The sequence below is a fragment of the Ixodes scapularis genome, unplaced genomic scaffold (genome assembly GCF_016920785.2).
Source record: "Ixodes scapularis isolate PalLabHiFi unplaced genomic scaffold, ASM1692078v2 PGA_scaffold9__187_contigs__length_104089568, whole genome shotgun sequence".
Lineage (NCBI taxonomy): Eukaryota > Metazoa > Arthropoda > Arachnida > Ixodida > Ixodidae > Ixodes > Ixodes scapularis.
The window spans coordinates 62,504,626-62,641,645 of NW_024609884.1; the positions used below are offsets into that span (position 1 = coordinate 62,504,626).

The 137,020-nt window shown below is 45.9% G+C and overlaps 3 protein-coding genes across 6 annotated transcripts; 2 read left to right on the forward strand and 1 right to left on the reverse strand.

Annotated features, from left to right (window-relative positions):
- Positions 1-12,850: 12,850 nt before the first annotated feature.
- LOC8053683 (tRNA pseudouridine synthase A) lies at positions 12,851-43,094 on the forward strand. 2 transcript variants are annotated; one of them, XM_029978945.4, is made up of 13 exons: positions 12,851-12,945; positions 13,258-13,422; positions 20,476-20,570; positions 24,559-24,797; positions 25,819-25,947; positions 29,927-30,005; positions 34,507-34,552; positions 34,620-34,784; positions 35,799-35,918; positions 36,647-36,717; positions 37,422-37,548; positions 40,914-41,031; positions 42,466-43,094. In XM_029978945.4, exons 1-12 carry the CDS (start codon positions 12,940-12,942, stop codon positions 41,022-41,024), a joined length of 1,353 nt encoding a protein of 450 aa, XP_029834805.2. In that variant the 5' UTR covers positions 12,851-12,939; the 3' UTR covers positions 41,025-41,031; positions 42,466-43,094. The 2 variants fall into 2 exon arrangements, with proteins under 2 accessions (XP_029834805.2, XP_029834803.2); XM_029978943.4 differs by lacking the exon at positions 42,466-43,094 and adding an exon at positions 41,190-41,280.
- Positions 41,048-57,401, reverse strand: LOC8053682 (uncharacterized protein ZK1073.1). 2 transcript variants are annotated; one of them, XM_029978947.4, is made up of 14 exons: positions 57,147-57,300; positions 54,231-54,281; positions 54,064-54,130; positions 53,804-53,921; positions 51,130-51,192; positions 48,061-48,121; positions 47,911-47,997; positions 47,751-47,828; positions 47,644-47,688; positions 47,455-47,570; positions 42,732-42,770; positions 42,518-42,650; positions 41,960-42,011; positions 41,048-41,881 (listed from the first exon to the last, which is right to left on the reverse strand). In XM_029978947.4, the coding sequence occupies exons 1-14, from the start codon at positions 57,207-57,209 to the stop codon at positions 41,838-41,840; spliced, it is 1,017 nt and encodes a 338-aa protein (XP_029834807.1). In that variant the 5' UTR covers positions 57,210-57,300; the 3' UTR covers positions 41,048-41,837. The 2 variants fall into 2 exon arrangements, with proteins under 2 accessions (XP_029834807.1, XP_040076734.1); XM_040220800.3 differs by lacking the exon at positions 54,064-54,130 and having other exon boundaries at positions 57,147-57,401.
- A 51-nt stretch (positions 57,402-57,452) lies between these two features.
- On the forward strand, positions 57,453-100,616 carry LOC8053681 (ubiquitin-like domain-containing CTD phosphatase 1). 2 transcript variants are annotated; one of them, XM_029978941.4, is made up of 7 exons: positions 57,453-57,771; positions 62,743-63,039; positions 65,112-65,210; positions 69,445-69,581; positions 71,926-72,039; positions 87,260-87,387; positions 100,468-100,616. In XM_029978941.4, exons 1-7 carry the CDS (start codon positions 57,594-57,596, stop codon positions 100,520-100,522), a joined length of 1,008 nt encoding a protein of 335 aa, XP_029834801.2. In that variant the 5' UTR covers positions 57,453-57,593; the 3' UTR covers positions 100,523-100,616. The 2 variants fall into 2 exon arrangements, with proteins under 2 accessions (XP_029834801.2, XP_029834802.2); XM_029978942.4 differs by lacking the exon at positions 87,260-87,387 and having other exon boundaries at positions 57,564-57,771.
- Positions 100,617-137,020: the final 36,404 nt, after the last annotated feature.

Below are 137,020 nucleotides of genomic sequence, written 5' to 3' on the forward strand. Positions count from 1 at the left end.
CTAAAGGTCGAAAAATTCGAAGATTTCGATTTTATTTGAATCTGACGTTCGAAAAAATCGAAGACATCGAATTTCTTTGGATCTGAAATTCGAAAATTTCGGACGTTTCGAATTTTTGTAGACATAAAGTTCCATAAATTCGAATATTTCGAATTTCTTTCTACATAAAGTTTGAAAAGTTCGAAGGTTTCGATTTTCTTTTAAAGCTAAATTTAAAGAAAAAAAAAAAACTCGAAGGTTTCGATTTTCTTTCAAGTCCAAGTGCGCAAAGTTCGAAGTCCGGTTTTCATGTTCCCCCACAGTTTCAGTTTCGAATAACGTTTTCACGCCTCACTTGTTCTCACGAAATCTAGAAAAGTCCGGGTGTGATATTTAGTCTGCGCGAAGTTGACGAAGAGTGTCCCGGATGTGCTGGAATATTTGCCAATGCAGAGTGACGTGTGCCCATAGATAAGTAATTGTGGCCGCCAGGGCCGTAACCAGGGGGGGGGGGGGGGGGTTAGGGGGCTCTGACCCCCCCCGAAATTTTTTTCTGGGTACGGCCCTGGTCGGTGCACTTGCAGCCAGCCGATTTTAATCTCCACCTCTGCGCACGCGCAGTGGCACCGGTGGGCTATCGGGTACCAAACCGGGACCGGTTCTTCGGTTTGCTATAACTCTCCATTATATGCCACCGATACACATGATTCATAGGCGAAAATAAGACAAAATGGCCGCCGTTGTCCCCGAAACCCCCCCCCCCCCCCCCCGAAATTTTTTTCTGGGTACGGCCCTGGTGGCCGCCAGCACGGGGGGGGGGGGGGGGGGGGGGGGGGGGGGGCTTTAACATGCATCACGCAGTAGTGATCACACGAACGCACTGTTTAACGATGCTCATCCAGTTCGAAACGGCCAAGGGCAGGCAGTTGAGGGTCAGAAAAACCTTGAAGCTAGGGAGCCTTCATGTGCGCTTTGCGAAGCGCACATGAAGGCACTCTACTTGAAGCTATCTGGCAAACTGCCTAATCCGATCGAACGCCGTAGCATATAGTAAGTTTAGTTTGTACATGATGCAAAATCCTGAGACTGGGAATGAAATTTGAAACAAAAAGTGTAAGAAGACAGAAAAAAGGGGACAGGACAACGTTTCAAACTCAGCTCAGGACAACGTCTCAAACTCAACTCAGCTGAAAACTCAGCTCAGTACAATGTCTCAAACTCAACTGAGCTGAGTTTGAGAGGTTATCCTGTCCCCTTTTTTCTGTCTTCTTACACTTTTTCTTTCAAATTTCATTTCCAGTCTCAGGATTTTGCATCATGATCAACATGCACCAGCTCGCCTGCACCTTGACATTTTTTTTAGTTTGTAATTGACCTGGAAGTTAATTTTCCGGACGGAAGAAACGCCGAGTAAAAAGCACAGAAGCCGACACAACTCGAGGTCGAGGAGCGTTCTACCATGTGGCGTCGGAAGAGGAAAAACGAGGGGGGGGGGGGGGGGGGGGCTGTAGTCCCCCCCCCCCCCCCCCCGATACTTCAGACTGTTAAAGGAAACAATACGGGGAAAGAGGGCATGGTGGAGCTTTTTTTAATCTAAAATTGTTTATGCATATGTATGGCTACTGTCGCTCTTCACTGCATAAAAGATCGCGTAGATAGTCATTGTTAAAAATTCGTTGTCAGAAGGCACTACTCGTCACATGCTTAGTGGTTCGGAAGTTCAAAGCTATGTCTTTTCAACCTAAATAACTGTACCATTGGTAAAAAAAAAAAAAAGACAACAATGAATGCGGTGAAAAGACGGTGAGAGTGCAGGCGAGCTGGTGGTAGCTAATCATGTCGTATTACACCTGAAACTGCGGTGGAAGAAATCGGAAGAACTTTCAGTAGAAGGAACAGACACAGAGAACGTCTCAAACTGAGTTGAGTTTGAGACGTTCTCTGTGTCTGTTCCTTCTACTGAAAGTTCTTCCGATTTCTTCCACCGCAGTCTCAGGTGTAATACGACATGAATAAATGCGGGGATGAAAAGCTGGAGAAAAAAAAAAACTATCAACAACCCGCCGGAAGTGTTGCATTCTTGCATATTCAGAGGCCCAGAACTCTGAAACAAGTTTCTCCTGCCAAAAACGTGTACATGCAGGCTGAAAGAAATACGTACTAGAAACGTAAAATGAGAAAGAAAAATTGCTTTGTTTTTCATGACGTAATGAACTTTAATAATATTAGAAATCTTCCCCATGAGTTAATTTATTCCTCAGCGTGAAAAGAAAACAATAAATACATTATTTTGTATTCTGCAGATGGCAATGATATGTACTGTCTGTGGTGTTAATTTAAATGCGGTGCCTCAAACAATTTAGACGAAAAAAAATTACCAAGTTTAGGGCATAATTGCCCGTAGATACATGTTTGGACATTTCTTCGAAACTCATCTTGAACAACAATAATCATATCTTATGACGACAATTACCTAGGCTATACATAGATCTTTCTTAAAAAGTTTAACATCTCTACCACAAATAATGTCGGCTATAGCGCGCTTCAAATATGGCACAAACGACTGTTGTCAAAAGCCCATCGTCCTTCCTCGCTCCTTCGGGAATTAATTTCTTTAACACTAAGCATGCCAGAACATTGAAATAAACGGCATTGTCTTTCGCAAGGAATGCGGCACCGCATGTAAAAAAAAAAAAAAAAAGACGAATGTACCTTACTGCTTGAATCGAAATGATTCCACCCGCCGGACTTTCGAAGTTCGACGAACTTCGAACTTTTACCCTAGAAGCTCGAAGTCCGTCGAACTTTTTACTTCTCAGGATTCGAAAGTTCGAAAGTTTTCGAATTCTTTAGATAAATAAGTTCGAAAGTTCGAAAATTATCGATTTTCTTAGCGTAGGAAGTTCGAAAGGTCGAAAAGCTTCGAACTTTTTAGTGCAAAAAAATTCGAAAGTTAAAAAATCATCGCAATTTTTAGTGTATCAAGCTCGGACGTTCGACAAGCATCGAATTTTGCTTACTACGCGTTACTAATACTACGCGTTATTGCTTAATACGCGGGGGGGGGGGGGGGGGGGGGGGGTGCAACGATTTCCGGACTTCGGTCAAAAATTTGTGGAAGTTGCCCTCTGACACTTCTAAAGTAAAGAAGAGAAAACCGATTTCGCCTGCGTGTCCTAAAAGCTGTGCAAAAAAAAAAAAAAAACGCATCTTTTTGTGGTGAATGATGTTGATTGGGGCGAAGCTCTGGTGGTGCTTGTCTGCGTAGACGCTGAGCCGCAGCATGCCGAGCTTTTCGTTCGTTTTTATCCATGTCACGCTGCGGTCAAATGCTCAAATGCGTTCATAACCACGTTCCCTACCACACATTCTCTTTCTGACATGGATGAAAACGAACGAAAGGCTCGACATGCTGCGGCTCACCGTCTACTCAGACAAGCACCACCAGAGCTTCGCCCCAATCAACATCATTCACCACGTAAAGATGCGTTTTTTTTTTTTGTTTTTTTGTTTTTTTTTTTTGCCCTACACGAGCACGGTAGCACGTGCTCACGTGCTCGTGAGCACGAGCACTTGACGCCGGACATCGGACGGACATGCGGACTAAAGTCACTGGATCCTTGGAAAGTAGCGCCATTGCCTTCCCTACCTGCTAGCCGGACACAAACAGATACTAACATACAGACGACCCAAACCTCGCAAGGCGATTGGCTAATCGGCCTAATTAGAAAATTTATTTGCAACACTGTGGACAGGATTTTGTAAGAGACGCGCAGAGGTTAAGAACACTGTGTACACATATATGCGCGAACCAGTGTCTGTACAGTTGGCGGGTCTTTGCCGCGGAGCCTCACGCACAAGTTCGAAGGCGCACACCCCGAGGTGTCCCCGTCCGCGCGATCACTCACGCGGCCGAAGCGTCATCCCAGAGCCGCACACCCGCGCCCGCGCCCCCAACGGCACCGCTCTGAACTCAGGGACCTAGAGGTTGTCCAGGTACCTGAAGCGGAGTTCAATCCGCGAGTCGCGAACGCTCAGGTACCGGCAGGACCAGCGCCTGAGGAACTCTTGTTCTCCGAGGAAAAACAGTTGCTCCTCGAGGTGTCCCACGAGCTCCCGCCGGAGCCGCCACAGGAGGGGCCAAAGAGCACGCGATCGACGCGCCTGTCTCACCGCGCAGCACCGGTTCCTCCACAGCACGTACTCGGCCGCGGCTAGGAGGAGACGGACGAAGACGCCCGGAGGGCATCTCCCGCGCAGCAGGTAAAGTCCTACGCCCAAACCGCGGAAGCTGGTGCGGATGACGCGCCAGAACGTCCGCGCCACAACACACTCCTTCACCGCGTGCACATTCGTTTCGCGATTCCCACAGTTAGGGCACTGGTCCGTGCGCGACACGCCCCAGCGGAGCAAGCGGTCTCCGCTGGGGAGGACGCCCCAACCGTGCTGCCATTCGAAGTCCCGTAGATGCCCCGGGAGATACGAAGAAGTGAGGCGGGACCAGGAGAAAGAGTCTCCGAGCTCCACCTGCGTTGCCGAAATCTGCGGCTCCAGGAGGACCTCTGTGAGACGAGCCGTCGGTGTCTCCACTACGTCCAGCTGGGGTGCCCGCTCTTTGAGACGTTTGAAGAGCTGTATTGCCCTTCGGTAGTCAGACGGCGGGGTTTCGGCACAGGGGCCGGGTGAGCTCGGCGACTCGACTCCCAGTTCTCGGCGGGAATGCCCCACGAAGTAGAGCGCGAGGGATCGGGCTGGGCCGTGCTCATCGCGCAATATCTTCAGCATGGTCTTGAGTTGGAGTACTGCGGGTGCGATGTCGACACAGGGAAAGCCCCACCCTCCACGCTCGCGCGGGAGGCAGACAACCGGCCGAGTGACCAGCTCCGTCTTCTCCGACCAGAAGAAGCTGTAGAGCGCGCTTTTCACCGGTCGGATGAAACGTGAGGTCGGGAGCGCCGTTTGCGCCAGATACCAGAGGCGTCCACAGAAGACAGAGTAGGCTAGGTACCTGCGCTCGGCCAGGGGAAGGGCGTAGGTGCGAGCAGAGTCCACTTTCTCCCCGATGTCGCGCGCCAGGCGCGTCCACATGTCCGCCGAGATTCCTGACGGGCGGTAGGTGACACCAAGGATCGTGACCGAAGTTTTTGCCGGGATCGGTGAAGAGGGGTCAGGCGGTCGGTTAACCCACAGCACCGCGCTCTTCTGCTCATTCAACCTCGCTCCGGAGAGAAACCCGTAGGTCTCGAAGATCCGGAGAGCCGCTCCGAGGTCGTCGGTGTCCCGCAGGTACAGTGTAATGTCGTCGGCGTATGCCGACACTTTCACCTCGCCGTTTCCGGGCAGGGAGAGTCCGCGGACCTGGGGGGTCCTTTCGACGTTGGCTAGGAAGGGCTCCAGGGTAAGGACGAAGAGCAGCGGCGAGAGCGGGCAGCCCTGGCGGACCCCCCGGGTGACGGGGAAGCTGGCCGTCACACCGCCGTTTAGACAGAGGTCGCTCTTCATGTCACTGTAGAGCGTCTCGAAGAGTCGAACCCCTTCAGGGGGAATACCGAAAGCGGTGAGCACGGCCAGGAGGAACGGGTGCTCCACCCGGTCGAAAGCCTTCGCTTGGTCGAGGGAGGCGATCAGGCCTCTGGCTTGGCGAGCATTCGTGTACTGCACCACGTCCTTCGTCAGGGATGTCAGGGTCTGAATGCTGCGGCCGACGATCGAGCACGTCTGGTGGGGTGTCACCACGTCCGGGAGTATGCCGTGGAGGCGCTGCGTGATGATCGACGCTAGCAGCTTGTAGCTTGCGTTGAGTAGCGTGATGGGACGCCACGCGCCCGGGTCGTTGGGGTCTCCTCCCTCCTTAGGCAGAAGAATGATTCTGCCTCGGCGGAACGACTCTGGAAGGCGGTGCTCCGTGAAAAATTCCCGGAGCACGGCACAGATATAGTTGCCCAGCACGTCCCAGAAGGTACGGTAGAATTCGGCGGGAAACCCATCTGGGCCCGGCGCGGACCCAGTTTTCATTCTTGACAGGGCAAGGAGCACCTCTTCGGGGTTGGGGGGCTCGTGCAGGTGTGCGGCTAGGTCTTCGGGAACTTGCGGGAGATCGCGTAGGAAGGGGTGCGCCACGAGGGTCGCACGGTCCACCGCCGATTCGGTGGTTGCCAGGGCCCGGAAGTGGGCGCTGAAACCGGAGACCGACGGTTGGCCTGGTGTTGCTGGCGCGCCTGGGGTTGTCGGCACTGAAGGGACGCGTCGCTCCCGCACTTCGGTGCGGTGGGCGTAGCGCAGCACCTCGGGGTGAGCCGAGGGCCCGACCCGTCCGTGGTAGGCTGTGGCTGCGTTGGTACAAAGTCGTAGCTGTCGCTGGTAACGGTCGAGGAGCTGCTGCAGGTAGCCCCGCATTAGCGGAGTCCCCGCGCCGCCCCGTCGCACGATCCGAATTCGCAGAGAGGTGTCTCGGAGCTGCTCGGCGTGCCGCCGACGCAGTGCACGACCCTCCGCCACGCACGCCACCCGCCAGCTGTCTTGAAGCCGGTCAAAGGTCAAGGGGTCTGGTGCCGCTCCATGGAGGGACCGGCGCAAGGCTTCTCTCAGGCAGTCGCGGCTTGTTTTGTCTCGCAGCAGTCGGGTGTCGAGACGCCAGGTGCGTTGAGAACTGGCTTTGCTGCTGAAGCGGAGCTCGAGTACCGGACGGTGGTCGGAGATGTACGTAATGGAGGGAGGGAAGTTCATTGCGCAGCAGGCGGTGACAGAGGGGCTCAGAAACTCGGAGATGTAACACCTGTCCAGGCGACTGCTCGAGTTTCCTCGTTGCCAGGTATGCTCGAAAGCGGTGCCATGGAGCAGAGTCCAGCAGTCCACTAGGTCGAAGTGTCGCATCAGGCGTATCAGCTCGCCGGCATTCCACGTGGTGCGTCCGTAGCCTGGGCCCCTGACATCGCGCCGGGAATCGACGACGCAATTGAAGTCGCCGAGGAGCAGGCAGTGGCGAGCGTCGAGCAGATGGACGTCCAGGCTCTTGAAAAAAGCCGGGGATTGCGAACGCTGGGCTGAATGAAGCGTACACGCCCACAGCACGAAAGCGCGTGCCGTCCACGAAGAAATCAAAAGCGATGTACCGCCCGTCGGGGTCAAAGCAGCACGCGCTGAGACGGAGGAGCGAGCGGTTAAAGGAGCAATGCAACAATTTTTGTACTATGCACAAATACCGCTTAAAACGGATCCCTAACCTTAATGACCTATGAAACACGCGTTCGTTTTTCCCCCCACGCAATAGAAGTCCCAGAAAAAAATTTAAGAAAAACAAGCAGCGTTCACCCCCTCAACTCGCAGCCAGAACAAGCGGCCACGCGATATGGAGCCGATTATATGCCGCCAGTGTTGATCATAGCCACGCGCTGGGGTTGGCAAAGCGCAGGACACGCGCTGAGTTCCCGACACTGTTATGGCTCGGCTGTTGTCGTCGTTGCAGCGATTGGACACGAGTCACAACCCGAATGCTTCTCGAGCTAGCAATTGTCACGAGCCCAAGTCGAGTGCCCACGCAATGCTCGGGTCCAATCTATGAACCGCATTCAAATATCGTCACTTGGGTGTACTGCGATCCCCGAGTTACGTAATCAAATTTTGCAAAGGAGAGATTGAATGAAAATAATCGCTTTTGTCCTTGAAATTACACCGCAACAAAGGAGTTTCTTGGCCAGTGGCGTTGCGTGTGAGTATCCTTGAGTCCCAGGTGTGCCAGTAAGCTCGTGTAGAGAGAAAAACATTCCAATTGAATATCGTTGCACAGCTCCTTTAAAGATAATGACCCCCACCCCCGAGCTCCGTGTAGTGGCGTATGAAACGAAACAATCCACCCCATACCGCTGCTTGAAGAGGTCCACGTCGCGCTGCCTGTGGAAGTTCGTTTCTTGCAGGAACAGGAGGTCGCAACGGGCGGTTCGGGCGAACTGGATGACCTCGATCTGTTTTGTCACGCTGCGGAAGCCCTGAACGTTCAGGGTGATGACTCGCAGGTGCGCGAAAAGGGAATGGAGGGGGGGGGGGGGGGGGGGGGGGGGGGGGGGGAGTCGATGTGTTCACTGCTAGTCCGTGGATGTATCGGATGTGATGCACGAGCTGTCAGACAGCGCGACGAGGTCCTTCCGCAACCGCTTGGGAGCCGCTGCCGATGCTGGAGTGGATCCTAAGGACCCTGATTCGCCGCTGCTGGAAAGATCTCGCTTCCCGTCTTCGGCACCGCCATGCGGGCTGCGACTGCGGCTGCAGGTTTTTCGGAGTTCCTCGGAGGTGCCGCGGCGACGATCTCGGCCACGCAGCAGAGAGCTGTCTTTGTCGTGGGCAACCTCGTCGATGACGAGGCGGTCGTCCGACGATGAGGCAGAGTCCTCCGTAATGTCGCTCCAGCTGGGAAGCGGGCTGGGGCAGAGTTCCGGCGTTCGCGGGCGTTCCTCCTTCACCAGTACTTCCTCTGAGGCGGGACTGGTAGGAGTGGGCGCGTGCACAGATGCGGTGTGGACCGCATTCGAAAGCGCGGCCTCGGCGGCGTCCTGTGACGCGTTCGAATTCGCGTCGGTGGCGCTTGCCGGCTTCGACTGTTGCGATGTCGGGGCGAGCTCGGATGGGGTCGTCACTGGAGGCTCGGCGGGGGCAGGCGTGTCACCGGACCCTTCGGTGGCGGCCGTCGCCGCAGGAGGGGGAGTAGGGGTGGTAGGAGGCCTGCCCTGGGACTTCGGAGTCTGGGACGCCGGAGTCAAGGCCGGGAAGTCGTCCTGGCCGCAGCCGGCTACGGCTGAGTAGCTGCGACGCTGGGTGCAGTCCACCGTGGCGTGGGCCGCTCCGCAGCGACCGCAGCCGGCCGCGCAGCCGACGGTGTCGTGGCCGAAGGCGGCGCAGCGGGCACAGTAGGGCACGTTACAGGCCGCCTTGAGGAGGCCCTCCTGCTGGCAGCGTCGGCAGACTCTCTTGAGACCGCGGTAGTCGAAGGTGGCCCGATGACCGGAGACGCGGAGGAAGTTCGGCACCGGGGTAGACTCCTTCATCTCCATTCGGATGTAGCGGGTACCCGTCCGGAGGTTGGGGTGGTCCTGGTAGACGCCGAAGCGAATATCCAGAACCTTCCCGTAAAGCGACAGGGCGGCGGCGAGGGCTTCGTTTCTCACATAAATCGGTAGGTAGAGGCACGTAATGGACGTTACTTGCGGGCCTACCGGGACGATGGGGACGCTTGTTCCGCCGATGGTCAGAGCCCCGGCGTTAACGATTCGGCTCATGGCCGTTGACGATGTAACAGACATCTGAAAGTTGCTGCCTCCCAGATGCTGCACGGAGAACAATTCGGCAGTGCCGACAATGGCCGCCGCCGCGTCGAAGATAGAATCCACCGACGCGCCGGGCGGGCAGGAAACATCGAACGTACATGCCTTCGTAGGCTGGGCCGGCGATGCGGGTGTCATGGCGCCGCTGACAACGTAGACGAAACGGCCTACGTTGCCATGGAAATCGCCATCTTGGTCCATTTAAATCTTCGAAGCTTCCAGGGGGTCGTTCTAAACCAGTCGCGCCAAGATCACCATGGAGCATCATCGTACTGGTAGCGTTCCTCTTCAATATAAGAGTCTTTGGCACTTCGTATGCGATCAACTTATTAATCAGGCCCATCTCCATGGATCTCTTACAATTATATTGTTCTTCTTGCGCATTTCAAGACAGTAAACTTATTTTTCAGTGCCTCCAAGCACCGACACAGCATCTGGTGGTGGTACGAACGTGTACGCCTGTTTCGCCGGTGTGTGGTTAGCAAAATCTCGGTATACAAAAAACGACTCAATAAAGCTACCCGACACCAGCGAATCTAGATAGGCTCACCAAGAACGGAGGGGTCAAGGAGAAATTGCTCATTTCATGGACCAAGATGGCGACCACACGCGGAGCTTGGCGTTACTTTCCCAGGATCCAGTGACTTTAATGCGGACATGGCTAGCCCCTAAGAAACTTCGCCCCTAAAAAAAAACAAAACAACAACAACAACAACAAAAAACGCTTTATAGTGGCATTTTTGGCACCCCTCAACTCACTCCCAGTCTTCAGGATCACATCTGGTCGCACTCCTAGTGACGTAATTCGGGGTGCCGTATAGGTTCCCGTGTGCTCTCTTGGAGGACGCTTCCTCTCCCTCTGCTTACGCTGCAGTTTAGAGCCGAGCGAGATCACGTAAGTTTCTCGGCGTAGTCCCTTCGGCTGCCCACTCGCGGCTGCAGGTGGGGAAAAACTCGACTTTTGCTTTGCGATTATGCAGCGGAATCGCGACATTAGGGAGTTTTAGTAGATACTGTTTCACCCTCCAAGGCCATCGGCGCGCAGGCGCAGTGGCGGTTTCTTCGTAGGGGAGGGTTAGCGAAGAGGGAAACACGGTCCAGTAAAACTCCCGATTTTATTAATTCGGAGATGTTTCCTCTATCCTCCGGGACACGATAAACAACGCAAAAATGACGAGATGCAAATTCGTTTAATCTGAAAATCGTTGGCCCCCCTTTAACTACCGGGTGTATCAAGTAGGCGGCCAGGCTCTTTAAATCGACCGCACAATTCGGTTTCTAACGCGCTACGATTTTCTGCAGCGTTGCCCACAGGTGGTGCATATTTTTCTATAAAATTTGCAAAAAACAAATTTAGCTAAAAAAAGGTAAAAAAAAAAAGGCTTCATTTTTATGGAAACGCAGCGAAGTCTATTGATTGAAGGCCGGTGGCTTCGGTGGGTTTCGATAGGAGTTAATCCTTTTTCTTTATTTACTTTTTCCTCAGGTAAATTCGCTCTTTGCAAATTTTATAGAAAAAAAAATGCACTACTTGCGGGCAACGCTGCACAAAATCGTAGCGCGATAGGTTGCGTTCGATTTAAAGGGGTTATGACACGAAAATTAAACAGAGAGATTATACTTGAAATGGAATGCTCATAGGCTACTTAGTATACACACAAAGGTACGTGTTTTTTAGAGCTCTGGTAATTGCAATATTCAATTTACCAATGTATCATTTTCATCTTGCGACTAGGCAACACTGCCCAAGTTAGTCACACCATGGTGTCCATAAACCACGTGACCATGAACGCTCTCTCATTCTAGGCGCCCCCGTGATCGCCCAAGCTCTCCTCGCCGCGGTACGATCAAAACCGCTGACGCAACTCGGTTACCCGAAAGCTATTCTCGCTCTCGCCCCCGGCCCGTTGACCTTCCACCCTGCATGCGCCTGCGAGATATTCCCGGACGACGGTGACCATGGCGAGTTCGTCCGTAACTCGTCGTCGCTGGTGCTGGTCGCCAACGGGTCGCAGTAAAAATGAACAGCTTCCAACATCTATTAATAGCAATCAGTCTAATCGCTGCTGTGATCAGTGTCGAACACTTTGACAAGGCGAGCGATGCCGTAGACGTAATCGTCATGGACCGCATGCTCGAAACGTGCAACTTAAATGAGGAAGCTGAGGCTCGAGACGCCAAGAGAGCCAAGTCTGTGAGTGCGTGCAAGCAGATACCGTGCTGGAGGCTGGCTACGTAGCCAGTCTCCAGCTCCACCCGGATCCTCCCCTCCGAGGGACCCGCAATTAAAACGATTTATCCACGAAACTATCGCGCCATTTTCAGGACAAATTTAGCAGGATTATAGGAACACACAATGGGTCCTAGCAGGATAGTTATCTCCTATTTTATTTTTGGCGTGTCATAACCCCTTTAAAGAGCCTGGCTGCTATTTGAGACACCCGATAGTTACCGCCTAAAAGACTTCGGTCAACCATCCTAACCATGGTTAATTTGAAAAATATATATAAAAAAAAATGAACTTCCATATATTTTCAAAACTTCGCATGGAAGTCCGAAGACCACACGCAGCCACCGCGTCCGGTCGAAACCGGAAGTACTCAAGTTTTTGCGCTCGTTACGTCGAGAGAGCCTTCATGTACAAAAACGTCATTTTTATTTTTATATATGATCTCCCGTTATTAATTAAACCTTTCATGAGCGTATGTACGAAACTGCACCCCGAATTTCGCCAGTGTCAATGGCTGACAGCCGTAGCTGCTGCGTGACATCACAAAACGCAAAAGTTTGTCGGATAGTCGGGATAACAAGCGCTGGGCGACGGATGTCTTATATTTTGTTTCCAAATATATAGTCTCCTAGGCTGTACCCCACTGAAATGCGGTTCTTTTAACGCAGTTCCCAAGCGTGTGCAAAAAAAGTCACGCCTTTTAGCAGGATATTACTCAGACACATCGTAGCAGACGACAATGGTTCGTCTGCTACGATGTGTCGCGGAACCGAAAGGAAAAAAAGTAGATTTTCTGATAGAAATTGCGTCCCGCGGGCAACGGAATCAAACGCGAGCTTGAATTGTGAGCGTCTGCTATTTCACGAAGGAAGCAATTGACAACCCGTACTTTTTTTGCAGGTACAGACGCTGAACTATACAGTGTGTCAAGACAAGCTCAGAACAAACGCACCAGCGGCTTCCAGATAATAATAATAATATTTATTTGCATACAAAAATCTGATCCTGAGTGGCGTGCACGGCTGTGCAGAAAGGTTAAAACCCGTACGCGAGTGCGCCTGCCAGCCCGGTTTATTAACATCCGTGTGTGGGTGAAAAAGTGAACATTTGTCGACAAAACTCTCTCAGCAGAAACCTCTGACTGGCAAATAAGCAACAGAGAAAGCAAAACAAAGTGACTTTACCCGAGGCTTGGTCAACATCATCATGTTAAATACCCCACGCCGCGCCGCCGATGACCGTCACGCCGCCGCCGGTCGAAAAGCTTTTGCTTGTGTGGGTGCTTCGGCTTCGGATTGACCTTGATAGCCAAAAATCTGAAGAATCCAAGCCGATCCACTTATAAAGTGTCTGCTGGATGTGCTTGGTGTTTTGTAGTGTGCACATGTTGGGCCAGCTCAAATCTACAATAACCTTATGAGTGTAAGTTTAACCTTGGAGTGTATTCTACCGTAGATATTGAAGGTTGATACACCTAGAACGCAGTGAGGAACGTTCGTAGTGTCTCAAGCGTCAGCAATCTCCTCTTCATAGAGCTTGACCACATCTTTATTTCAGTTCAGTAACCGCGTGTGAACTGCACCAGGTTATTGTGGCTTGTACACGCTCGGGCGATCAGTGAAGATTTGCGTTTAAATATGCGAACCAATTATTGTCTTGACCACAGCTGGGGTGGTTTTGTGTCGCCTACAGCGCTTTCAACATTCACCGAAGTCGTGCTTGGATTCTTTTCAGAGCACGGTCCGCCGCTTTCTGTATTCGGTGTTTTTTGGACAACGATCGCCCCAGCTTCCCTTTTGGTCTAGCATTATGTCGGAAGGCGGTACTATCAGTGGGGCCAAACATGCGCTAGACGGCAGCGAAGACAAGGGAGCGAAACGCCTCAAGTCTGAAACAGAGGTAATGTACCAATTCGTCTGTTTTTGTACGCGTGTGAGCGTGCTACGCACATTTTTTTGGCATCCCAGATGTCAGCCTACCGAAACAAATTGGTTCGCTCTGTGACATATATCTGAGTGACAAACCCTTTCCCAAAGATGCTTTCCCTAGTTCGATAACCTTTAAGTTCGTATCTCGATAAAAATGTTCAGAACCCGAAGCAAAGTAGAGAATTTCCCAACTTCTCCAAGTTTTTTTTGTTTGTTTTGTGCGTAAAGTGGTTGTGACACGATTTTCGGTCTGTCCATGTGGAGAGCAGATTCCAAATCTCGAGGCCTTATCACAAATAAACTCAAGGACAAACAGAAGAAGGATTCAGTGCTTATAAAAAGCACACAAAGAATAAACACAAAGGACAAGAACAGACGAGTAAAACCTCTACCAGCCCTCGCCTAACGTTTTAATACAGTGCTGTGTCTGTGTCTGTCTTCTCCCTGTCATTGTGTTTATTTGCACTGTTTTTTTATTGTATTATGTACCGACATGCCCAACTACAAACATTGCTGTTTGTTTCTGTTGTGTCTATGAGCAGTTCTTCACCACTGAGAGAGGATGACGACTAAAGAGAAAAAAAAGGATGGACAAAGCGCGAGAACAGAAGCAGTATGACTTTTGCTGAGCCTAGCAGGGGCTCCAGTATTAAATACAACTGTCTCTGTGAGCACTTTTCCAGAGCTTGCCAAAGAATTCCACGGTCTTTTCACGAAAGGCCTAGGCCACGCCAAAGGAGTCAATTCAGAATGTGAAGGCTGAAGCTCCCATCAGTCCGGTGCAACAAAAGTTGCGTAGGCTACCTTTTACAGTGTGCGAGAAGGTTTCCGTAGAGTTAGCAAAGCTGGAACGTTGTGGTGTGATTGAGCGCACCTATGCATTAGAGTGGGTATCCCCTATCATGGTTGCTCTGAAGAAGACTGGAGACATTCAGCTATGTATAGACATGGAAGCCAAACACCTCAGTTGCTCTGGATTCTCATCCTCTTCTGTGCCTGGATGAGTTCTTTCACCACCATTTTGGTGCCCACATCTTCAGCAAGCTTGACCTCTTGTCAGCATACCACCAGTTGGACCTGGCGGAAGAAACCAGGGACCTTATGAGTTTTGTGATTGACAAAGGTCTCTTCAGATTCACTTGTGTATGCTTCAGGCTGGCTTCTGCCACCCCTGCGTTTCAAAAGACGCTGGACTGCATTCTTCGAGACACTCGAGATACCATTGTTTACCTAGATGATGTGCTTATCTTTGGGTACACAAGCAAAGAGCATGACACCCGCCTGAGGCAAGTTCTTGCTCGCCTTCAAGACGCAGGTGTGAAATTAAACCAAGACAAATGCATCTTCTCGGTGAAACAACTCTAATTCCTTTGACATGACCTGACATCCCATGGAATAAGGCCCTGCCAAAATAATGCAGAAGTTATTGTGCAAGTGTATACTCCCACTGATGCAACGTCACTGCGATCGCTGCTTGGCCTGCATACTTAATACCTGAAGTTCAGTCCCAGCTTTGCAACCATTGTAGAGCCCCTTCATGTGCTCCTATGGAAGGACGTCTTTTTCCAATGGCAAAAGGCACAAGAGGAGGCATTTACCTCCATCAAAGACCTGATTCAGAATTGTGTCCTGCTTACAATTTTCGACGTGACATTTCCTACCGTCGTCATAACTGACATATTGTCACGAATAACAGACAATGAGGCAGGAGAAAATGGGAAGAACTAAAGATTTAATGGGTATGAACTTGTGCCACAAACGAAAAAGAACAACACACGTCGAGCAAGCAGCAGCTAGTGTTGATGATGGCAGCAGCAGCCAGCGACGGTGTGTCGGCGTTAACAGCTGGTTATCGCGAGAGAGAATCGGTGAATGAATCAGCATTACGGCACTCCGCTCTTTATGTATTATGCTCGTCTTCTCGAATATTCAACCTAGAATGTTCGGGCAAGAGCTAGGGTGAGACTGACTTGGCAAAGTCATTCTGGCCTCCTTAGCTTCTATGTTCGGGGTAAGAGTGTATGCGAATCTTCTAGATGAACAGAGAAGTGTATCTTCTCGATCATGCACGTGGCATTACTCCCACCTTTGAAAGTGCATCACCCAATTGCAGCACAAAACAAAATAATGGTAAGCCAAAAAAGGTTCTTTGGAAAACGAAAAGTCCTCAGTGCTACCGAGTGTAGAACGGCTTGAGTCAAACGACGTGAACCACCTCAGGTCGTGGTCGGTGTCGTGATGATGTTTGCATTCCATCGGGCACCACTTCGTAGTTGAGCTCCCCGAGGCGACGAAGTAACTTGTACGGTCCGAAGTACTGTTTCAACAGTTTTTCGGTTGTCAACACCCCGTCTTCGGGCTGGAAGTGAACGTCCCGACGACGAAGGTTGTAGCGGCCAGTGTTGACACGCTGCTGGTCTTGAATCTGGAGTCGGGCAAGCTGGCGGACTTCTTTGGCCCATTGAGCAACCACCTGAGCATCATCGCTCCAATCATCAGCTGGCTCTTGCGGCAGCATCGCGTCCAGCATAGTCGTTACTTTCCAACCATGTAGCAGCTAAAAAGGTTTAAGCTTAACAATGAAGACGAAGAAAGGCACACAACACAGGACGAGCGCTTACTCGCAACTAATGTTTAATATTGAAAACAGAAACCAGGAAAACATAAAAGGCACACTCAACCACGTATGCGCCACCCAAACTGTCTCGTCACAAAGGGCTTCATCTATCAGCGCATCGCGAGCTTCCCATTCATAGTAAAAAAAAAAGCATTTCTTTTTCCGATAGTGCCACCGATGGGTTGCTGACACATTGCGCTCCATAATTAACAGTATGGAATGCCTCGATCACTTTTCTCGTCACCTTATCTCAGTGCTTTCCTAAGATAGTGCTCTCATAGAAGAAGGATTGCAGTTGTGACACCCTCAGTGCACCGATAGATGGCCGCCGACCATAGCTCTCAGGGAATAGTCATGCTCCCTGAGCCTGTCTTTTAAAGGGTAACTCCGCTTCATTTTTGATATTGAAAAAAACCATGCAGCCCTCTTCAGTATCATCTAGGAAGACCACATGTCAAATATTACAATCTAATTCCATCTATATATTTAATAAACTGGCCAGCAAACTTTCAAATGATCCAAGTCGCCGAAATCTGCTAGCTCTATCATGCGACGTGAGGCGCAATCAACAGCACAGTCAACACCACAAAGTTAGAGCAGCCAACATTGAGTCACTGCATCAGAGTAATGTTTACTTTATTCTCATGTTTTGTTTGTTTTTACTTCTCAGAGCGAAATTGAACGATGACGTTTTGAGTTTCTCCTGCCAGTGTTGGCTTAACGGTGTCCACGTGATCATGAACATGGATGCGTTAGTTTGTGCTGCCCTGTGCGCTTCTCGGAGCTGAAAGCTGGGAGCAGTTTGTTTTGTCTTGCCACTGTTATAGTTTGAGGACGACATTTTGCTTGAACTGCCAGTTGACCAGCCCGGGGGTTGTCTTTCACAAGTTTCCACACGACAGTGTGATTCTGAATGTATGGACGGACATATTGTGCAGGTGGAACTCGGGGAAGCAGTTGTCGCCAAATAGCAGGACAATGATCTGTTTTGATTGCTTATGCTTGTGACACTAATTTGCTATTACCAGCCAAATAGAAAAACACGCATGAAAATATCAGTTGCACTGTGAAACCAAATGAATGTGCACTGGAGCATGCTTATCACGGCATTCATAATTTACACTGACTATTTTGCTATTGACAACAAATGTGTATTCCGCAATACAGCTTCATAAAGCTACACAATTCAGGCTACTAAAGTACACGACACATGCACGGTCAAACGACCATCGCGTCGGTCGCACTACGCGCCGGGCGTTTCCCAAGGGACGAGTATATATGTTTCGTGCCTGTAGAAAACAAGGTGCGAAGATTGCTATTTTCGGGGAAATCAATATGAACTCTGAGCTTTATCTACCAGACCTACGAAGGGCATCTGGAATACCCCAGCGGAGGCCTGATGATTAATTTGGACCATTTGGGGATCTTGTGAAGTGTAACTGAGATCTCAGTTACACGGTGCTTTCATGGCAATAAGCCTGCATCAAATTGCAGGCACCTCCGTCGAGGTTCCAACCCTCCGAACTGGAGATGCCCCTGAAAAGAAAAACAATGCTTTTTTTAAACATTCAAATTAATTTTACACACAAAAAAAAAAAAATATTTGGGGCAATATTGACGGCGCAATAAGCAATTTAGTCAGTAGTCGCCTCCTTTCCACTTGTTTTCTTTCTCGGTATTTCTGGCACGTGGAGGAAAGGTGGATCGGCTTCGCCTTCACATTGAGGTGGAAAGAGTGAATGACCATTCCGTGAGGTCATAGACTTGGCACGCAGAATTACAAATAATTCTCTCGCCGTTAATATTGTTCTGAAAAACTCTTTTTTTTTTTTTTTTTTTGCGTAAAATTAATTTTTTTACGCTTGTGTCCTAACCAAACTGTTTAAAAAAGAAAAACATTTTTTTTCTTTTAGGGGCTTTTTAAGGACATTTTGTGGCATTTTGAAAAAAAATAGGAGTGCGGTACACAGCTTTGATTGGCACTGAAAACCCGCAAGCGCATGGGCGTGTTTAGCCGACTTCATTGCCAAAAAAGATCTCCCTGTGTTACGAGCTTACAATGTATCAATAATTACTTTCTTCACGCTGTGTCCACATAATATGGGTGGTCCCTTCCTGCCGAATGCTTTGCTGTCGCCAAACTTTCGGTGACATATTATTGTGGTGTGTAGGAGGTACAGTAATTTGGCACATCACCTCACACAGCAGAGCTTTGTGGGCTCTGCGATGGTTCTTGTAACTAAGCTCTATTGCATCAACGTTATCGTGAGGACAAGCGAATGCACTACGCTGTTGACTCTGCTTCAGTTCATTTGTTTCTTCGGAAATTGGCTGTGACACGCTCGTGCATGTGCATGTGTTGCTTGGTATTCCTCAGCTTCGACAAACGCTTCCTAAATATGCGTTTGAGAAGGCTCTTTTGGAAATAAGCGCAAGCTGGTGGCCGCAGTGGTGCACAGATTGTTGGATATTGTAGCAAAATGCATCGGGGAAAAATGTGGAGCAGATGACACTTGCGCTTTTTTCTACGTTCACCCGCCGTCGCGTAGAGGATCACGTGGTTCGATGTGACGTGGACATGACACTGACAACACGAGACCAGTGTTGCCTGTCGCAAAAAAAGTTTCGGTTTCGATACTGCTGATGTTTAAACTAAGATTACACCAATCATTTCCCATTTTGTGCATCCGAAGACGTAAGGCTGTTTAGCAGTGCTTTAAGAAATGAAATCGCATGTAAGCCTAAAATTTTGTGAATTGAGCACAGTTTCCCTTTAAAGGACACATGCAAAGGAAAAAAAAACATTTTTTTAAAACAACCTAGATGAAAAAAGAATGTCATAAAACAAGTTTAAAACAAAGAAAACAAATTTTTAAAACTATATTTATGGCGCAAAACCAATTTCTAGTTGGGAGCCGCCGCTGGTCACATGATACAATACAATACAATAAACTTTATTTTTCCAGAAGTACTGATAGACCTGTGCACCACTGCACTGCGCCGCCGCACACTGAGCGTGGTGCGCCGCCATTTCAGTGCATTTCTCCACGCCGCTGCCGCCGGAAGAGAACACTCTAGCACGCCGCCGCCGTCAATTTCTGACCGGTGCATCTATCACGTGGTGCTTGTGCTCTTTCAGGAGCTTCCTTCGGGCTCTAAAAGTTGCTTATTAATCTTCGTTTTTTGTTGCTTTTCAAACGAAGATGAATAAGTAACTTTTAGAGACCATAGGAAGCTTCTGAAAGAGTGCAGGCACCATGTGATAAATAGTGGCCAGTCACATGATAAATGGCAGCCAACTACAAATTTGTTTCGCGCCGTAAATATAGCTCTAAACATTTTTTTTTCATTGTAAATTTGTTTTATGACTTCCTTTTCCCTTCCAGGCTGTTTAAAAAAAATGTTTTTTTTTCCTTTGCATGTGTCCTGTAAGCATCTACCGGTTTGTCCAGTGTAGACCTTGCCAAAAGAGAGGGGTACCCTGTATACAACACCCGAAATACAAGACACAAACGGCCTGGCATGCTTTTTGCTACAGCTGTTTTTCTGGTAGTCCCTCTGCCTTTGAGTTGACTCTCAAACAAATTTGGCTCAGTCTCTGGGGGGTGGAAAACACAACCGGGATGCCATACCGGCCCCTACCTTTTTCAATTTATGAGATACCTTGGGCAGGTAGGGAATGACAACAGTCCTCCTCCTGTCAACACTTCCTTTAGGTAAGGAAATTCCCTTAACCCTCTTTACAAGTGTACTGGCAACGTCACCCAACAGGGCCGGTGGGAACCCGGCATCTTTCAGCCTACTACACTGTGCCCGAAAGCTATCACCGACAGTGTGGAAGCACGACTTTTTTAGGCCCACATCCAGACACGAGACTACTATGCCTCGTCAGGGAAACTAAGGTGTTGAATACTTCCTAATACTAATCCATGACAGGGGTTTTGGCTGTGCAAGTTGTTGCGCAGAACACACAAATGTGTCACTTTGGATGAACTGGACAGAATGCCAAAAGTTTGCGCTTTTTTATCATTGTAAACATAAATTCATGGAGAATGCTCACACAAAGATGCACAGCAAAAGCTTTCTGATTTTTGAGTTTGTTTATAATTGAAGGGTACTTTCAGGAAATAAAGGTTCTCTCAGTAGCGAACAGTACCAACCCACTGTTAGGACTTGTGGTGTCTGAGGGTACTCTCAAGGTCCACTTGACCTGTTTGTCTTTTGAAAAGTTGGTGGCGAAAATCAAGCTGAATTAGGCCGCAAGTGTGCCATTTCAAAACTGCTCAGATTGGAAGAGAAGTACTAGAAAACCGAAGCTCCTCCGTTGCTTGACGTGCTTCGTTTGAGGCACCTTTAAGCAGTCCTTGTCCCACACTGATGGAGAAAATCTTTTTTCCTTGCATGAAGACGTCCAACAGTGAATCCCAGCTTGGAAAAGCAAAGGCAAAGAAGATGGCTCTTTGCATGTCTTACAACGGGAAGGATTATCTTGGAATGCAGAGGTATGCTCGCATGCCCTTACATACTTCGAATGGACCATTGTCTTTGCCCAGAGATTGCAGTGTTTTGGCTTGAGTTGCAATTAAAAAATCTGCGAGGCCACCATTAAATTTACAGAGCACAACACTGTTATACTCGCGGTCAGCTTTCTGTGGCAATGCAGTCAATGCTAGGGAAGAGGGTGCACCAACCGCCGTACACGCGCTTTCCTCCTCTCCTGATTGCCACAGAAAGCTGACCGCGAGGATAGTGTAAACAAGCGATTGTCCCCCCTTCCCCCTTTTTTTTCTCTCTCTCTTCAAATTGAAAGACTGGTTTTAGAGCACTTCATGGGCCTACTTTTTGAGACTCGGCCCGTGGCCACTGACTTTGGGGTGGTTATCATTTGAGCCCGTCCTCGGTTCGTCCTTCTCACTTGGTCCTTCTCAAAACAGCCATTCTCAAAAACATCTTCTCGCTTTGACCTGTCGCATTTAGCCCTTTCCTATTTCTTCCTTCGTGTTTCAACCCCCTTCATTTGAGCCCGTTCTCGTTTCACCCTTCTCACTTGGCCCTTCTCAAAACAACCATTCTCAAAAATATCTCGCTTTAACCCAGCACATTTGGCTCTTTCTACTCCTAATTTGGGCTTTTTCGGGTAATATATATTCATATATTCACTAATATTTTCTTTTGTGTGTGTGCCACGCTACCGGCTTACTCTCTCTGCCAATGATTTTAGCCGTGCGTCGTGGTCGTCAAGAAAAGCTACTGCCTGACAAAACAACAGACCAACTACTTATCGCAGACAGATCACATTCCGAAATGTCATCTTCTTTGAGGTGGCTCGACTTGTGACAATGCAACCATTTCTATAATTTACATACATATGCTATTTCTGTTTAAACAGTTTCCAAGTTAAGTGTTCATCGTTTTCTTTCTTTTCTTTGTGTTCGTTTCGAGAAAGGGAAGCAGGCCTCATTGTACAAACATATTACGTTATCTTGTAGTATTTGTATTTTTGGGGTGTGAGAAGTGTGTGCGTGTGTGTGGGGGGGAGGGGGAGTGACGAGAGATGTTTGTCGGTAAAAGATGGTATCCCTTTCTTCGAATGCAGAAAAATGGATTCGACCAAGCTTAGGGGTGGGGTTAGCTATACTATGACTTTATATCTGATGGTATGTTGGGTGCCCAAGCAAGGTAAGACTCGCATACGAATCCGCGAAGGCATAATGACGGCAGAAGCCTACCAAGCTAGTCCCATTCGGTCGTTGCGCGAACGGGCAATATAAGAATTGGCACAGTTGCAAAAAATACGATTTGAATCTTATGAGAATGTTCCACCGAGGCGAACTAAGTGAGAATAGGACTAAATGCTCAAGGTTCAAATGCGAATGGTGCGTTTTCAGATAACGGGCAAAATGAGAATGAGCCCAGTTGAAAAAAACCTGATTCGGATTTTACGAGAAGGTTCAAACGAGAAGGACCAAATGAGAATGGGACGAAATGCGCAAGGTTCAAACGCGAATGGGACGTTTTGAGATACTGACTTAGGGACCCGACGTGGGCCCAACCCGGCTGGAGAGGCCTCGGCTGTTGGAGATGAAGTACGTCTTGGCCGATGAAAGGCCAAGACTTTGTGTGCTTGATCTCCTAAATCCGAAGCAGCCCTGGGAGAGTGTCTGTGCACTCATTCTCCTTGGGAAAAACTGCTGCTGCTTTGTGTCTGGCCCTGGTCCGGCCCAGGTTCGAAAACAATGTGCGCTACCTGGCTCTGCCCGCAGGCTGGGCTGAGCCCAGGTTTTAGGGCCCGGGCCCATGCCGAGCTCTAACTGCCATTTTAACTATTAGTATGGTAACAAGTGCTTATTTGGAGCACCAGCCTAAGTGGCTAAATTTAGCACTCATTAATATCCTGCCCTAGTAAAATGTGATAAAGGGTTGATGGCATGTTTGTGCTAATTGTGTTCTGCAGTGTACAATCACTTCAAAATGTCAGTTGTACCAATGCTTTCCAGAATATTTGCATGCTTTTTTTCGTCACATGAACCAATCGTAGGTCTGTGAAAGCTCCCGTTTTGCCTCAGAGTAATACTAGCATTGGTAATGTGATCTGGAAGGGTTTGCAAAGTTGCCTAATCCGAAAGTAGAAGCAACTGTAAAAATGTAATGGGAAGACTGCATACTTTATTGGCACAAGGCATTATTTTTCTCCATGTCTCCTACTGGACTGCAGTGCCATCCTCTCGTTGTTAATTTTGATAAAGGTTTTGTTAATTTGCAACATTATGGTCTGAAGCTTGCACATGTTTCTATTAAGGACGGTCGTCAGCATTGTAGACAAAGTTCCAGCTCTCTACAAGGTGGGGGAACTCTGAAGCGTGCTAGTGGTGACTCCGGTGCAACAATTACAACCTTGTGTTTTGGACACCAGATGCTGTGAATTTCTGATGGGGTATCATAGAAACTGAAGTTCCTGATTTTTTTTTTATTTTAAGGCTTTGGCACGAAGCTGTGATGGCACCAGGTAGCTAAATCATGAAGCTGGAAAAGTTTATTGCAGTAGAACCTCGCTGCTGCATTCTCGGTCAATATATTTTCCCAGCGGTTACATTCGTCGACGCCTGTCCCGTTGAACACCGACGGTGATATGAGTACTAATTCCCTGTTGCACCTGCCTTCCCGGCTCTTACGTCCAAAAACTGGCATCTGGCATAGCCAGTGCGATGCAATAAGGTGCCCGGGCAGCTACTGTCCTCCTTGTTGTGCTCTGCTCTGCGTCGTTCTCACCCTCTTTACCTCTCTGTGCAGCACTTCTTGAAATAGGCTTTTGAAGCAGGTCGTCCCTCTTTTCATCTCTCTTTCTAGCACACACACTTCTGCCGTGCTTGGTGGCTTGGTTCCTCTGGTTCCATTAGCTTCATTTTGCATGGAATTATTATAGTCGTGCACCGTGTGTGGTGTGCACACATTCACTGCATCGGTGTGCTCTTCGTGCTTCACCGCTTTGCACCGACATGCGAGGAGCAGCGGCTGACACGGGGGAGCGGCCGGGTTAGCTCGATGGGCTCAGAACGTTTGCTCAGTCTTATGGGTCGACAATATTCATTGGTTACAGTTATAGACAGACAGCTAACTGTAGATGACAGTCGTGAAAAAAAGAAACATTGACCTAAATCTGAATAGATATAGCAGTTCTCCACAGCCATGAAAGTCCACACAAAATAAATTTCTCTGTAAAACTTTCAAAAAAATTTTTTTTTTTTTTAAAGTGTCATAGGACTGGGTTTTAAGGCCCAAAATATAGAATACATTAACCTTAATTTCTCTTCCATCCGTAGGCTCCCCAAAACGCTGTCGTTTGTTTGGTTTTCCCGGATCATACGTTGGGAAGTCACAATTTCGACTCAAACAAATTGGCGTAGAGTCGTTCATCATTCATACCTCTCGAGTGTGAAATCAACCATTTGGAAAAACTGTGAGTGCACAGGCAAGCTGGTGGATGTTGATCATAATGTAGAAAACCCGAGACTGTGCTAAAAGCTGGGAAACGGTGTCAGAGAAGAAAGACGGGAAAAGAACATCGTTTCGTTCTTTTCCCCTGTCTTTTTGGAAATTTTTTGGAATTGAACGGAGTTGTCGACACACAAGCGGAGCTTTCTGTCAGGCAGGAGACCCTTTCCCAGTGTCTGCTCTATTTCCTCTTGCCCTCTTTCTCACCCGAAAAGACCAGCCCCGGAAACCTTTTACCGCATAAAGGAGGAGGATTTTTTTCTCTCTGGTTAGAAAAAGAGAAATCGAGGGGCAATTTCCTTCTTTCTGCTTGTTCATCAGCTTTTAAGCCCTGTCTGGTGGATCCAGCATAAAGCTGCAAAAGGTGCCTGAAAGAAAAGTTTAGCTCGAGCGGCCATTGGGTAAACGCTGCGTTCATGTCTTCCCATCGTTGCTTTAGCTCGTTGATGCACTGATGCGCAGCAGAAACCCATTCCGACCTGATCCTGTCTCCTGCAGGAATCCCGGTACAAAAACCATAGAGGATGATTTGCTCCAAGCAATGTACAAGGGAGACTTGATACTCAAAGAGCATGTGGACGTTCCACAAGCCATGAAGTTTCAGCGTGCTGCCCGCACAGACAAGGGCGTCTCGGCCGTCCGGCAGATCGTCTCCCTCAAGCTTCCGACCAATCTCACTGTCGAAGAAATGGTGGACAAGATCAACTCTCATCTAGTTGACCAAATCAGGGTGATAGGTATGTAAAGCATAATCCTCTCTCTGCCATTCGCTCACACATTTTCATATGTGAGGGAGAGTGGGAACCACTACTTATCTCCATACTTTCTTCAAATTAAACCTATTGACGGGAGAAAAATTAAAACGTTTGCCGAAAAGCTAGCCTGTGACATAGAATTGGCACAAAATAATTTGTGATAATATAAAAGAATGTGCAGAGAAAAGGGAATGCGTGGTAGCTATCGCAATAATTTGTAAAAATGGCAATAACGACTGCTTTGTAAAATAATTTTTATAATGAAACTAATATAGCATAATATTTCACGTGAAACGTCTTGTGCTTTGGCCAGTATTTTTACAGATCAACTTTGCACAGTTTCGAGGACTATAGATTGAATCCCTAGGACTAAAATGATGCAGGCTCTTTTATTTTTCGACCCTCAAAATGCTATTATTGCAATATGCTCGAGAGCCACTAGGAGCATGCTTGTGAAGTGACTGCAATGTAAACTGAACAGTGCTTGACGTGAATATCACATTATAAAATATTGTTGGGTGCCAAGTCATATAGGCATACATAGGGTGCAGTGAAGAACCTGACAAGCTTGCTGCATCATTGGGTAGTTTTCTCCAGTCCCCTTTGGAGATTGTTTTGGACAACAAAAGCCTAACTCTGCCTCTCCATGCTTCATTAATAAAAAAAAAAACAAGACAGGAAAACCCAAAAAGTGATAAAAAAATATACCGTAAAATACCGGGCAAGCGCCCACTCAAAATTTAGAGATAATCACGAAAAAAATGGGGGATGGGCGCTTGTCCGGTCATCAATTTTACGTATAAATGTACTGTGCATATTTTTTCATATCTTAGAAATTTGGATATGGGCGCTTAATGTGGAATGGGCGGATGCGTGGTATTTTACGGTACATGTGTGTGTTAATATTCTTTTTTGCGTCTTGTTTATTGTAGACGTCTGTCAGCTTGGTTGCTTTATTTCTTCAGCTTGGGCACTTGGTTTATTTGAGCAAATTCTCCCACAGACATAAAGCGGACGACGAGAGGTTTCAACTGCAAAAACAGCTGCGATTCTCGGACTTACACGTACGTCCTTCCAACATTTGCCTTCGCCCCTCCCGGATCACCAGCCGAGGAGTCCTACAGAATCACAGGCAAGCTGACAATCTCGTTTCTTTCCTTCGAGCTATGAGCTGCTGTTTTGGGCGAGAACAGGACATGCTCACCCGTGGCATAGCCAGGAATTTTTTTCGGGGGGAGCTGAGGTGGCTGGGATGTCCATGACTTGGGAGAGGGGGGGGGGGGGGGGGGGGGGGGGGGGGGGGGGCGGCGGGGCAAAAGTGCATCTGTGTATTATAGGGTCGGCTGGATTTCGGGGAGTGGTGGGAGGGGGGGGGGGGGGGAGGGAGGGAGGGGCTGAAGCCCCATAAGCTCCTCCCTTGGCTACACCACTGCTGCTCACTTGCAAGTTGTCTGGTGGGTCGTCAGTTGGCATCAAAGCGCACAAAGGTCTTTGCCTTTGCAAGATTCTGATAGCTCTATCGTCATGCTTTATGGATTCTAAAAATTTGCATGTCACCCATGTGCATGCATGTCTTACCATATATTGCACTGTGTAAGTCGCATTTTCCCCCCAGAATTTCTGTTGATGTGTTTTATACCGGGCATTTCTGAGAAAAGAACTACGTTCTTCGACCCGCGTGTATAACCTATGCATCGCAGAAAGCTCTAACTCTGAGAATCTGACACTAACAGTTGGGATAGAATGCGAATGTTTGAGAACATGACGTTACACTTGGATCAAAAGATGATTGAGGAAACCGACGTCCACCTAAGCCTAATGTCGTGAAAACAAAAAATGACATTGTGGGCACCCTAGAGAATTATTCCAGTGAAAAAACCTTGTCAGCAAGAAAGAAAAGAATATTGTTTATTTTGCTTACAAGAGTTTTTTTGCCGATATGAATGCCGCATGCGTCCACAATCAGTTCTTTTGACAATGTTGGGCTAAAGTGGACATTGGCTCATAAAGAGATTTAATTTTTCTGAATTTTCAATTTAATCATACTTTCACGCTTTATCCCAACCGCTAGCGTCACATTTTCGCAGAGTTTCAGCTCTGCGATGCATAGTTTAATGACGTGGGCCAAAGAACAAGTTTTTTTCTTCAGGAATGTTCGATACAGCTGTGTGATTTCTATGCATTTTTGTTTTACAATTATGAACCTTAATTGTGCAAATTTGCTGCGGGGGTTCTGTTTCTCGTTTGATTTGTTGGCGAGACTACTGAAACTGGCTCCCACTTGCACATAGTATATATCGCAATCACAATGCACCTGATATGCAGGCTTATCAACACAGTTTTGCCGTGCCGACCGTACAAAGAAGTGTAACCTATACAGGAGTGCGACTTATATACTGATATTTGTTTTGTGACTCGGCTGTCTAAGAGACACCTCCAGAAAATGCTGAATTAAAAAAGATTTGAGGGCTGGTTGGCACTGAATGAGGTAAAGTTGGAAAGTCCCTCGTATTTTTTGCTCAGCTTGCATGGTTATCGGGTTGTTTTGCTCATCCCGTAGAGGATTTGCGCCGCTGATTACAACACCAGCGCTGTGGTGTGAGGCTTCAGCTGGAACTGCTGTACTTCTCCTGTCCTTCCTGCCTGTGACTGGTTTCATGAGAGGCTACAATAACCAGTTTTCAATTCATTTGTAAGCTTGTAGGCGTACTCTACTTGTATTATTGAGCAATTCATAGATATGCCTCATGGCAGTTTGCACAGTTGGCACATTTTAATCGCTGGAACGACTGCTACAGTTTCGGTTTTCACAAGTGTGATGATCAGAGCTCACCTCCAAACTCAGTCTTTCCCCTCATATTAGAGGAATGGTTCTGGTTTTACAAACTCCTTATTGAAAGAATATTTCTATTGCATGATACTGAAAAAAAGGTGACAACTCATGCACAACCATAGAGTATGCTGCACTGCTGGCAGACTCCACATCTGTATTTAATGCTATCTTGAGATATTTTCAGGCAAGTCAAGAGTAACTTCGGAGTGTGTTATGAAGTAATTTTCGTGAGCAAAAACATTTTACTGAAAAAGAAAATGGTTAAACCTGTCCAGTTATTAATAAGCAATATGTAGCACTTATACATATTTCGTTATAGGTGACATTAATTATGATGTCCCTCAAATTAATCTTTTTCCCATAGGTCTCGAAGATCTTCAGAGGGGACACTACCCAGAAAAAACTATTTCTGCAAAAAAAAAAATGTTAATTTTGAAAAATGCCATATTTACATACACCACCATCTAGAGAGTGTTCCCAGAAAGTTTCATTAGTTTACACTGGATAGTTAATTTTTTATAGTTTATTTTCGGTCCACCAACGCTAAAGAAAAAATAGAGGTTGGAGCACTTTGAACGCATTTTTCCCAGTTCCACTTTTGGCATAAATTTCACCTTGATAAAACTATTGTTTCAGTATGAACCTATCGACAGACAATATATGTGGCTTATAGGCCTAAATGTTATGGAGCCAGTTGCTATGAACTTAGATTTTGCATTTTCATGTTCCTTTATTATGAAAAAAAATGTTCATTATTTTTTTTTTATTTGTAAAATGCATATGTTTTTTAAATTTCATTTCATAGTATCTGGCAACAGGTATTCCAGAATGCATTCCACCAGAAAAATATATGGTTATCAGCACCATTTCTCAACAATAGATTCAGTGAGCAGATTCCATGCAAAGCTATGCTTTACTTCATTCTGCGGTATAGTACCTCATAAAATTAGTTCACAGGGCTGAAACTTTGCATGCCCTCCTTCTATCTACCACCAGCAAATATCACGCCGATTGAGTGAGCGGTTCAAAAGTTGACATTCCCAGGTAGTGTCCCCCGTAACTAAGGTTTTCATTAGTGATGGACCGAATCTGCCGAACTTCAGATTCGGCAAAGTTCGGCAAATGTCTGCACATGTGCGAGAATGCAACGGGGCCATGGATTGCAAATGGACGCCGTGCGGTTACCATCGTACAGTGTAGTACAACGAGCGGTTACGGCGAGGTGTGGAGTAGGCAACACGGTAATTATGCGTTCATGAGCCTTTGCGAGTCTGGTTCTCTTCAATATTTCTCCCTCAAGAACAGACGGGCCAGTAATTTACGTAGTCCACTGTGCAAGTGACAAATCATGTGGTACATTCTGAAGAATGTGATTTTCATTTCACCTTTCCAGTGATGCAACGAGGTAGTTGAAACATTGACTGACAATTACTTTAAAGCACTTGTCGCAATTGTAACAATCTTGTTTTCAACTCGCAGATAGTTTGTGCCAAAAAAAAAAAATATATTGCTTTTTAATTAGCATTATCTCACAGTTTTTATGTATCTAGAAAACTAAACACGGAACTATCATGCTCGACGTTGCACATCCGACATTCCTAAGTCTTCCCATCTTCCTAAATGTCAGTGTGTGTCCTAACATCAGAAACCGGCTAAAGGTTAAAAACGAGACGTTGCAAAAATGGGACGCACACTTTCAGGCAAAGCTGACGTCAAGTGACTCAAATCGAAAAACATGCATATTTACAATAATATTGTTATTTCTTCTGGTGAAGGTTTAGTAGCCGTTGCATTAGTTTTCACACACAAAACGGTGACTCCCAGAGAAGGTAAGAATGCAGTGTTATTGCCTTTATTTTAACAATGTACTCACACTTGCAGGCTTGCACTGATGATGCCTCAAGACTGAAACTCTTGTATCGTGATTTGTGACAACGCCGCTACTACCCAACCTCGTTGCCACGCCACTTCTGCAAGAAGTCCCTTTAAAATTGCTAGTAAACACACAAAAACGACACCTATACAATTACCTTGTAATATGCATTACATGTTGCATAAAAAAAAAAAAAAACTTTTTTAGCAAAAAAAAAAACTTTTTTAGCAAAAAAAAAAAAAGAAAATCAGCGTTAAATTTGGTAACAATGTATTTTTGCTGAATCTTTAGAAAAGTTTGACTTTGTCGAATCCCAAGATTCTGCGCCGAATGTTTGATTCGGCAAAAGTTCTCCCCATCACTAGTTTTCATTAACTTTCTTTTTTTTCTTTTTTTTTTACTTAGAGGAGCGAATTGGAGAAGTGAACAACGTCCTGGCTTTGTACAAAGGCTGCCACAACTACCACAACTTCACATCTGGGAAGTGAGTGCTTTGACTTGTTGAATATTTGTACTTCAGCGCAGAGAATGAATGTACCATATTTATCGGAGTGTAAATTTTTTTTTTTTTTTTTTAATTTCTTTGGGTATGTTTTATACAATGGTGTGACTTGTATGCATTTTTTTCTCTATAAGTATGGCCCTTAACCAAGCGAATTTGTTGGGGGGGAGAGGTATATTTCTCATTTCAATCATTGGCAAAGATATTGAAATTGGCCCCCGCTTGCGCATATATCACAATCACAATACACATGTGGGCATATCAGTGAAATTTCGTCACGCCTATCGTACATATATATAATTGTAACTTATACAAAAGTGCAACTTACATGCGAACTTTTTGGCGAAAACAGCCAATTATAGGGGGCTGCAACTTATATCACATTGCGACTTATAGACCAAAAAATATACCTTTTTCATATAAAGGCGGCATCAAGCGGCGGGCACACAAACTAGGTAACTTTGGTGGGATCGAATGACTGAATGGATAGATGCATACGGCTCCGCAGAGACAAGTCCAAACTATGTGCCTACAGTCCATCTCTTGCATCACTTCAAATACAAAATTGCCCTGCTGCTCGCAGAGAAAACATGAAGCGGCTAGAAGCTAGAATGAAAACTATTAACATCTGGATACTCCAAGAGCAGTGCACAATGTTAGTGCCGGGTAAGAGCGTACCAAATGGAAATTAAATAAACATTACAGCAGCCCAAGGCTAGTATGTGTGCTAAAGAGATTTATGTAAGAGTGTTGGTCCCAGCAGGGCTGCATGCTGGTGGCTGAAGGATATAATGCACAATTATTTTGCTTCGGCGCAAGGTGTTAAGCTCTTTCTAAATTTTTCTTTACTTTATTGTTTTATTTTTCATCCTGATGGCATGTTTAGAATAAAATTGTGGTATGTAATTTAAACACTATTTTGTCTGTAAACAAATGAAAACATTTTAGCTTTCTGGCCCCTTTGCACCTCAGATTGCTCCTTGGTTCCAACACCATTGTCATTTTATATCGCTGCTGTGCTGGCTAGTTGATATGATGCCAAGCACTGACTCTGCCGGGTCATGCATTTTTTGAAGATAACTGTTGGACACAGAACATGTATCTGTAAATGCTCTAGGTTCAAATAAGCTATGTTTTAAAAACCACACTTGACCCAACAGAGTCAGGGTACAGCTCAAGCACCAAAGAAGAGAAAAATGGAAATGGTGGGGGGAACAGTATGAAGTTCCGCTCAATTGACTGGCACCGCCATTGCTTACTGTCGGCAGCTTCGTGTAGATTTTACGGCACAATAATAGTTTAGCCCCTTGTTGCAGCAACAAAATCTTAGTCCAAGTTCCAAGCTAAAGACATGCTTTTCGTGTGAGGCTCTTAAAAATATTACATGCTGGAGAAAATCAACCATCTGCGTTGCGTCCTTATTTCAGACTTTTTATATTCTTGTTTCACCATTGGAAAGCACGGTGATAGAGCCCGAGCCTGTACTTGATCTCACCACACTGCTGTTTCCTTCCGCACAATAAAGTCCGTCTGCAACGCTCACGGTCACCATATCAGCGAGGCATATCCTGTATAGAGATGCAAACGCAGACACAGAACAGTGTCTGCATTTAAGCCAGGAACAGCGGAAGCTATTTCCCATTATTGTCCGCTAAAGTGAATGTGGCATTGCTAGCTAAAGCTGGACGTGCTGATGCAGGGGCAATGCTGAAAGCGGGAAGCAGTCATCTGTCAGTTCCGATGAGGCTTGGTACAAGTTCGGGCCCGTGATTATAATCTATTTTCCCCGAGTGTAGCTAAGTGAGGAGTGGCCGTGCATGTCGCAGCCTGTTTGGAAGCCTAGCTTGGAACACCCAGAAAAGTCTCCAGCGACCTGCTACTCCGTCGTTGGTTACCAGACGGCATTTGGAAAATGGCATCGGCTGTTGCTGGCTTCAAACGCTGCGTTCGCGTGTGCATCTATTGAGCCGATGCTTCGTTGCCATGGGGCATAGCAGGCGGACATTATCGTGCAGAAGGAGACGGCGGTGTGGTGAGATTAGGTGCATGCTTGGGCTCACCATGCTTTTCAATGGGTGGAACGTGAACATAGAGTTTTGAAGTAAGGACCAAGGTAACGCAGATGGCTGATTTTTTCCAGCGCCTAATATTTTGACAAGACTTGCATGAAAAGATTGTTTTTTTTACTATCCAGTGGCCGTTTCTTTTGTTTCCTGGAACATGGGGCAGAAGCATCAGAGTGCTGATTTTGCTTTCAACTCAGACCTAGTTCACTGTTCTGCTGCAGCACCTCATGCCGCCAGTTTTGCCCTACCACTGTGGAGGCTACAGCTGCATACAGCTGACCCTATGCCAAAGTAAAAGAATGACGCTTCAGACCACTCGACCGTGAAAGCACGCAGTTTTGCTACAATCGAGGAACCTATACAAATGTCTTTAGCAGACATAGCCTTTGGGCTGTTGTAGTTTTTCTTTCATTTTCATCGAATACGATTCCCTTCAGCACTATACTCTGTTTTGACTGCCATCCCTGTCAATCAAGTGGTGTGAAAATATCACGTGAGCACGTTCAACACACGTTGCATTTCCCCCCTCGAAAGTCACATGACACTCGTGCAGCATTGAATTGGACCGTATGGCTCATGGCTTTCTTTGTGGTTCATTGTAAGGTGAAACAGAGGACGCATTTTATTTCACCTGAATCTTGGGTCTCTTTGTGTTTTATCTGTGAGCAGAATGGCAATTTTGCTGTCGAACGTGAGCAAGAAGAGACTCGGAGTTACAAAAAAGTTCCCGAAAATTCCCCAGTATTTAGTGGGACGAGCGTCCCTTTCCAGGAGGCTGTGTTGCACATGTAGCAACGAAGCTCTCATGCGGAGCAAAATAGCAACACGTGAGTCGTGGAAGAGGCAGGAGAGGTAGCACATCTCCCCATGGAGTTTCCGCCATCTCCACTTCCACCCACTGATCATAAAGGCCTGTTCACACACTTGCGACTTCTTACAACGAGAGAACACACTGGCATGGTGGTGCCGCCTATGCGATGACCCTGAACTGCATTTCACTAGAGCCAAGGTTTGGCAGTGTCTGCAAGGTCAAATGTATGTACTGCCTATGAGAAATGGTAGTTTATAACATTGACAAAAGTTTTTCAAGCCAAAAAAGAATGATGCACGAAAAAGATACATCATCTGTGTGATGCATACATCACACAGATGATGCATACATGTAACAAAGGCTGCAACCGTTGGATTGCTTGGGCGACCGCTGTAGCCATTTGGTGCCGAGCCCAAAAGATGGCGTAGCAGCCACTGTGCGAGAGCACAAGGAGTGGGGAGAAAGCGGGGGAAACAAGGGGACGCAGGGAGACGGCGAGGCTTGACTAGAACACCAATACCGCTGCATGCAAGTTAGTGAGAGAATAAAGTGTTCCTAGCGAGATTGCTTGTGTGCGAGTCGTGGCCAAGATAACCAGCGACGAAGTAGTACGTCGCAAGAAATATACGGGACCGCCAAGTGCTTGACGGCTACTCAATAGGCGGCAAGAGTGTATTCTCTCGTCGTAAGAGATTTTAAGAGGTTTCAAGGCTCAAGGTCCTAAGGAGTCGCAAGTGTGTGAATGGGCCTTAAAGGTGCACTATAGACGTTTCGGAGATTGTCTGATCTTGGTGATAACGCATTCTACGGGATCTTGGCATCCCGGAAATTGAAAAATTATGCTTGTACGACGTCTATTTCTCCTACTAAAAATGTGATCCAAGTTCGTGCCACGCCCCTTTCTGAGTGGAAAAGTCTGGAGCAAAGAATTCAGCGGAGGCGCCGGCGGCGTGACAACGGGCGCGAGAGTCGAGTCGGCTTGCGACTGGGGCTAACTCGCACCCGTCGTCACGCTGCCGGTGCCTCCACTGGATTTTGTGCTCCAGATTTTTCCATTCAGGAAGGGGCGTGGCACAAACTTCAATCACATTTCTAGTAGGAGACGTCGCACAAGCATAATTTTTTTAATTTCTTGGGTGCTTGGAGTCCGTAAGATATAAGTTATCACCAAGAACAGATGATCTCGGAAACATTATTAGTGCACCTTTAAGTTGAGCCTTTGCCGCTGGTTGAGGGACGTGCACACAGGCGCAGAACTCTTCTTGGCAAGGTCCGTTGGCTGTGGCACTTCTCTTGATGCACAGTGTGTGTGAAGATGGAAGTCTATTGCGGCTTACAGACACATTGCATTGAATCTCAGATTTTGCTGCCACATGCAGGCTGCAGAACACACCTGACTTCTCCTTTGGAATGCTCGAGAAATTATTATGAGCAAAATTATAGACGGTGAAAGTTGACAAGTGTGACGTTTGAATGTAGTGCGCACGCAGAGTTACCCGCTGTGTGGTCGGCTGCCATACCATTGAGCGATCTCTAGCACATACTTCCTTGCGGGAGCCTTAGCAGTGGTGTCACTCACGCGTCACCTTTTCCATCACTTCCTCAGGAAGTCTGAAGACCCCAGCGCCATGCGGTACATCATCTCGGCAGAGGCAAGTGGCTGCACATGAGGTTGCGTCTCGCAATGGCGTGAGCGAGGCCCTTCCGTTTGTCTCGCAGTGTGGGCAGCCGTTTGTCCAGGGAGACCAGGAGTTTGTCCAGGTTCAAATCAAGGGCCAGAGTTTTATGCTGCATCAGATTCGCAAGATGGTGGGCCTGGTGATAGCCATCATGCGGGGCTGCACCAAGGAGACTACCATACGGAGGGCCTGGGGCCCTGAAAAGGTCAGCCTAACTGCTGATCTTCCGATTCCTTTTTTTTTTCCTGCAGGACCATTTTTGTGTTTTACAGAAAGCAGTCTGTTATGGTATTGTTTTCTGATGTTTAGCATTGCACTGGAATTCCAACAACCTTCGAATATTAAGGTTATTTTTTCGAGGATCCTAGCATTTCAATAATGATGAGCCGAACGTGATGTTTTAATATTGAAAACTCAAATTGTTATTTTTTTAATTGCTCATTTTGTCTGTGCTCGACTTCTCTTTGCTCCAGACTTATTTCCAGGTAATTTTGGACGAACCAGCAGTTCAAAGGAATAGTCCTCATTGCTTTTGTGATGGTGCCCCTAAAAGCATGGCTGTTCGGTTGTTGGAAAAGCCTCGGCACGTAATTGAAAGGCTTTACATTTCAACCCTTTGACGTTCATTGCCATACACATTTAAAAGTAGCCACCTAAACGCAAAAACGTGCTTCCTCCGGGAAGTGCTACTATCTGTTATGTTTTTGGGGAACTATAGGTGTTGCATTCACACCGTATTTCGCTTTGCTGAGCTATTCATTGTTACGCTCTGTGCACATGATACGTGCGAGATGGTTGTTTCGCCTGTCAGCCGCTGCGTCTGTAGTGGCAGTCAGATGGTCGGCTGTTCTGAATCAGACTTCCAATGCTTCTCAAAATTGAATTCAGAGGATGAGAGCTCACCATTTAACGGAGAAGCTTTGTAAAGTACCTCTGGTACAAAGTCCGACACCGCTGGAATGTCACGGAAGCGGATGTACCAAAATGAAATCAAATGAAAAAAGGCAACAACTTTTCGCCCTCAATATTTCTATTTGACGCTTTACAATTTAGACAACATAATTAGGAAATAATTAGAAAAAAGAAAAGCTGAGCATTGATTTGTTTCCCTTTGATAAAAGAACCCTGAACCCTGAGGCTTGTCTTTCGCAAAAAGGAATTAAAAATAAAACAACTCGACCGGTAAAGGGTTAAAAGTATCAGGGAATTTTATTTCCAGCTGGATCTGCCCATAGCCCCTGCGTTGGGCCTCATGCTGGAAGAGGTCCACTATGATCGCTACAACAAGCGATATGGCGGGGATGGACTTCACGAACCTCTCACCTGGGAGGAGAAGCAGGTCTGGACACTCTCCACAGTTGCACCCGGGGGCTTAAGATTGGGAACCGTGTTTTTCGAGTCTGTGTAGTGTTCCCAAAAGACATTTTAAGGCAATAGCTTGGGATGGGAACCCTGCACGGACCTTGCTCGCTTGTGTTGGTGCTGCTCACACCGTAGCAAGGCCATGGGAAGGAGAGCCAGTAATGAAGTGCAGCTGTTGGCTCCCCTCTTCCTACCCTCCCCTTCCCCCCCCTTTCCGCTTTGTAGGAAGAAGGGCTGTGTAGTAGGGTAGGAACTGTGTAGAAGTAGAATTCATTTCTTTAAGAAGCATCAGTCTTCACTGAAGCGAAACTCCACAAATGTTTATTAACAGTTGAAAATTGTGTCCCAGGGTTTCCCCTCCGTTATTACAATGCAATCCACTTATAACGATACCAGATATAACGATGTACTGCTTATAACAATCAGTTTCTAGAGTTTCAAGACTATATACGCCCAGCTTCTAGTCCAGATACAACGATAATCGGCTATAACGATTTAATTTTCGGGTTTTCTCATTATCGTTATAAGTGGATTGCACTGTATTTTCAGAAATGTTAGATTTCGAGCCGGGATAACATACCGTATTGGTTACAGACCGACGATTCTCCAATTTCAATTAAAAAAATATCTTGGTTACGGTTCGAGTCCCTGGTTGTACTGCCACTGCCGGCAGGCATGCTGTATTGTCTTGCTCCCTCTTTGCAGGACATAATCCAGAGCTTCAAGGAAAAGCACATCTACCCTACCATCTTGGAGACCGAAAAGAATGAAAAGTCGTATCCTTTGCACATCACCGCACCTTGTTTGTTCTGCAAGTGGACTTGGATCAAAACTTTTATTCCGTCCAAATTCAATAGAATGCGTATGTTTGCATCATTGGGGTACATCCCAAACCTGTTTCAACACGCACGAACAAATGAAAGGATTAAACAAAAAAAGAACTGCTATAGTAACTGACAGAATGAGAATGGCAAGGCATGTCTTTCGAACGCCCGTCCTCTAGCATGCGCTCTATGCCCTCTGTTGCACAAGACGCCCAAGTGTTGTCGAAGTTAGGAAGCTTGCGCCGGAGGTGGGGCACTGTTGAGCTCCGACCGAAGTTCGAACTGTGTCCAAAGTTTGGACACATTCAACTTTGGGGCACGTTCAAAGAGCAAGTAGAGATAATGTCAGCTACCTTTGCTTCTGCCCACCAATCATTCCAACCAGGGCAGCAGCGCTCTGGTGTCCTTGCGTGCCCTTTTCTACTCCTCTCCCTCAGTTTCTGCCCGTTGCCAAGACGATTTTCAAGACGATGAATGGAGATTACTATGACTGCTTCTGGTGTTGTGCCTCTAGTACCCTATATGCAGGAACAACTTTTTCTGGCATTTTAGAAGTGAAGACTGCATTTGCGCGGCTTTGATAAGGGGCTCTAGATTAGTTTACGGATGAAAAAAAAAAGGCGGCTTCTGGTAGTTCCCTATACCAAGCCTCCCAGTATGCTCACCTGGATGGAAAACCTGCCGCTCCACACGTACGACGTGCGCGAACCGGGACCGCCGACGTCGGACGAGGCAGAGCACTGCGACATTGCCGCCGAGCAAGAGCACGTTTCGTGCAACGAGGTGGGTATTTTTTTGTTTGCAACGCGGCTGGTCCGCCTGGGCCTACAGCATGTCCCAAAACTATGGAGAGCATTGCGCAGATGTGGTATTTTTTGTGCGATCTGGTCTGTATTGCAACCCCGTATTGGATGAGTGGACTTGGGAATGGAGTATCCTCGTTTCATTTAGACAGTACTGGATTTCAGAATGGAAGTCTGGTAAAGTGTTCTCATAGTACTTCGTCTTGCCCTTACAGCCCAAGCTACGGGACATTAGGTCCGGTCCTGTTAACTGTTGCGTGGCATACCGTATTGCTTTAGCATATGGTGCGAGGAAATGTGCAACGGGAGCATGCGAGGGGTCTATGCGGAAAAATATTCCGCTTGGTTTTCAACAGACTCGTGATTGGACTTGGTGGTTCTGGCTGTGGTTTATCATAGGGTGAAACGGAAGATAGGAGCAACATTTATCTTCCAATAATAGTCAGTTTTGGGTGAAAAAGTTGCTGTTTGTAAAAGCTTGTTTCTGATGGCACATTGTTTGTTCGACTTTAGTTAATCAAAATGGCCAGTTCTAATGGCAAGACGTCCTAGTAAACTTCCGGCAATACACGGGCACTATTTTCTCTCGAGGTGGCGGCATGGCATGGCATCCTCAGGCCCCCCCCCCCGTAATACTGGCGCATTGCTTCAAGATTTTGAACGTTACTATTATGGCTTTTTTTAGGCGCGTTGTCATTATATTCTGACAAAAACATCAAATCTTTGGGTGCTGGAGACGTAATGCTGCAATTATCGTTTAAAAATGCTTTCTGATGGCACCCCCTGGTGCCTGCTCCAAGGCACAGAAAGAGGGGTGTGTCACAATCTTTGATTAGATTTTTAATAGGGAAATCGACCATCGACGAGTGTAATCTTGGTTTTTTAAGGGTGCCTAGAGCACCGTACCAGTGGTGGTGCTTAGAGCACTGCCACCGGTCATGTGGTAGAACTGTGTGCCGCCGCGCTGCGCCGCCGTCGTTGCCGCAAGGTCACGCCGCCACTAGAAGAGAACACTCCGGTGCGCCACCGCCGTCAATTTCTGACCGGCACACAGGTCTATTACGTGGTGCTTGCTCTCTTTCCGGAACTTCCTTTGGGCTCTAAAAGTTACTTATTAATCTTCGTTTTTTTTTTTTGTTGCACTTCAAACAAAAATTAATACATAACCTTTAGAGCTCGTATGAAGCTCCCGAAAGAGCGCAAGCACCATTGACCATAGCGGCCAGCCATGTGACCTTTCTAACCACTTTTCCGCGGGCTCCCGCGGGCGCCAACTACAAATTCGTCTCTCGCCGTAAATATAGGTCTAAAAAAAAAAAAAGTTTGCATTGTAAATTTTGTTTTATGACATTCTTTTTCCATCTAGGCTGTTTTAAAAAAGAATGTTTCTTTCCTTTGCATATGTCCTTTAAAGGTTCCACCCTCCGTCAGCCAGGTATACGGGAGATAGCGATTCATAGGTGGTGCTAGCTATAATCCACTCGTACGACAAAGCGAAGGTGACTTCCATATGAGGCCACTACTGCATGGAACTGCAAGCTGGTCTCACCTACATCCTACTAGCTGTGGAGTATGCTTCCCTGCGACTAAGAACTTTAAGAAAGTCGCTTGTAACTTTTGATTCCGCTAACGTATGGAGCTGAAACTTGTACATCCTGCCTTTACCGTTCAGGTTCATTTCTAGTGAAGTTCAAGTGTTTTGTGATGTGCAGTGTATATACAGGGTGTTTCATGAAATGCCAACCAAATTGCTACTGCGAAAGCAAAAACGATTGATGTCATATTGGTCTCTGTTAAAGAGCCTTTTTTTAGGAAAATTAATAATGGTCGGTGTAATTAGCTTCTTAATTACATTTGAGTTATTAACTAATTGAAAAAGTTAAATATGTATGTTTTCAATTATAAACTTTGTGGGCATCATCAAAAACTGCTAAATCAGCCCACTTTATAAAAATAAAAATATAAGGCACGCGGCATTTTACGGTGTTCCAAAAACACAATTTGGATGTGTTTTTAAGTTACGGTTTCCTATCAAAACGCGTATCTGTGTCAACAGTCTGTGGCCAATGCAACATCTCATGTGCACTGCCACGGATTTTTCGCTTGCAGAGGTGAACCTAAGAATTGAAGCTTGTTCTTGCAATGTCGTTCAAACAACACAGCATTTCATCTTATCGGCAAGCATCGCACTTCCCTTTCTCAAATGAGGGAGGCGAAGCGATAGTTGTGCATTTTGGCCATGGGGAGCAAGACTGCTGGCACGGAGATGCATTTTGCTAAGAAAACAAAACTTCAAAATGCGTTCAAATTTTTTTTTTATTTTTGTACGTCGTAAAATGCTGTGCATGCCTTCCAATTTTGTAAACTGTGCTGGTTGAGTGGTTTTTGATGATGCCCAAATTAATATTTACTAATTAAGAAGTTTATTACTCAAATCTAATAAACTCCCTAATTATACCAAACATTAATTTTTCTAAATAGGCCCTTTGGCAGTGACCATTATGACATAACCTTTCTCTTATGCGATGCGCACTTTTCGCAGGAGCGATTTGGCCAGCATTATGTGAAACAGCCTGTATATGCACCGTGAAGAAACCTAAAAGATTTCTCCGGCAGATCTCGTACTTCCGGTATGTGTATTTCGAGATCAGTTATGCAAGCTTTCCACACCCGTGCAATGATTTTTTTACCCATAGTCGGTAACAGATGCTGGAGAGGAGGCGAGGAGTGGCTTTGCCTCCTCTCCAGCATTTGCTCTGCTAAAGTGGAAAGAGTGGAGGGCCTTGTGGGAAGAGTTAGTCCTGCACTCTTAACCTGCAACAACCTGGAGTCCTTTTCATCCTTCGTGTGTTTGAAACCTTTCTCGTTGGTATCTTGTGTCTGCCGCTCGCTGTGTGATCTGCACCTTTGCTGTCACACCGAAACTGAGCCACTGTACTAGGTTTCTGCGTCCCGGTGTTGCAGCAGCAATCTCACCACAACCGCCAAGGGGTGATCGTGGAAGCGAGCGTGAGAAGATGATTAGGAAGGAGCATGGGACTGGGGAAGGATTAGCAATGAGATAAAATGTAGCTTAGATTTAAAACAAACAAATTTGGGCAAAATAACAAGTTGCGTGTCCTTTGCCTGTTATGTTTCTCCCTGGGGCCGCTGAACCTTTTTCCTTTCTAGTACTAGCAGAAACTACTGCTAGAGGATGAGGGCTGGATGGGGAAGACCACACTACATCCTTGTTAGCTGGCTCAGCTTGATTTGGGTCGATTATTCTGTAAATATCCTTTGTTCATGTAGTCTTCGATGCAAGTTGCCCCAGAATGTGCTTTGCATAATACGCACTTCACGCAGTTGCAAGGCCAGGACTGTGAGCAAGAGACACTGGTGAAGGCAAATCCTGCAGAAAAAACCTACGAAATTCTTCCTCATGCGTCCATAGAGGCACAGAAGCAATCTGTATAGCAAGCAGGTAAGATTTCCACTCATTGCTATCTCTGACTAATTTATTAACACTTGTCTGTCTCGTACACATTTTGCTTATGTTTCAATGACTCTCTTACATGTTGCTATGTCCTATAAAGTTGTGCACTTGGAAACACTTGCACTGATAGTTGTGCTTTTTCACAGGGCCACCGGCGAAAACCAATCTAGGAGCATGTAGCTGGCAGCGCAAACGAAGTGGATGTAGCAAATAAACATTCCACGACGTGCAGTATGCTATACTTGCCAAGTGTCCTCGAATGCACCTTCAGACTGTGCAGACCCTTTGTGGGTTATGGGAATAGGTCTTGTGTCATGCTTGCACAGTGTCGACCGCTACCGAACGAGGTCAAAAGCTACAACAATTCACATGCCGTTGTCGGGTTTCCTTCTATTAGGGTAAACACAAAACCTACAATTGTCTTAGAGGCTTCAATGAGCCGTGGGAAAAAGACCTGGGGAGTTGACAGAGAATTGGAGATGGAGCAGCAAAATTAGGGGAAATCTTCACGAATAGGCAATGTGCCCACACTCCTCCTTTTGCATGCGGGCGAGACATCGTCTTAGGTTTTGAGCAAACCACAATTGGTAAGCCATGGGTCAGTGAGCGTGGAAATATTTGTGCATGCTTCAACTTAAATCTAAATTTAGTCCGGCCCCCCTAAAATCCGTCGTGACAAAGCAGCTACTTGCCTCGCTAAGACGGCAGGTTATCTGTTTACCGGTACGGGACATGCGACTGTGACAGATGCCCTAGTTCAGGAAAACTAATCCGACGAGTCAATCTGTGGGCAGCTACTTCATGAGAGATGTCAGGCTGGTGATTGGCAACGAGCTCACTGTAAAAGAGAATCGGGATGAACCGGCACCGACTCCTGGTGGACTCTGCAGTGAGCCTTTTAGAATGCAGTACTTACGTAAGCCGAGGCCTTGGCAGAAAAGTATGAGGCTGTAAGCGAGCTTCTTGGGCTGAAAGAAATTTAAATGTGTAACTAGGTCAGTGGCATTCTCCTTGCACAATGGCCGAGCTCGAGTGTACAATGCTGAATTTCTTCGAATTTGGGATCATCCGCATTTATTTCGCGTTGCTTGGATCGGTGCTTGTGGGCAGTTCTTTTTATATTCAGTTTCGGTAGCACACTAAAAACTAACAAAAAAAGAGAAAAAAAAAATGCCCTTGGAAAACTATACCCAATTTTCTCCAATTGTGTTAGTGCATTCGACAACTCTAACCTCACTCGAAAAAAAGTCGGAAGACTACCATAGAAAGCACAGCTGTTACAGACGCACCACTCGATGGTATGACACATTGTCTGCTAAATTATATAACTATTGACCCTTGCCTTTTGTTTATTACGGCTCGGGTATTCCTCTTTTGCTCGGACCTGTCAAAACTGTCGGGCATCAATTTGTTGTTTTCCAGCAAACACACAAATCCAGAAGCTCCGAAAGCGAGTGGGAAGGTGTGATCTCACCGCTTCGGTGAGGATATCCTCGACGTCATCCAGGGACACGAGGGCGGCCTTTGAGGGATCAATCTTCCTGTGCATTGCCTGGGTGACGTCGGCATGAATCGGGTTGCTGCTTGTCACGAGCAGGACGTCTGTTCTGCAAAGAAGGAGTGACGTCACACATTAAAGCGAGCGTCCGCGCGCATTTCGCCGCAAATGAAGGAAAGCGGGGCTTTACTTGCAATGGTCTTTCAGGAGGCTGGATATGTCGCTTCGACTGAAACAGGGCGATAGAAGAAGGCACGTAAGCAGACACAATCTTAGAATGACGTTAGAAGAGAGGCGGGAACCTCCCATGCCGTATGCAAAGAGCCAATTCTTGCCCCTATGAAAGGAGCCTGGTCAACAACGAGGCACAAGTAACGTTTGGACCCAGAAATGTGACCTGCACTGGAACATGAAGACCGACGTTTCGTGCTCCCAGATTTCAAGTGCAGGTTGCGTGTGCTCTGATCTAACTATTTGCTAGGCTCCCCATATGCTTGTGACTGGCTCTCTATTTACTCTGTAGAAAATTAAACATGGGAGTGTATTCACGAAACGGTTGACTTGTTCTTGAGTGCTCATAATGTGCTGTTTTTGGTTTCAATTAATGACTGTTTTGAAAGGAGCAAACAAAGTTCTACAAGTAGATAAAGTTTCATCCTAGGAAAAACATTAAAACTAGAGCATCTCCAGGTCGCATTTTTTTTTAACCGGGGACTGGAACTGGAACCAAAAACCGCGTTTAAGACCGAAATTTGTTTGGGTAATGTTCTCCGTTCAAAGAAGTGAAAGTATGCAGGTGAGCTGGTTAGGAAACATCACATTCAGAACTCTGAGACACAGCGAAATAAAATAACAAACAAAACGACACAAATTTTGTGTTCTTGTTCAAATAGTTTTTTTTTTTTTTTTTTTTGTATTTTTGGGTGCAATATAGCATTTCAGAGAGAGGGGGGGGAGAGAGAAGAGAGAAAGAAGCTCTAAACAAGTGTGAGAAAGGAAAGGACACAACTACAAAATACAATGGAAAACTGGTGATTTTTTAACGCCAAAGTATAATACAAGAGTGGTGAAAGAAACAAGTTGTGGTCTGTTGATGTGATGTTGAAAGGGAGGTGGTTCCATTCGGTCTAAGTGCGGGGAATGAAAGAGAAACGGGACATTGTAACAAGTGATGTAGTGTTTACTTTGTAGGGGTGATCCAGGCACGGGATGGTAATACGTTTTAAGCTAAGGCAAAGAGAAAATGCTTTTCTGTGCAATTTATTAATTTATTTATGTACCCTAAAGGCCCCCTTCAGCATTATATTTGTAGGGAACATAGCGCAATTTTAATAATAGAACCAAGCAAAAAATTAAATGAAGCAAATAAAAAAAAAAAAAATCTAAATCACATACTTAACATTTTATTTGGCACACTTTCGCACTCGTAATACAGTGATAAGGTATAGAAAAAGCAGTACATTAAAAACATGTCACTCGGTACGCAAGACACTGCATCATCTTGGCAGATGCCTGCATCTTTTTTGTTACTTTTTTCAATTCAAGCTGAAATAAAAGATAAGCAAGACTGATGGCAGTTTCTCCAGTGAGCTTGTTCCACTCCCAAATGGCAAGAAGTGGTGAATTTTTTAACCTACTGGCCCACACTGATCAAGTCTGATAAGGCTAATGTTAAAAGGGTGATCGGATTGTGGAATATATTCCCCAAAAAGTGAGGAACTTAACGCAGTTTGGGAAATGACCAGGCACTTTACTGAGTACCAAACCCTGCAGGGGTAATGATAGTAATAATAATAATGCTTTATTTGTTTTGTTTGTTTCATTAATACACTAGCCTGCAAAAATAAGCTATGCATTGCAGAAAGCTGAGAACCCATGTATAAATGATGCTAGTGGTGGTCATCAAATGCGAAAGTTTGAGAATGGGATCTTACCTAGATAAAAAGGAAACAAAATTTTTTTCATGAGCCGACGTTCACTTGGGCTTAATTTTGGCCACACTAAAAAATGGCATTGACAGTGCCCGTGGCATTTACTTCAATGGAAAAACTGGTCAGCAAGAAAGAAAACTGGATAGCTACATTCTTGCTTTGAGTTTTCAAATTTGACAGTATATTTCACATGAGAGCCTTTGACTAGACTCTCTGGTTTTATGTAGAATTCCAGAGACTAAATGTATGCCAAATATTTTTCACAAAAAGTATTAAAAAAATACGGGCCATAAAAACTTGATTGCCTGATTACAGTTTATTTTCGTTTTATACCCAAACTCATTTATGTTCGTACTATAGAAGTTGATATCGAAATAAGACACCATTCAGGTTAGTGCTGTCTTTCTGGGGATATGCAATATGAAAGGCTCAAATAACGAAACGCTGAAGGATATATGCTTTATACTGCTGCAGCTATTATAGTGCTTTTATGCGCCGGTTCACTTTCTCACAAACCCTAGTAATATTTTTTGGCACAGACGCTTTCCAAAATTCAGTATAACCTCTAGTGGTTAAATATCGCTCCAAGTTTTGTCATGCTAATGGTGGTATAAATGTACATATTTGGCACCATCACTTTCCTATGTGCCAATAACAGGCAAGAATGTATCCTTTGCCTTACATTCATTTCAGTTTCGTTGGTGTCGGAGAAACTCTACTGCTCTATATAAAACATTCCCCATATCGAGGGGCTTGAGGACCGTGCATGTATCAACTGATCGGCTACATGACAGTCCGAAATGAACGCTAGTGCAGAGACTATCCGATTCATGCATTACATTGGGCTAACGTCTAAAATGCACAGGCTTCATGCCCTCAGCTTTGGTCGTTCTTCGGTGCATGTCTTCAACTTCCTGTATCAGCCACCAGAAGGCCATCATTACCATGTCACTGATGCCACACACTTGCTTGATGATAGTGATCGAAGCAGCCAGGCTGAAGTTTGGAAAGGGTCTATTGCATGTGCTGAAGTTAGGTCTATTGCATGTGCTGAAGTTATACCCATTCAAAGTGGATACCATCAAACACTGATTCAATCTTGGTGAGTAAATGCTGTGTTATGACAGCATATTGTGTGAGAAATGTAACCGAAGGATTTCGCTACAATACAACCGGGACAAAAGTTTTGCTCTGCTCTGCTAAGTCAATGTCATGGTTCCTTAAATATAATGAAGCAATGAAAAAATTTAGCTCTATAAATTATATAGTCAGTTTGTTGGCTGTATTTCTTTTGCTCTTCATTTTCTCACAAGGATTCTAATAAGGTCTCGCTGAATATTGAGAGAGCAATAAAAAACTAACAGAGTAAGTTTTTGTTCAGTGTAGGTGGTCTAATTTATAAGACATTTTTATTTTTGAACATTGACTTGAGTGACTAGACTATCTGAGTTACAAACTTGGTTGTATCTGTTACCCCTAGACACCTTGCTTTTAAAGAAAAAGTGGAAACAAGAGACAGTTTCAATAATGCTTCAGTGGGCATTATTTTTCTCACCGAAACAACTTTCTAATGTTAATTTTCTGGCTCTCGACTCGAGCTGAAAGAAATCCGTTTTTTTTTGGGGGGGAAATCGGAACTGGTGACCGAAATCCTGAAAACTGGAACCCAACAAAGATTGTACATTAATTACAGTTCCTGTAATCGAACCTGAACAACCCTTCTCAGGGTCCCTGAGTTTAAAGGGATACTACAACAAATTTCGGCGCTCATCTTTTGGTCTATATGTGTTCAAAGGAGCAGTATCACATCGAACATACCAATATCTTGTTAAAAAAGTCTCGAAAAGGAATTTTAAAACAAATTAAACGATTAGCAAAGAGCACCTGGTGGATGTCGCTAACGCCTCGCTTGTAATGCCCGTCTAGGAACCTTGACAGCTAGTGACGGAGGTTGTCTCGCTTCTGGCCACGACGAGAAAAGAGGGGAAGAAGGAACTCCCCTCTTCCCGAGAATGCCTTTTGTGTGTCGCAGAAGTCGCTATTGTCCCCCTACAAGATTATAGAAGATTAACCGTCACTCAAAATTCGTATAAAAGCTGCCGCTTCGGTGGCTGGAACGACTGGGCCATTTTCTCGACGTCAGCCTTGCCGTAGCTTTGCTCGTCCCGAGACGACCTACGTCACAATTGCGTTGGACGTTACGTGGTCTCCGCTGGGCCTTCTTCGAGCGCTTGCCAGAGTGGACCGTTTATAACGAAAAATACAGCCACCAGGATCAAAATACAAACGTGCGATTGCCATTTACGGATATTGTGGATCATATTCAACCTATTTTTGAACACGAAGGGAATAATTCAAATTTCGTTGAAGTACCCCTTTAAAAGGGGGGGATGCAACGATTTCCAGGCTTTGGTCAAAAATTTGTGAAAGTTGCCCTCTGACACTTGTGAAGTAAAGAACAGAAAACCGATTTCGCCTGCGTGTCCTAATTGTTATCTAAAAAAAAAAAAAAAAAAAAAAAAAAGATAAGTATCGGCATTACTGGCACCCCTCAACTCACTCCCAGTCTTCAGGGTCACACATTGGTCGCACTCCTAGTGATGCAGTGCGGGATGCCGTGTAGGTTCCCGTGTGCTCTCTCGGAGGACGCTTCCTCTCCCTCTCTCTGCGAACATTAGCGGCCGTTATGCTGCAGTTTAGAACCGACTGAGGTCACGTTATCTTTTCGCCGTGTTCCTTCGGCTGCCACTCGCAGCTGCAGATAAGGGAAAAAGCTAGACTTTTGCTTTGCAATTATGCAGCGGAGTTGCAACATTTTTCATGAAGGAGATGTTTTTTTTCTATCCTCCGGAACACGATAAACAACATAAAAGTGATGAGATGCAAATTCTTTTAATCTTAAAATCGTTGCACCGCCCCTTTAACTTCCAATACTGAGAGCTACGCATTTACAAACAGTGGGAAAATAGAGAACAGCCTCACGTGAGATAGGAGCTGATATACAGGCAAGAATTTTTCCTGTTCATCTTTTGTCCACTTTTTGTGTATTCCATGACAACATCCTTTCCGGAGCTTTTGCTGCTGGCTGGGTTTGTACTCTGCTCCAGTTTGGAGTAAAAATCACACAATTACCCTAGATTCGTAACTGCAGCATACACAAACAATGCTCACCATGATCTGTGAAAAGCCGCTCTGTTCCAGCAGTTTTGAGAAGACCTGGAATCGAGACAGCGTCATGAAGGAGTATCGGCCAGCAGAAAAGTGAACTGGCTACCCACTTTTCCAAATTTGTGGAAAACAAGGAAGTGTTCCAGAGGTGGAGCTGTCTTTTCATTGGTCTGGTTCCAGTACATAACCTGTATAAGGGTCGGAAATTATATTATCACAATGGCACTCAACATGCATTTGAATGATTCAATATAAGGGGAAAAAACTTTCCCGGTAATTGAAGAGTTCCAGCATGTTTGCCTCCATCGCATTGCAGTGTATCAAGATAGAGCCGAGGACCAGCTCTGGATTGTTAATCTGCGATGAAAGGAAAAGACTAGCATTTTATTGAATGCAGGACGAGATATGGGCAGCCCTTACCGTCAATCTGGCAAGGACGTTGGCCCCTGCACCCTCCCCGAGGGCCACGCAGTACGGAATCCTGTTGGATGCAAACCGGGTTGGGCCATTCAGGCACGGGAGGGCGGGTCAATAGCACTGCTCTGCACTTCCTGTTTGTGTTTACTGCTTGTGGCAAAAGACTGCACTTCAAACTGTCATCCTGTCTTGATCCCTCTAGGATTGTCATACACACATCCGATTTCGTCCCCACTATCTATGAAGCACTTTCTTCAGCGCCGTGACGCAGTTCTGAAACGAAGCTGGGGAGTTTCGGTGCTGTAAACACAAAGGCTCTTTCAAATCTGTCGAGACGGGTCAAGGCTTATACTAGGGGGCCATCGATGGATGGATACGGCTGAACTCTGAATCAGGAGGTGGCTTGCACTACCTAACTTCCACCTTCGATATATGAAAATAGTGTTATGAATTGGGGGGACCTCTGCAAAACAAGCCAAAAAAATCTACTCCTGCTTGTGGCGAGCTTAAACTTTCATCGAAGTGTATTTTAGTGGTAAAAGAAAAGCAGGAAAAGTGTGTTTACGCCATTGGACTACCCTACACGAAAAACGGGAGCAACCCTAGTGGCTAAGGGGAATTCTAGGAAACAACTGTCAACAAAGGCTTGACTTTCGGTTTCCTCCATCATACCACGGACTAGTATCTCACAACTCACCGCATCCTACCCCACCATAGTTTTCGTGGTAATTGACATATGCATGTGGATACAGTAAAAGTATATGTTTCTTCTCGTCACTTTATTGGACAATAAACATTCAAGGCGAAAGCAAGCCTTGTTGTAACAACGAAGCTAAACTTGCCACCGATCGGCATATCCTGCTTTCTGAACCAACTTGGTGTGTGTGTATTTGTTTTAGACTTGGACAGACTTCGAGGAGAACCAGCACCAAGATTAGAATTAGGGTGATCTTGGTGCTGGTGCTTGGTGCTTTCACAATGTCTTTGTGTTCTTTCAGTTTTGCTACGTGGTTTCCTTTGGCCTTGCATGGTTCACTGTCTGATAAAGTCACAAAAGGAAAAGTACTATGCTTACTGCATCATGTGCGCGCATGGATCGATACATGAAGACTATGAAGAAGTGTGCAGCGGGGGGGGGGGGGGAGACAGAGGTCTTAGGTGTCCGCGGCTGGCCTTTGTACGATGGAGGAAGCAGAAACTTGGATCTTCATTGACGGTTGTTTCCCAAAATGCCCCTCAGCTGCTAGGGACAGTCCGGTTCAGACATTGTCCATTGCATCACATATTACATTGGTTTTCACCTCAAGAAAAAAGGATGTTTTGCGCATTGTTCATGCATTGCGCGAACTAGTTCTTACAAGATTTGGTTGTTGGAGGAAGAAGTGATGCTTTTGGCATTTGAAATGTGTACATCTTGATAATAACACACATCTAATCTAAAATGCACCTATATATGTCTTACTTCTTCACATAAAGGGGGAAATTAGTAATGCTCCCCGAGGACCCGGACTTGTTTTACTACGGTTCTTGAGGTGAAAACGAGTAGAGATGCACATTGACAGTTTTGTTTGCAATTAATGTTTCCTCTTGTGCGTTTTTTTTTTTTTTTTTTTTTCTTTTTTTGCTTTACGGCATTTACAAAGAGAGGTCCTCCATCCATGCCAGCCGCAGGCATCCTGCATATTTGTGGCTCCTTGTTCTTCCTGTTTCTCACCGCTCAAATAGGGTGAAAGTGCAGGGTACTTTACCCATGGCTGAGTAATTTTTAAGAAAAGGACACTTCGAATAAAAAATGACTCCTTCAGAGTAGCAACACTGATTGCAGCGGATGTGTGAATGAAAAGTGATAATTAGCAATCTAATTACCCAAGATCACTAATGAACTTTTTAAATATTTGCCTGGCACATTTAGAGATTTGCCTGTCCAAATATGCTAGAGTAGTTGGATGTCAAAAACTAAATTCTTCTCTGGGCTGTTCATTGGCGAAGTTGGTTTGTCTAGTCTGTCACGCCGAAACTAAGGGGAAGAAAGCTGTGTGGCCAAGGAGACCGCAGTGTTAAGGTGCGTCTTTTCTATGAATATGTGACCTTTGGATAATGTGACTACAAGATTGATTTGCAATGACTCACTGCTATGCACCCGCCGCAGAGGCTAACACTTCTGGGTCGGGTGGGATTTTCATCACTCTCTTGGGGCTTAGTTTCAATATCTTTTTTTCTTCATGGCTTAAATTTGAAAGAACAGCGCAGAGGAGAATTTTGTTTCATTATAAGACGCGGCGCATAACGCACAGATATCAATGGAGGACATGTACGACAGATGGGCGCTCATCTGTTGTTTGTGTCTTCCTATGGTCCTTGGTTTTGTGCACTCTGTTTTGTAAGAAATTAGCACAAACAAGCCCAGTTTTCAGTACTTCTGCAAAATTTGGTTTCTGTGAATTCTAACAGCCATGACATATTTTGATAATTGACAACATGCCAGCTAAGGCAAATATATTAGGTTACTTAGCGAATATTAGGTAATTAATTTCTTAATTATAATTTTACACTCGAAACCTGATGTCCACTGTAGGTTTTTCAATTCTTGGTGAAACACCCTGGGTATAGTATACAGTTGAACCTCGATTTAACGAAGTCACCGGGACCCGCTAATTATTTCGTTAAATCGGTAACTTAGTAAAATCGAGAAAGACATTTTTCGGGCATGGGTGTGCGGGGAATCCTCCGAATTTGTTCGTTAAATCGAGAAATTCGTAAAATCGAGTTTTTTTAAATCGAGGTTCAACTTCAACAGCATTTTATATCGAGGTTCAACAGCATTTAAAAATTTTAAAAAGCATTTTTTTAAATCGAGGTTCAACAGCATTTTATAGTGTTTTTTCAGAAACTTCACGTGTGAAGAAGCAGATTATTGATCAAATTTAAAATGCGATCAAAATCAAATGTGAGTGGGTTCATAGCAAAATGTCATGACTTGTTAGAATGCGAGTCTACCTACTACAGCTCCAGAAAAAATATTTCACGAACACAGTCACAAAAATAGCCTGTACAAATGTGAAAAAAACTTACTTGAAGTAGTGCAGGACTGACACCATTTCGTGTGCCAGGTCATCCAAGGAAGGAAATTTGTAACTGAAAAAGGCAATGGTCAAGTTTCAACTGAATCCAGGGTAGCTATTAATATTAATTTCATTGAATTGAGAGAAACTCATAAATTCAACGCATCAAATAGGGAATAATGTTGGCCTCGTTAAGTCGAAAAACTTCCTCGCATTTGGGAGAAAACCCAAGTGCTAAACCAAGAACACGAGTTTGGTTTTCTCTTGTCTCTGGCTTCCAGCACAAACCTATATGATCAATCGTCTGCCTTGTTACTTTAGCTCCCGTATGTTGAGGTCGAACGCGTACTGACTCGGCTAAAATACCTGGCGCAGGAATTGCATCGAATTGGTGCTGTGCATTGTCCTATTCTGGTCCCTGTTCCGTTATGGGCCTTCATTAGTTTTGTGATCCTTCCAGATCAAAGGTCACAGAGCCTGTGTTGCCTACTGCAGCAGCAATGCTTCTTCTCACTTGAAGAAAAGTCAATTTGACCCTTTGTATATGGTTATGGTAGCAGACTTGATTTTCTAAACAGGGCAAAAATGGGACTTTCAGTTGACTGTTTGCTATGCCATTGGATTTAAGGACCGGGGTCAACTTTAATTGTATTTGTTAAATTTCAACAAAACTTTATGTCTCAACAATATCTGCATGATGCCAAGGCCCGGGAATCTCCTGCGGAACTAACAAAGTACAAAGCATCTCTCGGTGAGAGCAAACTGACTGGTTAGCTGCGATCTAGCAGCGTGGCAGCTCTTTCAAAGCTGCCTGTAACAAGAGTTCAGGACCAGTGATTGTCCAAACATTCTGCATCTGTCTTTGTGAATTGGAATCTTTGTCCCCTCTTTGCATGCTCGCATGCATGACTTGCAGAATCTGCATTTCTTCATAATGACGCTTACAAATGAAGTCTGTGGTTAGTCTCTTAATATTTTGATGGTGCAGCATGCTGGTGCAACTCCCATCCAAACAGAATCCGGTCAGTAGTCGATATATAAGGTGTGACTAACAAGTTCGAAACTCCTTTCACAGGTTACGCTTTAAGCTGTGGCCCTTCTACGAACTCAACCAGTAAAGTAGGTACCTGCAGCACACATGCAGAAAAAAAAAAAAATCTGCATGTGCAAAAAAAAAAAGTTACAATGTGCCTCGATTCACTTCAGTCAATGGTGTGAGGTACATAATGCTATGTGGCATAATCGTGCATTACCGTGACATAATTGAAAAAAAAGATAACTGCGTAGTACTTGGAATAAACTCTGGGCTCAATGGCTTTGGGGCAAAGCGTTGGCCTAAACATCCTCAGCCGACGGGTTTGAATTTTGGCCGAGGTGCCCTCGACACGATGCAGGCCTATTCCGTAGAAATTTAAGCAGGATTTCGGTTGCACATCGAAAGATATCCAAGCGCTTTTAATTTATCTCCCATATTTGTCTTTGCCTGTGCCCATAAAGCATGTAAGTTAAACTCCGCTGATACATTCCCAGTTGATAATTTTTCCTGGCTGTTACGTCCACAACTGTCGGTCGTTGAGCTCCCTAGGAATATTTATCAATTTCTCGATTTTTTTTTTTTTTTACTCAGTTCTTGCATCCAAATACTACCACCCAAGACCACCGATGTGACACGATGGGCCGCGGTTACCCTCTTCTGTTTCACTCCCTCTTATTCACTTGCTTGTCCGAGATATACATTCCCTGTTCTTGCCAGGGCAGCCATGACCTTGGACTAGGCTTGAATGGGATTCAGGCCTTTGCAATTGCCCATTTATCTTACCACCTCTTGGCATTCGGTTTCTTTGGTCCTGCTAGTTTCATTTCGTGTGGTGTTAAAAATGAGTAATCGTGCACCATGCGCACGCGTGTTGCGCTTCACCGTTGTACACTGGCACACGTGTCGAGCTTCACTGTTTTACACCGGTACTCGCGTCGAGCTTTACCGCTTTACACCGCCGCACGCATCGTACCTCACCGCTTTGCACCGCCGCCCGCATCAGTTTCACTGCTATACATGCGTCAAGCTTCACTGCTTTGCACCAGTGTGCTAGGAGCAACAGCTGACATGGGGCAGCACTTGCATTAGCTTTATAGACTTGGAAATTTTGTGTAATCATGTAGGTCGACATTATTTAGTTATGATTATAGTGGAGGCCCCTAGTGTTAAAGAACAGCCCTGAACAAAATGTCAACCTATATTTAAATAAACATAAGAATGAGGTTCGGCTGTAATGTAAATCAGTTTTTTTTTTTATTTGCATGTTCTGGTGTTCCTAAAAACAAAAGCGCCGGGAGTCTCAGATTTCTTTCCTCCTGGACTACCTTTTCCTTACGCAAACCCGGAGGTCACATGTGCCAGTCACGCATTCAGTGCCATAGAGAAAGCCTCATTCCCACAAGCGAGGAACTAAGGCTTGGCATTCGGTCTGTTCTCCAGGACGCAGAACACAAAATGCGCTACAGTGTGGCCACAGAACCTAGAAGTAGCAAAATAGGAAAACAAAAAATGCCCTACAGCTAATAGCCACCTGTGTCATTGGAAAGTCATGACATCATCACAATGTCAATCCCAGGAGTGGGATGGATTATGTGGTTTCCTACTGCCACAGTCTCGTAGCCCCTTTAAGATGGGAAGAGAAACCAACTCGTCTGGCAAGTCGGGCGCCTCGTAGGTCTGTCCTGGCACTTCCACGTGGAGAAACACGGATTTCTCTCGGATGCATTTCATAGCCGAGTGCGTGGCAAATTTGACAAAATCCAAATCTGAAAAAACAGCAAAAAAAAAAAGACGAAAAAACTTTCAGGTGAGCTTGGAAATTATATCGCAACAAAATGTTTCGTTTTCTTTTTTTTTTTTTTTTTTGCATAAATTGGTGGCAAGGACGGATTGTTTTCTCCCACTTACAAGTTGATCCGACATCATGCATCGTCAGAAATACTGGTTTCCTCGGGTTCATCTTTGAGAGATCGCCCTGGGAAGCAACATATCCCAAATGGCATTGCGGAAAGGGGCTTTATTTTCTTGCCTGCGCTGCGACTCGCATAACGACCTTACAAAGTGCACATTATTACCTGGACATGAACGGGAAGGGTCCCACATCTTAGCGTTTTGATCTTGTACTCCTGGAACAAGAGTTGCTCGTAAAGAAAGGTAGATCGGACACTATTTAGAATGGTATGATATGAATAATGTTTCATTTATGAGCACACACTTTATTTCAGGGCCCTGAAATTAAGGGAATGTGCGAAATTGATGAATATAAATTGAAACAAGAATCTGAAAAAACATTTGATGAAACTATGAACATTCAGGCTAACATTCACAAAAATGGCTAGTTATTCTTTTTTCAAAAGGCAGTTCTACTCGATTACATTCTGGGAATGAAAGAGTCAATGTCGGCTGTGATATGACAGTGAATCGGTGTTCTGCACCACAGATGCTCATGTATTTCTAGATTAATTCTGCTATTAGCCATTAGCACCATACCTGGAAATTAATGTTCAATGTTTGTTTTGACCTTGTCTGCTCAGTGCATCTAAAAAAATGTGTACATACTAAAATGGTTTGCAAAATCAGTAACAACATATCGACTAGTAACTTTTCTCGAATATGTACTTTACTGGCATGAATTACTTCTTAAAATTTGAAGTTTCAACTCAGAGTACAGGTTGCGTCCATGAGGACCAACACATTTGGCACATCTTGCAAATTTCAAATTCCGAACATACGTCCCTGAAATTGGGCACACGAATGTAGCGTCGCAATGAGTTTTATGTCGGTTATGTTTAGAGCTCAACTCGGAGGTAGTGAAATATTAAAAAGCATAATGGGGGGGCCATGTATTTCCTATGTCCTATACCAGCCTGTTTCTCGTCTTCACACTGGTTTCTGAGCTCGCTCCCGGCTGGCTCTGAGCAAGATAATTATGATAATTAATAATTTTAACGAAATATATGAACAATGACCACCTGGGAGCATGCTTACAAACCAGTGCACAGATGACGAACATACAGTATAGGTCATAGGAAATGCACGGCTGCCGGTTTTGCTCTATTTTTATTATTTTACCACCTCTGACTCTGAAAAAAAAAATAGACATAAAACTTGTTGCAAAGCTACATTCGCGTGCCCAATTTCAGGCAAGTACATTTGGAGTTCAAATTTTGCAAGGCATTCCAAATGTATTGGCCCTTACGGCCGCACCTTGTATAAAGAAAATAAATAGAGCTGATAATTTCAGTGGCGGAGTGACAGGTGTCAGGAAGAGATGAAATAGTAGGTGTCAACATAAACTGCAAGCAGAAACCAACAATAAACTTACTGAAATTTAAAATAATGGGAAATACGGAGGTAGGGCGAGCGATGGTGCTTTGGTGGTTTACTGTTGGGTGTTTTTCAATAACCATTCAGTCGTCAGTTTAGCGCTCGTCCTGTGTACTTCTCCTGTCTTCGTTGTTTTGCTCGCTGTTTTATATATTACAGTCATAGCTGTTAGTGGCCTGTTCCACGGTTTTTCGACGGCGTGAGCGTAAATGCCGTCAGTTTCCCCGCTAAATTTAGCGGAAAAATTGACGTCACGTCACCTATGCACCAATTCAATTTCCCGCTAAATTTGGCGGGAAAATTGATGTCACGTGGCCCGACGTCACGTGACCTATGCACCAATTCAGTTTCCCTGCCAAATTTGGCGGGAAAACAGCACGACCTTAAAATCATTTATTCATCAACAATGTATCGACGCTAAATCAATGCAAAGTCATCTCAACATCAGATCACCGTATGACGCATCATGGCGCAATGTCAATCGATCGTCGTCATCGTATGGTTGAATAAGCACAGCTGCCGCTGTCTAGACGCATCAGAACGTGTGATGTGATGCGTGTGATGAAGTCAGGTGATAAAAACATTATTTTCGGCAGTGGCGTGTGAATTTCATGTTGCTAAACAAACATTTTTTTTTTTTTTCATGTTTGGTTTTATTTTTTGTATTTACAATGCATGTAACCTTCGAAACAACAAGTCCCTATTGGGAACATTAATATGAAAATATTCTTTGTTGAACATCCGAAAGCGGATAAGAGCGAGTGTGGTGTCAGTGCCACAGTGGTCAGTACTGTGGGCCTGTTCGTGACACCGTGTGTGCTCCAGAATTACTGCGCTGATTATGGCGCCATCTATGAGTGGCAGCATCAAGTTTGTTTGTTGGGAAATCGACCGTTTTCCTTCTTTTCTTTTTTTTTTTTTTTTTTTTTTTTCTGGAAATTGATTTATGCAATTTGAGTAGGATAAATGCACCTCCTAAAGCAAAATTCGTGAAGTTTCCCTGCACAATTTTGGAATTTCTCCTAACCCGAAATGTGTCTCGCAAATATTGCGCGAAGTTGTTGTTGTTGTAGTTTTTTTAAGGGGGAAAAAGGAAAAGGGGGGGGGGGGGGGGGGGGGGGGGGGGTATTTTGTGAGATGTGTGACCCATTAGGACGCTTAATAATAAAAAAAAAAATTTATGTTCTTCTCTCCAGTAATTGCTACTCTAGGGCAACTGGCCGTTCGCTTCGGAGCCCGCCGTTGAAGACGTCGAGGATATATGTCATTCCAATTCCATTGAAGCCTTGAAACTTCACAAGGTAGAATCCACCACTAAAATTCGCCCACGATAGAAAATTATTGTTTCCAACTCATAACAAAAAAAAAAAAATGACTAGAAATACAAATCTTCAAAGGAAACGCGCACGTCGGGAGGCACCGTACCTCGGGTGCAACCATCGTGGTGCACTGGCTTGACCTACCGTTCTCCTGTCTAAGCTGTCAACCGTGGTTCAACCTCTCATCTGATTTTCGGTGTTAAAGATAACACCATGACCACTGTTTAGCTGGACGGCCCTCTTGAAGTCGCTGGCGAGCCCAGGCGAAGCAGGGTGCGCTCCGAATGTGCTGCGCAGTTGAAGGGTTCCGCGCTTGCCGTCGCAATTTCGCCGGTTTCAACTTACCTTGACGAGCCACTCGTCGGCATCGAGCTCGTGCAACGCGAGTACACCAGTGTCCTCTGACATTACGGTGTTGAGGTGGTCGTAAACGAGGATACGCGCAGTCTCCACGCGCCCGTACTCCCTGGGCCACCCGTACTCCCTGCGCAACGTTTCGTTTTCGCTTTCGACTGCACATTGACCCCACCCCTTTCTCTCGACGTAATCGATTGCTTTCTTGTTGATGAGGTTATCCTTACGCAAAGGTACTCGCTTATTCAGTGGAGAGCTTGGCGTACCTAATTTGTGCTCGACATAAGATTCGCGTGCATAATCTCCACGTAATCGGCGGAGGTTTTGTTTTTGGGGGCGCGCAACCTGCCGAATGTCGCGTTAGTCGCGCTGTTATCATCATCATCATCATCCTCAGCATCCTCAGTTCGTTGGAGGAGGAGGTGGACTGTGCTGCTGATGGAATGCAGTGAAGGTGGGATGTCGATCTCCAATCTCACCGTCAAGTGGGCCGGAAAAGAATACCTGATTCCAGATTTGCCCCAGCACGCCTGCGTAGTGGACTTGAAGGATGCGATTTTTAAGAAGACTGGTGTCCATCCCGAGCGCCAGAAGCTGGTGGGCATGAAATGCAAAGGTGCGCGTTCCTCGTGTCTGCGCGGTTTCTAGCACGAACGCGTTCGATCGAATCTGTCAAACCACAACGGTCAGAAAATAATCATGCTGCTGGCGCTGCGCCCAAAGAGAGTAGACTGACGCACCTCACCCCTTCCTTCTTTCTCATCCTTCGAACGAGAACGCCGTTCGTTAAAGTGAACGGACGCCAGCGTTCACTAACGTTAAAGTGAACGAACGCCAGCGTTCACTGAACCTTCCGCTGGGTGAAACAAACGAATCTGAAACGTCGTGTATAGACCAATTCTTTCGCTGATCAGTTTTTTTGTTATTGCTTCCACAGCTATCCTTAGCGTGAAAATTGTGCACGTCGGAACCAACGGACGTTCTCAGTGCTGAGGCTGTAGCTCGGCTTCGAACGCTAGACTACCGTAGTTGGGCTCTCGCCGGAGAGTTTGTCCTACATAAATATATGTTGGAGTTCGATTTGTGCCTCTTCGCTCGAAGATCATGTGGTCTGTGCCAGGGGTTTCCCCAGGAATTGAAATTAGGGGGGTGTCTAAATTTTTAGGGGGGGGGCATTGAGAAAAGTGGAGTCGTTGTGAATTAAGGGGGAGTGTACACCCCCTAGGGCAGTGGTCTCAAACTCAATCAAGAGTGGGGGGGTTCAGAATTCCTACTCCAGAAAGGTCGAGGGCCACCGTAAGGCCCTTTTTCCAGGGGGAAGGGGGGGGGGGATTTTTTCAAGGGACCTCGTGTTTTCTGCTTTTTGTAAACTCGCAGTGCAGTTTGGCAGACATTTTTAGCTTTGATTTGTTTACTAAACTAATTTGGGCCCTTGCCTGATATAATAACACAAATTAAAATGGCACCGCCCCGCCAACGTGCTGTCATTTTAACAGAACGAGAGAGAAGCACGCTATCCTTCTGTTGCTCAAATTACTTGGGATTTATTCCAGCTCAACATGTCCCGAAAAAAAAATATTTTCGTGAGATATATTTTGCTTTACTAACGGTTTGTGTAGCAGCAGTTTGGAGGAAAAAAATCTCGTATTTTAGTGCGGATAATATATGAAGACGAGAATCTCGAACTCGTAGGTTTACCTATTTTTCTTCCGCTGAGCGAGAGTCTGTGCAGCCGAGGTCTGTCCTTGGAAGCAAAGGTTAAAACGAAACACAAGGCAAATGAAAACAAAATAGTACTAGCTATGTGATATATGTTCTAAGAGCAGAGCTACGCGTCCAGCGAAGTAAATGATTCTTCCATATGAGACATTTATAGCACATGCCATTTCTTGCGCTCGTGACATGGGAACGGGTGCTCGCAGCCGGTTGTCTGCGGGCCGCATCCTAGCAAGTCGCGGGCCGCGTGTTTGAGACCCCTGCCCTAGGGGGTGTGTAGGAAGATCACTGGTCTGCGCGACACTGTTAGCGCGAACACAACATCGACTCTCTTTCACATTTTGCTAGGACGGGGTACTTACGAACATAAAAGGTAATGTTGATTAGAGCATTTTGGTTGTAAGAGACTCCACGTAACTGGCGGTGGCTTGTACGTACTAATTGTGACTCTCTCTGCACTTGGCTGCAGTTCTGCGGCGTTGCATACGGCTCAGGCAGCTGACCTTTGCTGGGAAGGCTGGATTGGTGCATGCTACTTTTTCTTTTTTTAGTTTTAATGAAGCAATACTGCGGACCTGTGTAACAAACCACAAAAGGACAACACAAAATAATTTTCTTTGATTTCAGGTTTTATATTTTTCAGTGTCTAGCATTACACACTGCTTAAATCAAAATCGTAGCATTATGCCTCAAAATAGAAATTGAAGTTGCATTCTACACAACCTCAAATATGAATTAAGTTACGTCTGACAACGATCGTTGCTCACAATGTACAAGGCAAAGTAAAATTCCAATGTTACCACCAGTTGTTCATTGATAAGAGAAAATAGGCAAGAACCAGCAATTGCTTGTTTGTGCAACTGTCTTGCCCCCTGTACGTGTTAGACTGGCTGGTTGCACTTTTTACTCTTTTGTTCAATAAAATGTATGCATTACAGACATGAAAGGTTGAAACATTGTATTAAGAATAATACTTTAACAGGGCTCTGAATTCACACGCACTCAAGTTATGGTGTGTATAACTTTAATCTATACCGTAGGTCACAGATTTTCTGGTGTTTATGTACGAGAGAAGTATAATTTTTTGTGTTTATTTGTGTTATCTTTTAGTATTTCAAACTTTGGTGTATTTCGGCGAGGGGCTTTATGCAGACACTACAAACGGTAATTATTGGTGCAGAAAAATTGCCGATGAAAACAAGACTTAAAAAAAATAAAGAGCTCAAGTTTTACTTTCAACCAGTACACACCCTGAGCAGATATATCTTCTACACTCGGTTATAATTAGTGTTTAATGTTTCTGTCTAAACTAAAAAAGTATGCAGAGATTGTTTTCAAAATTCACTTTTGAGCGAGAAAGATCAGTATCGCGGAGGAATAAGGCACAACTAGCGAGCCTTATTGCTCTACATTTTAGGCCCAATCAGTGTTGTCAGGTTGTTTCCCTTTAATTTGGTGGTCATGTGCTCCTTGTGCCAACTTCGGCCTAAGCATAATAATTTGTTAAGAGGCTACATTTACAGCAATCGCACAGTTTTCACAAACAGAAAAGCAAAACAAGGACCGTGAGGTTCTTGGGTTGAATGGAGATGTTGCAGACCTCACCGAATAAAATCGGTAACTTTTCACCTGCGTAGATATTGAGCGAAAAAAAAAACTGTTTTAAGATTAAAAAAAGTATGCTGAATATGTAAAAAAGGAGAAAAAAAAATGATAACAGACAACACCAAACTCAATCTACCAATAGGTGCATTTATACCGCAAGACATTTGCATCAACCGTGTCCGCACGATTGTTTGTTTCGAACGCACAACATGGAGAAAGCCTGTGTTCAAGATACAAAGCAGTCAAAAGTGGGAAATGAATCTCACTTTTCGCACTCTAAAAAGAAACAAGGGCCACAGTGAAGCAAAGCTTCTTACCTGCATTAAGACCTCTTAGATGAATGGGATGCTTCTATGTTACTTGTTCGGCGATCTTGGTGTAGGGCCTAGAGCCACTGAATAAGCTAGGTTTAGATCATCGGCATTCCTTTCCCCAATTTCCTTGTGGCTATTATGGTACTTAGTGCAGGGCGAGGGACCTTTTGTGGAAATTCCAAAAGGCCGTGCGCAAAATCTTTGCCCCTGCAGCATCTACGATGTGACACTGAAAAGAGAGAGGGATAGTGCAGCTGCTCATTGCTTACCTCTCCTTGCCCACTTGCTTGCATTCCTCTGTCATCTGCTACAACTGGTTGTCTACAAATTGCTCCCGGCATTTTTTTCTGCCCGCCAGACGGCACTGCACGTTTTGCAGCGGGTCAATTGGCGATCGTTACAATTTGAAAATGCAACTTCCTGAGGATTATCGGCAAGCTAGGGCGATATTGTTTCAATTTGTCACAGACTATTCTAACATTTCTAGAGGACGGAAGAGCGTTTCCTGCGATTTTGGATAAAACTTCAGACAACTGGCAACAATGCTTTTAAGCATCGAGGTGGCTTAAGTGTCACTACTCTGAAGTGTAGCCTACTTGTGACTCTAATAGGACCCTCTCAATCTTTCACGCTCACCGTGATGCGGCAGTACGTGCTGCAGCACCCTTCAAAATTCGAGTACTCGTTGACATAATCACTGGAGATTTTTTTTTTTTTTCAAATCTTGCTGGCTTCGTATGATGACAAGACTTGGAAATATTCCCAAGCAAAAGATTTCTTCCACAAGGAAGGGAAGTTGCTTTCCTTTCGTTAGCAGAATTCAACCGATAATGGCCAACAGTGTAGTTTCAAACTCTGCAGTCCAGCTCAGACCAGAGGCCCTAATCTGGACACTTGGCAAAAAAGTAGGCGAGAAATCTGGCGGCCGTGATTGGCCAATGCCGCACTTGACCTTGGCGCCGGCCAGTCAGAGCCGCCGGATTTCTCACCGACGTTTTCGCCAAGCGTCCAGATTAGGGCCCCTGAATAGAGCAACGACGTTGTGACCATCCATGGTGACTACCTGACTGAGCTCTCAGGTCTTCCAGGGTCAGTGATTCCACTGATTTGGGACTGGCTGGGTGCTTGGTTCTAGGTAAGACAACTCTGACGTGGTAACCTAGAAGCAGGGAGAAAACGGGACGAGCAACACACAATAACACGCCCGATAAAGTTGTCGGGAGGAGAAGCTTCTACTAAAATAGTCGTCACAAAAATGTACAGAAACCGGCGTTTATCATTTTTAACCAATTTCATATTTTTGTCACCGTTAGACATTTATCGGTGTTGGTCGGCCAAAACTTGAAGGAGTGGCAGGTTATATTTTTTCCGACACAGGTTTTATTGTTACTTGGTTTACGTTGGATGTAACGTGTTGATCTGAAATTTTTATTTTGTATTTCATTGGATCTAATGTTAAACACTAGGTTTATATTTTTCAAAATTCTAAGAAAGGGGGAGGCGAGAAATCAAGTTTTGTTTCTCTAGCTAACTTATGGAAAAGGTGACTTTGTTTGCTTACATTTCTTGTTCTAAGTAGGAAGATAAACCTTTCTTTGCTTGCTGGTAGCAAGTGAGGAATTAAGAGCTTGTATTTTGCGCCTGTTGTATTATTGACTAGTTGTCCTGACTGGAGTGTTTATTTTTTAACTAAAAAATCGCAACAACAAACAAAAAAAATGGTTTCTGGCAAGGTTTGTTGCTGCTTCTCTCAAAGTGATTTGCTTTGCTGGAAATTTAGTTATTTTGTCACATAACACATGTCATATTTAGGCACTTAAAAAACGTTTTTTTGGAGTTCAGTGTCCCCTTTTTAATCAATGGCAGGCGAAAACGATGGATGCATGGATGTCGGTGCTCTCTGCTTTTAGGGGGACTATCGGTCTGGTAACATTCCTTTTCGTTTCCTCCAGGTAAGCCGATAGCGGAATGGGTGCGCCTGAGCGACCTCAAGATGGAGCCCAACTCGAAGATCATGATGATCGGCAGCCTGGAGCAGAACATTCAGTATGCATCGACGCCCCCGACCGATCTCCCCGAGGTGGTGAACGACCTGGACGAAGAAGATGACAAGGGGGTGCTCGTCGAGAACCGGGAGGAGTTTGTGCGCAAGATCACGAAGCGAATAAAGTCCTACGAAATCAAGATGCTCCACGAGCCGAGGCCGGGCAAGAGGCTCCTTGTGCTCGACATCGACTACACCGTTTTTGGCAAGTGGGCCACCCTTTCTTTTTTTGTTTTCCCCTGCCAAGTTGGTTTGCTCACGTTTTCTGTCGGCCATCCGCACTGGCGGTACGGTGTCTGAAATGCGTCTTCGACTGGTGTGTTTGGCATCCTATTCCGCCCATGCATCGAATCTGGTCCCGAAGTGGCAACAAATGACGTTGCAAAAGCCGGAGTGTCATGCTGTTGGACGTCGCGATCCGGGGGCTACACAGCGGTACCGAATCAACGTCGTCTGCTGCAATTGGTCAGCACCGCGCTGCTGACTAATTGCAGCAGACGACGACGTCCCGGTCGCTTGGTCCCGCCGTGTAGCATAGGGCCCCTGGTGGTTGGCCATACAAGTTCCAGCAAAAAGTCCTAGCGAGCGCGAGTGTCGCTGCCGTTGCAGCGTCCCAACTCCTGGCTGCCGAAGCTTCCGTGGTCTGTCAAGCTGGGGAGTGACCTGCGGCAGAACAGGCGTCTGCCACATGCACCACCGCTGCTGTGACACCGCCAGGACCGGTGACAGGATAACACTTCTATGATGTCATCGGGCAGAAATTGAGGAACCACATTTGAGGACGCTTAAACACACCAGTCAGAAACACGTTTCAGGCTCCATAGTGCTGCCGCCAGGAGCACGGCAGGCAGCAGCATGCCACTTTTATGACGTCATCAGGGGCAATCGAGGGACCACAGTTGAGGACGTGGTAGGCACATCGGTTGGGGACGCATTCCAGGCACCATTCTGGTGGTAGCTCCAAGATGGCACACTGACACCTACAGACTCTCCGAGAGTGCGGTCAAAGCCTAGCACATTTGGGCCAGACCCAAAACAGGAGGTGCTAGGAGAATCGTGGGGACCCCGAAGAAATTGAGGATTTGAACGTATATGTATATAAATTGGATCGAAAAATTTGTGCAAATGAACGTCGTTACAGCTTGTCACGTGTGCAAGGAAAAGAAAATCTGCTTTTGCACATACTAGAGATGATTGTAGTCTATCTCAAATCATTTTAATGTTTGTATCAGATGAAAACCAATACAGTAGAACCTCGTTGATGCATTTTTCAGGATATTGCGATAAGAGAGCGAGGGAACGTAATAACCGATAATGCTTTTCGGGGCCAATAAATGGGACAGAAAGCAGGTCTCTCGGAGCTGTTTATTTCACATTGATTTTCACGGCTGTAGAGGACTATAGTGTTTAATAAAGTAGTGGTCAACTTTTTCTTTCGGAACTGTCATTTAAGATTTGGAGGTCTGTCTATAATAGTAACAAAATGATGTCTACGCATACAAGCAGGCAAAATTCTCCATTGAGCTAACCCAGATGCTGCACCAAGTCGGCCACTGCTCTTAGCACACCGGTGCAAGGTAGTGAAGCTTGATGTACATGCACCACGAGCATGCGGTGGTGTGGTGCATGATTAGAAACTCCGAACTTCATGCAAAATAAGCCGTGCCTTCCAAGCCTAGTTGAAGGTCATGCCCACCTGAGCAAGAACGGGCAAGTGCGATGCCGAGGCAAAGAGGTAAAAAAGAGGGGGAGCAGAGCAAATCAAAGAAGGCGGTTGCTGCTGGGTGCCTGAATGCATCGCATCGGCTGTGCCAAATAGCAGTATTTGGACACAACATGCTGTAAAGGCAAATGCAACAACCAGGAAATGAATACACATGTCCCTGTGAGTGTTCAGCAAGAGTGACAAATTGTGAATGTAACAGGTAGGAAAACATATTAACTGAGGATGTATCAGCAGGCTATACTCTAATCATCTCAGTCCAGAATGGTTGCCACACTCATGGAGGTTCGGCAAACCGGTATTTACGTCTTGACTTTGCTGAGATAGTCGGGTAAAACCTATGAGTTGCGAGAGGTATTTCTAGATGTCGTTACAATGGATTTGGACTTGGTCTCACTTTTTCGGCAATCGTGAAAACTCTTCGGAGGTTCTCAGTAGAAATCTGGTTCTTTAGTGGGGTTTCCTTTTCGCTGCCATCATTCGAATATCTAGACTTGGTCTCCGGTGTGAGAGGCAGTTTACCAAGATTCGATTACTCTTGTTTTTGTTTGCAGATCACCGAAGCACTGGCCAGTCGATAGAAGAGCTGATGAGGCCGTTCCTTCATGAGTTCCTTACGTCTGCTTATGAAGACTATGACATTGCGTTTTGGTGTGAGTTTTTGTACAGTCGCTTGAAACTCTGACACTGTCCACCTCACGGTGGTCTTGAGCACAATCGGCTCATTTGTGCTTCCTTTCCCTGTATGCTCCATACAGGGAAAGGAAGGGGATGGAGCACACCCCTCTGTACTCAAAGAGCTTGGCTTACAGCTAGGCAGAGCTCTCAGCTTTGGCAGGCTCATCATCTGCCAAGGCTTCCAGCAAGCAGAAGTAGCATATGCTTTATGTAGGGTGGAGATTATGATATAAGTTGTGATTTAAATACCAATTTAGATTGTGATTTAAGTCGGACCGGTTTTCCTATAATTTAAATCAAACCTTTTCTACAAAAATATACCCAGAAACATATTTTTGTTTACTGTTTTTTTTTTTTTTTAATCAAGGAATTATGAAGGCAGGAATGATCTATATCAGGCTGAAAACGAGCACAAAGCAGCGGTCTTCTGAGCAAATTGGAATGTTGAGCTTTCTTTCTACCCCCCGCTTCATTTTTCAGTTACCGAATGTCCTCCTGCAAGTAAAATAAGAATGAAAAAGAAAAAAAACTAACATTAAAAAGGTAATGTCCTGTTGCAGAAAAGTCAGAATGAAAAAAAAAAAAAAGCTTTTTCACCAAAAAAAATTGCGATGCTTTTGTTCTATTATGGCAAGATTTACTCAATAAAAAGTCGTTAGACTACTATAAATTTACAGTAAATCTTCCATTTGTTTTCAGTGGTCAAACTAATTGATCAATCAATTTGTCACGATTAAAAACACATCTATAGTGATTAAGAAGCACTATTTTATAGCGAGTGATTTAAATCAAATAAATTATTTATTTGATTTGTTCATAAAAATCATTATTTTTTCTACCCTGGCTCTATGTGCTCAGTGTTTTCAGGGTTTATTTTTCGTCAAACTTGGGGGTTATTTTTTCCCACAGAGTCATTGGTGTTTTTCTGTGTCAAGTTGTGGTGCCTGACAAAAGTGGGTGTTTATCAGGCCTTATTTTAAAGAAAACAGGACATTGGCATAGGATTCCCCAATCTCCAGACAACATGCACATGACCTGAATACTTGTAAAACGTTCATGTACAAAATGAAGAGGGAAACGAGATAAGGGTTTTGGTTCCTGAACAAAGAAGTAGCCTCGCGGTCAGTTCAGTGCGCCTGTGTTAGAAGTAAATACAAAATAAAATTGTAGTTTAAAATTTGTACTCATAAAGCTCAATGGGTCTTGAGAGTTTTTTTTTTTTTTTTTTTTTTTTTTTTTTTTGGGGGGGGGGGGGGGATTTTTTTAGTTTTTCCCGATTTTGGGAAAACCGGTTCAGAGGGTTAATTTTGGGGTTTATCGGTAGTTACCGAAAACACGAAACCTTTGCTGTATACGAGCCCAGTACAAATACAGTAGAACGCCAGTCGTACGACTTTCGGGGGACTGCATGAAAATGTTGTATAGCCTGTGAGTAGTGTACTCCGAATAACCCGAAGAACAATGATTAGGACTTCAGTGCTCGGCCCCGCGCAACAGAAATACACTGAACTTCTAAAAGTACTTCTAAGATAATAATCTGCTGGGCAGGGACAAGAGCCCACGAGCGCGACCGGACGAATCAAGGGATTGGAGCACCAGTGTTACATCATGAAAATAAATGATAATAGAAAAAAAAAAAAAAAAAGGAGAGAGAGCGGAGCGCGAGAGCAAAGCAGCACATGGCACAGTTGGTTGCAAGCACATATTCGGAAAAGCTTGTGAAGTAAGTCAAAGAGGCTCTCTGTTTACCTGGTTTACGGGGTGGAGACAAGGCGTAGGTAAACACACCTCTGATTCACACGCTAGCTTTTAGCCAGCTCCCTGATTTGCTATGCATATTGGGTAAGGTAATCTGGAACCGTGCTTCCCATGTGCTCCAAATCTTTCCAAAATTACTAAGTGATGTAGTAATTTTTGATGATGTTCAGCAAGTTTTTAATTGGACCCAAATGTTAATTTTTACTCATTAAAAACTACATTTTCAAATATTAGTTAGTTATCCGTCTTATTGTGACGATTAACTGCCTGTATTATGTCCCCTGGCTGTATAACTCATCTGCAGAGAGAGCATTAAAGTAGCTTTCAAATCCTTTTTTACAAAAATTTTCAAAGGCTAAAAGAACACCCGGTATATTAAAACCATGATGAGTCTGGAATTATCTAAGCACTATATTTGCAGTGTTTGTGTTTGACAATTTAATGCTTATTTGTGTATTTGATACCCTGGGGGTCAGAAGAATTACAAAGAGAAGTGACATATAGGAGATGTAATGTGCAAGCAAACATTTATGTGAAGGGTGTTAGACACTGATTGGTTGAGCACGCTGTCTACAAACATCTTGGAAAGTCCAGATCAGTGGTTCTCAACCATTGATGTTTCGCGGACCCCTTGTGGGTCGGTGGAGATGATGAAGGACCCCGTTCTTGTTGAAGGAAAGGGAAAGTTGAAGGTTAATTATGACAGTGATTTAATAACGATATAACTAAGGGCTCGTGTGAAGTGTACTTGTCTTATTAACATATACATGAGAAAACTCGCCCAAAAATTGGACTCTTTCCTCTCAATCTGAGAAAATACAACATTTCTTTTAAGACAAACCCCCGAGACTAGGGAAAAGATGAAGGGCAGCACAACACACAGAGTCTCAAACTCGGCTTAATTTCTGGGCTTGACTGATGAGGCTGGGCTTTGCAGACCCCCATCTGGGAACCACTGGTCTCGATGATAATGTGGTGACAAAAAGCATAAAAATGGCATTCCACATAAAGAACCAAAGTCTCTTTCCAAGTAAACTGCAGAGAGAAAATTGTACCACAGTTTCCTGACATTGTTTGCAACTTGAATTAACGGTTATCGTAAAGCCTTCTGAAGGAAAAGTATCACCATCTGACCATGTGCGCCATAAAGGCTTTCAAAAGCATTCTGCCAAAGTTGAGATGCAGGGCGGTTAGTTTCTGCACCGAAGCGAGGAGATAAGGGCCAAAAAGTTAATTTTTCCATTGAGAAAGTAGGGTAGCCACACTGTGGTTCAAAAATTATTTCAGATACAACAGGAGAATTGAAAACGCTTTTACCTTCTTTATTTTTATGCACATTTTTGTTTGTTCGTTTAGGGTTTCATTTTCTATGTAAAATACATGCTACCTTCTTAGTCCTAAAAAAATTACGTAGTTTGCAAATGGAGCGCAGTTTACATGTCAAAAGGTTTGTTCATTGTAATTTAGTGGGGACATTGAGGTGTTAGTAATATGAGAGAGAGTTCATAGGATTGAGGTTTGTCTTCAAATGGGTTTATTCTCATCATTATTAACCGAGGTTGTGAAGTTGTTTCGTGGCCCTGTAAGGTTCTTTACTGCTCATTGCAGGAGTTGGTATGGATTTTCTTTAATTTTTAATAAATCTCCATCCATCTCTCGGAAGACTGTGTTTCATTGCGAAAGCATTAACTGTCTCATGGAGCTAGCTGATGTCATCAGCTTTGAAACCATGCAAAACGGCACCTTAATGAAACCACGCACAAAGTTAGCCAACAACACCTTTTACACTTCAGTTCCGTTGGCTGGCGCGCGTCGACGAGGCCCCCATTGGCCGCTGTGCGTCAGTTCGTGTGGTATCATCCTGACTGTGTTATCACACTTGTGTTATCACTGATCACCGCGTGCGCTCTCCTCTTATCAGTTCTACTGCGCTTGGAAATATATACAGCGCATGGAATAAACCAAGGGGTTTGTTCTGCTGGGAACTATGTTGCTGCTGTTCCTTCCTTGCGTCGCAAGGCACACGAAAGTTTGAACGATTGCTCACCCGAGGGCGCTGCATGTCCGTGAGGCAGCGGCTCCACCGTTCCACGCCCAAGGTCAGCGCGTTGTACGCCGCAGATTAAAGAAGGGAGCGAAGAGCGGTGTGCGTGCTTTTGCATTCACAACTCATAAGGAGTGCTTACCGTAAAATACCGGGCAAGCGCCCACTCGAACTTTAGAGACGATTGCGAAAAAATGGGGGTGGGCGCTTGTCCGGTCATCAATTTTACATATAAATGTACTGTGCATATTTTTTCACATCTTAGAAATTTGGATATGGGCACTTAATGTCGAATGGGCGGATGCGCGGTATTCTGCGATAGGTGTATTGTCTCGGGAAATGTTACCTGCTTGTCACTGAGGCAGCTGACGTGCCAAACAGTACTTACGTGGATGCTCACTTTTCAGCGGCCACGAATATGAAGTGGATTGATACCAAGCTTTGGGAACTTGGAGTCACGCGCCACGCCGAGTACAAGATTTGCTTCTTGCTTGACTCCGCTGCCATGATCAGCCTGCACACGTCAAAATTTGGCATGGTGGATGTGAGAGCCTTCCTTGTTCTATCTTCGGCCCCTGGGCCTTTAATGGGCTCCAGTGAAATTTTTTATAGTCTCTGATTTGTCTAAAAATTGGTTCAACACATTAATAGACGCATCTGAACTAGTACCTAAAATTGCAAGGCACAATAATTTTTTCTCAAAGTCAATGAAGCTGTAAATTTGGTCTGATAGGCCGAGCGGTTCTACTGGCAATACTAGAAATGTGACGTCAGAAGTTGTGATGTGGGGCAATATGGAGGCATTACAGCGTGTGCTTGATGGGTTACAGGAAGTTTGATGGTGTGAAATGGATGCTGGTTAAGCTCATGTAAGCAAAATGAAAAACATGCACAAAATATATTTTTTATACTGCCTGCTCGATCTGCAAGTTAAATGTGCGACGTCACCCCACTGGAAAGCTTGGGAAACTTTGGGTTTTGACATCACCTTCATTTGCCATTTTTGAATAGCTATTTTGAATTTAGAGATATTAAATATTATGCTAGAGAGAGTAAAGCCTGGATATTCCAAAAATGTCTAGTATGAGTAGCTCAAAAAATCGCCAGAGCTTCCTTTAGAAATATCTTTTTACCAAACATTTCTCACCGGAATATATTAACCACGCTTGGGGTCCATAAACCCCAGATCTTGAATTTTTTTTTGTACAAAGCATTGTATAGACGCTTTGCAGCAGCTGTGCATGGGTGCTGCCATAACTGACCTTCAGTTTTCGTTTCCTTTTATTCCGTTTACTTCGCTTTATCATTACCATAGCAGGCCAGGTTATTGCCTTTTTAGATTTTACTGTGTTCTTCTCCTTAGCATTAGCCTTTGCGGAGGCTCATCAACGGGCTCGGTATTTTGGTAAAACCTCGGGGGGTCAGCAATGGCAGCTGTAATCTGGCGCGTGTGCAAAGCGTCCATAGGGCGTCCGAGCAAGGGCTGTGAAACTCAAAAGTGCACGACACGAGAGTGCCGACGGGAAAGCGTACAACACGAGTGTGCATGTCAGGAGTGGGCGCAAGAGAGCTCATAACCAGTTGAGCTTGTGACACGAGAATGCACAAGTTGAGTTCGTGACACGAGAGCGCGCATCCAGTTGAGCGCGCAACATGAGAATGCCGCGCAACCAGTTGAGCGTGTGACGAGAGTGCGCAACCAGTTGAACGTGCAACAAGAGAATGCGCATTCAGTTGAGCGCACAACACAAGAGCTTGCGACAGTTGAGCATGCGACACGAGAGCGCGCACCAGTGGAGTGTACAACCAGTTGAGCAGGTGATAAGAAAGTGCGCAGCCAGTTGAGTGTACAACACGAAGGTGCACAACCACTTGAGTGTGCACCCTGTTATGCACACCACATGAGAGAATGCAACAAGAGAGCGTGCGTGACATCCCCATGACATCAGGTCCTTCGTAACGGGTCTTCATGATGGTTTTTCATGGAAATTGGCTGATAAAAAGCGTCCTCCTCAAAATGATACGGTACAAAATGGTCCCATGCATATTGGAGCAGCGAGATCACTAGTAATGACTGTTGTCAGATTTGGCTGTTTTTCCGGTGTGTCATACGATTGTGTTGTGTGTGTGGCCGGTGCACCCGGTAACAAACATTTCTCGTGACGGTACAAGCTACCCGTCGGCCTGGTCAGCGCTCTTGCGTCATGTACTCGACAGGTTACGCGGCCTCGTAACGCGCTCTAATGCCAAGCGCTCTCGTGTTGGGCGCTCTAGTGTCGTGCACTCTCTCGTCCGCGAGAGTGCACGATTTCATTCACTCTCTCGCTCTTGACAATTTCTTCTTTTGACGAAATTGTCTATGACATTTCCACATAATTGTGTTTCAGTTTCATAGCATTACAGCAAACTGTTTGAAATTGTTTTGTTTTTTTATGTTGGTGTTTTTGTTTTTTCTGTGTTTTATGTACTACTGTGGTAGCACCACCTTGGGTTTTCGGCCGCTTCTTTGTATTAAGTTTGCTTTCTTTTTTGTTCCTCTTGATCTTTGTACTCACTGTGCTCACACTAACTGACTTCAGATACTGCTGTTGATTATCGAAGTTTCCATTTTTTGTTCTCCTTTGTTATTTCTCTTTACCCTTCATTTATTTATTTATTTAGAATTATAATTATTATTGTTTAATAATTTTATTTAAAATTATTATTTATAATTCAAGTACTATTAGCCCAGATTCAAAGCCAACGCATTTATTAAGTGTAGTCATTACACCATGGAAAATGTCTTTAAAAAGAGTTATTGTTCCCTCTTTTGTTTTCTACTGCATGATGCACGAGCAATGCAGCCAACATCAGTCAGTCTAAAACCTTTGGGAAAATGCTTATTTCAGATCAAGCCCCTGGCACTAATTTGGGCCAAGTTGCCGAATTACCGACCGGAAAATACCATCATGTTCGATGACATTCGTCGCAATTTCCTCATGAACCCCCAGAGTGGACTGAGGGTGAGTTTCAGGCAGCCCTCAAACGGGTTTGTATTGGCTGGGGTGCCTGCATCTGACAGAATTAGGCAGGTCTACCAAGCTATCACATTGAGGAGGCATCATTGTCACCAGTAAACAAGAGTGCCTTGTGGTGCACCCACCTCTTTTGCCAGTCTGATGAGTCTGAGATGACCAGTCGGAAGAAAAAAGCTGCCCAGGCGTAATTAAAAGGATACTGAATCGAAACTTAAAATATACCTCTCGCGTTCAGAAATAAGTTAAACATGATCAGCTCTATCTTCTAATGACAATCGTACGCTTGTATTTGGAACGGATTGCTATATTTTTCGTTCCAAAAGACCGATTCCAGCAAGCGCTCGAAGATCAGCCATCGGAGAGTGTGATGCATCCTAGGAGACTTGATGTTAGCTGGCCCAGCATGGGCAAAGCTGCTTGGGGGCTGGCGTGGTTATGAGCTCCGCCACTTGGCGCCATCAACGCATAATGTGTTGGTCTCTTTTCGAGCAAAAAATTGGTGTCTCCAACATATGGCCAGAACGTGGTTGAATTTTAGACAATAAATAGGCACTAGAACTTCATCGCGTATCCTTTTAACCCTTTGCCTACCGCAAAAATGAAAAAAAGAAATGATTTGAAAATACAGATTTTTTTAATGTGCCCTATGAATTTATTATGCAATACAAAGGCCAAAAACAAATGCCAACATATGAGAAATCTTTGAACACACTGCAAAAGAAAAGGGGACTAAAGTTCAGCTTCACTGCATTACCGCAGACAGTTCACATCACCTTGCACATGGATGTCCAGGCCAGGCGTAGCAGTACTGCAGACAGTTCACATCACCTTGCACGCAAGGGGAATGCATGGAGTGGCTGGAGGGGGATGTTTTTGGTTGATTCTAGTCCAATGCTGACACAATGTCATCATCGGAATCAGACTTGTCTCAGCTAAAATCCAATAACTCAATTGCATCGCTCTCGCTGTCTGATGAAAGATTCATTTCCTCCTCTTCCGAATCTGAAGAGACGTCACAATATCTTCGTTTTTGCACTAATTTTGAGGCAAGATCGTCACTATGAACGCAGTGACCAGAAGCTGACACCACATTTTTAAATCCCCTGCTGCCTGCTTTGGAACAATTTTCTGCCAAATTCAGAGATTTACCACATTTTTATTTTCCACGAAGTGCCATCTATCCACGGCAAAGCTAACTGGAAACACGTGAACGAGCCCAGCTCGTCTTCGGGGGGAAGCGATACAAACAGTGTGGACGAACTCAGGTCGTCCATGGTAGGGAAAGGGCTAAAGGGCAACTCTGGTCAGTATTTTCGAATTTGGGGTTATGACTGTTTTCAGCTCAGTCAGTGACCCTGAATTACAAGGTATAATTTATTTTTTTTCAATATTGTGTGTAGTTTGATATATATAGTGTCTTAAAGTTTGATTTCGGGCACCTACGGCTAAACCGAAACTGTCTCCTAAGGAGGGTACAGCTGATCATCAGCTGTACAGCCGCGACATAACGTCACGGTAATACTGCAGTATGTGTCGCCCAGTGTTGCTTGGCTAAAAGCTAAACCGCTTGGCACCCGCTAAAGAGCAGGTGGTCGCATCTTTAAAATCGGTTTTAGTGGAGTGCGCGGCTTCACTTTGATGTAATTTTTCGGCTGTGATCATATTTCATGCCACTAAACCGATACCACTCATTTATTCTGGTTTCGTTTTCGACCGGAGTTGCCCTTTAAAGTTTTCCTTATTTTTCTTTTCTTTTTTATTGAAACTACGATAATAACAACAACCGAAGCACCAGGGCATTGAAATAGGTACAGCCTTTTATTTGTGACCACATAAAACATTTGCAGTGCATGAGGTTGTGAAAGCAGGTCATAAAAAGAATATACCTAAGCTGGAATATTTATTTTGGAAGTTTTATAGCAGAGCATTAGATTGTCAGTGGACTTTGTCAGGTATTGGAAGCTTGTAAAAGCTTTGTGGAAGGCTTTCACGGATGGAAAGTATTTCAGAAGTGCTCTGCAGGGTCTGAACAAAAGTCTGGGCTGTGCTTTCCTACTTGAATAAGGGCTGCCATAACATGCCATTGTTTTGGTTCCCTCCTGTGCTGTCTTGCTAGGCAACATAATTTTGCACCACTTCTTTTAAGAGAATAAGTCAACTGTGAGGAGTACTGCTCATCAGTTTCTGTTGCGGACAAAGAACAAAGAAATGACAAGGCACAAATTCGAGCAGTAGCATTTTCAAATCTTGTCTTAGGCTGGAATCTAGATTATAGGAAGTTCATTGGATAGAGCTTCGGTTCTCAAAGTGAGTTTTCCAGAGTACCCTTGAGGATTCCCCAGCGTTCCCAAATTTGCTAACCATCCCTGCCCCCCCCCCCCAAGTAAAGTGCTTTTCCAGTTTATGCACTGAGTCACCTTTTGATGTGTAACCACGAGTTAGATACACCCTAGTATGTGTATTATTGTTTACGAGGTCTGTAGGCCTCTGCACTACTTTATTGCAGCAATCCTGAGGGCAGGGGGGGGGGGGGGGGGGGGGGGGGTTTCTCGGCTATTTGTCAGGGCATGGTTCTTAGAGAAGGCAAACTTGGAGAATCTGCAGGGTAAAAAGAAGCCAGCAGCACCATAATGGAACTTGTTTGTGTCTTTCCCATGCAACTTATCGGCAGATCTGGGAGCATCCTTGAAAACTTTTCCGCCCTGCTCCCTGTGTAGAGGTTGTTTTGCAGTCGTACGACTGCATCCATCTTTCATGGTCATGTGCTTGACTTCTGCCACGACTGCATTGCCTATAGCCGACTTTGTCTGTATGTATGTCCTGCCCAATGGATGGATGTACCTGACATGTGAAACAACTCCATCGAGCTGCTCCTCAGTGGCGACATGGTGACACAAGTGTTAGTGAGCCATCTGCGGTCCTTCTCGACACAGAATTTGTATTTTCACAGAAAGAACAGTGGCACTGGAAATTACACTTCCTCTACGAACAGTAGTATAGAAGGTAATGTTTTTTTCTAATAAACCTTTGAGGTGCAAATGTGCCCCATGTTTTCTTGTTTTTGCCACGAGTAGTCTGTGATACACTAACTGACTAGGGTTGCCAACCAATGTTTTGAACTCTGGCAGGAGGATTGTGCAGAAGTCTATAATTGAGCAGTCTGAAGAAATTATTTCAGTCAGGGTATTAAATTTCTGCACAACTTTTGCTTGATATCGACCACTGCCACTTGTTTGATTCTCATGCAATTTCCACTTTATGCTTGTTTGATGATCACAGATTTTTTCACCATTGTCATCTTTCTGTGTCTGCTGCATAAGAGCCTTCATGGGGTCATACAGCAAAAAGCAGTTGGCACCATTTGGCACTGCTGGGAAACAATGTTCAGGCGACCATGATTGTTTCTCTACTGGGCCCATCGGCAGAAACCACATACTACACTCAAAGAACATGAAAAGAACAGCAGTTGTGTTGTGGACGATGTGGCTACCGTGGTGTGGCAGTGGACGGTGCCTATGGCAGCTTTAGCAGAACAGCAGACATGGCAGCTATAGCTATAGCAACTAAAGCTTTAATCCAGCTTCTCTAGTGCATAGGACAGGGTATTGAGGCTGATATTCAAAGCTAAAATGGCGATGACTGTACTAGTGTGGGTGCAATTGGTGCCAACCATCTAAACCCAGTCCGAAAAATCAAACAAGCTGAGTTCCGTATGAAATTTCAGTTGCTCTTATGCATTCACCAAGGAGGGCAGTCCCGCGAAAATGTCCAAATAATCGAGCAAGTTCAAAACCTCGGCGTCCGCAAAAAGTTGGTCACCGACTGTATTTTGTTGAAGCGGCAACTTTGGAGTACCTGTGTGTCCACAGGCTTTGGAGACCTGCAGACACACACAGGCTGCGGTTCCGTTCTTCGGCCCGCCACGCCGTTCTTGACACGCAGTCGTCTTACCATGTCACCAGGCCGTAAGCACAAGGTGTCGTCGCCCCTGTATGCACAACATGTATGCACAACAACGAAATGACTCTGTCGTTTTCCGTGCATCGCACGCATGTCCTTCATGCACACTCAAAGTTACCTGATCTGCCTGCACCAGGGAGGAGAGGGGTTTCGGGAATGTTCACCCTGCGGAAAAGTGCTGCATTCACCGTGCATTGTTACATACAGGCTGTTTTTTTAAGCTTTACATGTTCGTTTAAAAAAAGCCGTGAAAGCTATACTCTGTTTCATACTTAGTGTGCAACGCTACCAAAGCTACTGGCACAAGCATGGGGCTTGATCTCGACGCGTGCTTGCGCAAACAAAACCATAGATGAAGCCACGCGCTCGCGCCAGTAGCTTTGACAGCGTTGCACACTAAGTTTGAAACAGAGTATACACCTATGTGGTTTGTGCAGTTGAGTTATACGGCCAGGGGGACATAGTATAGGGGGCTAATCGTAACAATCAGTCTGGTACTTGAGTATGATTTGTTAATTAACTTTTTAATTTGTGAAAATAAACATAGTTTCAGTTAGAAACTTGCTAAGCATCATCGAAATCCTCCAAATCAACTCTTTTTAGGAAGATATAAGACATGGGCGGCATTTTAAGGCATTCTGAAAAAACGCTCAGTTTAGATGCGTTACTAGGTTTCGGTTTCTTGTTGCAGTGCATCTTTGCACCCGCGGTCTTGCTGCCAGGTGGTCGTGGCAGAAAGCCACCCTCTTGGCTCCTCGTAAGGATGGGGTGAAAGTAGGATGCATGTGTGTTGCACGTCTCAGCCACTGGGGAGCAGGACCGCAGGCGCAGAGATGCGCTCCAATAGGAAACTGAAACCTAGAAATGCGTCCAAATAAAGCGTTTTTACAGAACGCCCCAAGATGCTTCTTCTGCGTTATATATTTCTAAAAAAAAGTTCATTAAGTGGTTTTGGATGACACTCAGCAAGTTTCTAATTTGAACCATATGTCTTTTTTCACTAATTAAAAAGCTAATTAACATATTTTACTTCATAGCTGACTGGTTATTACGATTGGCTTCCTATACTATGTCCCCCTGGCTGTATAACTCACCTGCACAAACCGCATAAGTGTAGCTTTCGCAGTTTGTTTTTATTTAGGTATTTATTTTTTTTTTATTTTTTTTTTACAAATTTGTGAAGGAAAAAACACCTATTATATAATCCATGGTAATAAAACCCGAGACTCAGGAACACAGAAGGGGACGAACACAACACAACGTCTCAAACACAGCTGAAGGTTTATTTGTCAGACACTCGTTTAAAAAGGCAAGCCCCCCCGGTGCTTCGACCGACATCCACAGTCCCGAAGGTCAAGCCGCTTCCTCCCGTCCAGTCCTTTATAACCACTGCGCAAAACTCTAACGCATTTCTTGGAGAATCAGCATGGTGGCAGCAGTGATTTTAACCCATACTTTTTGTTGTTTTGAGCTTTGAATTGCGGAAGGAAAACATATCTCAAAAGTCGTTACTGCACCTGTATTGTCCTTTTGCTCTGGTGTGGTTTAGTTGTGTAGACCCAGATGATAATGGAGATAATATTATATTGCGTCCTAAATTACTATTAAATTCAATATTTTTCGAATTTGCTCTCGCTCTCTAATTGGGGTTGTGGGGATATTTAGACAGCATGTAGTTGGTCAGCCGTTTCAAAGATGCTACGAGTCACTCGCTGTAGATGAGAAATTTAACCAGTGCAGTACAACCGCTAGCCTGGGGTCTTTAACGTGCACCATGCAGTAGTGGTACACGACCGCACGCCGGTACGATGCTCATCCAGATCGAAACGGGCAGGGGTAGGAATTGAACCCAGAATCCCTGGGTTCTGCAGCGCAAGCTTTCGCTCCACGTGCTCCGAGCTGGTGTGCGCCTTGTACACTCGGCCACCGATCCCCCCCCCCCCCCCCCCCCCCTATCGCTCTCTTTTTTTAGATATATGGTGTTTTACAGATTACAGGAAAGGATGTTTTTGCAAAAAATTGCCATTGCACAAAAAAAAAGTTTTATGACCTAATGGGAGTGGGGGGAGAGGGAGGCAGGGGAGGGGACGGGAAGGGGAGGGAGGGAGGGAGGGAGGGAAGGAAGGAAGGAAGGAAGGGGAGGGAGGGGAGGGGAAGGGTGTGGGGGGGTGCATAGCATTTGGGATAAGTGATAAAAAAAATGTTTTACATAGTATTTGCCGGGCAACATTGAAAACCACTTTAAAGGGGCGATGCAACAATTCTTGTACTCTGCGCAAATAGCACTTAGAACGGATCTCTGTCGTTAATGACCTACGAAACATGCGTTCGTTTTTCACCCCACGCAATAGAAGTCCCAGAAAAAAAATTGAAGAAAAACGAGCAGCGTTCACCCCCTCAACTCGCAGCCAGAACAAGCGGCCACGTGATCTGGAGCCGATTATATGCCGCCAATGTTGATCATATAGCCACGCGCTGGGGTTGGCAAAGCACAGGACACGCGCTGAGTTCTAGACATCATTACCCGAATGCTTCTCGAGCTAGTAACTATCACGAGCCCAAATCGAGTGACCATGCAATGCTCGGGTCCAATCTATGAACCGCATTCAAATATTGTCACGGGTGGTGACCAAAAACAATAAATAAACAAGAAGAAATAAACATTTAATGTGGCGAACTTGTGCCAAAAATAAAAGGGTACAAAAGGTAATAACAGAGCGTCGCGGGCGTCGAAGTCGGCGTGACAGCAGAGTCGAACGCTGGGGCGAGACTGACCCCGCTCGCCTTGCGGAATCCCTTATGTACCCTCGTGGGTTTCTGGATCGTTCGGTGTAGAAGGTTCGGCGCGTAGAACATTCTAACCTCGAATCAGCAAGACAGTTCTCGAATTCACTAGAACATCACATTACAGTGTCAACAAAAATTAGTAGCCGCGGCCAGGAATCGAACCTCGGCCTTTTGCGTGGAAAGCAAGCGCGATAACCGTTATGCTACGCGCACGCTGTCTACTTGGCCAGCTGTGCGCGCAGCATTACTCCCCCCTTTAAAAAGTGCATTGTCCCGATGCAACCCAAAAACAAAACAAAACAAATAAAAAGAACGGTAAACTAAAGAGTCATTTGGAACACATAAGGTCCACAGTCCTATCGAGCGTAGTACGGCTTCAGTCTCACGACGTGGACGACTTCCGGTCGTGGAGGGCGGCGTGACGAAGTCCATGTTCCGTCGGGCATCACCTTGTAGTTCAGATCTCCGAGTCGACGAAGCACTTTGTAGGGTCCAAAGTAACGTTTCAGGAGTTTCTCGCTGAGACCGCGGCGGCGAATCGGTGTCCACACCCACACCCTGTCTCCGGGCTGGAAGTGGGCGTCCCGACGACGAAGGTTGTAGCGGCCAGTGTCGACACGTTGTTGAGCCTTAATCCGGAGTCTGGCGAGCTGACGGACTTCTTCTGCCCTTTGGGCAACCACCTGGGCGTCGTCGCTTGCGTCGACAGCCGGTTCGTGGGGTAACATAGCGTCCAGCATTGTCGTTACCTCGCGCCCATGCACCAGTTGAAAGGGTGTCACTTTGGTGGTCTCTTGTACGGCCGTGTTGTAGGCAAATTGACATACGGCAACACCTCGTCCCATGTCTTGTGCTCCACGTCGACGTGCATGGAAATCATGTCGGCGATGGTCTTGTTGAGTCTTTCCGTCAGCCCGTTGATCTGAGGGTGGTACGCCGTGGTGCGACGATGGCTGGTGTGGCTGAGACGAAGGACTTCTTGTGTCAGCTGGGCCATGAACGAGGATCCACGGTCGGAGATCAGGACTTCGGGAGCGCCGTGCCGGAGGACAATGGATTCAATGAAAAACTTGGCAACTTCCACAGCAGTTCCGAAAGGAAGGGCTTTCGTTTCGGCGTACCGCGTGAGATAATCTGTGGCGACGATGATCCAGCGATTTCCTGACGTCGACGGCGGAAAAGGGCCAAGTAGATCCATTCCGATCTGCTGGAAGGGTGCCGTTGGCGGAGGAATTGACTGCAAGAGTCCGGCCGGCCTCGTTGGAGATTTCTTTCGTCGCTGGCATTCATGGCATGATCGGGTGTATCGGTGGACGGTTTTGGGGAGCTTGGGCCAGTAATACTTTTCACGAATACGGGCCAGTGTCCGGCTGTAACCAAGGTGTCCGGACGTCGGGTCGTCGTGGCAGGCTTGGAAGATCTCCTCTCGAAGGTCGGTCGGGATTACCAGCAGCCACGTGGAGTTGTTGTTGCCGAAGTTCTCTTTGTAGAGAACTCCTTGTCTAATGGCGAAGGTCGGCAGGGCTCGTGAAAAAACGCGTGGTATGGCACTCCCACGCCTTTCCAGGTGCTCTATTAGTGCGCGCAGCTCAGGATCGTCTCGTTGACGTCGGGCCATGTCGTCGCTGTTCACTGCGCCCAGGAAACACTCGTCGTCATCGTCGTCGCTGCTGTCGGAGGGTGTTTCGACGGGAGCTCTGGACAGGCAGTCGGCGTCGCTGTGCTTGCGGCGTGACTTGTAAACTACGGTCATGTTGAACTCTTGTAGTCGGAGACTCCATTGCGCAAGGCGTCCTGACGGGTCCTTGATGTTCCCAAGCCAGCAGAGCGAGTGGTGGTCCGTGACTACGCGGAACGGGCTTCCGTATAAGTACGGACGAAACTTTGTGATCGCCCAGACGACCGCAAGGCATTCTTTTTCAGTCGTGGAGTAATTTCGCTCCGCCTTGGACGATGTCCGACTTGCGTAGGCGATGACTCGCTCGGTGCCCTCTTGTACTTGAACCAGTACCGCGCCAAGTCCTGCGTTACTTGCGTCCGTTTGAATCTCGGTTTCCGCATCCTGGTCGAAATGTCCAAGAACAGGAGGCGCCTGCAGTCGTCGCTTCAGCTCAACAAATGCCTGCTGCTGCTCCTCGGACCATTCGAACTTCTTGGCGTCCTTGGTGAGGCTTGTGAGCGGTGTGGAAATCCTTGCGAAATCTCGAACGAAGCGCCGATAGTAGGCACATAGCCCAAGGAACCTTCGCACGGCCTTCTTGTCCGTCGGCGCTGGAAATGCTGCGACGGTGCGAGTCTTCTCTGGGTCGGGGCGAACGCCTTCGTTACTGACCATGTGACCTAGGAACTTCAGCTCGTCATAGGCGAACCGACACTTTGACGGCTTCAGGGTGAGTCCGGCGGTCCGTATGGCTTGGAGAACAGCTCGTAGACGTCACAGGTGCTCGTCGAAGTCGCTGGAAAACACTACGACGTCGTCAAGGTAGACGAGACAGCTCTGCCACTTCAGTCCTGCCAGCACGGTGTCCGTGACACGCTGGAAAGTTGCTGGCGCCGTGCACAGTCCGAAGGGCATCACCTTGAACTCGTACAGCCCATCCGGCGTGACGAAAGCTGTCTTCTCTCGGTCCCGTTCATCGACTTCGATCTGCCAGTAGCCGCTCTTCAGGTCCATCGATGAAAAGTATCGGGAGTGGCGCAGCCGGTCTAACATGTCGTCGATGCGGGGGAGTGGATAGACGTCTTTCTTCGTCACCGCGTTCAGCTGCCGGTAGTCCACGCAGAACCTAAGCATTCCGTCCTTCTTCTTAACCAGTACGACTGGAGAGGCCCAGGGACTGCTTGAAGGTTGGATTATGTCGTCGTTCAGCATCTCTTGAACTTGCTCCTGGATCACTTCCCTTTCTTTAGCGGAGACTCTGTACGGTGACCGATGCACAGGCCGCGCGTCGTCCTCGGTAACGATGCGGTGCTTCGCAACGGTGGTTTGGCGCACCTTTGACGACGTGGCAAAGCAGTCGCTGTATTCAGTGAGGAGGTCACTGAGCTGCCGTCGTTTCAGGCCCAGAAGCCTAGGGTCAATGTCGAGCTGCGCTGGCGACGTACTGTCTTGCTGAGGTGGCGAGGATTCGTCAGTAATGGCGGCGATAGCGGCGGAGTTTCGGAGTTCCTCGACCTGGCCCACGGCTGTACCTTTTGTGAGGTGTTGCGCTTCGTTTCGGAAGTTCGTCACGAGGACCACAGTGCGGCCATCCTGAAGTTCAGCAACTCCTCTTGCGACGCCTATTCCTCTCCCAAGAAGCAACTGGAGGCTTCCTTCGAGCAGAACTTCGCCGCAGAAAGCTTCGGTGATCCCGACGGGTACGAAAACACTCGACCGCGGCGGTAAGTTCACGTGGCTTACGAGGACTCGGACCGCAGACGACGTCGCTATGGGTTCCTCCGGTGGTGAAACAGGTTTTCGTAGCGTCAACCGGTTTGCTCCGAGGTCGATGACGGCGCCATACTCGCAGAGGAAGTCCATTCCGAGGATAACGTCCCTGGAACAGTCTTGCAGAACGACGAACTTCACAGCGCACGTCTCACCGTGGATCTCGACGCGACCAGTGCATCGCCCGACTGGTGTGATGAGGTGCCCACCGGCGGTTCGTATTTGAGGGCCTTCCCACGGCGTTGTCACTTTTCGCAGGCGGCGAGAGAGCCTCCCACTCAAGACTGAGTAGTCTGCTCCGGTGTCCACGAGTGCCGATGCGTCGTGGCCGTCGATAATGATGTGTAGGTTGTTAGACACCGATGCAGGGACGTCGTTGTGATGCGTAGCGTCGAGAGAGTGGGAGCGCTCCGGCGTTCTTGGAGGTTTTTTACTTCGGTCGTCTTCGGCAACGCCACCTCCAGGCGTTGCCGCACTTAGTTATCCCGGCGACGCAAGGGCGACAGGCTCTCTCGGCGGGGTCATGGCGCTGGAGATGCTGAACGTCTGGGCGACGGTGAGCGGGACTCACGGCGGAGCGGCGTTGAAGATGGCGAACGTCGGAGGTACTCCTCGATGTCACGAGGACGTTTGTCGTACCTTGGACGCGGGTCGTTCGGGTGGAACCCGCGCAGCCCCAGTTGTCGGTAGGGGCATCGACGGTAAATGTGGCCGGCTTCACCGCAGTGATAACACAACGGGCGTCGATCGGCCGTCCTCCACACGTCGGTCTTTCGTGGCGCAGCTTGTTCTGGGCGGACGTGCGCCCGATCTTTGCGGCGTCGGGACTACTGCGGCGCTGGAGGCTCACGTCGAGGTGGCGCCGTATACGGGTGAGCAGGGTGTGGTCGTCGGGCTATGGCAGCGTAGCTCAACGTCGGTTCCCCCGGTGCCACCGTGGTGACGGGAACCTCTGGTTGGAGCGCCCGTTGTACTTCCTCGCGCACAGCCTCGGCAATGGAGAGTGTCGCTGGACGACTTGCGGCTGGCAGCAACTGGCGGAGTTCCTCCCGTACGACTTCCCGGATAATTTCGCGGATGTCCGTACCAGGAGCGTTCTCGCTGCCAAGCAGTGCGGTTGCAGCAACACTTGGATGTCGCTGGTAGTGGGAAGCGCGCGCTTGGAGGGCGCGCTCGATGTTTGTCGCCTCGGTGACGAAGGCTTCTACGGTGCCCGGCGGGTTACGCACGAGGCCTCCAAAGATGTCGTCTCTCACCCCGCGCATGAGGACCCGCAGCTTCTTGTCGTCTGTGGCTCGTGGGTCGGCACGGGCGCTCAGGCGGAGGACATCTTCTACGAAGCTTGTAACGCTTTCTTCGGGGCCCTGCGTTCGAATTCGGAGGAGATCTTCTGCCTTCTCCCGTCGGTGTAGGGTGGCGAACGTCCGCTGCAACTCGGCCACACAGATGTCCCACGACGTAAGCGAAGCCTCGTGATTCTCGAACCAATGCCTCGCAGTACCCTCCAGCGAAAAGTAGAGGTTCTGGAGGCACTGCTCCGCAGTCCATCCGTTGTGGCGCGCCACACACTCGTAGTGCTTGATCCAGTCTTCGACATCCTCGTGGATCTCGCCGTGGAAGGGAGTCGGCGTACGGGGAGCGGCGGGCAGGTAGACGACGGCAGGAGCGGCGGGGGTCGGCGACTGGTTGGCCATCGTCAGCTTCGTTGGCTGCTTGGTCCTGGGCGGCAGAAGTCCGAATTCCGGGCGTAGTCCTTGGGTGCGACGACTGAACCGGATCTCGGTAGTGCCTTCGTTGGTTCTTTGTGGGCTTGGCGTCGGACTTGCACTGCGGGCCCTCGGAGGGGTACGCGGCAGGGGCATGCGTTACCCCGCACCTCCACCAAAATGTCACGGGTGGTGACCAAAAACAATAAATAAACAAGAAGAAATAAACGTTTAATGTGGCGAACTTGTGCCAAAAATAAAAGGGTACAAAAGGTAATAACAGAGCGTCGCGGGCGTCGAAGTCGGCGTGACAGCAGAGTCGAACGCTGGGGCGAGACTGACCCCGCTCGCCTTGCGGAATCCCTTATGTACCCTCGTGGGTTTCTGGATCGTTCGGTATAGAAGGTTCGGCGCGTAGAACATTCTAACCTCGAATCAGCAAGACGGTTCTCAAATTCACTAGAACATCACATTACAGTGTCAACAAAAATTAGTAGCCGCGGCCAGGAATCGAACCCCGGCCTTTTGCGTGGAAAGCAAGCGCGATAACCGTTATGCCACGCGCGCGCTGTCTATTTGGCCAGCTGTGCGCGCGGCAATATCGCCATCGGGGTGTACTACAATCCCCACGTTACGTCATCAAATTTTGCAAAGGAGAGATTGAATGAAAATGATCGCTTTTGTCCTTGATATTACACCGCAACAAAGAAGTTTTTTGGCCAGTGGCGTTGCGTGCGAGTATCCTTGAATCCCACTAGTGCCAGTATGCTTGTGTAAAGTAAAAAACATTCTAATTGAATATCGTTGCACCGCTCCTTTAAGAAAAGATCTAGGGTGCATGCATTGCTTTATCACCCCCCCCCCCCCCCCTAAAAATAACAACTGAATGTGCCTCCATGGTTTCAGTGTCCTATTGGCTGTTGGTTGAAGGATGGAGCATTTAGGTCATACTTCCGGGTTTTTGGTTTGCTTGTGGTTCTTGGCCCTTAGATGCAACCAATATGAAACTGAAACCTTGGCAGTGCATTCAAATTTGGTCTGTTGGGATGTGGTGACATGCAGCACATTCCTCACATCTTTCTAAAAGCGTCTAATTTAGTAGTTTTTTGATACAATGCTCATCATACGCCCCTCCGTAAATGGGTCCTTGGGCATTAAAGGGGCCCACCAACAGTTTTTTGACCGGTTTGAAGTTCGCGCTTAAACGGAGCTCCATGAAAGCAGGAACACCGAGGAAAAAAGATATTACAGAAATTCGCGATATTTTGTGAGTTATTAGCAAATTAAATATTGCAGAAAACAACTTTAAATAAGCAAAACATTGCGCTTCATGGCGTAAAATGAAACAGTTAGGCGATTGGAGCAAAGCGGTTGGCCAATTGGACGCGAGTTTGGTTGATAGCCTGTCGGCCCGGTCGGCTCGTCGGCCATTAGGCCTAGCTGCAACCATCGTAGCTTTGGGATCGGGTTGACATCATCGATGAATTTAGCGGGCTTATCAGATTTTGAGTGCGGATCTGGGCGTCGCGCTGTATGAGGACAGTTCACGCAAGCGCCGCGTCTCTGCCTCAGTCCGCTTCGACAGCCGCGGAAGACTCGTCTCCCGCAACTCCGCCACCGGAGCCACCTCGGCGAGTAGGAGGTACAAACTGGTGAGCGGCACCGTTGGGTACCATATAAGCTGGGTCCCGTCGCTTACTTCACTCGAACAGTGAAAAGTCTGTCACAGTACTAAAAAAAAAATAAAGGTTCCCCTGGCTCCTCTTACTGCTTTTAGTTGACCGGGACCGGGGACGCACAAGTGAAAATACGATGCGCTGTCTGCACGGATCACTTGTCGTCTGCTCGCGATGGTACGTCGCGGACGCCGCTGGGAGGCGCGCATGGCGCTCTGACGAGCCGTACGCGGCGTTGTTTTCGCCCTTTTTGAACTTTACTTTGCAACTTTATTAGCTCTATAAAAATGTCTTGTTTGAGAAATAATGACGGTTAACGTGCGATATACTTTATTTCGCTTCAAAATTCCTGGGACGGCTCTCGCCAATCACGAAACCCAGAGAATGTGACGTATTGTGAAAGGGAGCGCCGTTATGCGCGCGCATTCGGCACCTCACGGCGCCACCGTCGGAGGAGGTGTTTCCGAGTTGTCAAATTAAAATACGATGCGCTAATATTTTCAAACTCTTTCGTTGTCCACAGGGTTCCCGGGACCACTAGCGTGTAGAAACCGCAAAAAAAAGTCGACGCTCAAATACTGTTGGAGGGCCCCTTTAACCAATATGTCACCAACCCTTTTTGTTCAATGTATAATTTTAGCAGGAAAATTTTGACTTGCACTCTATGAGACTATGGCTGAAACAATCGAGTAACGACTGAAAGATGCCAGTTGCCCCAAGCCTAAAAGTTGAGCTTGATGCAAGATGCTCTTTCTTGCATCTAGTTCAACTTCTCGTCTCAGGGTGGGGCCGTTGACATCTCTCAATTGTTGCTCTGTCTTTTTAACTTGTATCGCCAACGAGTTTATGTCATATTACGGTCGGAAAGAATTGCCACAGTGTAAGTACAGCGTGAAAATAATGTTGGTTTAACCTAGCATGTGAATTTTGGTCATTTTTAGTGCCTTGGGCTTTGTAGTTTTTTATCTATTCAAAAACAGATTGGCTGTAGCATTGATGCGGTGTGCTTTGGGCATAACTCGCACATGTATCTGTAAGAGCAATATGAAAAATATGGCCTAGATTGTCTTTGCATGAACTGATGCAGGATCTCTCTGACACTCCTTTGAATGTTTATAATGAATTTCAGTTCCAGTTTGCCTATATTTAAACTAATTTGTTGAATGCAAAAAGTCAAAGTCAAATTTGGGGGTTTTACGTGCCAAACCTACGACGGGCATCTGGCACGCCCCAGCGGAGGACTGAGGATTAATTTCGACCACCTGGGGATCTTTTGACGTGCAACCGAAAGCTCGGTTACACGGCGCCTTCTCCGCAATAAGCCTCCGTCATATTGCGGGCACCTCGGTCAGGATTCGAACCCGCCACCTGGGGATCCGTAGGCCGGCGCTCTCGCCTCGGAGCCACCGAGGCGGCGTGTTGAATGCAGACGAAAAAAGTTTATGGTGACCAGTTCTGCAGAAGCCAAATAGTCCAACCTTGAAAGAGTTAGAAGGCGATGACATCAGCGGTCTCGTTCTGTGTCTTGCTCCACGTGTCACGACAACAAAAGTTGCACGACACCCGAATGTTTGATGTCTGCACAGCTTTTCTGTGAAGCACCGAATGGGGCCGTTCTAATTGGTGGCTGGTGTTTCTGCCCGTAGGTACGGCCGTTCCGCAACGCGCATCAACTTCGCGACACCGACCGGGAGTTGTTGAAGCTTGCCCGCTACCTGAAAGACATTGTCCCGGTGGAAGACTTCACGGATCTCAATCATCGTAACTGGGAGAGGTGACGCCTTTCCCATCATTCTTTGGCACCTCTCATTGCTCGAGAAATTATATCATAAATATGCTCCATTTTGTCTACAAGTGAATCGGCCTAGACTTGGAAGTGATGCTACAGTTCCATTTCCATTTCATATAATATGAGAAACTCAGGTGCTCCATCCATAGGAAGCATGGGCAAGTTCAAAGGGGGCCGGGCAAAGTATTTAGTAGGCGTGTGTGAATCTTTGGCATTTCGAATATTGACTGGATATTTTTAATATTTGATTCATATTCCATTTTAGAATTACCTATTTGGCACATTGCGGATTTTCGGACAACTAACAAATGGTCTGACAAAGAATGAATAAGCACGACGTGGGGTGTGCAACGAGGGTACAGAAATTTTCACGAAAATCTACTTATATGTCGACTTCATTCATGCATCTGCCTTCCTCAAGCAAATATGGAGCAAACGACACGAGCGGGGTAGGCTCCAGCTCCAAAGGAAAGGCCGCGGGTAGCTTAGCTTGCATCACGGTGTAAGATATATATACTCTAGGTGAGGGCATGCAACACGGCAAACACTGTGACGCAATCGACCAGATGGAGACCTCTTGTGGCTTGCCAACAGCATCTTAGCTGTTCAGGTAGCACAACTGAGGCAAAAAAAAAAAAAAGTTTCGTTCCGGGCACGCACTTTTCCCGCTCAGAGAATCTGCTCAGTCCTTGATGGACGCTGGCTGGAATGTGGCGCCAGAGATCTCTCCGCTTCAGCACGTTCATAAAACTATTATTGCCGCCATTGAGGTATGCATTTAGGGTCAATGACGAAGTAGTGTCTAAGCGACACACGTGGTGCGAGTGCCAAGTTCTTCATGATGTGGTGCACCCAGAAAATAACTTTAAAAACAAGCATGTCTCCCATACAGAAGCATGGGAAACTGGGCAGCGACAGGCTGCCATTAGCTAGAGAGCCTAGGCTGTAGGGGAGAGTCTATCTCAAACCATGGGGAGTGTTTGCAATTAAATGGCGGATGCCTCCCGCGCTGATTAGTTGCAACTGCGCACGCGCTGCATTGTCGCGTGACGAGGAAGAAAGCAGGAGGTAGAGCAGAGACGTTTGCAGACGACTAACGCTTTCGTCACCTCCTTGCAGCTCGTATTGCAAATGCAGCCCATAAAGTATGTGACCCGATAGAGCATTTGGACACTCTGTAATTCGCCGTAAAGTCCCTATATGCTGAAAGGTAGTGCAATTCTCCCTCTCCCCACATTTTCCTCCTTTCCATCAATGGCAATCCTCCTCGCCCTCCTTCCACACCACGCCCCTTGCCGCCATTTTTGTGCGAGGCCCACAAGGCGCGCCTATGCATGCCAGGCCGTACTTGCTTGCTTTTTCATACGGCAGACTACTATGTAATTTATTTATTTTTAATATGAAAGCAGTTTTGTTTTTTATTGTGATGAAACTAGCTTTGGAGTTCCAAAGCAGAAGAAGACGTCTCAATCAGAGAATGTAATAACGCGAGCAGAGTTGGAGTCGCTCGGGTGTGAAGACATGCTTTCTCCAATTCCGCTGAACGCAGACGATTTAAAATAAATAACAATCTAGTCTCGAATATTTTGCAACATCGACATGCACTGCAAAAACATATAGCATTTACCTGTTTATTGCAGGAAGTGCTGAGAGCAGGTACATGATAGAATGTACCTCTTCCTGCATGTAAATAGGCAGTTTTAGTGTATTGTAGGCAACGACTGCGTTGCTAGCGGGAGCTCGTGCCGTCACTAAGAGCATGGATTGAGCATGCGCCTGCAAGGCCTGCAATCCTTAGCGAACGCTCTACTAAAACTTTTAATACTCTATATCAGGAGTTAGTTAGGTTCAGCAAAGGCAAGGTCACATGGCTTTCAGATTTGCTTTCCTTTCGTGAGTGCTCATGAAAGGAAAGCAAATCTGAAAGCCGCGCGCTCACGCCTCTGCTGCACGCGACTCATGAGATGGAGTATACGGGGTATTCATTAGATGGCCAAATTTGAGGGCGCTGTTTAAAGTGCATGCTCAGAACGAGCTCACATTAATAGGCTGCTAAGACCAGCGATCTTGATTGTGTGGAATGCACATTGCAAAAGAACTGTGGAAGCTCGCCACCAGCACGTACTCTGCAGTCACGCACACAGCTATGGCTGCCATTGAATACTCCTTTTAGTATCTTGTACGAAGTGCATTTGCAGACTCGGCATCACTTGAGTTAGGCAAGTAAAAGACAGTACAACTATTACAAAGACTTTTTGGTAATTTTTAGCATTACCGATAGTTTTGCCATACCAGCAGCTTGGTTTACTTCATACACATTTTATGGCCATTAATACTACCTGCAACTGTGCACATGCGCACGAAGGAATATGTGACGTCGGCTATTTATGCGCCTCATGCATTTAACTACCCATCAAATACACTCATCTCCCTCGGAGGCAGTCTAAACTTTTCTGACTGATCTGGTGGAGCCATTGTCTTTGTCACTGAAGATTCCCTTTTTTTGTCGGGGGGGGGGGGGGGGGGGGGGGGGGGTAAAAAGTTTCTTCTCTTTTGCAACGCTGTTCGTACAATCCACAGTGCAGCAGGATGGCATTGCATTGCCACCAAGATTGTAGCAAAAAAAAAATTATATATATTTACGGCTTGGTCATAAGTAAAGGAAGCCACTGCCATACCTCGCACGAAAATGGCGCGGTTCAGGACAGACCACCGAATCGCGCGGGATTATGGGAAGGTTACGGTCACGTGTCCCGCCCAATCCAATTGAAGCGAAGGAGGAGAGATTATTAGAGGAAAGGACATGGGTGAAGAGGAATTTCCCTTTCCCATTTCAGACAATAGTTGGCGCTACCTTTCAGTATATAGGGACCTTAATTAGCCGCATATCGAGGAGCCATCCGGTGGTGCCGTTTGCAACAAAGGCGAGACAAGGACTTTATCTGGCAGCTGCGAGGCACGCGCGGTGTGCACACCTTTATATATATCTTGCACCTTGACTTGCATACAGTGGTATTATTTAAAACATTTTGCGTGCTATTGCAAAAAAATAAAAAATAGTAGGAGCAGGAAAAAGAAGTTGCTTGCTTTTCCCCAGTAGAAAAAGGTTGATCAAGCAACAAAAAGAAGGAAAAGACTGACAAAACCACCACTCCCCACAAACTGTGGACCAGGGACTTTTTTTTTCTTTTCTTTCTTTGGCTAGGGCAGGGGTTCTCAAACTGGGTTCCGGGGAACACAGGGGAGGGGTTCCACGAGCTGGTCTCATGGGCTCCGTGAACACCCAAATTGCAACCCCCCCCCCATGCCGCAGGCTGCGCGGCAGGACCATGCAAAGCACCTTCATCTCACTTTGTACTGACATTGCGATTGATATGGTGGGGATATATGAAATGCAACACAAGCAAAATTGCCTACAATTGTGCATCTGTTGCTTCTCGGTCGGCAAATACGGAGGAGGGGGGGGTTCCGCGGCAGTTTTTGAGGCTTCCTGGGGTTCCGTGAGGCCAAAATGTTTGAGAACCCCTGGGCCGGTTTGCTGATCTTGCGGCTGCGGCCGCGGCCAAGAGGGATTTTTACGTCACGTGACCAGCTCCATGGGGACAAGGAAGTACCTAGCATCCCTGCCTAATGGCGGAGAGATCCGCATCGCTTCAAGCACAAAAGCCTAATGTCGCTCGCAGAAACTGATTGCAGGGACTTTCAACTGGAGTCCAATTGACCGCCCCTTGATACTGTAGGGCGGCAGGTAAAGTTACGGCCAGGGAGGGTAAATAGGAGCCAAAATAAAGAAAAAAACACGAGATAAAAGCGGGTAGCAGTATATTTATATGCCGGCGCCTCGCGCCTTCTGCTATGGTCGAGAGGTTAAAGCGCCGGTACTTGTCGTCGCGGCGTGAAAGTTCCGGGTTCAAATCGCGCTAGGGACTTCTTTTTTTTTTCATTTTGTGTATTTTGCGCGTGTCTTACTATTTAACTGTGATCCTTTTTAGGAAATCGTCTACTTGCACTACTGCGCCTTACACGGTTTTTACTGTTAGTCCCACCTGTTCAATCGAAACACCGGGAAATAAAAAAAAAATATATCAACGCAAGTTAACGTGCTAATACAATAATTTCATAATGTTCATTTAAAGGAAACCAAGGTAACAGCATCGGTATGGCTTTCACACAAACGGAGCCGAAACAAGCATCCTTTCCCCAGCAACTACAGTTTTATCTGTTTTTAAATAACGCTCTTGCTACGATTCCTTTCAATAACAAGAGACGCCTATTTAGGACTAATAAAAACTGCAGTTGTGACAATTAAGAAAAAAAAAATTCCAAAAAACAAGCAAAAAACAAAAAAAAAAAAAACTAGCAGCTGTAAATACATTGATTGAGCGAAATCCTACAGGCAAGGCAGCAAGTCAAACGTCTGAGAAAGTAGTAAAACCAAAATAAAAGAGATCATACTTGCATGGAATGTGATAAAAAGTATATTTATACTCTTTAAATTTTGTTGTGGCAATCGTTTTGTAATATTAACACATTACTTGTTGAATTTTAGTTAGAATAGCAGACGATCACGACCGAATGCAAAAATGAATCTGGCGTCGACATCGCAAACCCTCTCTCTAATGCAAACACCTAAAATGACTTTGGATCAAGAAATGGAATTAATTATGATCTAATTATGACTTGCTACCTTGCCTGTAGCATTTCGCTCAATCAGTGTATTCACAGCTGCTAGTCTTTTTTTTTCTTTTTGCTTGTTTTTTGGAGTTTTTTTTTTTTAATTGTCACAACTGCAGTTTTTATTAGTCCCAAATAGGCGTCTCTTGTTATTGAAAGGAATCGTAGCAAGAGCCTTATTCAAAAACAGATAAAACTGTAAATGCTGGGGAAAGGATTCTTGTTTCGGCTCCGTTTGTGTGAAAGCCATACCGATGCTGTTACTTTGCTTTCCTTTTAAAGGGCCCATGAAACGGATTTTGGGCTGGGATAAATCATTTTCGATTGTGATTTTACTAATAGCACATCGTTCAGTGGGCCAAAAGAAAAAAGGTAGAAAGACAAAAGCCTGACTTTCAGTGCGAAAATTTGAAAACACAGCGGACTATTTCGTACCTCCTCCCCTTCGTAAGCTCTCTGCCTTTTCACTGTGATACATCCGCGGTCCCAAAAGCGCGTCACCGGGTCCAAACTGACGTCACACAAAACCGGACCTCACTTAGTCCCTTCATCCCTAAGCTGACATTGTGGTGGAAGCTACGCGCTTGCCAAACCAATCAGCCGCCTCCCTTTATCACCTGACCTCAATCTCTGCGCGTGGGTATGCGCGGAGGGGCGTGATCATGTGGCAAGTGTGGCTGGCCCAACGAGCACGTAGCTTCCACAGCACTGTCAGCTCCGGGGTGAACAGGTTGGGGAAAGCAACTTTTGTCTGAATTTTGAGCGACGGGCTAATCTTCTAGGGGGACAATGGCTCTGTCCGGGTACATAAACCAGATTCTGAGCAAGAGGGGCCTCCCCTCTTTTCGTCTTCTTGAACTGTTTGGTGGAATGCGCGATTTATGAGTTGAGGAGGAAAGCTAAACAGGAAAAAGTTGGAAAAGCGTTTCATGACCCCTTTAATGAAGATTATGAAATGATTGTATTAGCGCGTTAACTTGCGTTGATCTTTTTTTTCTTCCCGGTGTTTTGATTGAACAGGTGGGACTAACAGTAAAAACTGTGTAAGGCGCAGTAGTGCAAGTGGATGATTTCCTAAAAAGGATCAAAGTTAAAAAGTAAGACACGCGCAAAATACAACAAAAAAAAAGTCCCTAGCGCGATTTGAACCCGGAACTTTCACGCCGCGACGACAAGTACCGGCGCTCTAACCTCTCGACCATCGCAGAAAGCAAAGACGCCGGCGCTGGCGGCGGTATATGAATATACTGCTACCGCTTTGATCTCGTGTGGTTTTTTCTTTATTTTGGATCCTATTTACCCTCCCTGGCCGTAAATTTACCTGCCGCTCCTACAGTATAAAGAGGCGGTCAATTGGACTCCAGATGAAAGTCCCTCCAATCAGTTTCGGCGAGCGAAATTAGGCTTTTGTGCTTGAAGCGATGCGGATCACTCCGCCATCAGGCAGGGACGCTAGGTACTTTCTTGTCCCCATGGAGCTGGTCATGTGACAGAAAAATCCCTCTTGGCCACAGCCGCGTCCGCAAGATCAGCAAACCGGCCCTGGGCTAGGAGTTTTGGGTCAAATGCTGCAATGCTCTTCCTTTCATTCTGTGTCCAGCTCCGAAATGTATGTAATTTGGTTTAGGCTCAAAACAAGCCTTGTGGAGGGTGCAGTGTAGTTGTGCACCCATTGCATTCAAAGAACACAACTCCCCCCCCCCCCCCCCCCCCCCCCCCCAAAAAAAAATTTTTTTTTAGGGGCACTGACACCCAGTCTTGGGTAGTAACGCGTTACTGTAATTTCGTTGCTTTTTTTGGTAACTTGTAACTGTAACGAGTTACTTTTTAAAAATGTAACTTGTAACTGTAGTTCTATTACTTTTTTCTGAGGTAACGATGAAAGTAATGACTTTACTTTTGTCGTTACTTTCCAGTTTTTTATGAATAATATATAACTGAACGAGGGTACAATTTAGCCATTTTTTGCGCTTTCCAAATTATCTCTTCCGACATTTCGAGTGTCAAGTTATTTTTTGCACAGACTTGTGAATACATTCTTTCTCGCCAGTCACGACCCGAATATAGCCACGTGTAGGTTTGGTGAAAAAAAAATGTAGTTATTTTTAGCACGCGCTTGTACTTTGTGACTAAACACTTGCATCTTAGTGTCTTGATGAACTATCTCTTTTGCGGTTTTTCTTTTTTTCTGCACAAACGCTTTTTAATCTTGTGAATCAAACGTGAAACAACAATACAGGCGGAGGGCACTGCGAATGTTTCGTATTTCGATTAGCGCCGCCACTCTGCACTGCGCATGTTTCGTATTTTGATTTGCGCCATTAATCCGGTGTAGTGTCAACAGTCGAGGCAAAATTTACTGCTGTTTGCGCGGGGTTTGTTTCTGGCTTGCCGGGTACAAACTGAAATATGTCTAGGGACTCTATGAACCCAGCGCAACCATAAACGAGCCAGCAATGTGCTAGTGCTACCAAGGATATGAATGTTGATAAGAACAAAGAAAAACTACCATGGCCGGCATACAGAGAGTATTTTGCTGACGTGGAGGAGGTTACTAACACCTTGACCGCAGAAAACGGCACTCTGTTGCCTCAACGCCTACCCGGCAATCAAAAACCTTTTCCGGCGAAACAACACTGCAATCCCATCCAGCACGTTAGACGAGCGCATGTTCAACAAGGGCAGGGACGTGTTCGTTATCAAATAAGGAAAACTTTCAGAAACTAATTTCGAGAAGCAACTGCTGCTAACTTACAATACAAAGTAAAAAGCACACTTTTTAATTTTATGCAAATAAACCTGGTGAAAAGCGTTTTCTAGTTTTCCTAGTTTTTTTTGTGTTATAGAAAAAGCAACTTAAAAGTAACGTCGTTACTTTTTAAAAGTAACTGTAGCTATTTTATTGCGGTAACTGTAACGGTAACTTCACTACTTTTTTCTGAGAGTAACTGTAACTGTAACGAATTACTTTTTTAAAAGTAACTTATCCAAGACTGCTGACACCCCAAAGGTCGTATTATTTTTTATTGTCTAAAACGATGGAAGTTATAGTCATAGACACGCAAAAAAAAAACGCATCGCAAAAAAAAAATTTTTTTTGGCGCGCGCGCTTGCCTTTTTATTTTTGGCGTTTATATTTCCCGCGCTCACCTCCTTGCTTCTTTTGATCGGTGACTTCAAAAATCAGGAAATTTAGAAGCTTTGTAGGCGACAATTCTATAACATTTAATAACGGCAATCATAAAACATGTTTTTTAACGCGATTGCGAACGCACTACGGCCCTCTTTTTGAATACCAAAAATCAGATTTCGGTGTGATGTCGCTTCCTGGATTTGTATCCTCCCTCGGAAAACTTGGCGGCGTTCGGGCAGTGGCTTATCGGCGAGTCGGGGAAGAAACCATTTTTTTTCCCATGCCGGCACCCTTCTATCCCGCCTAGCTGCTCACCTCCTCCTCGCTTCGGGTCGCGGTGGCAAGCAACGGCGCTTTGCTTCATACCGTGGAGCGGAGGTCCGAAAGAAAGATGAGTCGCAGGAGACCGCAAAATTTGACTCACTTCACTGGCACGGATTGCGCGGGAACTTCAAATTTGGCAGTTGGAAATTGTTTTTTTTAATTCAGAAATACTGAATTCCCAAGTTTTGAATTTTGAGGGTAATGTCCCGGCATCGTTTTCAATCGTTTCGGATAATAATAAAAAAATATGATTTTGATGTGTCAGTGCCCCTTTAAGTGCCTTGATGGGGTTCATATTTACAGAATAAACTTTCCCTTGGAGAAAGAAGATTTCTAACTGCATTTTTATGTTACAAGATGCATTTTGAGTTAGGACCGATTCCGAAACTGACTTATTTCAAGGTGTCGACCTCGAAATAGGAGGTAGTTTCAGAATCGCTCCTTTAGTAATTCTAATGGTTATTATTATTTTTATTTTATCTTTTTAATAACCAGTTTTGGCTCGAAGAATGGTGCTACCTGGGTATGGGTGGCATAGCATGTTCAGCACTGACTGCACAGTTGGGAAACAACCAGAGGCAATAGGTATAGAGAAAAAAATATATATATATTTAAAGTTTTTATTTAGCTTTATAGTCTTCACAAATTGCCATAATTCTTTAGGATTCATTTTTAGCTTTAAATCCAAGTCCTCATAACATCTGGGCTGGCTTGCTAGACACATTGTCTTAGCTAAGGCTGTGTGAAAGAAAGCCTGGCAAGCCTGGGGCACACAAGCACTTGTGACTAGACTTTGCATGCAACTCTGCTCTTGTGCTAGCTTTAGCAGTGTTTTCTTTCTCACAGTCTTAGCTAAGACTGCAAAGGCTTTGTTTCTAGCAAGCCGGCACTGGTTTGGGAATTTTTTTACTCTAGTCTTCATTGCTATAAATAAAATGAGCAACCTGGATTGCAAAGCAAGCTCTCGCGAGTAATAGAATAAAGCTAATCCTGCCCTTAGTTCTTGAAGGGACGGTGGCAGTGGTGAATGAAGCTCAGCGACCCCAACCTGGGGCAGATAAGGAAATGCAATTTTTGGTAGTTGGGGATTGCATTTGCGCTATTTATCCCCGAGCTTTGTTTGCCGCTGCCTCCCTCCCTCCAAGAACTAAGGGCAGTATTCTTTTGATTGTTATATTCAAGTTATACTACTCTTTGTTTTCATTTCATAACCTGCTTCGTCTCTTCTTTCAGCCAAGGCTTTTTTCTTATTTGCAGAAAAATGTATTTAAGAGGGAGCACATTTGTCAGCAAGGTTGTGAATTCTAAGTTTGAATGTATTTCATTCAAATGTTCTAAAAATTCAAGAACACATAGTTGAACGTTAATGTGGCTTGTCTATCTGGTTTGCAGTCTTAGATACATTACTGCAATAGTGATAGTAGTTTTGTATTCAATTGTGCACTCTATTCATTGCACAAATTGTGTGTACCTATTTGATGGGGTTGCAGGATTGAGCTTCATGTTGAAGCTTTTTCCCCTCTTGCTCTACCATTTCTTTTGAAGGAATATTAAACATTATATTATTGGGTCATTTTCCTGAAAATTAAACATTCGAGTGATTGTCAAGTATCTTTTAAACAGCTTCCTCCCATCATTCTTAAAATATAGGGTGTCCTAAAAACAAATATTTGCAAGTTCTCATAATTAAGACTATTTTAGAAAGAAAAAAAAGTTTATATTACATCCTGTGTAATTTCTGCATTTGTTTTGCATCTGCTAAATACCACACAAGTTTCAAAGGCGTGAACTTTTATTTTAGCAAAGTAAACTTTGGTAAGTTTGATTTAAAAAATCATACAACTCTGTCAGCTCCAATTTATGATATGATCTCAGCATTCAGTGTTGCTAAAGTATTCATATTTTTACAAATGTTTAAAAGAAACAAGTCTGACCGACCTGAGTTTCAGTGGCATAACGAAAGATATACAAATATATGTAAAAGCTTCTGCCAGCCATGTTTAATTTGTAAGTATGCAGACTGTTTAACATATTTTCAGAGAAGTCTTGCGACAAGAGCCATTCACCCTGGGCCAAAACCTAAAATTTTATTAGCTTATGCATAGATAGAAATAAATGCATACATTTTTACAACGGAGCTGTTAAGGACAAATGTTCAGGTTTCCCCAGTTTCGTGTCTGTGGACAAATAAATCTTGACACAACCCTCTGAACAGCTACCGCCATCTATGAGCGACAGTGGCTACCAGACAACCGGCTTGCCGGTTGTCTGGTTGCCGTTGTCGCTTATACATGGCAGCACATAGTACAGCTCCGCTGCTCTTTTTTCTCCACCAGAGTGGAAAGGCTGAAAGTGTTTTGATGTGCTAGTGGTGTTACAATCTTTTATGTGCTGTTTTTCATAATATCTCGATGAGAAATAACTTGCAATGACAAAACAGACATGCGTTTTTGTGGTGTTAAAAAAATTAAATTTCAACTGCGAGTTTTTTTTTTTTTTTTATAAAAAAAATTAATTTGCTCGAATTGTCAGTCGTGTAACAGTCAGTCATATAATGTGCATTTGTATAACGGTCAGTCGCATAACTATCTGTTGTCGCGGGTAAATTGCAGCATGGGTCAGTTGCATCAACTAAAAAAATGTAAATTTCCCGTTGGTATTTAGTATATAATCATGCTACTTCATGGCCAATTATATGTTTTAATGACAGGCACGAAACGCGAGGTCCAGTACCCTCCATTCCGCCTGCATCACACCGGAAAAAAAAAAATGTTTTGGTACACGGAAAATAATTTTACTGTATACTTTTTGCGCGATAAATTTATTTTTCGGTTTGTGTAAAGATATTGAACTATTCATCAAAAAGTGGGCATGCTCCTCAAATAAATAATATTGTGCTTTAAAATCAGTTTAATTGCTTTTCAAACAGACCAAGTGGCACATTTCAAGAAGTTTTGCAAAAGAAGCAGCCCTCACAAGAATATTTTCTAATCTAGACACAACATTTGAGTCTATACATTGTATGTATGTTATTGCAAATGTTAATACTGCAAAATAAAAACAAAATACATTCTGATAAGCACAAGAAAAAATAAAGCTGTAAAATAGCTATCTCTCTTTTCATCTTGAGTATATGTTCTACAATGTTTGTTGTTAGCAATATAAACATCTGGGGGCTCAGCTGTTTTCTATGAAAATAACAAATGAATTACCTATTGATCAACATAAGATAGTAAACTGATGTCAATGTTGGCAAATTAACTTTTCATGAACCTAAATGTATAATTTTCTGGAAAATGACCCTATTATTAAATAAATGCAAGTTCATTTATTGCCCTACTTCTTTTTAATTATAACTAAACACTTTTTTTTACTTGACACTTCAGTTTGGGCATTGATTTAGCCCTGCTGTTACAGTCTTACGGCAAGAAATACTAGCCAGGACACAAACTTTGTCAATGGTGCCCTATTATGTTACATATAACAACGAATCTATTTCAAAAACTGCCCCCCCCCCCCCCCCCCCCTTTTCATGATATTGTTTTCAAACATTTTGCAGTGGCATTAATCCTAATATGAAGTGAATTTTCTGAGAGGAGAACCTTTTATCCTCCTAAACCAAATGGAGGGATTGAAATCTTCCAATATAGCATACTCTCTAGAGGTTGCAATAGTTGTATCTGTTCCTCTACCTGCACTGCCCTCATTGGGAAATAATAAAAAAACACCCAGTGAAATAGATATCTATAAAACGTGTAGGTTTCTATTTTTTCTAATAGTCCTTTTTCATTTACCCGCTTCCTCAGTCACATAGTTCATATATCAGCTTGTGGGACGAGAAAAAAAGGCATGCATTACAACGTGGAAGAAGTAAAAAAAAATATGGGGGCAAAGCAAGAATGAGCGACCGTCGCATTCGAAATGCAAACACCTTTGAGTGTCATGGCCAAAGAAAAATGTTTAGCCGCATGCTGAAAGTTTAGCTATTCAGGATGACGACGGCCACGCAGAAAATGTATATTGGCATATTTGGTCAGAACCTCTAATGCTATACAACCAGGACTTTGTACCTAGTACAGTTGCAGGCTCAATTGTAAGTAAGCTTAGCAATTTATCAACCTTACTTTTGATACTGCAGCAGTTATAACCATCACTGTTTCAACACCCTGGCTTCTGATGGCCATACTTTTTGTCTTCGTAGTATGGTTTGCCCCGAGGACCAGAATTGCTCTAGAGTGATATGCGGTGTCTTCCTGCATCGTGCAATTTTTTAGGGCAAAAACTGCTTCTGATACAAGTGAAAAAAAAGGCATGATAAGAGAAAATGCAATAACCTTCTATACCGCTGGGTGGGAGTAGATGAAACGGGCACCAACTTGCACAACGGTTTATTATGCATGTACAGCCACAGGCTTGGAGCACTCGGATTCGCACGAGGCCAGTGGAATAATACACATAGATGCAGGCGCTTTTGATACTCAAACATTGAAATCTGTTGAAACAAGATTCAAATTCTTTCTAGCTTTTTTTAAGAAAAAGTTGCCTCTCAGTAGTTTTAAATGAATGAATGCAAAAATGTTCCAAAATCCGGGACTCTTAATTAAAGCAACCTAGGTACACTGCATGGGAGACAAACTGTCCGATTAAATTGTTAATACTGTTATGTTAAGTCAGTGTAGTTTGCTTTATCTTTAAATAAATGAACAAACTTTGGAAAAAAAATACCTCTACATTGTTTCACAACATGGCTTCTGGCAGCTGCCATTTGAAGTGTTGGTGCATTTGGTTCATGCTTCCCTTGCTTGTTGCAGTACCAAGTAGCGCTGCTGAACTGTGTTGATTGCACACTGTTTGCTCATGCACTCCTTGCAAACAGTGGAATGGTCTTGGGCATTAGATACCACAATGTGTGCTTACTTGCAACTTTATTACAGCTACAAGCCAAAGAAAACAGCTTCTGAAGCAAGCAATGACGGGTCCAAGACATGATTGAAGACTAGCGCTCTGGAAAAGTGTGTTGTTTTGGTGTTTTTTTTTTTTATAACCATATATTTTTACACTAATAAAAGGCTTTAACACCGTTCATGATATTTGTTTATAAATACACAGTCTTCTAGAAATACCGTTGTGTGTGTGTATTTTTTTTTTTTTTGTCTTTATGGGAGGTGATCTACTGTGCACTTTTCACTTTGCAAGAAGTTTGTTTTGTCTGTGACTTCCCAAAAACATTTTTTTGTAAACGAAAAAAAAAAAATAGTTTAAACACACTTCTCATGTGACGTCGAGAGCTCTCGCAGCCCTAAACCATATGCGAAACTGCTTCGTGGTCTGGCAGCGCTGTGCACGCGGCCATCTTGGTAGTCAAGGATCTGGAGTTTCGGTTTCTCAGCATTTCCAGAACGTGGGCGCTCTGCCAGTAAGTGCGATACGGAAACTTCATTGTTTTCTTACTTCTGATCGCCCAACATGGACAAAGGACTCGGCCATCATGCCTTTCATCTCTGAGGACTTTTTTAATGCTTTTATCGATGCGAATACGCATGAAGTCAAGCTGTTTAGCAGTAAACTGCTCCGCTAGTTTTTTTTCTTTTTTTTTTCTTTTTTTTTTTTTAATTGTTACTGGCAAACGTTTTTTGTGTGTGTGCCTGTGTGTGTGTGGAAAGCTCTGTGTTCCTCTAAAGGAAATTATACCCTGGGCAATTTTTCTGGCGTTGCTAAGAGCTCAAATTGGTTTCAGATAGCATCGACCTCAAGCACAGTTGACGGATGTTGCGCTAGTAATGAAGGTTTGTTCAACCCTGGCAGAATAACTGCATTATTTTCTTAAAAACTACCCTCCCCCCCCCCCCCCCCCCCCCCCCCCCCCCCGAACTTCTTCGCATTAAACTTTTTTTTTTTTTACCTCGGCTGCGAGAAAAAAAAGAAAAGGAGATTGTGAGATGAAGTTAGCACCGCTCGTCTCCACTCGCCGTCCGCAACGCAAGTTTCCGCCGCCGCCGACATTGTTTTGTCGAAGTGGCGTTCGACAGTGTTGCCAGATGGTCCCAACAAAAAACCGCCAAACGGCTGGGAGGTATAGCCCAAATATAGCCAAATCTATAAAAGAAATATAGCCCAAAATAGCCAAGACTAAAAACAACGATTTTTAAGCCTTTTATTGACAATTTTTCATACGCGCAAAAAACAACACGTTAAATTCTCTTTTTCAACGCTCAAATGCGCCACTTTTTGTGTACATTAGGTCCCCTGATATATATATATATATATAAACAAAAAGCTTAAGAAGGATGAAAAGTTTAGAAAACATACGTGGATATTGTGAAGCCCGTTAGATACAATCATACAGTAAAAGAACAGAATGTAGAAGCAGAACAGTCAGAACTGGGAGTTTCAAACTAGCACCCCCTATATCTAAGGTATAGGGGGTGCTATACCTTAGACAATAACCCACCCGTCTATTTTTCTTTGTGTAGAATATGAGCGTCCCCCGTTCCGGTTCAAGCTATTTTTGATTGTGTTCCTTTTCTTAAAGTTGGCGATGCCTAAGAATTTTCGCAATGGGCACCAAAGCTGCGTTTGGAGAGTCCAGTCTACGTCCGGGTAGAAGACGCGCTACCGGACCTGTAAAAACAGTGCAATTTGTTCGTTTGATTTGCTTCACTGCGCTGTGGGGAGACCGCTTGAACTCTGCTAGCACTGCATCTCTCTGCATTGTGAAAACCCCGAAGTTTGTAGAAGTTTGAAGCCATTCTCCTTCCTTTCTCTCCTCTCAACTAGCCAAAAGAGAAACAATGTTTTCTCCGAAACTGACTAGAAGTTCGAAAATTAACTAGTCGAACCTCAAAGTTCGACGTCGAACCTGAGGTTCGACAAGAGTTCGCCGCACCCTTAGAAATAGCCCAAAAATAGCCACATAGCCAAAGGCGAAATTTTGACGCCAACTAGAAAAAAATGAAGCCCAATTTGGCTATATATAGCCCAATCTGGCAACACTGGCGTTCGACAAAAAAGACGGGTCTGTGTGTGTGTTTTTTATTCTACATGACCGCGCTTAAATATTCAAGTATATTATATCAACAAACTCTCCTGTTTATTTTTAGAGACTCAGCTTAACGAGGTTTTACAAACTTATAACGGTACAACGAGGTTTTACAAACCTCCTTTACCGACGCCAGGTCAAGTGTATAGAAATCGCCGCAATGAGATTGTTTTCTATACTTCGTTTCAGCTTCGGTCCAGACGCAGCCGATGCTACAAGCGCGAGCATGTGGCCCAAAACAGTGCTTGCACTGCACGAGCGCGCGTGCTTTGCAGGGATGCTGAAAGCCCGGAGCTCGCGCTTGTAGCTTTGGCTGTGTCTGGACCGAAGCTGAAACGAAGTATAGCTTTCCAAAGTTGTTTTTTTTTTTTTTTTAATATATGACATTAAAATGAGGAATCTGTGGTGCTTTCAGGTTTTTTTCACTGTTAACAATACGCATCTTCAATTATGGTTGGTGGCGTAGATTAATAAAACTGTCATCTTCTGCATGCATCGAGCTGCATGCGCGTCAAGAAAAACGCAGACCGAGACTACAACGTGCATTAAAGAAAAGGAGTTCAGAAACAAATTTGGTACAACTTCATGAAAAGATTAGGTGCCAGTTCAATAGTTATAAATGGCGTCATGCCGCGCGATAACGTCCGTATGTTTCTTCGCGCTGTAACCGATTGTTTTTGTCAAAAGCTGCGTCTCTAGTAACATCTAAAAGATATTGTGAACCCTCTTCACGTTTGCGTTCACATCACGCACGAATAGAAGGTTTGTCCCTGCATCCGCAGCGGAACGCAGCAACGCGTTGGCATCGCATCGCGGTCGCTCGTTACATGGGGTCTTTGCCGGTCGAGTCACTGGTTTCGTTTTCTCGCCGCTACCAAGATGGCGGACGTAGTCCTCGGCGCGCTACTAGATGGCGCTCTACATTTCGTAATCGGAGAACCGAAGGAAGTAATAGGAGAACCGAAGGAAGTAGCAGTCCAGTTTGTGACATCGCGGATTTTGGACAAAGAGAATGGGAAAAGGCGGAACGAAGAGTCCCTAGTGGCACGTCGACAGGCACAGATGGTATCCCTATCAAGCTGGTGAAGAATTTGGGTCCTAAATCTAAGGCAAAACTAAGGGAGGTGGTGAGTACCATGATAACAAAAGGAAATATTCCAGATGAATGGAGGCTTAGTAGGATGAGTATGATATATAAGGGAAAGGGAGATAAGTCTGATATTAGGAATTATCGTCCTATAACCGTGACACCGGTTATTTACAGGTTGGTAATGCAGATTATAAAGAACAGACTGGAGGAATGGGTAGATTGCGAGGGCATACTGGGCGAATTACAGAACGGGTTTCGAAAACAAAGAAGGTTGGAGGACAATTTATTTTCTCTAACACAGTGTATAGAAATAGCGCAAAAAGAAAACAGACAGCTCTGGCTGGCATTTCTGGATATCAAGGGTGCCTATGACAATGTGAACCAAAGAAACCTGTGGGACATAATGGAGAACTTAAACCTAGATGAAGGACTAACAGCACTATTAAGGAACATTTACAAAGATAACAAGGTGATTATAACATGGGAAGGAAAGGCGACAGGGAAAATAGAGATAAGACGAGGCCTTAGGCAGGGGTGCCCGTTATCGCCTTTGCTGTTTATGTTGTATCTGAGAGGATTGGAGGATAGACTAGAGAAGAGTGGGCTTGGGTTCAACCTTTCTTACAGTAAGCTAGGCCAAAAAATTCAGCAATCCTTACCGGGATTGATGTATGCGGATGATATTGTACTAATGGCTAACAACAGGACAGAGTTGCAGGAATTAATGAGCATCTGTGGTAGGGGAGGAGAGGAATTAGGTTTAGAATTCAGTAGCGAAAAATCGGCAGTCATGATTTTTAACGAGGATGAAGTTGAGAGGCTGAAGATACAGAATATTACAGTTGAGAGAGCTAGTAAATACAAGTATCTAGGAGTATGGATATGTGATGGTGCAGAATATCTCAGAGACCATGAAAAGTATAAATAGGTAAGGGCAACAGAAATGCAGCTGTAATGAAAAATAGAGCACTTTGGAATTACAACAGGTATGAGGTGGTGAGAGAGATTTGGAAAGGGGTCATGGTGCCTGGCTTGACTTTTGGAAACGCAGTGCTATGCATGAAATCCGAAGTGCATGCGAGACTAGAAATAAAACAGCGCGGAGTAGGTAGACTGGCTTTGGGGGCACATTGCAAAACGCCAAACCAGGGAGTACAAGGAGACATGGGATGGGCATCATTTGAGAGCAGGGAAGCGGTGAGCAAGGTAGAATTTGAGGATAGGTTGAGGCAAATGGACGGGGAGCAATGGGCACGAAAGGTTTTCAGCTATTTATACATGAGGAGTGTAGACACAAAGTGGAGACAGCGCACTAGGAAATTAAGAGGAAAGTTTTTGGGCTATAGCGAAGATACCGAAGAGCAAGTCTCAGTTAAGAAGAAAGTTAAGGCCACAGAAAGAGATTGGTGGCTAGAGGGAATACAGACAAAGACGGCTCTGGAAAGCTATAGATTAAACAAAAGAGTTATTGCCAAAGAAAGCATTTATGACAATTCTAGGGGAAGCTCATTGCTGTTTGAGGCAAGAACGGGTGTTCTGCGAACCAGAACATACAGAGTGAAGTACCAGGAAATTGATACAGTGTGCACTGCTTGTGGAGAGGAGGACGAGACGGCTGAGCACTTGATACTCTACTGTAAAGGGCTTCACCCTATGCCTACCGAAGACAACATAGATTTAATAAAGTCATTGGGTTTTAGAGACAGCGAAGGGAGAGTGGATTTCAAGACTGTAGAGATTACCAAGCAAAGATTAAGTGAATGGTGGCAGAAATCGAGAGAAAACTAGGTATTTTCTTATCCACTGATGGCAAGGGGGTTTCATAGCCTCACTTTCTTTGCACTGCGGAGTGAATATAAATTTCACATTTAAATATTCTAAGCTTAAGTGGTAAAACAAAATGGCTAGGTGGCGTAAGCTACCGCCCGATCCAAAGGGCTCAGCCGTATTCATCCATCCATCCATCCATCGGATACGGATGGGTGGATAGATGTTAATGACTATACCATTTGTATCGGGCGGTAGCTAGCGCCACCTAGCCTAAGTCTAAAAAGACAAACACATAATTCCTCTCGCCCTTTCAAGATCAATTTCCTCCCCCGAAGGGCTCTAACTATCACCAGGCAGTGTGGGATATCACCAGGATGACTTTCAAGTGATCGAGCAAAAAAAAAAAAAAAAAAAAAAAAACTAAAAACGGCCTGCTTCTTCCCCCCGCCGAGGGAGTCGCCAATTTTCCTGTGGTCAAACCTTGTCGGCGTTACCCCAGCACCGGACCCACTGGGAGAGAAGGTTGAGACTTTGGGCCGGAGCCACGCGGGTGGGAGTCCCAATTTTCCCCTTTCCCGACTGTCCCCAGCTGTGCTACTTAGTTGTTCATCATTCAATTTTCCCTAGATATTTTCCACCAACCTTCTAATCGCCTCTTTGTCACTGTAATCCTTTTCTCTTCCGTCTTTCCATCGTCGCCAGATAAAACCCAGGGCCCCCTTCAGGGAGGGCAGGGCGAAGCCCCGTGCACTTCAAAACCAAGTGCTCTAGTGTCTCGCTATCATTATGGTAGGCGGCACATAATGTGTCTGTCTCCTGAAATTTATCCTCCTGTTTTCGTGACCTGTACACTGTTAGAGCTGATTTCTCCTGCATTCTTCCCTCCCACATTTTCCTCTCTGCCTCTCTCACCCCCTTTTTCACTGAAGTAGTCTGTTCAGCCCCATCACCAGCGTAGGTGTTTAAATGTAAGCTTTCGGGTTCGGGTTGTTTATTTTGTGTTTAAACTTTTCATGTATAAAAACTTGAATACCTTCCTGCCCACCGCGTATCATCCATTTCGGTCAACCTTTGTTCAAATTTGAACTTACTAATTGCCTCCCTGCTCTCAGAAGACGACCATCCCATGTCCCCCTGTACTCCCTCATTCGGTATTTTTTTCATACTGCGCGGGCCGGAATTTCTAGGCCTGGCCCGACCCGGCCCGGTAGAGACACGGCCCGGGCCCGGCCCGAGCCCGACAAAATTTTTAATTTCTAGGCCCGGCCCGACCCGGCCCGGAAGAGACACGGCCCGGCCCGAGCCCGACAGAATTTTTAATTTCTAGGCCCCGCCCGACCCGGCCCGATGGCTGTAGCCCGAAACAACCCATTCCCGTTTGAACCGGTCCCGTTTCGACCCGTTCCCGAAACGAGCTCCCCATTTGAACCCGTCCTGTTTCGACTCATTCTTTAAACGCCCTTCCCATATGAACCCGTCCCGTTTCGACGAGTTCTCTAAACGCCCTTCTCGTTTGAATTTGTCCTGTTTCGACCCATTTCCTAAACGCCCTTCTTATTTGAACCAGCTTCCGAAACACCTTTTGCGTTTGAACGCGTCCCGTTTCAACCTACTTTTATAAGGCCCTGCACATCGCAACCTCTTCGCAAAAAGTCTCCATCGTTCTAAACCTGGTCTGCGCACCTTTTCTGTTTAAGAATATGTTCTGAAGTAGCTTTACATGTCAATGCGTTCTTAAAATATAGAACCCTTTCAGGCAAGCTTAAGTTTAATATATTCCTACTTAAATCCTTAAAACGTTTTTTTCAAGATGGTTCCCAAAACGTGCAAGCGCGAAACGGACTATGTACACTGCGCGACACTGATACCGCGAACACGACGGTGGCTCTTTTTTCGAATTTTACTTCGAAATAGTGTTAGTAGGCACCAAAGTATACCGCTTAGGTCTGTGGCCCAGATGAGCACTTCTAAGACACTAATAGTTTTGAAAACAGCCTTTTTATTATATGAGATAAACATAAAAACACGACGATCGCTTGTTCGCGCTAATATAGTGTCGCGCTCTGTGAAATAAGTTAGTCTTAGAATAACGTAGTCAAACACTTTGGGCAGGCAAAAATCAGCATCGCCATAGGTTTTAGATCGCAACGCTATTTTTACGGTACCCAAAGCGCTTGCGTACGTTTTTCTAAATCTTCCTAATAGTGAACTAGATATTTTTGAGAGCGATGAATCGGACAGGTTGACAAGCATATGACTGGGACTTTATCTTGTTTACAATTTATAACACTGAACCCTCGCTCACACGGAAAAAGCTTGAAGGTTTTCTAGCTTCAAGACGTCTTTTAGTTATTATTTTTAACGACGCTGTAGTGAATTTGCACATCCTTTTTTTTTTTTTTTTGTATTCAATGAACCTAAAAGATTAATGAGCAAAATTCTTGCTATCAACAACAATTTATGATTTACGGCACAAGATTGCCCAGGCACGGCCCGGGCCGGCCCGGGCCCGAGAAAATACGTGCTACCCGGCCCGAGCCCGGCCCGCGGACCGGGTCGGGCTCGGTCTTTCGGGCTGGCCCGGGCCCGTGCAGTGCTCTAATCCCAGTGCCAACCTGCCTGCGCTTGTCGAATTTCTAATCCTGATTCAGGGTTGGGCTGAAATACTCAAAAATGTATTTGGAAATACAAATACTGGGATACATTAAAATAGTAGCTAAAATACAGATACTAAGATACATGTGTAAAAACGTATCGCGATACGTATCGGAAATACTTTTTAAAAAGAGGCAAAAAGTATTTGGAAATACAAATACAGGAGTACATTTTAGAGAGGGCAGAAATACAAATACAGAAATACTGATAGTGCAATACATTTTCCAAATTTTTTGAGACACCAAATGAGATAAAGCTTGAAGTTTGAAGTGGATGTTTTCGATCCCGAAATTACTTTCCTGAAGGCTCGGCACTTTGCCTTGAAGGTAGTGGTTTCGGACGGCAAGGAGTCTTCAATAGGCCCCAAAAAACGTTCCATCAAGGGCTGACCGCGGTCCCTTCCATGACATCCTGTCTGTCTGACGAGGGAATCCTGTCAACCTTGAACACATGATGTCACTGTGGAATGAACTAGTATTTTTTATCTGTACGTGTGGCCTTGAACATGAAACTTTACCACGCTGCTGTATGAAAGGACAATACGTAATTTCGTTTTAGGTTACCTAGTTGAAGATCGTGCATGCAGTGTCATTTGGAATTTTTGACAATAATGGACCACGTGAAGCATCTTGGAATATACATGTCTTATCTTCTGTTACGGTTGAAAAAACGATACGGTAGCATCCCTGTTCTGAAGGTCCTTACTACCGACCCTGCGCCACCGACGCACGGATTGTAGTCCTCAAGTTTTTCCTAGCATTATCCAAACAGAGACTTCGTGGATAGCGAGCTGATATTGCCGGCACAGGTGCGAGCTGTCCGAGAAACGGCGTTCTCGAGACGAATCGCGGGAACGTAGTCTGGGATGGCACAGCGAGGTCACTTCTGGCCTCCTTTCTGGGTTTCGGATCACCAGAGCAGCGGGTCACGTTCACGTCGGCTAATGACGTACCCTTGAGCCGCGCAATGTCACGGGCGCAGCCCCAGATGCATTCGAATATGTCTTGAACTTCCCAGCGTGAGTCTTCCCACTATTTCAAGTCAACCACCGCCAGGCTCGTGCTGCAACGGAATGTGACTCAGCTTTGCCGGCAGGGTGTACTCTGTACGCTAAGGCGAGAGAGACGGTGAGCAGCGGGCATTGGATGCCAGCAAACAATGACTCAAGAAATCCCTACCTGGGGACCTGCGGCAGAAGATGCTCTGACTTCACTCATGGCACGCCACTTGGTTCGAGTTTCCGACTAGGCAACACTTCTCAGAAGAGAGAGGAGGAAAGATAGAAAAATAGTTTGTAGAGTCAAAAGGAACCTTGATCAGCATAGTAACAATGCCCCAGCATTTCCTTGACTCTGGTGCCCTCAGAACTAAAAAAAAAAAAATGCTTTGCTCGCTTTGCTCACCGCAGTGATTACGACGGTAGTCCCCATAAGCCATGCTCTTCTCTTTCGGCGCTGAAGAAATGGACGCGACCGCATAATCTCGGGCAGTCTTTTTTACTAATTTTTATATTTGCAAAAAAGCTCGTGCAAAAAAAAAAAAAAAAAGTAAAGAAAACGGCTTCCACGTTTTTACACGTCCTTAGATAGGTACCTCGCTATCCCATTGGCTTCATTGCGCGTGACGATTCAACGCTCTTTGCCATGGAAACGTTCGTGAAACTAGAAAGCCTCTGTTTGCCGCTAACAGTCATTTTTCGAGTTCGGGTTGTGACGACAAAATGACGTAAGAACAAGAATGCACGGGACTATTTGCATTGTTTTAACTCGACAACCGTACCCTTGGCGAGTTAAACTCGAAAGAACATGGCCGCGATGCTCGTCGGATCGACCGCGGCTGGGGTTTGACATGCGATCGGTCACTCGGTCAACGCGCACACGAATGCTTTCGTGCTGTTGGACGAGCCCATTCGGCGGCAAGACCGGGTCGAAGAGCGCAGTGAGCTGGCGTTTAACGTCTCCGATATAACACTTGGCGAGATGCAAGACTTGGCTTCTATTTGTGCCGGTGTTATGAAGCTTGAAAGTGGTGGTGGTGTTGTGGCTCGTACGGTAGCCTTGCTGAGATTATGAAGACAGTAATATACCTTCAATCAGCGTTGCCATGCATCAAGATTCAAAACCTCCCTTTTACAAAAAAGAAAAACCACGTTTCCGCGAGCACGGAGGCAGCAGCCAACGGTCTGAGAAAGAATTGTGCTGCCGCCACGACCGCCAGCGATCGCCCCAACGGCAAGAAAACAAACGACAAGCTCAGTGAGGTTTGTGTAGTGCTGACTACTGATTCATCGGACGACAAAGATGAATGATGTAAAACGCAACGTAAGTTTGCCAGCGTTTTGCAAAACGAATTCGTTCGTTGAAAATTTAATTTGTGGAATTCGTTAACGCCTTGAAAGTTTGACGGGGACCGCATTGTGAACGCAGGCTTCACACAAGTGTTTTCTACAGTGTGTGCTTTGGCTGCATGCATATAAAGACAAAAACACTGCCTATATGGTGCATAAAATAAAAGAAATTTCGTTTATCTTGATAATGTTGACTATCTATTGAGTGCTGTTGATAGTAGTGGCGTAGCCAGGAGCTTCTAAGGGGGTGAGGATGGAGGGCGGTTGAGGTGGCTGGGATGTTCATGACTTGGGGTGCGGGGGGGGATGGTGTCGGAATTTGTGCGTATATTCTAGGGCCCGCCGGACTTGGGGAGGGAAGGAGCGAAGCCCCCCCCCCCCTGGCTTTGCCACATAAGGGGAGCATCCTACATTCACAGGCTGCTATAAGCATGTGCATAGCCACTGAGCTCGTACCACAATGGCAAGATAATTGCTGACATTCTTCACGTTACGTAGCAGTTCTTTCTTTGGTACATATATGCTCGCTTTTCCTTCACACATCTACTCTGCCTCCGCTTGTCGTTTATGCTTGATGGTGATAAGCCAACAGTGCGTATTTGCTCTGCATCACAGGCAAATTTCAAAAATCCAGCTCACACTACACTTTAATTTCAATGAGTTACTGTCACTTTTGAAACGACAATCTATTTAATTGCTATAATAACCTTTACATTAAACACACGTGTGTTGAATGTAGGACAATTCTATTTTTATTGTTTTTCTTGGTCACGAAGATGACAACCATCCACAAGACACTGGCTAAATTTCTCGTCTACAGTGGGTAACAATGTTACCATACTCTGTCAGACTAAACTGCTGCTGTCTAGACAAGTAACGATTCATTTTAGGACAGACGTGTTCGTAGTTTATTGCAGGGCATCGAAAAGTGCTCTTGTGACTTTCCGATGACTGACTTGCAATTCCAGCAGCTTGGCGTGAGAAGGTAAAATATCTAATTGATACAACAAAATGCCATCAGCAACCCATCCAGATTTTATTGCGTGATTGACAGTAGCTACAGACCGCAACAAATTGTCAACTGAAGACATAGGTACTAAGCGTGCACTAACTTCGAAGAGGTAGAAACCCTGAAGTTTAAACGTCAACTTACCACCATGTTGTTAATGGCAAAATGGTGTTCGCGGCAAAGTGTTGGAGTCCTTCAGAATGGTGACGGTCTCCTTCAGACCGATGATGACGGTGACGAAGGTTTAGTTAGAGTAAGTTTAGTCAACGCACCCGGCGACGACGTCGGTGTGCTTGTTATGGTGGCGACGAAAGCCTTCTTTCGCACATGCCTCAGCTGCCTCGGTCCGGGGTTTTGTCGACCCAACCGTCTCTTCCCAGCCGGTTGACAGCGATACTCACGACGGCCGTCACGGCTCTGATCACCATCCACTGGGCATTAGCTAGCTTCCCAGGCAGCACACCAATGTCGGTCCGACATTGGCCTAACATCGGCAAAGACCGGCCTCAATATTGGACAATATTGGAAGCGCTACCCTTTCCAATGTTGGCCCAGTGATCGGTGCCAATGTTGGGCCAATGTTCAGCCGTCGTTCCAGCCGATGTCGGCCCCATCATTGGTGCCAATGTTGGGCCATCGCTAAACCATGGTTCCAGCCAAGGTGCTCCCACATTGGCGAAGACCGGCGTAATATTGGACAACACTGGAAGCGCGACCCGATCCAATGTTGGCCGTCATGCTGATTTTTGGCCATCGTTCCACTCGCCCAGCTCTTTGCAAGTGCCCTCGCCAAGTTGTTTGCAAAAAGGAAGGTAAACAGACACAAGGGATTGTTTTGAAATCTCCTAACAGTTTATTACACACAGCTTATTCTGTAGACAAGCACAATCACAGCAATTCGTAATATGTGAAGAGGTACTACTCAGCTGTGATACAATTAAAAAGACTGCAAAGCAAGCAACAACCGGGGTAATTCTTGGGTAGTGTCCAGTCTCCCGGCAGCTGACAGAATTGTTTCGCCAAAATTCTACCACTAGTCGCCCCTCATTGGCGGTGCAATCAGTTCATCGAACTACATTTCATAGACAGATCGTTTCATCAACACGCGATGTTTCATAAAAAAACTCAAAATATTGAACATAGTGACAGTTGCGCACACAGGGACAAGGACAGAGAAGAGGAACACGTAGACGACAGACAAGCGCGTTCCTCTTCTCTGTCCTTGTCCCTGTGTGCGCAACTGTCACTATGTTCAATAACTACCAACTCGCCCAACTGTCTACTCTACTCAAAATATGTTTTCTTTTCTTCTTTTTTTGTTGCAATGAACCGCTTCAGATTAGCATGAAGCGGCGTGAAAGGGTGGGCTGGTTCGGTGAGCACGCGCCTCAGGAATACACGCGCGACGAAATGCCCCTACAGCGCGCAATTCGCGTAACGAATGTCGATGAAACGTAAATGTCGACCAGAAAGGTGGCAACGAAACGTGTTTTTGCGAAACGCAGGTAGAATAAAAAAGTCAGTATTCTACCTGCGGTTGTGACATTATTTCAGACAGATCATGGCTGGCGACTGTCGGTAAGATTGCGGGAAAATTATTCTCCCAGCTGCCAGGAGATAGGCAATGCCCAATTCTAGAGGTTATCCGGAAGATTACCCATACAAGAACGGACAATGATCATCAAGTAGGTTGCAGCACACTTACGTTGAAAATACTGGACTTGAAAGATGTAATCCGACTTATATGTCAACACGGGCACTGCAGAACAACCAGTGAAACACAAAAACTACAAGGAAGTGATCCGTGAAGATTCAACACAATGTAGCACACGCTGCCATTTGCCGAACCGGACACTAAACTGTTCACAAGATTGTCTTGGGCCTCTTTGAAGAAATCGACACGGGTAGGACTTTTCGAACGAGATACCATTTACCACAGAAGCGAAATCCACAGCGGGCCTGCACCCCGCAGGCCGCATCACGCGCGAAACTAGGTCCGGTCCTTGCGACGCAGGCATTCCGAGTTTGTCAACGGGTAATGTGTCATCCGTCAAACCACATGATCACCTTTCTGCCGTTACCTGCGCACAGAGAGCGGATTCAAGTCCGGCGAGTACGCACAGCAACCGCGCCTTCAGCTTAGGGAGAGAGAGAAAAAAGAGAGAAGGAGTACAAAGCAAGCAGGCCAGAACGGGGGTGGGGTGCGCTTACAAAGGCTTATCTTCAGGGGCATCTCAACAATGAACGGAGCGAGAGAATTTGTCACTTCTACCCAAGGTTGATAGTGCAGTAGAAGTTATGCGTGACCTTGTGCTTTAGGCAGGTTCCGTGCTCTGCCTTATCGCCAGCTTTGAGACAGTAGTCACGTGACCCTAACCGGAGACAGGATTGGCCTTAAACACGCATAGCGTCTACCTTGCTGTCATTACCGATTTAACAGGACAGCTCTTTGAAGGTCAGCTTTCGAACTTCTAAAGAAACTGTCCAGTCCAAAAGTGGTTCTGAACGGGGCAAGTGTGACGACAGTATGTTTTGCGTCGTATAACTTACATTATAATTTAGAATGAAGAACTAAGCGCGACTATTTTTTGCGCACGATGTGCACAAATATATCTATAAATATATAAACATATTTTTTATCAATAAATTTAAAACTGTTTGTACACTGTTAGGTTCGCGTTTTTAAACTTCAAATTTTTTTACGAAATAGTTGCACATAAAAGACACCTCGAACAGCACATCGTCCGACTTTCAACACACGATGAATCACCGACGCTCGCAGTAAGAAGGTTGCGATGCTGCGCGAACGGTTTCTGAAATATGCTGCGTAGGGTACTCCGGGCGCAATGGCTTCGCGACCGTTCGAAGGGCAAATGATTCGCGACAACAAAGTAGCGTCTTGCAGCATCAGAAAGCTACCCTTACAAAATTTTTTAATGAATTTCATTTGACAGTTTATGGAGTCTACTCATTACATCTTTTCGAGTCTCAATAGAAATGCAAACGAGTTTTGTAACGAGTCCGTAAGGAGTTTACGAAAACTATTGGCCACCGCGTTCCAATTGATGTTTCGACAAAGCTACCGCGATAAAGTTTCCAATGTATTTCATATGAATATCATTTGAAAGTCTATTGACACCGTTTCGAGTCTGTGTTGAAAAACAATTGATTTTTTGTAACGAGTCCCTAAGGAGTTTACGAAAACTATTGGCCACCGCGTTTCAATTACGGTTTTGCCGTGCCACCTCATAAGAATTTCTAATAGATCTCATTTGAAAGTCTAGATACACTGCTTTGAGTCTCTGTTGAAAATCAAATGTTTTTTTCTACCACGTTGTACTTGAGGTTTTGACGTGCCATCTCATTAGGTATATTCCGACGAGTCGGAATATACCAAATGAGATGGCCCATCAAAACCTGAATTGCAACGCTGTAGAAAATAACATTTGATTTTCAACAGAGACTCAAAGCAGTGTATCTAGACTTTCAAATGAAATGTATTAGAAATTATACTCCTAGCATGGGTTTCTAGATAGACGGCTCTAAGGGGGAAGACGGCAATAGGTTGCATAACATGTGGTCCGGATCTAACCGTTGTTTTGAGGGAAGGGGAAAGTGAGTGCAAGTGTTTTACTTATATGTTCGCCTATATACGCATGCAAGGTTCGGAAAATGCCTGCATAAAATCGTGGGAAGGAGTAATAACTGGTTTATTAAAAATGCAAAATTCGAGTATACGGTACACTGCCTTCGTGTTCATGGGGGACCTTGTACTGCCTTCGTGTCCATGGGAGACCTTGTACTGGTAACCTATAAAGAAAAAAGATGCACAGTTACACGTTGATCTGCTTATCTAAACTTCAATGTCCGCGCAAGGTATCCTGATCACAGCGCAGCACTACCTCAGCGCTGAATCAGTATTACAAACCGGGACATCAGTCCTTTATGAAAGGAGGACCCTCAGAACACACAATACAGGCCATGGAAGTAGCAGTGACTCGTTGCCTTAACAGGACTGAGTTAGCGCTGCACTGTATGTGTGAACCAGCCTTAAATGCAGAAAGTCACATTCAAATTTCCTACATTTTTGCTCACCCAGGCACTTAATTTACACACTACCTTGATAGTTTAATGAGTGGCACTAATAACACTGTCAGGGGCACCATAATGCAAAAGTATATTTTGCCCCCGAGTCTGCAAGAATCAATCGCTCACTGTTTTGCCGCCGCATTGCACTCTTTTTTATTTCGTCTTTTGAAAAGGTCTTCCAAAGATAAGCCAGCAGATGTTGCCGCTTATGAAGTTTACCAAATTCGAACATAGAGAAGCTAAGACTTATAAGCATCTCGCAGAATTAATATGGCAATTCGAGCCAATTGATCCATGATCGTAGACAAGCGCCGCAAAAAACACATGGACAATAAGTGGTGGTAAACACTGGCGCCAGTGTTTTATGCCCACAATTGTTGTCCCTGTGTACTTTTATTTACTTTTTTGTGTTTGTTTACTATCTTGAAGAAGTATTTTTAATCACAACGGACACGAAGAAAGGGTAATAGGGTTCTATGCGGATCATAAAGCCATGCTCCGAATGGGTGAGTGTCAACTGCAGCTTTCACAACAGTGGCGGATCCAAAAGGGCCCCCCCCCCCCCCCCATACCAAGTTGACCCCCCTCGCTCCCCCCTTTTCGGAGGGCAATTTGATATGAGTGGACCCCCCTTGCACAAGAAAGAATGGGAGAATAGTATCCTTAAAAATTTTCCGCCCACACCAAAACGGAGGTCTGGATCCGCCACACTAAGTTTGAATTATTGGGAGGATCGAGACATCAGAGGCCGAATTCAAAAAGCAAACTTACGATAAAAACTTGCGTATGACAAAACCCGAGAAGAAATCCTTATTAACAAAACAAGATTGTCGCAACTTTTCTGTGACTTACAACGGAATATTACGACATTATCCAAAGTGTCTCACAAACTTTTTAGGGCAAACATGGCCGCACATCACTTGGCTATTTCGCTGCGACCAGCAATGAATATAGAAGCGTGGGCAAGAGGCATGTGTTTTGCGCACTGTTCACATGCATCCCTACTTGAAGCAGCCTAAGGACAATGCTAAACTACACACGGAAGATTCAGCCGACGAGTCTGCCGAGCTGTCCATCCTGCCCGTTAGAGCTAACGAGGTGCAGGACTGCGATCAACGGGGAGATGCGCCAATGAATCAACGAAAGAAAATGCCACACAAATCTTCAGTGCACCCAAAAGGATCCTTCACCTATGAATGGCGTGAACCTGATTTGGTGATCACTAGCGCCCTCTCATACTTCAGTAGTGATTTTCAAAGTGGTGAGCAGCTGTGCGACTCTACCACACTAAAAGGCACATTCCTGACTGGATGTGCGTTTTTAATGCGAAAGCATTATATCTCCACGGAGCGGAAAATCCGAGTTGTACCAAACGTTAACAGAGGAATAAAAGAAAGAATAAAATGTGCTTCCACGGCTGAGATTTGAACCCAGTGCTGCTGTGTGAGAGCCGGGCATGCTAGCTGCTCTGCTATCTCAGCCGCTTCGGAATGTGACATTACTCTCCCCTCAAAAAGAAGCTTGTCCCATTACAGCAAAAGATGGCATGCCTTTACCCGTTCTTTGTCCCTGTTTATCTGAGGCTGTTTTTTCATCATGTTTGACGGCATCGGCGTTGATGTGCCCGCAAGATGGTCATAAAAATATGTCCTCGGTTCGATGACATCACACTCCATGTGACGACATGACGTACCATGATGTTTGACGCCGCATGATGTAATGTAAAACAAATATTAGAGGGGCACTTAGGTATCCCTACGTGGATTGAATGCGAAAGCATTGCCATTCCTAACAATAGAGGGGAAAAAGAAGGAAGTGTCGTTAGGAATGGCAATGCTTTCGCTTTCAATCCACAAAGGGATACCTAAGTGCCCCTCTAATATTTTGTGTGGAGTAGAGCTCAAATAAACGCCGTACGGGGCAGTATATCCACGATTAAGTTGCTGCTAGTCGTGAGGCTTAATGTTTTGCACCAACAATACCATAGTTTTTCCTCGGTTGCGACGATGCGCCACTGCGCTACGAACTTGCTAGAAATTTCTGCATATGCGACCGCTTTCTTCTGGAAACCTAAGGTGACCTGCCACTCACTTTTGGCCAAAGAACAGTGAAAATACCAGATGTGAAAACAGCCATAACAAGCATTAAAGAAATCAAGATGGGGGTCATAGCATTAGCTTCCTAACGTGGCGAGACTGGCACAGGATTTCTGTTACTCGCCGTTTATAAGACAGGAGTCGACTTTTTCCGGTGAAAATAAAGTTTGGTTCGGTTAATTTTGTAGCAGATGGCCCGTGCTTTCCCATTTGTAGGGTCATTTTCTCGGTTCAAAATATGACACCGAGTCCTTCCCATAAAAATGCATGGGTGCCCGCTAGGACTCTTCGAAATGATTAAATTAACTGAGGTCATGCTATACTCTGTTGCCACTCTAGAATAGCAAAGCCCCTCCCACAAAGCCCTTCACTCTTTTTAATAAGCACTCACTAGAGAGGAGGAAAGCCAAGAGGACACCGCCAATCATGGCGAGCAAAGGGAATTGTGGGAGGGGCTTGTGCTATTCTATAGTTGCAACGGACTATAACAAAAGTTTACAGTACCATGAAAACAAAAAGACCAAGTATGCACAGAAATTTGCAGGAAGTGTAGCAGGGAAAGAATAGAAAAAACTGCAGCTGCAATATTTACCCTTTAAATTTCCCTCGACAGCAGAGCAGAGACGACATGCTGGTCGTCAGAGCCTGGAGGGCCACCCCCTTGTACTGGGAGCACATGTAGTCTGAAACAAACAACAAACAAAAAATTAAATGCATGGACAATCCGCACATGCTGTTATTTCGCTTCATTGGCCGCTTCAGAGAAAGCAAGCATGCACACCGTTGTCCAACCATGTCAACTGCTAGCCGAATCTTCCTGCCGCCAGGATTAAGATATTGCTTGCGCTATAAAAAAAAAAAAAAAAAAAAAAAAAACAATTACACACTACCCAGCTGGCACGCTGAAAGTTCAAACATTGAAGAAACTAACTCAAAACTTCAATGCACGAGCTACACCTCGTGGACAATACACAAAAGTATGTTCAGTGTAAACCTTGGTGCACTGCAAGGCTGCTTTACCTCAGCCAGTTTGGAACATCTGCAGTTTCATTCTTTTCAAGATATTATGCCTGAAAATTTGTGACAAATTAACTGGGTTAAAATTTTTTAACCGACACCCGGCCCAAATATTTAGGAAGTATACTAGTGGGATAATTTCGAACTTACCATAATTATTTTCAGCATCCTGAAGGCGTCGCTTCAGGGTCCAGTTTTCATATTGGATCCACCTCACCCTCACAGCTGCAACCACACTGAAATGTTTGCAAAGTTTCAGGCAGGGTAATAAACGTCTGCAGTTTTCTCGAACACCGCTGTCACAAATTTTGTCTTTTTTGTCATTTTGTTCTGTTTAAGGGTGGTTTGGGGGAGGGTCAATTGCGATTCTCGCACATGTTTACCTGAGCGCCAAAGGCATGAGCTCGGATGAGACTATACTCCCTTTCATACTTAGGGTGCAACGCTGTCAAAGCTACTGGCGCGAGCGTGGGGCTTGATCTCGTTGATCATTTGCACGCCTTCTCGCGCAAGCAAAACCGTAGATAAAGTCACGCACCCGCGCCAGTAGCTTTGACAGCGTTGCACGCTAAGTATGAAACAGAGTATAATGCCGGCAAAATTCAAACTAATGGGAAGAGGAAGACAAGAAGAAGGAGGTGGGACTTGGAGCGTTTCAGGTTGACCAACCACGAACCTGTGACAACCGCATAGGTCATTCAACACAAGTCCCATACCACTTAAACACTGTGTCAAACTGCATTTTGAAGTCAGTCCCAGTTCCAACGGTGTATGAATAAAGGCATCCATTTCGTGGCATGCCTTGAAATGAATCGAAGTGACGCAAGCTGGGAACACACTGCTGCTGCTTCATTTGGGAATAACTGCGGCCCTCGGCTTTATCACATCACAATTGCAAAATGAAAGAGAAAAAAAAAAAAAAGGCAAAAGGAACAACTGCTTTATCAATCTAACCGACAAATGTAAACCCAGTTCAATTCTAGAAAGCCAGGGGACCGAAGTTTGTCCTAACAGTACAATCCAGTCCACTTCCATAACTTCAAAACAAAAGATGGATATCCTCTTCAACCATATATTGACTGAAAAGGAATATTGGCTCTGCATGAAGCGAATTCCAAGGAAGTCTAACTTCTGAAATGTAATGAAGTATTATCAATGTAATCAATTTATAGTTGAATGACATCAGTACACTGCTAAACTAATAAGACATTTTCTAAAGCAACGGAGTGAAAGTAGCATTAGGAATTCAATACATGCTCTGTTGACATAAGCTACAATTTCTTGGACCATACACAGAATGAGTGGCAACTTTTCATTACGCTACACATAGAACCAAACATTAGGACAAATAAAGCAAACCCAACTAGTTAAAAAAAGAAAAAAAATTCTAGCTTAACGAGAAAACGTGTGCCGAGAAAATAGGGAGTCTTAGAATATCGGGCGCTACTTTACCGCGCGTTACGGACGGTACAATAGCGAGGATTGCGGCGAAGAGTTTCAGAAAGCGTTTCTCTGCCGGGGACCCCCCAAAACGCAAGCGTCTCGCGCTTAAAGGCTAGCCCACATGGCGCGTTTTTCAGTGCGTCTAGACGCGCGTCTCGGCTAGGCGCGCGCGCTAAGCAGGACGCGTGCGCCCAGTCAAACCACACGCAGCGCTACCGTGCAGCGCTTCGCGTCTGCGTTTCCGAAGCGTCTGCCCAACGTAGCCAGACACGCTTAAGAAACAAAAGCAAACATTAAATAGAAATCGCGCGGTAAATGATGGCTACATGCCGTAATATTTAATTTTAGTAATAGTAAGCACTCATTTTTATTACAGCAATCGCAATGAAGCTCAATTTCACTAATTTTCATCCTTTTTAGTGCGTACGCCTCATCCACGTTTCGATACGCCATTGGCATCACCATCGCCCGCGCCAAAACATTTACAGCTGGCCGCTGGCCGCTACAGTGGTTACGTTGTTGCGGTTGCTGCCGGTAGTATTAATTTTGTACCTTTGTCTCTCGGTGTCCTTGTATTCTTTACATTTGGCCTGCCAGAGTGCAGGACGCTTTTGTACTTCGCTAGGTCCTCTCTGTTCCGCTGAAGCAGCGTCAGCCTCTCCCGCGGAGCAGAGAGGATTCCCTGGACTTGTGTAAAAGGTATGATAAACTGATATCCGCGGGGGGAAGGACGTAACTACCCATGTTCGCCCTGCTGCTAGCTTTGGCGGGGCCTAAAAGCCGTTTTTATGTAAGGCCGCGAGCGTGCAAATTTTGTAAACTCCGCGCGCGCGGGTGTGTGTGTGTGCGTGCGCGCGTGCGCTTTGCCTCGGAATGGCACAGGGTAGAGTTCCTGTATATGCTACCTACGGTAGCAGAGTTGCGCATTCAGCCTCGGCGCGTGGCCGTAGCGCCGGCTTTCCCGCACGAGCTGGATGCTTTGCTTCTCACGTGACTAAATTTGGCGAATAGCGGCGCCGCGCGCGCCGCCGCGCAGGGAAAACAGGAGAGGAGGAAAAGGAGGTGGAAAGCAGGGAAACATACGCCGGGGCGCGAAAAACGTCGGCGGAGCGACCGTAAAGGTGGCTTTCTTGCACGCCACCGGATGCTTTGCTCCTCACGTGATGGATCTCGACGAATAGCGGCGTGGCGGCGCGGGGAAAACAAATGCGCAACTCTGGCTCCCGTAGGGAGCCTATACAGGAACTCTAGCACAGGGCTGCTACCCGTTTTTGTGTGTATCTTTCTGTTTTGAGTGTTTTTATTTATTTTCCTTTCCCGTATCCCTTTCCCTACTTGGCGGCGGGCTAGCAGGCCCACCTGCGTAAGGGTCTCGACCTTTTTGCCTAGCCTCGCACGCTGCCGAGTGGGTATCGCAATATGTGCAAATAAAAAGTATTATTATTATTATTGTCATCGCCTTTGTCGCGAGGTCTGTGGCGAAAACTACAGTCCTACAGTGGAGAAAATTCAAACGCTCCTTGCAACTAGTGAACACGGCGGTTCATTGGTTGTTGCCTTCTGGACGGAGCGCGAGACGCGACGCGTGGACGCAAAATATCTGGCTCCTCCAGATACGCCGGAATGCGCCAAAAAACGCTGCGTTTCGTCCCGGCGCCGGAAGTGACGTCAAAGCGCAGGCGCTGACGCGACGCAGACGCGGAGAAAAGCGCACCATGTGGGCTAGCCTTAAAACGCCACCAAGATGTCGCGACAGCTTTTATTTGGAATTTAGAACGTTTAATCTTGAAAATTAAACAAGCTTTTTGTCCAGAGTAACATTTTTATAGTTGTTTTATACTCAATGCCGCATGTTTTGTTTTTGTCACTGCCAAGCTGCTCTGTTGTACCAGAGCATTGAAGAACTCTGGTTGTACTTACGAAGCCCAGACGATCCACTACCCAGGCATGCTTAGATGTCTGCCACGATCGTAAGTACACGCGCCTCGATAGCTTTGCGCCTCGATAGCTCTGAGCTGTGAATCCAGCGATCCGTGGCGTTTTGAAAACGCTTCGACCATACCGACCGCGGGCGCCGAGTGCGACTCACGCAGTTCCCGAGCGGGCGACGGCGTCGAAGACGCGATCAACGGAGATGTCGTGGGCGCCGCCTTTTGCGGTACCCACGCCATTATCGAGAAATAACGGGCCCCAAAGCTCGAGTCCGAAGCTTGTTTTGGGTCTCCGCATGCACAGCAGCCACGAGATTACTCTAAAACTCCATAATGTTCACTTCTCGTTCAACGCGTACAATGCAAACAAAGAAGTATGCTTACCAACTGCGTCGAGTTGCTCGTTCTGTCGCGTCGTCGGTCTTCCGCGCTCTTCTTGAACATAATCATCACAAGAGAAACTTCACAGATAGATAAACTTGATTAAATTAGCACATTTCCATGTCTAAAGGCCATTTCCATCCCACGACTCACCTAACGGTCGGCAAAACTGGCGAAACCATGGCTATGGTGTACTAGAACTGGGCAGTGTGTCGTCCGCGCCGAGAAGCAACGGAGGGAGGAGGTCGGCGCCACAGTGGTCGGCGCAGCGATGACGGAGCGCAAGGACGCCAGGGGGCGCTGCGGGTAACAGGCGTGCTCCTTCCCGCTCGGATTGCCGCGTGGTCGTACTGCCTGTGATCGCGTGGTTCGCGTCGTCGCCTTGTTTTACTGCAGTTTTTTTTTTGTTTAATGCTTGAGTGAAATGGATTGTGATCGGTGCCGTTCAGTGGGATGTAGACAACGCGTGCAATGACGGAAAAACGGCGGGATAAGAGAGACGGGACGTGTTTTGTGTCGGGGCAGTGATTTCCCTACACCCCTCTACGGGGGTGCACTCCCCCCTTGTTTTTCCGAAAGCGCCCCTTTAATTCGCAACGACTCTTATATTCTCAATGCCCCCCGAACCCCCCCCCCCCCCCCCCCCCCCCCCCCTCCCTAACCTCAATTCCTGGGGCCCGTGTCAGGTTGCAACAGTGGCTACCGGTCCTGCAAAGAAGCCCGTTCCCTTTTTCGTGCCCCTCTCGATTTCGATCGGCGTCAGTCGTCGTCCCGCAACATTAAAAGGAGTGACAGGGAGACTCTGCTTCAGGGCCGTAACCATGCAGGGGGGGGGGGGGGGGGGATAGGGGGTTCTGACCCCCCCCGAAATTTTTTTCTGGGTACGGCCCTGGTCGGTGCACTTGCAGCCAGCCGATTTTAATCTCCACCTCTGCGCACGCGCAGCGGCACCGGTCGGCTACCGGGTACCAAACCGGGACCGGTTTTTCGGTTTGCTATAACTCTCCATTATATGCCACCGATGCACATGATTCATAGGCGAAAATAAGACAAAATGGCCGCCGTTGTCCCCGAAACCAGGCAGTCATGACAGTCGTCCTCTACATTTTTTTTTTCGGACTTTTTGCACTTTAAAGTGGCCATTTGCTAAATCGGTTTTATAGACACTGGTTTGGACACACCGAAGGGTCCTGTGCACGCTGACTGCATTAGAAAGGCTTGGAGAAGTGACTGTGAAAATGTGACGTTAAAGGTTATAGCCTCACATCAGCAAATTATTTTTTTTCCTCTCTCTCTCTCTCCTAACGGTTTTAAAAAGATGAGGGTTGGCCCAGCACTCCGTCTCTTCAATGAGGAGGTGCTAAGAGGCCTCTTTTTTTACCGCAAGAAAATTGAAGGGTCTTATGGCCCAGCGGAAGATACTGAGTCCTTTATCCTGAAGATGTCGAAGCTCATCAAGATCATGACCTCATGTTGGAGAATGTAGAGGTACAAAACGCCATAGGCGCCGACTACGGGGGAGCTCGGGAGCCCCCCTCTCCCGAGCTCTTGGGAAAAGCAAGTACCATCGCCTCCGGAATCCATGGGTGTAATCTCATCTGTGCGCTGGCGCCCAGTGCATGATTAAAATTTTATCTGTGTGCCCTGGTGCCCACACACATCAATATAGCTGGTGCTCAGTGGATAAATAAGAATTTATCCACTGTGGTTACTACCAGAGCTGGTGAGTGGATACATTTTTCTAACTATTCGCACAGTCCTGTTTGAAGACCCTACGTAGTAACAGCAAATACGATAAAGGCTAGTGCTGGAAATTCCTTCGAAAGCCCGTGGAAGTAGTTGCGAGAGTCGACGGTGGCATCTCCACGCAGCCTACAGAAGTAGACGATATAGTCCGTTTTGTAAGACCCATTTTGCTTCAACCACGGATTTTATTGATCATAACTACAGTGACAGCGAAATTATAGGGTCACAAAAGCACACATTTGTTTAAGTATCATGCCATCAGCATGCTTATCCTATGTTACCCAGAGGATTACACACGTTTGGGACGTCTCTTTCAAGAGACTTCCCGAACGTTGCCCTGGGGGATGGATTTCCCGCAGCTATTCATAACGCAACATTGCTAGCGCGAACAAGCGATCGATGGTTTTTCTATGAGAAATCAAAGGATCTCAGCAAAGTTCTAATTGCTGGGGAAAAAGCTCATTCGGGTCTATAATGCAGGTGATAAAAGTTCGTCCTCGCTAATACTCTTTCGAAGTAAATGTCGGTGTCGCGATGTGTACTGTGGTGTCCTGCCCGAAGATGCACGTCTCGGGCAAAGCATTTGGCAACGAATTAGTGCGATAAATAATATGTGAAACAGCAGAACTAAAGAATACCGTAAAGAGTTAGCCAAACAATACGAAGCAATCGAACCCGTGCAGAACGCCAAGCCAGCCAAGCGCTACCGCCGCCTGCGCTCCGCACTCCGACAGCACGCCTACTACACGTTGCGCCCTCTCGCGGCCACCGATCCGGTCATCGCTGAAAGAGCCCGCCCTCCGCCGGCGCTCGCTACACTGCCCAGTCTTCTAGTACACCATACCATGGCGGAAAAAGAAAAAAACAAAGAACTGGTGTCGCTACCGATGGGGCGTCGAAGACGCGATCCTTAAAATATGAAACCGAAACCAGTAAAGTTACAATACTGAAACCGAAACTGACCAAATCGCGGTAGTGGGGCGCTGTAAATAGGTCTGTTCCTCTGGTCTGTTCCAGAGCCGTTTATGGTCTGTTCACATGATGCATCGTGTTGGCGAATCTTGTGGCGCAAAACTAGGTTTCGGGAAACAGATTCCCCGTCTGAACTCGACCGAAAAAAGTGGCGCGCCTCCGAAAAAAATGGCGCGTGTTTCTCACTTCTGCAGCAATTTTTCGCTGAAACCTCACCGACGCCCGTCAATCACCCGAGGGAGAAACGCGGACGCTGCCAATGGCCGCTCGACTTCGCTATGACGTCTGACCTTCGAGGAGGAGCGAGCTTTTGGAGGAGTCTGAATTTTGGCCGATCCCGTATCCGAGCTTTGCCGAAAGAAAACAAACAAACATGGCGAGCGACAAGCCCCCCTATGCGACAAGCGAAGAAGCGGTGCGTACGGGCGACGAGTCTTGGTCCTACTAGGTTGCAGGTGTGTGAACGGCGCCTACAGTACGGATTGGGGGCGCGGTGCAGATTCGTCAACAGTCGCGGCGGGTGCAAGCACCGTATAGAAACATGATGACTGGGGATAACGTTTTTTATTAGCGGTGTAAAAATGTCTAAAATGCTTCGAGATCATCTCGCGGTTTTTCCCGGGTTTGGCAGGACTAGTAAACCCAGTGAGCCGAATCTGACGAAATTCATTGAGTGGCATTAATAAAACAGGCTGTCCCTTCACACTGTGCGTACTTCATATCATTTTGATGCGAAACGCTTGGTATTCCCGGTGCGGATGACAAGGTTTGGCGGAATTCTCGTGAGTCAATACGTCACAGGTTTCGCGCGTCAAACTCCACGTGTGAACAGGCCGATTTCGCGAAATCTTGGTTTCGCTAAACTGTGGCGCGTTGAAGAGATACATCGTGTGAATAAGCCTTTAGGAGTAAAAGAGAGTGAATACAGTTATTATTTTAAGCACAGGAAATAAATCTGTATATGAGAACTAGCACTGACGCGCTATTTGTTTCGGGTGCAATGCAGTAGGGAGTAGATTTATTGATTTTGTTTTTGATAACACTCATTTCAATGTGTAATGAGTAAACTCAAAAGAATTGCTATTGATTGGGTAACGATAAACCTCACTTGAATTTGTAATGAGTAAACTCGAAAGAATTGATATTGATTGGGTAACGATAAACCTCACTTGAATTTGTAATGAGTAAACTCAAAAGAATTGCTATTGATTGGGTAACGATAAACCTCACTTGAATTTGTAATGAGTAAACTCGAAAGAATTGATATTGATTGGGTAACGATAAACCTCACTTGAATTTGTAATGAGTAAATTCAAAAGAATAGATATGGAGTGGGTAATGATAAAACTCATTTAATGATGAGTTTCTTATGAGTTTCATTTGACTCTATAAAAACACATTAGAAGCTCAATTGAAACTCATTGTTCATTTTTGTAAGGGTAACGGGGCTCGAGAGTCCCACGCTCACATTTCCGCAGAGCGAGCGCGGCCGGCCAGATCGAGGCGCAGTATATATATATATCTGTTTGCTTACTTTTACCACTTTGCAAGTTGGTTCCATCACGTGTCGCACTGTCGTGCAGTTTTGCTTTATATGATATGTCTAATTTTCATGTAAGTTTGTGAAAAATGTTTCAAATAAAAGGTTAATTAAACCACTGTTGAGTTCCCATTGATTAAGTTATCTATATGCCATATTTCATTGAGTTTTGAAAATCAGGTGACATTTAGCCTCTATTTTAATTCTTAAAACTGACGAATGCTGGTCCTAACTTGCTCCAAGACCTCGTTTTTGCTGCTAACCTGCATGAAAATAGTTTTTTTCTGCTCCCAAAATTTCTCCAAAGCTGCTTTGCCCAGTTTCATCCCTGTATTTCCAATACTGGAAATTGTGGCTTTAACACTCCAACATTGAACAGCATATGACAGCATACATTCAATATTAGAAAGTCCTTGGCCTTGGCAGTGCAATATGACCAGCACAAGTCAGCATACTTCCAAAATTGGAAATCCAAATTGGCTTTTACAGTCCACTATTGGACCAGCTTATGCCAGCATGAGTTGATCTTGGAAAGCTGTTGGCTTTGACAGTTGAATATTGACCAGCTTACGCCAGCATGCATCCGATATTAGAAAGCCATTGGCTCTAACAGTCCAATATTGGACAGCTAATGCTGGCATGTATCCAATATTGGAAAGCCATTGACTCTGACAGTCCAATATTGTACAGTTTATTCCAGCATATATCCAATATCGGAAACCTATCGGCTTTGACAGTCCAATATTGGATAACTTATGCCGGCATATATCCAATATTGGAAAACCATTGTCTTTGACAGTCCAATATTGGACAGGTTATGCCAGTATATATCCAATATTGGAAAGCCATTGGCTTTGGCAGTCCAATATTGGATAACTTATGCCAGCATATATCCAATATTGGAAAACCATTGGCTTTGACAGTCCAATATTGGACAGGTTATGCCAGCATTTATCCAATATTGGCAAGCCATTGGCTTTCACAGTCCAATATTGGACAGCTTATTCCAGTGCATCACCAATATTGGAAAAAACATTGGCTATGATAGTCCATTATTGGCCCAGGTAATTCCAATATTGGTAAACACATGGCTCAGTTGGGCCATTGTTGGGCCTTTCTTTGTCCCATCAATTCCAATGTTGGCCCAATATCGTGTGCTGCCTGGGTTGTGATCATCGAGGGAAACCGCGCCCTTGTAGTTCCCCGTTGCGAAAAATCTCAGTGCGATTCAATTAGTAGCTGCTGCTCGATGGTCATCATCTCTCATCGTCACCGTCTCTCGTTGTCACACTGCGATCACACGGTGCTTTTCGACAAGCGGTATTTTCGTCAGAAACAGTCGTCGTGCATCGCGAAGGCAACCGGGTGCTCGCGGAAAACCCGTCATTGTACGCGTTGGTCGAGCCATCGTTGAGCAACAAGCATCGCCGCCATTTTCTACGCTCTAGAATCCTGCCCAAAGCTTGTTCCCCTTCGTGCAATAGAAAGAGAGGTTAAAAGCACGAGCAGCGCATCACCCCGAACGATCTTGCACGAACGTTGGCTTGCACTGCGCAAGCGCGCCTGCTCGACTCTGCTATGAGTGCGAGCTAGTGCGGGTGTAGGAGCTACAAGAACGTGCTCCGGGAGCACGTTATTGTAGCTCCTACACCCGCACTAGCTCGCACTCATAGTGAAACAGAGAGTAGGGTGTGTCGAGTAATAGCGCAGTTAATCTATAGTGACGCGACTTCCGCTCTGTGCTACGTCGGACGTGGTCATACGTCACTTTGTCGTCACGGTCCGAACTCGAAGAGCGACAGTTACGGCAAACGGTTGCTCTCGTGTTTCGCGCACGTTCCCATGGGACCGCGTGGAATTATCACGCGGGCTGTGGCCAATAGGAGCGCGCGGTTCGTAGGGGGGAGGAGTTTTCGAGAAACACGAACGTGACCGTTTGTGACCAGAATAGCACCCCTGATTGAACCTCTGATTTCGTGCACAGTACTTCGTGCACAGAATCGTTCCTATCCGAGTGAGTCTCGCAGCTTTGTAGCAACGAAATTTCGGCGCTTATTTCTTGGTCTATTCGTGTTCAATGGAGCCATTATCACACCAGACACACCAATCTCTTGTTGAAAAAGACACCAAAAGGAATTTTAAAACGAATTAAACGATTAACAAAGAGCACCTGCTGGATGTCGCTAACGCCTCGTTTGTAATGCCCGTCTAGGAACCTTGACAGGTAGTGACGGTAACTGAACTGTCTCGCTTCCGGCCACCAGGAGGGAAGAGCTGAAGGAGGAACTTCCCTCTCCCCGACACGATCTCCTTTGTGCATAGAGATCCTACATACTAACTCTAGAGGAAAAGGTCCGCCATTTTCCCATGCATTCTGGCTGCCGCAAGCGGCGGAGCATGGAGGCAGACCCTCTGGGTCCCACATGGTTACCAACTGCCTTCGATTTCACAAATATATCATCAGAGCAGTGTCATGAACTTCAACAATCCACGAACTTACCGGTGGAAAGATATTCGCGTTCCTTTCAAAGCTTTCTTTTTGCATACCGCGCACATGTACGGCCTCGAGTCAACGCTAAACTAAACCAGATACCCGGCTTCGCCGGTGGGGCCCGGGGGGGCGCGGTTGAGGAATACGAAACCGCGCAACCACCAGATTTCGGAGATTTTAACAGAAGGGAAGTTAATGCAGCGTATTGACTATATTGCTTTTTATAAGCTTTAGAATAGCTCAGAATTTAGTTTACAACGTTAAATTATCACTGTTTATATAGCTGAGAGTTTTCAGTCTTCGCGTTTACCATTGCGACTGTCGTCCTTCAGCTGGCAACGTTGCTTTCTTTCTTTCGTGTTCTGTCGCTCTCTTTCGCGATCGTTCACTCGGGACCCTGGATGTCGGCGCACGGGATTTGCCACTCCTCCTCACCCACCTTTACCCCCCTGCCTTTGTGTGTCCCAGAAATTGCTACTGTCTCTCTACAAGATTATAGAAGATTAACCCGTCACTCAAAATTCGTACAAAGGCAGCTTTGGGGTTACTTGCGGTGACCCGATCGCTGGTGTGCTTCGGCTGCTTTCAGCGGATGCTACGAGCCATCGGGGCCTATCCAAGGCCGTGTGAATGTCACGTGACCTTGGAGAGGGGGCACAGCAATGCGCGGAATGCGTATCACGGTCTACGTTCACAGAGCGGGATTGGCTGGGATAGCTCGTAGGCGTCCGCTGCGTCCGGACGCAAGGTCCCGAGACGAACTACGTCACGACTGCTGCGGATGTGACGTGCCCTCCGCTGGCTGCTCTCCCAACGTTTGCCAGACTGGGCCGTTTATAACGAAAAATACAGCCATCGGGCTCAAAATAGAAACGGGCGATTGTCATTTACGGATATTGTGGATCATATTCAACCTATTTCTGTACACGACGGGTATAGACCGACACGGCCGGAAGGCCGCGCATGCGCGGTAGCTATGTGGGCAAAAGCGACCCGGCCCTCCGTGTTTTCGCCATTGCGTTGTGTGGCGTGCGCTCGTTGTTGACGTTGTAGGGACGCTTCTAGCTTTATTTGTGCGTCGTATTTCCTGGCAACGTATGTCGTATGCTATGCCCGACTATTTGAGCTCGCTACCCCAGCCTGAACGGCGCCGGCATCGAAACAAACTGGCGTGGACGGCGTTGCCTACGAGGATCCGTACGCCGTAAACAAGGCCTGCTGGACTTTCGACGTGAAGTTGCTGCCACCAAAGTCGACGGCTCACATCGTCGTTTATTTAGTTTTTCCGCCAAGCAGTTCACGGCCGATACGGAGCAGGCGTACAAGTCTCTTGAGGCCTACGATTACTTCGAGTCGGTTTCCGCACTGCCGGCGGGATCACCAGACTGTGTGTCTCAGGAAGTGTATTTATTAATTAAATAAATACGCACACCGTCTTCAAGTCAAGGTATCCTATTTTTCCTACCCTCATGACCACAAGGCATGAAAAGCTGTAACGCTTTGTCCGTTCTGCAGTCTTGGCGGTAACACGTTACAAGTAACGGCGTTACCAGGAACGCGTTACTTTTTTCAGTAACGTAGTAACCTACTCGTTACTTTTTCGACACAGTAACGGGTAACGTACTTACATTACTATTTCAAGTAACATAGTTACGTTACCTCGTTACTACAATTACACTTCAAGTTTTTACGAGTTTTTAGGCGTCAAGCCATGTTTTTCTCTGCGTTTTTTCTCGTCAATATTTACGTGAAACCGTAAAAAGAGATAAAGTCATTATGTTCTGTTTCTGTATGAACATAATGTTTCTTGACATATGAGCTTATGCATACCTGTATCGTCAAAACCGTGAAACGTGCTAAATCATAATTTAAAAAGTAACGCAGAAGTAACGTGCGTTACTTTTTATCGGTAGCGGTAACGCGTTCCTTTTATTTTTAGGCAACGTAGCTCGGTAACGCGTACCTTTGATTTGCAAGTAACGAGCAACCTATTTCGTAACTTTTTTTGGTAACGCCTACAACACTGCGGTTCTGTCGCCGTTCCCCTTCTGCTGGGTAGCACGGGCGTAGCGAGCCTCCGACGAGCGCTTGGCCGGTGCTTTGTGCGCGAACACCGTGGGAACAAAATCCGGGTGGTCTCGATCAGAGGACGGTTTCCCTTCACATAAGCAAGCCTCTGGACGGAGATTGACATGGAAGCCGCACTTCCCTCCAAGAAAGTGCTTGCCGCGCAAACGCGCGAGGCGACCATAATTTTCGATCCACGGATATTATTCACCTTTTATGCCTTTCAGAATCTGCCGGGAACTTGTAGAAGCTCACTCCGCTACTTTTCTTGTACATTTGGGTGAGATTAACGGCAACACAGCTTCGCGGCATGCTGAAATACTATGACGCCCATGCGAAACGTGCGCCCTTTTGCCCACACCCCTCGCCTCCGGCGCGATCGCAGCGCCGCCGCAGCGCCGTGACGTCAAGCCCGCGCGTCGGTCTATATTTCAAATTTCGTTGAAGTATCCCTTTATGTAGCCCTCCTTCCATATTATTCACAAAAAAAAAAAAAAGATAATGTGTTATTGTTATTACTATGTGAATGGGATGTGATACAGTAGGTACTAGGTATATATATGTATATATATACCTAGTATATATGTATCATTTGTATGTGTGTGTTTCTATGCAGCAGTTTTCTTTATTTCTTTTTTTTTTTCATGTTTAATTATGGTTTGTGTAGCGTGATTTATTCTTCCGCCCACCCTGCTTGGACCTCGAGGTCCGCAGTATGCACTAAAGAAAATAAAAATAATAAAATATTCGAACCTGCCCAGTGAGGGTCTCGCGCTTATTTATTATTATGCAACCAGATTATTGTTCGCGTGGTGGTGAAAAAACGAAGTCGTCTCAGCTTAGCATGGACTACTGTTGGCCGGACGTGCTAAAATCGCGAGCGAATTGCCCTAGATGGCGTTTCGGCGGCTGCGCGAGCGCTCGTTCGGCGCGAGCGCCAGTTAAGGCAGTCAAGGGTAGCGTCTCGCGCTAACACAGCCTCGGCGGTTAGTTCATGCTAGGTGAGACGAGGTATAGTGAGGGCTGAAAGTGAGGGCTTGGAGCCCACACGAGCGACACGCGCTTGGCGGCCGAAAGATCCTTTTATGACGTAACGACTGGTCGGAGGTGTTTCGTGTTTTCTCGCGCTTAGTTACATCTTCAGGAAAAACGAACGTGGTATTCAAATTCACGAGGTAAAATGCTCTCGAATTAACCTTCCACTCGTTCTTTTCAAAAACCTCTTCAGCAGCTGAAGCACTTTTCGAGAAATCTGAGTTAGGAGCGGCAGCCTTTTGTCACGTGAATTCAGTTATCACACTTAACTTGAGCAGAAGTAAGCGTAAACCGCATTTATTTTGAAAAGTACGTGCAGCGATTGCCTTCGGGCATGCGGCAAAAAAAAATTGCGTTGCTTGTATGTTTATACAGCCTTGATGTTGGTACGCCTCCAGAGGTGAACGGCCTCTTAGCTGTAGATGTGAAATTTAGCCAGTGCAGTAACCGCTAAGCTGAGGTCTTTAAAGGAATACCGCAACGAAATTTCGGAGCTATTTTTAGAGCGCAGCTCTTAGGCGCCCGTTTCCGGCTTGAGCGGCGTCGCCGTCGGCGTAACCGCGCAGTGCATTATGGGTAAATTTCCCCGCTAAGTCTAGCGGGAAAATTTCTCCGCTAAATCTAGCGGAAAAATTCCCCCGCTAAATTTAGCAGAAAATTTTCCCGCTAAATCTAGCGGAACCATTCCCCCGCTAAATTTAGCGGAAAAATTTCCCGCTAGATCTAGCGGAAAATTTTCCCCGCTAAATCTAGCGGAAACAATTTCCCCGCTAAATTTAGCGGAAAACTTTCCCACTAGATCTAGCGGAAAATTTTCCCCGCTAAATCTAGCGGAAACAATTTCCCCGCTAAATCTAGCGGAAAACTTTCCCCGCTAAATCTAGCGGAAAACATTTCCCCGCTAAATCTAGCGGAAACATTTTCCCGCTAAATCTAGCGGGGAAATTTTGGCCACGTGACCGGGGGGTCACGTGACCTGGGGAGTCACGTGACACCCCGAGGTCACGTGACACCCTCCCGAGGTCACGTGACCTCGGAGGGGGCACGTGACTCCCCACGTGACCCCACCAAGGTCACGTGACCCCCCCCCTCCGAGAACACGTGGCCCCTCAGTACCCTTCCCTCCTTCTCCTCAAGAGCTGCGCTCCAATTCGGCGTTACAGGGAGTTGTAAACGGCTTTCACTTTTTGGTCTATATGTGTTCAAAGGAGCGTATCCCATCGAACACACCAATATCTTGTTAAAAAAAAGTCACGAAAAAGAATTTTAAAACGAATTAAACGATTAGCAAAGAGCACCTGGTAGATGTCGCTAACGCCTCGTTTGTAATGCCCGTCTAGGAACCTTGACAGGTAGTGACTAGGGAGCCTACATTTCTCCCCTCCGGCCACCACGAGAGAAGAGGGGAAGGAGGAACTCCCCTCTTCCCGAGAATCCCTTTTGTGTGTTTCAGCAGTCGCTATTGTCCCTCTACAAAATTATAGAAGATTAACCCGTCACTCAAATTCGTACAAAAGCAGCCGCTTCGGTGGCTGGAACGACTAGGCCATCCTCTCGACGTCAGCCTTGCCGTAGCTTTGCTCGTCCCGAGACGAACCACGTCACGATTGCGTTGAATGTCACGTGCTCTCCGCTGGCTGTTCTCCGAGCGCTTGCCAGTGTGGGCCGTTTATAACGAAAAATACAGCCACCAGGCTCAAAATACAAACGTGCGATTGTCATTTACGGATATTGTGGATCATAGTCAACCTATTTTTGAACACGACGGGTATGGGCGAAGCTCCTTAGGGTTTAGCCTTGTCCGCCCGTCCGGCCGGCCGGCGTCCGTGCTCACATAAAAATAATAAACAACAACAACAAATGTTTACGCAGTCGAAAGGATTCGAACCTGTGCGGGGAGACCCCAATGGATTTCTAGTCCATCGCCTTAACCACTCGGCCAAGACTGCGGGACAAGTAGGGGGCTCTGAGATGTGGTAGTAACTCAAGAGCTGGGCAAACCGGAGCGCCCGGAGCGCCACTAGCGGACGCCACCGGCGCCGCGCATGCGCGATGGGGGTGTGGGCAAGACGCTCGCCGTCGCCCATAAACAAACCATTGAAATACGATGTTGTCGGCGTCGGTGTGAGTCCCCACGCTCTTTTTCGCGTTGGAATTGTTCATTCTACGTCCTCCAAACGATGTCTGACTACTTGAGCGGCGTCAGCGAAATTAACGAGGCTCGTTACACCGCAAAACTTCGCGTTAATAATCTGACATGCGGCGATTCATTCCGCGTGGACGCCGCAGAATGTACGCTAAAGCCTGATTCACATGATGAGATTTCGCTCGCAATTTTCAGTAGCAACGTCGCTCGGACTGCAAAAGCGTGAACCGTAGCTGAGATGATCGACGTCGATACTGAAAATCGCAAGCAGAATCTAACCAAGTGAATCAGGCATAACAAGTCGGTGATGGCCACTGGTAACAATGATCAACATCTCCTTGTATCTACTGTTTACGTCGAGCCTACTTACCAATCTTCAAACTTAAGTCTTTTGAGGCCTGCAATTACTTCTTATCGAAAGTACCGGGCCCACGTTTGGTCTACGGGCCGGTGTCCTCTAAAAGAGCAGACGACAAGCAGAAACGTTTGAAAGAGCAGACGACAGTTCGAACGATCAGGCGACCATTTGAACTTGAAGAAGCACTGAACGTAGTCCGCAGGTGGTCCGTACAACTTGACGGTTTTCCGGCGTTCATTTTGGAACAAGACAAATAAATCTGATGGCCAGAAGTATTCATGAATTCAACCCAAAATGCTTCCCGCCCAAGCAATCGTGGTCCGACAGCGTCTGGTTTTCCCTTTTCATGGCACATATTCACGTTCATGGCACATATTCACAGCCCCAGTCGCAGCATTTTGACAAAAAGGCAGGTTTTTGTCTGGTTCCTTTCAAAACAACGCAGGAATACACGTCTCAGATGGGCACTTCCGCCCACAGCCCCGGACCGGAAGTGCGTCCGACGCGCCACCACCGCGCCGTGACGTAACAGAGATGAGTTCGTGTATACAGGAGAGGGCGCTGCGGTCAAATGCATATATAATCGCGTTAAACTTCGCATGCATTGGCTCAACGTTTATAGACGAGAGGGCGCTGCGGTCAAATGCTCAAATGCGTACATAACCACGTTCCATACCACACATTCTCTTTCTGTCATGGACCATTGACTAAAAGGGGCCCTGCAAGCACTTTTAGAGCGCAGCTCTTAGGCGCCCGTTTCCGGCTTGAGCGGCGTCGGCGTCGCCGTCGCCGTCGCCGTCGGCGTAACCGCGCGGTGCATTATGGGTAAATTTTTCCGAAGGGACCCGAGGACTCCCGAAGGAACCCGAGGTCCTTCGGGAGGACCTCGGGTCTCTTCGGGAGGACCTCGGGTTTCTTCGGTAGGACCTCGGGAGGACCTCGGGTTCCTTCGGGAGTTGCATGCAACAGGTTGCATGCAACCTGTTGCATGCAACTGGCATACAACGAGTTGTATGCAACCTGTTGCATGCAATCCAGGTTGTATGTGTGATGATCGCTAGTACCGCCACGGCGAAGGAGAAGAAGCGCGCTCTGGGAGTGCGCGCCACAGAAATGCGAACAGATAAAAAAATGGTAGCCTAAGATCGAACGCTGTCGCTTCTTGGCCATCACGTTACAATTGGTGGCAGCGGTGGGATGGCCACCGAACCTGTACACCCCGTTCTCCCGGACGTCTTCACCGGTGAGGGAAGCTTTGAGTCATGGGCAAAGCTCTTCTCCAGTTGCGCGGCAGCCAACGGTTGGGACGACGCCAAAAAGTTGGTGTACCTGCCGACACGCCTCCGAGGATGGGCCTTCCGCGTCTTCGAGCATCTTCCCGACCAAGACAAGGCCACTTTTCCCGCACTAGTGAAGGCGTTGACACTTCGTTTGGCGTCGGCAGGCCAGCGTGCTGTGTCTGCGGCACAGTTTCGGTCCCGCGGCCATCAACCCACGGAAGCCCTAGACGTCTATGCCTACGACCTCGTGGACCTCTTTGGACAGGCTTATCCTGAGGTGTCACTACAGGTGGGCGACCCGATGATACGGGACCAGTTCATTGTGGGTCTCCAATCCAAGCTGCGTGACAAAGTCCTCGCCGCTGACCCTGCAACATTTGAGAAAGCTCTTGAGATAGCCTCAAGACTAACATCCATTGGGCATCTGTCTGCGACTACGGGGACACCAATACTGTGCGCCGCCGTGGGTAACACTTCAGAAGCCACTACGCGACCCACGGGCGATGCCATTGCGGCGTTGACCAGCAGCGTGGCCGACCTTCGCGCCACAGTGAACAGTTTCATCGAGTCGCAGAGTCACTTCCAGGAGCACAGCCAAAGCTTTCCCCGCAGAAACACTCCTAGGAGGCGACCACGATTTTTTCAGTGTGGCGGTACTGGCCACCTCGCAAGATCGTGTGCAAATTCTGACCAGCGTGCGCCACTGCGAAGTGACAACCCTACATTTGTGGAACGTGGAGATCAGGGAATTCTTCCGCACCCCCAAGTAACAGTGAAGGGGAAAGTGGGCGGAATTTTCATGAACATGCTTATCGACTTCGGGTCATCAGCGACCATTTTACGAGGCGACAAGTGGCTTGAGCTCTCGCGCGACAACCCTGACCTTGAGTTCACTCACCGAGAGGGAGTCATTGGCCTTAACGGCGCCGCCTTCGAAGTATGGGGAACATGCAGCTTAACATTGAGGTTGCAGATCTCTCGGTGA

Excerpts from the sequence above, each read along its gene's own strand:
- LOC8053683 (XM_029978945.4), top strand. Across the intron at positions 30,006-34,506 it reads CACAACTTCACATCTGGGAA|GAAGTCTGAAGACCCCAGCG; the intron begins GTGAGTGCTTTG and ends TCACTTCCTCAG. Across the intron at positions 34,553-34,619 it reads GGTACATCATCTCGGCAGAG|TGTGGGCAGCCGTTTGTCCA; the intron begins GCAAGTGGCTGC and ends TTTGTCTCGCAG.
- LOC8053682 (XM_040220800.3), bottom strand. The coding sequence starts at position 57,321 with ATGTGCAGTCGAAAGCGAAAACGAAACGTTGCGCAGGGAGTACGGGTG. Across the intron at positions 48,122-51,129 it reads TCAGTCCTGCACTACTTCAA|GATTCCGTACTGCGTGGCCC; the intron begins GTAAGTTTTTTT and ends TGCATCCAACAG. Across the intron at positions 41,882-41,959 it reads CTGCCAAGGCCTCGGCTTAC|TGAGCTCGTTGCCAATCACC; the intron begins GTAAGTACTGCA and ends TCTCTTTTACAG.
- LOC8053681 (XM_029978941.4), top strand. The coding sequence starts at position 57,594 with ATGGAATGCAGTGAAGGTGGGATGTCGATCTCCAATCTCACCGTCAAG. Across the intron at positions 65,211-69,444 it reads CTATGACATTGCGTTTTGGT|CGGCCACGAATATGAAGTGG; the intron begins GTGAGTTTTTGT and ends CTCACTTTTCAG. Across the intron at positions 87,388-100,467 it reads AATCATCGTAACTGGGAGAG|CTACAAGCCAAAGAAAACAG; the intron begins GTGACGCCTTTC and ends ACTTTATTACAG.